This window comes from Cherax quadricarinatus, chromosome 34 (genome assembly GCF_038502225.1).
Source record: "Cherax quadricarinatus isolate ZL_2023a chromosome 34, ASM3850222v1, whole genome shotgun sequence".
Classification (NCBI taxonomy): domain Eukaryota; kingdom Metazoa; phylum Arthropoda; class Malacostraca; order Decapoda; family Parastacidae; genus Cherax; species Cherax quadricarinatus.
Window position 1 is genome coordinate 17,749,080 of NC_091325.1, and position 144,179 is coordinate 17,893,258.

Sequence of the window (144,179 nt, forward strand, 5' to 3'; positions counted from 1 at the left end):
TAATATCGGTGACCATTCTATAAATGGAAGGATTGTGTAGATCGTGAGAGCGTACATAGTAGCGAAGGCAATGGGCATCACGGTGATCAGACAAGGATGGAACATTTGCTTCTGTATAGAGGCTCTCAAAAGGGGAAGAGCGAAAAGCACAAAGGCACAAACGTAATCCTTGGTGATGGATAGAGTTAAGGCTAGAGAGAGTAGCAGGAGAGGCCGCGGAATAAATCTGGTCACCATAATCGAGTTTCAATAAAACGAGGGCTGAATGTAGGCGAAGCAGAGTTCGACGATCAGCTCCCCAGGGAAGATGAGCAAGGGTTTTAAGAAGGTTTAGCCGGCTGTGACAAGTTGCCTTCAGAGAGGTAATGTGAGGTTTCCAGGATAACCGACGGTCAAAGAGAAGTCCTAGAAACCTGACTGTATCACGTTCGGGGATACGGGAGCCATAGAGATACAAAGGATGATCGGAGATAACAGAGCGTCTAGTGAAAGTAATTTGGTGAGTTTTGGTACTTGAAAATTTAACCCATGCGTGGTGGCCCAAGTGGAAACACGGTCGATCGCATGCTGGAGAGAAACTGCAATAAGGTGACAGTCAGCGCCTGCACAAGCAATAGCAAAGTCATCAACATAGAGTGATGACCAAATACTGGGTGGAAGAACAGAGGCCAAATCATTTATAGCAAGGAGAAAAAGTGTTGTGCTTAGAACACATCCCTGAGGGACACCTTCAGCTTGGACGAAGTCCGGGGAAAGAACATTATTGACTCGAACACGGAAATGTCTGTCAGTTAAAAAGTTCTTAAGGAAGGATGGTAGATTGCCTCGGAGGCCTAAGGAATGGGCCTGGGCCAAAATATTATACCTCCAAGTTGTGTCATATGCCTTCTCAAGGTCAAAAAATATGGCAATAACTGAGTGATTATTCGCAAAGGCATTACGAACATACGTATCCAAGCGTAGTAAGGGGTCTATGGTAGAACGACCCTTACGAAAGCCATATTGACTAGCGGAGAGACTGTTGTGTGTCTCTAAATACCACATTAAACGTCGATTTACGAGACGTTCCATCACTTTGCAAACTGCACTAGTAAGAGCGATGGGGTGATAGTGGGAGGCATCATGTCCTGTAGTACCCGGTTTGCGGAAAGGGAGAACAATGGCAGATTTCCACAGCTGGGGAAGAACTCCTTGTGCCCAAATAAGATTGAAGAGGTGTAAGAGGACTACAAGGGCTGACCGATGTAAATGTTGTAACATACGAATATGAATGTCGTCAGGCCCAGCTGCCGATGATCGGCAAGCTGAGAGCGTTGCCTCCAGTTCTTGAAGTGTAAAAGGCACATTATACTGTTCTTCTCTGAGAGAAGAAAAGTCCAAGGGTACTAACTCTCTGGCAGACTTTGAGGAAAGAAACGAGGGGCATAGATGGAGCCCTCGGGAAATACGGACCAGATGTGTGCCAAGTTCAATGGCAACGTCGAGAGGGTTTGCTACATCAACACCAGCGACCCGTAGAACAGGAGCCGGGTCAGGAGAGTATTTACCACTCAATTTCCTCACTTTTTTCCAGACTGCACTCATAGAAGAAGCAGAGGTGATGGTGGAAACAGTCTCGCCAACAAGTGCGTTTAGCTTCACGGATGACACGGCGAGCGATTGCACGCTTCTGCTTAAAATCAAGAAGTCTCTCAGCGGTTCTATTGTACTGGTACCTGCCCCATGCAGCACGTTTCAAACGTACTGCACGAGCACAAGCAGGAGACCACCAAGGCACGCACTTCTGAGAATGCCTGCCTGAGGTTTGGGGTATAGAATGAGAAGCTGCGGTATAAACTGACGTCGAGAAGATGTGTAGGAGCTCATCAATGGAGGATGAAGAAGGAACCTCACTAAAAGCAGTGAGGTGTGAGTAAAGATCCCAATTTGCCCGAAAAATTGCCAGCGAGGGCTACGGAAAGGTGGTGAATAGGAAGGAGAAGTAAGAATGATCGGAAAATGATCGCTGTCATGTAAGTCTGGTAGAACAGACCAGGTGAAGTCTAGTGCAGTGGAGGAAGAGCAGACTGATAGATCGATGCAAGAGAGAGTATGAGTACGAGGATCAAAATGGGTGGGAGTACCCGTATTTAAAACATGGAGGGGGTGAGAGGCGAGAAAAGCCTCCAACTGGATGCCACGTGAGTCACAATGAGACCCCCCCCCAGAGGAAATGGTGGGCATTAAAATCACCAAGTAACAGAAGTGGTGGTGGTAAGGATGAAACAAGAAAGGCAAAGTCTGTGATAGAAAATGCTCGAGAAGGAGAGAGATATAAAGAACATATTGTAAACCACTTATTCAAGTGGATACGGGCTGCAGTGTAATGCAGCGAGGTATGGACAAATAGTTGACAGTACGGAATATCATTGCATAGAAGAAGGGCACTTTCATTAAAGGTCCCATCTGAGAAAGGATCCGAAGAATACAATAAATTATAGCCTGAGATAGGTTGGAAAACAGCCGAGTGTAATTTTGGTTCTTGTAAGCAAGCACCAACAGGGGAAAACCTGGAAAGCAACATCTGAAGCTCACCCCGATTACCCCTGAGGCCGCGGATATTCCACTGTAAATAGGCCATGATTGGCGATGAAGAAAATACCAGGAATCTGTAGGTAAAGGCACCTACGGACTAGAGGGGTTAGAAAAGTCAACGTGTGGTGGCATTGGAAGACGTTCAAGTAGCGAAGGAACGGAGCGTTGCGAAGAATGGGGTTGTGAAGATGGAGGAGAGGGAAGAGAAGGAACAGGAAGTGAATCAGTGTCCATTGAAGGTTTAGTCTCTGCAATATATTCTGAAATGGCTTCAAGTGTTTCTGAATTCAAAGATGTATGGGAGACCATATTGGAGATAGAAGGAGGAGGGTGAGTAAAGATTGGGACAGTAATGGACTGTACCAAAGTAGAGGGGGAGGGAAGAGTGTAAGGGACTGGAGATGAAGTGTGGGGGGGGACAGAAGAGGCAGAAACCTGGGAGGTGGCAGAAGAGGGAGAAACTTGGGAGGGGACGGGGGTGGAAGGCATAGTACGAGGAGGAGGGTGAATCTCCACACTTGTAATAGAGCCAGAGAGAGGGGAAGAACTAGGTACAGAGACTGGAAAGGTAAAGTGTGGAGGTGGAAGAAGGGAAGGAAGGGGCAAAGAAGATTTGAGCAATGTGGATTTTTTGGACTTCTGAGTAGAGGGGCGATTGGTATTAGGTGTCGTACGAGGTCTTGTCGATACTGGGGCTTGTGAGGAAGGACGCGAAGATGTGAGAACAGACTGAGTTGTAGTCGGGACGTCAGAGCCAAGGACAGCAAAAGGATTAGATGCCATAGTGGCTATGGGAGGGGTAACAACAGAGGAGGCTGCAGAAGATGGGACCCCAGAAGTGGGGGGATGTTTGGAAACACGAGAATAAGAAACACGGGGTAGTCTCCCTTGGAGGCAGAGATGAGTAACTGCCATAGCATAAGGGAGACCTTCTGCCTCTTTGAGGCAACGGATTTCACGTTCATTTAAGTAGACCTGGCAATGGCGGGAGTACGAAGGGTGAGCTTCATTACAATTAAGGCAAGATGGAGGTTGACTGCAAGATGTATTAGAATGGTCGTCGGCACCACAGACTGGGCATTCGGCCATAGATCTGCAATATTTCGCTGGGTGACCAAAACGCCAGCAATTTCTACATTGTTGCGGTGTAGGTATCACCTTTCGAACTTGTAACCGATGTCCCGCAACATATACAGAGGACGGGAGTTCTCGGCTGTCAAAAGTTAAACGAGCCACATTGCAAGGGTAACGTCTCCGCCCCCGGGCAGGAAGGACATAAGTGTCTACTTTGAGGATTGGGAGATCCTGGAGTTCCAGCTGTTCAAAAATGTCATTGCCACATGACTGGAAATTCTGTTGGACTATGGTATGGGACAGAATGACAGTACCACTACAAGAATTGAGAGAAAGATGTTTTTCAATAGTGATAGGAGTAGTATCGATATTCGAAAGGAGAGAAAGATCATGAGCTTGGGTAGCATTCTGGACAGTGACGATGCGCATACCGCTCTTGAGAGCATGAAATGAAATATCTCTACCAACATGATGCAGGAGCGCTTTGCCAATACTATGGTCATAAAGGTAGGCAGAAGAAGAAGTCGGTCTTAAAGTAAAGAATTTAGTCCATTGTGTGGTCCGAAACTGAGCGTGGAGAGGGAGTGCTTGACGTGTCGGTCTTTTCCGAGTAGAATGGGAAGGTAACGAAGGAGCATCATCAGGAGATTGACGTTGGCGTTTAGGAGTAGGATCGGAGTTGGTCCAGCGTGAAATGGGCGGGCAATTCGAAAATTGCCGTACCGTAGAGGGAGAAGCTGGAAGCATAGTCAAAGGAGAGCAGAGTTCAGACAAATCGAAGGAGTCAGTCGAAGCCCCAGTACCTGAAGCGGGTGAGGAAACAGCACCAGCAAGAGGTACAGGGGCATCAGGAGTGTTCGAAGAGTGGTCTAAACACAAGGCAGGGTCAGAATGGGGTGCGGTATCAAGAAGGGGCCCGGGGGTAGTGGGTTCATGGACTAGGGCTGCCATGGTTAGGTTACTCCTTTGCTTTTTGTTTTTAAGAAAAAAAAAAGAAAGAAGAAAAGAAAATAAAAATAAAAAAAAGAATAAAAAAAGGGGGAAGCGGGGAGGAATAGTTCCCAGGAGGAATGAAAGGGCCAGAAATCTCCCTCCGCGCCCAAGAGGACTTCAGCACCATTAGTAGCGCAGATGCAGCATGGAACCCGTGCCATACCCTACCCTTCATGCCAGTAAACCAGCAATCCGGGATAGCAACCTCACATCTGCCGAGCTACCTCGGTGGACAAAAGAGAGGGCGGCCGGATATCCGCCACAAAGCATACCTCCTTTGGCCACCACCCCCGGAATCCGAAAGGTGGCTTCCAGAGATACACCCGTCGCCCGAAAGACACCCAAAGCTACTCCGGGATACCGGAGAGGGATCGGGACATCCCCAGGCAATCCAGATTCCACGGCAAACTACGCCACCGCCAAGAACCTCAACGGAATGGGATGGACCCCGGTGTCCTTTCCCCTACCTAGGAACTAGCGCGCCTGTGGGAGAAATCCCAAAGGCCAAAAAGAGGAAGGGCAAAAGGGAGGGGTGAGGAGGAGGAGGAGGAATGGAAAAAGGGGAGGATGGGGAGGATGGGATAGGGGAGGGGAGAAAGGGGGGTAATTAGGTTCGGTCTGAGGAAGAAGACTGACAGGGCTAATTCTTCAGACCAAGAGCTAGGGATCATAGAGCTAGGGATCATAGAACTGTTAGCACAATTCGATCCATTCTTAGCAAATCATGTGTCACGCCTTGGGAATGCAGGAAGAGGCACTGTATCTTACATGTCATCTACTATATGCAATGAATTTATTGAACTGATGACTAAGAAGGTCCTCAATAACATCATAGCAGCTGTGAAAACTGAAAAATACTTTGCAATAAGTGTAGATTCAACACCAGATATTTCACATACAGATCAATTGACATTCATTGTTCGCTTTGTCGACTCCAGTGGTAAGCCTGTAGAGCGCTTTATAAAATTCATTCCTCTTTCAGGCCATGATGGAGAAACAATGATGAATGTAGTACTGGATACTCTGCTTGAACATGATCTCTCTATTATGGATTGCCGTGGCCAGAGCTACGACAATGCAGGTAACATGTCGGGTAAATATAATGGATTGCAAGCCCGTATCAAGCAAATCAACCCACTTGCTGAATATGTGCCCTGCTCAGCACATTCTCTTAATCTTGTTGGGTCATGTGCTGCGGAGTGTTGTGTCACTGCAGTTTCATTTTTTGGACTGCTTCAACGCATCGGTGGAGTATACTCAAGTCAACCATTCATGGAGATGTCATTAAATCATTATCAACAACAAGGTGGTCAGCGCAGCATGATGCAACACATGCTTTGAAAGACAGCTTTGCTGAAATACGTTCTGCTTTGATCCAAATAGCAGAGGATGAAGACCAGACAGCAACTACAAGAAGCGAAGCAGCCAGCTTAGCATCAAAATTGGAAGATTTTGAATTGGCCTTACTCTGTGTGCTTTGGGACTGTATACTGGAACGGTTAAATGCCACGAACAAGACACTTCAGAAAATTGAAATTGAAATGGCTACTTGTGCTAACCTCTATGCAGGCTTAGTGGAATTTGTAAGCTCACTTCGCAATGATGAATCTTTTGAAATGTTTGAAGAGAAAGCTAAACTGCTGGTGAAAGACTACAGTTACCGGGCTGATCATCAGCGGTCAAGGAAGAGGAAACGCAATTTTGAAGAGCCATACAATGAAATTATGTTGCTACCAAGGCAGAAATGTAAGACAGCTACATACTTCGTCATTCTGGATTCACTGATTACAGAATTGGTGAAAAGAAAAGAAATCTACCAGAATCTCAATGACAAGTTTGGATTTCTGTTCAAAATTACTACTATGCCAGATGCAGAATTGAGAGAAGCTGCATTAAAGTTGCAACAACACCTTTCAGCAGATGTTCAGGACACATTTGTTGAAGAAATTGTTCATTTTTCTGGGTATATGAATCAGATTAAAGCTCCACCTGAAAAATGTGCACCCTCAGCTGCTTTGAAACATTTAAGAAATGCAGGTATCTCAGAAACCTTCCCTAATGTTGACATAGTGTATCGCCTTTACCTAACACTTCCAGCTACTAACTGTGAAGGAGAACGTTCATTTTCTGTTTTGAAAAGAGTGAAAAACCAGCTCCGTTCAACAATGAGTCAAGACAAATTGTGTAACCTAGCCTTGTTGACCATTGAGTCTGATCTAACAAGAAATATTGATTTTCAGAATATAACTGATGATTTTGCCAATATGAAATCCAGAAAAAAGTTTATTTAAGAAGTGCCTGTGAATATAAACAATTCTTTACTTTCTTGAGTTTATATGATTTGATAGTCTTATGCATGATGCAATGATAACAATAATGGTCAGTGATTTATAAATGGAATAATAGTGCTGTAGTGGTTATGCTGAATATAATAGGTATATGATGTCACTACTTTAATAGCCTAATCTAGTAATACTATGCTGTCTTGAGTTTATTCTCTTTAAAATGCATGATTTAACAAGATAGTTATAATGGCTGTTGGTAAATGGTTTTGGTTGTCTTGATGTACTTTCCCTATTAAATTTAATATAAATAGCCAGAATGTATTTAATTAGACCTTAAACAGGCTCACACCGACCCCCTTGTGAACTCATTACCTTTGTACCTAGTTCAGCTATCAAAACTTTGGGGGCCCAGTCCCTGGACCCATTACGTACCTCTGTAATCTGTAAATACCTTTGTAACTTGTCATGATTGTGACCAGACTTACCTGGAGTTCATTACCTTTGTAAATTGTGAGTTCATTACCTTTGTAAATTGTGAGTTCATTACCTTTGTAAATTGTGAGTTCATTACCTTTGTAAATTGTGAGTTCATTGCCTCTGTAACTTGCTCAGCTATCAAAACTTTGGAGTCCAGTCCCTGGACCAATTATGTACCTCTGTAATCTTTTGACTACCGCCCACAGGATGGGTATGGGGTGTATAATAAACATATTAAACTAAACTAACACCGACCCCCCCCCACCCCCAAGCTGGAAGGGGTCGCTTCGCTTACCCGTAACTCAAAGGGGTCCCGCCAATCTGAATAGCCTAGGGCCCGGAGACTTCTTAATCCGGCCCTGCTAACATCCCATATCATAAAAATCTTTGAGAGGGTTCTAAGAAGCAAGATCGCCAACCACCTAGATACCCATCAATTACACAACTCAGGGCAACACGGGTTTAGAGCAGGTCGCTCCTGCCTGTCCCAGCTGCTGGACCACTATGACAATGTCCTGGATGCTGTAGAGGATAAACAAAATACAGATGTAGTATACACAGACTTTGCAAAAGCTTTCGACAAGTGTGACCATGGTGTAATAGTACATAAAATGCGTGATAAAGGAATAACGGGAAAAGTTGGCAGATGGATCTACAACTTCCTGGCAAATAGAACACAAAGAGTAATAGTAAACAGAGTAAAGTCCCTGGCAGCCACGGTAAAAAGCTGTGTTCCACAAGGCACAGTACTCGCTCCCATTCTATTCCTCATCCTCATTTCTGACATAGACAGAGATGTAAGCTATAGCTCCGTGTCTTCCTTTGCAGATGACACCCGGATTACCATGGCAGTGACCTCCATCGAAGACACCGCGAGACTCCAAGTGAACATCAACCAAATCGTCGAATGGGCCACTCAAAACAATGTGAAGTTCAACGAGGAGAAATTTCAAATACTCAGATATGGGAAACTTGAAGAAATTAAAAATGTGTCAGGGTATACAACAAATTCTAACCGTACAATAGAGCAGAAAAGTAATGTGAAGCACTTGGGAGTGATAATGTCAGAGGATCTCACCTTCAAAGACCACAACAATGTATCTACCTCATCCACTAGGAAAATTATAGGGTGGATGAGAACCTTCAAAACTAGGGACGCCAAGCCCATGATGATTCTCAAATCGCTTGTGCTGTCTAGGCTGGAATACTGCTGTGCATTAACGGCCTCCTTAAGCGGGCAAGGGCAGTCGCTCGCCGCTTCATATGCAACACTAAACACACTTGTTGGCAGGACTACGTTTCTACCCTTAACTCGATTTCCCCTATGTGTGCGGTTTGGAAGAAGGTACGGAAGTTGTATAGCAAATACACTCGGACCCACCTCCTGTTTTGCGGGTTGCTGGTGTTAGTGTTGTGGAACCTCTTGAAGTTGCCATGGAAATAGGGAACTATCTTGTCCGTGTCTCCCAAGGGCTTCACTTCTGTCCCTCATTTTTCGCGTCTAAGTCAACCAGGGAGCAATTGCCCTTGGATTTCTCTTCTAATGGAATGGAGTCATATAACGTACCTTTCACTCTCCTAGAGCTAGAGTCCATGCTTCCTGCTTGCCAGTCATCGACAGCTGGGCATGATATTCATATTCATATGCTACAGCATCTGCAGTCTATAGTCCTTGGAACGTCCTTGATCTGTATTCCCTGGAATGCAGGCAAGAGAGATGCATAATAATACACACTTGGAAGGTCCTGGAGGGATTGGTACCAAACCTGCACGTGAAAATCACTCCCTATGAAAGCAAAAGACTCGGCAGGAAATGCAACATTCCCCCGATAAAAAGCAGGGGTTCCACGAGTACATTGAGAGAAAACACAGTGTCCGGGGCCCAAGATTGTTCAACTGCCTCCCAGCAAACATAAGGGGGAATACCAATAGACCCCTGCCTGTCTTTAAGAAGGTACTGGACAGGCATCTAAAGTCAGTACCTGGCCACCCGGGCTGTGGTTCGTACGTCAGCTTGCGAGCGGCCAGCAGTAACAACTTAGTTGATCAGACCGATCCACCATGAGGCCTGGTCTCAGACCAAGCCGCGGGAGTGTTGACCCCGGAAACCCTCTCCAGGTATATATATATATATATATATATATATATATATATAGAGATATATAAACACTGATCTCTGGCTGAAGGAGACTCGAACCTACGAACCTTAGGACAAGGTACGCAGTGCTTTGCCAATCTACCCACACTGGACCAATACCTTGGCGTGTAGCATGAGCTACACGTTTGATCCAAGGCAGCCAGCTTTCAGGGAGAAGGCTTACAGCTTTTCATCTCATCCCCTGCATGCATCAGCCTTACTAGAGATTTGAACAATGCAAGGAATTCGCAAGAGCATGCGAAATATACACAAACACTGATCTCTGGCTGAAGGAGACTCGAACCTACGAACCTTAGGACAAGGTACGCAGTGCTTTACCAATCTACCCACACTGGACCAATACCTTGGCGTGTAGCATGAGCTACACGTTTGATCCAAGGCAGCCAGCTTTCAGGGAGAAGGCTTACAGCTTTTCATCTCATCCCCTGCATGCATCAGCCTTACTAGAGATTTGAACAATGCAAGGAATTCGCGAGAGCATGCGAAATATACACAAACACTGATCTGTATAATATATATATATATATATATATATATATATATATATATATATATATATATATATATATATATATATTATACAAGGTGGAGCAGAGAAAACGCATGCTTTTCAGAGCTGAACAACTTTGCGTATTTTAAAGATAAACAAATCTTAATTACATCAAATAAAAGGCATTTTAATGCAGTTTTGAGATTTACAAACATACTAAGCACATTTCCATCTGGATGGCTATGTTAAACAGAGCTGCTGGTACTGGGCTGCGGAGAACCCACGAGAGCTACACTATAGACCTCTCCACAGCTCAAAAGTGAGTGTGGTGCGGTGTCTCCACAATAGGAATCTAAAAGGACACAAGTGCAACTAATGTGACATTTATTGTGGCAACGTTTCGCTCTCCAGGAGCTTTATCAAGCCATTACAAACAATACATGGACACAGAGGGTATATAAAGGCTCAGAGTGAGGTGAATACTAGTGAGGTACCATTTCGATGTTCACTAGTGGTAGTAGTAGTAGTAGTGGTAGTGACAAAAGTAATACAATATGGTAGAGCAATTAATTCGTACATGAGTAAAAGGATATAAAAAAGCTATTACTTGGGTAACATAAAAATAGGTTGGACAAATATAAACTGGAAGCTTGTTTCAGTGTTCACTCTCTGTGCTTTGTGTAGTGTAACCGGAGAGACTATGTGATGGCAGGGTTTACTGTTTTCAGGAGGATTCTTGCTAAGACTTCGGAGATGGTGAAGCTGCCGTTGTTTTGTTTAATTGTATTCGAAACAGCGATCAGTGCTGATTCAAGGCACTTGCGTGTGCGGAAATTAGTTTCTTTTATCACTAATTGGGCGTCTCTGAATTTCATAAGATGATTGGTGGAATTTCGGTGTTGTACACAGGCGTTGTTTAAGTTGTCGTTCCTACATGCGTATATGTGTTCATTGAGGCGGGTGTCGAGGTTTCTTGCTGTTTCACCTACGTAGATCTTGTCACAGCCTCCACAGGGTATAGTGTAGACTCCTGCATTGACTGGTTCGTGGTGCTTGGGTTTTGTCCTGGTTAGATCCTTTATTGAAGTGGTAGAAGCGATGGCGACTCTGGTGTTAGCTTGTGAAAGTACTTTTGAGACGTTTAGTGCAACCTGGCTGTTGGGAAGAATTATAACTTTGTTGGGAGCGGTGTTGATGCGTGGAGAATTGATGATCTGAAGAGCTCTTTTCTTGCAGTCTTTGATGAAAAAAGGAGGAAATTGTAACTCAGTGAATGTTTGGTGAATGTAAGTACATTCCTCGTCAAGAAACTCAGGACTACAAATTCGGTATGCTCTTAGGAAAAACCCGATGATGATGCCTCTTTTGGTCTTGGTATCTTGACTGGAATAGAAGTGTGTGAGATCATTTTTATTGGTGGGTTTCCGATAAACTTGAAATCTTAGGTTGTTGTCTACTTTGTGGATGAGGACGTCGAGGAAAGGTAGCTTGTCATTGGACTCTTCTTCTAGTGTAAACTGAATCGCTGGTTCAACTGCGTTGAGCCTTGCCTGAAGATCCCGTACATCAAAACGTTTTGGAGTTATTACCCAAGACCCATAAACACAATATTCCTCTCAGACCAATCACGTCAGGAATAGGCAGTGCTCCACACAAACTAGCCGGAGTTCTTGCCAAACATCTTTCCTGCCTTCTGGGGACCATCAGCCCCGCTCATCTTAAACACTCAGGCGACCTTCTCAACCGCATCCGTAACCTCTCCATCCGTAACAAGAAACTAAGCAGTTTGGATGTGACTTCCCTCTTCACAAAAGTACCTACCAAAAAAAGCCATCGAGGTTCTACGACGTAAAGTCAACCAGGACCTTAATCTTCCTTTACCTCCCGGAGATTTTGTTGACTTGATTGAACTCTGTGTTAACTTCAACTGTTTTTCCTTCAATAACAAGCTCTACAAACAAACCTACGGCATGGGAATGGGGTCCCCAATAAGTGCCGTCCTAGCCAACTTATACATGGAACACCTAGAGTCCGAACACTTCGTCAACATCATCCCTTCAAGCGTCACTTGGTTACGTTACGTGGACGATGTCCTCGTAATAACTCCAAAACGTTTTGATGTACGGGATCTTCAGGCAAGGCTCAACGCAGTTGAACCAGCGATTCAGTTTACACTAGAAGAAGAGTCCAATGACAAGCTACCTTTCCTCGACGTCCTCATCCACAAAGTAGACAACAACCTAAGATTTCAAGTTTATCGGAAACCCACCAATAAAAATGATCTCACACACTTCTATTCCAGTCAAGATACCAAGACCAAAAGAGGCATCATCATCGGGTTTTTCCTAAGAGCATACCGAATTTGTAGTCCTGAGTTTCTTGACGAGGAATGTACTTACATTCACCAAACATTCACTGAGTTACAATTTCCTCCTTTTTTCATCAAAGACTGCAAGAAAAGAGCTCTTCAGATCATCAATTCTCCACGCATCAACACCGCTCCCAACAAAGTTATAATTCTTCCCAACAGCCAGGTTGCACTAAACGTCTCAAAAGTACTTTCACAAGCTAACACCAGAGTCGCCATCGCTTCTACCACTTCAATAAAGGATCTAACCAGGACAAAACCCAAGCACCACGAACCAGTCAATGCAGGAGTCTACACTATACCCTGTGGAGGCTGTGACAAGATCTACGTAGGTGAAACAGCAAGAAACCTCGACACCCGCCTCAATGAACACATATACGCATGTAGGAACGACAACTTAAACAACGCCTGTGTACAACACCGAAATTCCACCAATCATCTTATGAAATTCAGAGACGCCCAATTAGTGATAAAAGAAACTAATTTCCGCACACGCAAGTGCCTTGAATCAGCACTGATCGCTGTTTCGAATACAATTAAACAAAACAACGGCAGCTTCACCATCTCCGAAGTCTTAGCAAGAATCCTCCTGAAAACAGTAAACCCTGCCATCACATAGTCTCTCCGGTTACACTACACAAAGCACAGAGAGTGAACACTGAAACAAGCTTCCAGTTTATATTTGTCCAACCTATTTTTATGTTACCAAAGTAATAGCATTTTTATATCCTTTTACTCATGTACGAATTAATTGCTCTACCATATTGTATTACTTTTGTCACTACCACTACTACTACTACTACCACTAGTGAACATCGAAATGGTACCTCACTAGTATTCACCTCACTCTGAGCCTTTATATACCCTCTGTGTCCATGTATTGTTTGTAATGGCTTGATAAAGCTCCTGGAGAGCGAAACGTTGCCACAATAAATGTCACATTAGTTGCACTTGTGTCCTTTTACTTTACATATTGTCGGTAATTCTACCAACTTTATTACAATAGGAATCGTTGGTTCTTGCTTTTTTGAAGAGGAGGAAACCGCAGTTACAGTAACATCAGCGCGCTACAAGTTCCTGCATCCAGAACTTCAATGGCGTCGGGTACACGAGAGAAATGTGGTTCCAAACGAATGGTGCCTAATTAAGGTATGTAAATTTCAAAAATGTATTAAAATGTCTTTTATTTGATGTAATTACGATTTGTTTATCTTTAAAATGCGCAAAGTTATTCGGTAGTGAAAAACATGCGTTTTCTCTGCTTCCCTATAAGATAAGATTTCCTTCGGATTTTTAACCCCGGAGGATTAGCCACCCAGGATAACCCAAGAAAGTCAGTGCGTCATCGAGGACTGTCTAACTTATTTCCATTGGGGTCCTTAATCTTGTCCCCCAGGATGCGACCCACACCAGTCGACTAACACCCAGGTACCTATTTGCTGCTAGGTGAACAGGACAATAGGTGTAAGGAAACGTGTCGGAATTTCCACCCGCCGGGAATCGAACCCGGGCCCTCCGTGTGTGAAGCGGGAGCTTTAGCCACCAGACCACCGGGCCAGATACATTTATTCCCTGCTGCTGTGTCTGGTACCGTGCACCATCCTTGAGTTTAGGTTACCAGACTGGGTGGGTCATTGGGCTAATCGGGGGGGAGGGTCATTGGGCTAATCGGGGGGGAGGGTCATTGGGCTTATCCGGGGGGGTCATGGACCTGCTCCGCATGGGTCAGTAGGCCTGTTGCAGTGTTCCTTCTTTCTTATGTTCTTTATATATATATATATATATATATATATATATATATATATATATATATATATATATATATATATATATGTCGTGCCTAATAGGCAGAACTTGCGATCTTGGCTTAAACAGCAACGCTCATCTTGCCATACAGAGCAAGCTAAAATTTGTATATGCAATAATATCGCCCAAATCATTCTGAACCTAAGGAAACAAATATATTTCACTGTGTTTGTTTAGTATTAAATTACTGTAAACAAATCTAAAATATATTGAGTTGGGTTAGGCTAAAATAAATTGTTCTTGTTATAATAAGGTTAGGTAAGTTTTCTAAGATTCTTTTGGTGCAAAATTAAATTTTTTTACATTAACATTAATGAAAAAAAATATATCTTTAAACGTATAAGGGAAAATTTCGGAAAGGACTTAATTTTAAATGATTTCTTGCTAATTGACCAGTTTTACATATTCGGCACGACATATATATATATATATATATATATATATATATATATATATATATATATATATATATGGTGTTTTCCTCAGCTGATTTCTCTCACTAAATGTTGAAAAAAAAAACGTTAAAGTGATAAGATACTGGTGACTGAAGGGTTGTGGTGGGAGATTTCGTTCATAAGACACTGAGAAGTATGGCTGTGGGTTATGCTGATTGCCGTTTCAAGAAATGAGGTTATGGGTTTAAGATATGGGTTAAGACATGGGTTTCAAGACATAGGTGTGCATTTACATTATAAAATTTATATAATATAAATTTGGGAAAATTACATCAAAATATGGGTTTCAAGACATGGGTTTCAAGACATGGGCTTCAAGACATGGGTTCAAGACATGGGTTCAAGACATGGGTTCAAGACATGGGTTCAAGACATGGATTTCAAGACATGGGTTTAGGACATACGTTTCCAGACATGAATTTAAGACATGGGTTTTAAGACGGGTTTAAGACCTGGGTTTCAAATTATTTACGCTGATGGTTCTGTTCACCAATCCACTGGTGCAGCTGGTAGTGCTGCTGTTGTCGTACAGAGTGATGGCTCTCTTAAAGAAATTGGAGCACGCATCAATAATTGGGCCTCTACCCTTCAGACAGAACTGTTTGCCATACTCCTTGCACTGAAATGCATCTATGTATCAAAGATTGACAGTTTAATTGTAACTGATTCTCTGTCATCCATAAATGCTCTCAACTCATTAAGCATAAATTGTGGCATGCTTGTGTCAGCAGCCAGACACAGGTATGATAGGATTGTGGACAGTGGAGTCAGAGTGCACATGCTGTGGATTCCATCTCACATTGGTCTTCAGATGCATGATAGAACTGATAAATTGGCTAAGCTGTATGCTTTCAAAGAGGGAGTAGATTACAATCTTGGCTTGTCAGGTAGTAGTTTGAGAACAATAATACGAAAAGAACTTCAACTGAATTTTATGGACTTAAGGCTCAGGGAGATTGACACCAGTGAGTCCATCTATCATCACTCTATCATGCAGGAGGAGCCACATGTCTATGGTGCATCCAACAAAATAAGCAGACTCTTGGATGTCACTACCGCCCGGCTCCGGCTGGGTTACAAGTATCTTTGGCAGGTTAAATCACCACCACCAGATGTAGACCAAACAAAATGTAAACTTTGCCAGATGGACTATTGTCGCATCCTGCGTCATTATGTACTGGAGTGTGATAAAATTAATGAATTTAGAAACAACTCACTCAGAAATGTTCAAGAAATGGCAAAGTATTTTATCCACAGTGGTATATTGCAGACCATTCTGGAGAAATACCCTGACTTTGCTAGCTGTAAATAAAGCATTACCACATGTGTGCATGTGTGTGTGTGTTTGTGTGTGTGTGTGTGTGTGTGTGTGTGTGTGTGTGTGTGTGTGTGTGTGTGTGTGTGTGTGTGTGTGTGTGTGTGTGTGTGTGTGTGTGTGTGTGCATTCACCTAGTTGAGATTGCAGGGGTCGAGTCCAAGCTCCTGTGTGTTTACCTGGAGTTTACCTGGAGAGAGTTCCGGGGGTCAACGCTCCCGCGGCCTGGTCTGTGACCAGGCCTCCTGGTGGATCAGAGCCTGATCAACCGGGCTGTTGCTGCTGGCTGCACGCAAACCAACGTACGAGCCACAGCCCGGCTGATCAGGAACTGACTTTAGGTGCTTGTCCAGTGCTTGTGTGTGTGTGTGTGTGTGTGTGTGTGTGTGTGTGTGTGTGTGTGTGTGTGTGTGTGTGTGTGTGTGTGTGTGTGTTTGTGTGTGCGTGTGTATGTGTATGAGTGTGTGTGTGTGAGTGGGTGGGTGTGTGTACTCACCTATTTGTACTCACCTATTTGTGGTTGCAGGGGTCGAGTCTTAGCTTCTGGCCCCGCCTCTTCACCGTTTGCTCTTCACCGGTATGAGTGTGTGTGCGTGTGTGTGTATGAGTTTGTGTATGTGTGTGTGTGTGTGTGTTTATGTGTGTATGTGTGTGTGTGTGTGTGTGTGTGTGTGTGTGTGTGTGTGTGTGTGTGTGTGTGTGTGTGTGTGTGTGTGTGTGTGTGTGTGTGTGTGTGTGACTCAACAATCAATATTTGCACCAATAACTCATTACAGTTGTGACCGGGTGTGGAAGTGTGAATTGCTCATTACACTATAATTTGTTCATGATTGTAGCCATGTATAAACGTAAGTAACCATTCTTACAGTATTCATTACCTTTGTAACTTGTGAGTTCATTACCTTGTACCTAGTTCAGCCATCCAAACTTTGGGGCCCAGTCCCTGGACCCATCACGTACCTCTGTAATCTGTAAATACCTTTGTAACTTGTCATGATTGTGACTAGACCTACCCGGAGTTCATTACCTTTGTAATTTGTGAGTTCATTACCTTTGTAAATTGTGAATTCATTACCTCTGTAACTTGCTCAGCTATCAAAACTTTGGAGTCCAGTCCCTGGGCCAATTATATACCTCTGTAATCTTTTGACTACCGCCCACAGGATGGGTATGGGGTGCATAATAAACATATTAAACTAACTAGACCTGGGTTTCAAGACAAGGGTTCGTTCAAGACATGGATTTAAGACATGGGTTTCAAGACATGGATGGATGAGCGTGTGTGTGGGCATATGAGTGGCTGGGTAGGTGAGTTGAGTGGCGTGTGGGTGGGTGAGTGGATGGGTTGGTGCGTGTGTGGGTGGATGGGTGGGTGCGTGTTAGATGTATGTATACAGCGGCAGAGACCTGTTTGTTACACACTGTGAGAAGCAATAAGTACTGCTGGTGGCAGTGACGACACAATATTATAACATAACGGTATACTTAATAACAATGAAAGTGGAAAAAAGAGTCAGTACTTAACATCTCAGAACACTCACGAAATGACTACCTTATTTATATATATATATATATATATATATATATATATATATATATATATATATATATATATATATATATATATATATATATATATATATATATATATATAATCTCGAACAAATACAAGCAATAAACTGCGAGTCGTCAACTCTTATTGGACGGGTTCTGGACGTGGTAGGTTTACTGGGACGAGGCAGCCACCGACTCACTCCACCTTGGTCCTGTACCTGTCAGTATCAGTAGTTCGTTGAAGGTAAGACTCTGGCTCTATTGCAGCTGTCATTATATTGATTATCGGGTGACATTTGTAGTGCATAGATGTGTCCCAGTATTCGTCTTGAAGGTTGGGTATATATTATTTGGCCATATTTCTTATAGATACATTAACTCAAGTCCCTTCAAGTGGTAAAAGGGAGCCGAGATGTTAGGAAAGGCTTTTGATCCAAGGATATAACATTATTCATCCCTTTCCTGGATTAAGTCTAATTACAACTCGTTCGTCGGGAGCTAGTAGACATTTTTATCATTCTTACTATGAATATAATTTGTCACCTACCTGGAGAGAGTTCCGGGGTCAACGCCCCCGCGGCCCGGTCTGTGACCAGGTCTGGTGGATCAGAGCCTGATCAACCAGGCTGTTACTGCTGGCTGCACGCAATCCAACGTACGAGCCACAGCCCGGCTGGTCAGGTACCGACTTTAGGTACTTGCAATTATTTTTTTCACATTGGTATTTTGGAACTAGTAGAACATTATATTTGTGAAAACAAATATTCGCGAAAACTCATTGGAGCTTCTAAATTTAATTAATATTTACCCCTAGGTTATACTGTATAGTATAACCAAGGTTATACTGTATAATATAACCAAGGGGTAAGTATAAAGTAAATTTAGAAGTTCCAATGAGTTTTCGGAAATATTTTAAATTATATATTGGTTCATAGAGCTGTCTTCAAGAAGGCACTGGATAAGCACCTACAGGCTGTGGTTCGTACTTCAGTTTGCGTGTGGCTAACAGTAACAGCCTGTTAGATCAGACCCTGATCTACCACGAGGCCTGGTCTCAGACTGAGCCGCGGGGGCGTCGACCCCCGAAATCCTCTCCAGGTAAACACTCACAAGCGCTTTAGTAATTCCTCACATTATCAGTTCCTTGATGTGAGAAATCACTAAAGCGTTTGGAGATTCACTATTTTTCAGTTTTTTTTTTTTTTTTGTATATTGTGATGTTACCTGTTTACTGTGATCTTATTGCGTATATATATATATATATATATATATATATATATATATATATATATATATATATATATATATATATATATATATATATATATATATATATATATATATATATATATATATATATATATATGTAAAACAACCACTGTGAAAGAGGAGTGAAATTCCAAGCGCTTTCGTGACTACTCACATTGTCAAGGAACTATCATAGTCTTAGTCATTGTTCCTTGACAATGTGAGTAGTCACGAAAACGCTTGGAATTTCACTACTCTTTCACAGTGGTTGTTTCGCATATTTTAAAATCACCTATTTACTGTGATCTTATTGCATATATAAATATATATATATATATATATATATATATATATATATATATATATATATATATATATATATATATATATATATATATATATTTGTGTGTGTGTACTCACCTAATTGTGGTTGCAGGGGTCGAAACTCAGCTCCTGGCCCCGCCTCTTCACTGGATGCTAATAGGTCCTCTCTCTCCATGCTCCATGAGCTTTATCATACCTCATCTTAAAGCTATGTATGGTTCCTGCCTCCACTACCTCACTTGCTAGGCTATTCCACTTCCTGAATACTATATGACTGAAGAAACACTTCCTAACATCCCTTTCACTCATCTGGGTCTTCAACTTCCAGTTGTGACCCCTTGTTTCTGTGTCCCCTCTCTGGAGCATCCTGTCTCTGTCCACCTTGTTTATTCCACGCAGCATTTTGTATGTCGTTATCATGTCTCCCCTAACCCTCCTGTCTTCCAGTGTCGGCAGGCCGATTTCCCTTAACCTTTCCTCGTAAGTCATTCCCCTTAGCTCTGGAACTAACCCTGTTGCAAACCTTTGCACTTTCTCTAATTTCTTTTCTTGATGTGCTTGATAAGTGCGGGTTCCAAACAGGTGCTGTGTGTGTGTGTGTGTGTGTGTGTGTGTGTGTGTGTGTGTGTGTGTGTGTGTGTGTGTGTGTGTGTGCTCACCTAACTGTACTCGCCTAATTGTGGTTGCAGGGGTCGAGACTCAGCTCCTAGCAACGCCTCTTCACTGATCGCTACTAGGTCCTCTCTCTGCTTCCTGGGCTTTGTCATACCTCGTCTTAAAGCTATGTATGGTTCCTGCCTCCACTACATCACTTGCTAGGCTATTCCACTTTCTGACTACTATATGACTGAAGAAATAATTCCTAACATCCCTGTGACTCGTCTGAATCTTCAGCTTCCAGTTGTGATCCCTTGCTTCTGTGTCCCATCTCTGGAACATCCTGTCTCTGTCCACCTTATCTATTCCCCGCAGTATCTTGTATGTTGTTATCATGTCTCCCTTGACCCTTCTGTCCTCCAGTGTCGTCAGTCCGATTTCCCTCACCCTTTCATCGTAGGACATTCCCCTGAGCTCTGGAACTAGCCTTGTTGCAAACTTTGTACTTTCTCTTAAGTTCTTGACGTGCTTGACCAGGTTCCAAACTGGTGCTGCATACTCCACTATGGGCCTAACGTACACAGTGTACAGTGTCTTGAACGATTCCTTATTAAGGTATCGGAATGCTATTCTCAGGTTTGCCAGGCCCCCATATTCTGCAGCAGTTATCTGGTTGATGTGTGCCTCGGGAGACGTGCTCGGTGTTATGGTCACCCCAAGATCTTTCTCCTTGAGTGAGGTCTGTAGTATTTGTCCACCTAGCCTATACTCTGTCTGCAGTCTTCTTTGCCCTTCCCCCCTCTTCATGACTGCATTTGGCAGGGTTGAATTCGAGAAGCCAGTTTCTAGACCACATGTCCAGTCACTTGTTTGCACAGAACTGCTTAATGCCTAAAATGATGTAGTGGAAGTGTCAGCAGTAAAGGTCGAGAACCAAAACCTAGTCATTGTGGTAGTCTACAAGCCTCCGGATGCAACATCCCAGAAATTCCAGGAACAGCTGTTAAAAATTGACCACTGTCTGGAAAATCTTCCAGCTCCTGCACCCAACATCTTGCTCCTGGGGGATTTCAACTTAAGGCACCTAAAATGGAGGAATATAGCAAATAATATTGTTGCAGTAATAACACCAGGAGGCAGCTCTGATGAAAACTCACACTCACACGAGCTTTTAAATCTCTGCACAAAATTCAATTTAAACCAGCAAATAATAGAGCCTACTAGACTGGAGAATACACTAGACCTCATCTTCACTAACAATGATGATCTGATAAGAAATGTCACCATATCTAAAACAATATACTCAGATCACAACATAATTGAGGTTCAGACATGTATGTGTGGAGCCCCAGACCGACATAATGAGACTAGTCACGAGGGAGCATTCACCAAATTCAACTTCAATAACAAAAACATAAAGTGGGACCAAGTAAACCAAGTCCTAACCGATATAAGCTGGAAAGATATACTAAGCAACACAGACCCCAACTTATGCCTAGAACAGATTAACTTGGTGGCACTCGATGTATGCACAAGGCTTATTCCTCTAAGAAAAAGGAGGAGTAGATGTAAAATAGAAAGAGACAGGCGCTCCCTTTACAGGCGACGGAAAAGAATAACAGAGCGGCTAAAAGAGGTCAATATATCTGAAATGCGTAGGGAGACACTGGTCAGAGAAATAGCAAGCATCGAACTTAAGCTAAAGGAATCTTATAGGAGTCAGGAATAGCGGGAAGAACTAAAAGCCATAAATGAAATCGAAAGAAACCCAAAGTATTTCTTCTCCTATGCCAAATCAAAGTCGAGAACAACGTCCAGTATTGGGCCCCTACTTAAACAAGATGGGTCCTACACAGATGACAGCAAGGAAATGAGTGAGCTACTCAAGTTCCAGTATGACTCAGTTTTTAGCAAGCCGCTAACCAGACTGAGAGTCGAAGATCAAAATGAATTTTTTATGAGAGCCACAAAATTTGATTAACACAAGCCTATCCGATGTTATCCTGATGCCAAATGACTTTGAACAGGCGATAAATGACATGCCCATGCACTCTGCCCCAGGGCCAGACTCATGGAACTCCGTGTTCATCAAGAACTGCAAGAAACCCCTATCACAAGCCTTTTCCATCCTATGGAGAGGGAGCATGGACACGGGGGTCGTCCCACAGTTACTAAAAACAACAGACAGCCCCACTCCACAAAGGGGGCAGTAAAGCAACAGCAAAGAACTACAGACCAATAGCACTAACATCCCATATCATAAAAATCTTTGAAAGGGTCCTAAGAAGCAAGATCACCACCCATCTAGAAACCCATCAGTTACACAACCCAGGGAAACATGGGTTTAGAACAGGTTGCTCCTGTCTGTCTCAACTATTGGATCACTATGACAAGGTCCTAAATGCACTAGAAGACAAAAAGAATGCAGATGTAATATATACAGACTTTGCAAAAGCCTTCGACAAGTGTGACCATGGCGTAATAGCACACAAAATGTGTGCTAAAGGAATAACAGGAAAAGTCGGTCGATGGATCTATAATTTCCTCACTAACAGAACACAGAGAGTAGTCGTCAACAGAGTAAAATCCGAGGCAGCTACGGTGAAAAGCTCTGTTCCACAAGGCACAGTACTCGCTCCCATCTTGTTCCTCATCCTCATATCCGACATAGACAAGGATGTCAGCCACAGCACCGTGTCTTCCTTTGCAGATGACACCCGAATCTGCATGACAGTGTCTTCCATTGCAGACACTGCAAGGCTCCAGGCGGACATCAACCAAATCTTTCAGTGGGCTGCAGAAAACAATATGAAGTTCAACGATGAGAAATTTCAATTACTCAGATATGGTAAACACGAGGAAATTAAATCTTCATCAGAGTACAAAACAAATTCTGGCCACAAAATAGAGCGAAACACCAACGTCAAAGATCTGGGAGTGATCATGTCAGAGGATCTCACCTTCAAGGACCATAACATTGTATCAATCGCATCTGCTAGAAAAATGACAGGATGGATAATGAGAACCTTCAAAACTAGGGAGGCCAAGCCCATGATGACACTCTTCAGGTCACTTGTTCTATCTAGGCTGGAATATTGCTGCACACTAACAGCACCTTTCAAGGCAGGTGAAATTGCTGAATTAGAAAATGTACAGAGAACCTTCACGGCACGCATAACGGAGATAAAACACCTCAATTACTGGGAGTGCTTGAGGTTCCTAAACCTGTATTCGCTGGAACGCAGGCAAGAGAGATACATGATTATATACACCTGGAAAATCCTAGAGGGACTAGTACCGAACTTGCACACGAAAATCACTCACTACGAAAGCAAAAGACTTGGCAGACGATGCAACATCCCCCAATGAAAAGCAGGGGTGTCACTAGCACGTTAAGAGACCATACAATAAGTGTCAGGGGCCCGAGACTGTTCAACTGCCTCCCAGCATACATAAGGGGGATTACCAACAGACCCCTGGCAGTCTTCAAGCTGGCACTGGACAAGCACCTAAAGTCGGTTCCTGACCAGCCGGGCTGTGGCTCGTATGTTGGTTTGCGTGCAGCCAGCATCAACAGCCTGGTTGATCAAGCTCTGATCCACCAGGAGGCCTGGTCACAGACCGGGCCGCGGGGGCGTTGACCCCCGGAACTCTCTCCAGGTAAACTCCAGGTGCCCATGTTTCTTTTTAGTCCTGCTTGATCCTCATCTGATTTAATTCTTCTCATCAGCTTCACATCATCTGCAAATAGGGACACTTCAGAGTCTATCCCTTCCATCATGTCATTCACATATATCAAAAATAGCATTGGTCCTAGAACTGACCCCTGTGGGACCCCACTCGTCACAGGCGCACACTGTGATACCTCTTCACATACCATGACTCGTTGTTGCCTGCCTGTCAGGTAGTCTCCTTTCTTAAAAATGGAGACTACATTTGCCGTCTTCCATATCTCAGGTAGTTGCCCAGTTTCAAGGGATGTATTGAAGATTGTGGTTAGGGGCACACACAGCATCTCTGCTCCTTCTCTAAGGACCCATGGGGAGATGCCCGGTCCCATCACCTTTGAGGTATCAAGGTCACTTGGCAGCTTCTGCACCTCCTCCTCCATTGTTCGTATGTCATCCAACACTTGTTAGCATCCCTGATGTTCCCCCTCTGTGCTGTCTTCCCAGAGCCCTTCCTGTCTCTACTGTAAAAACTTCCTTAAATCTCCTGTTTAGCTCCTCACATACCTCCTGATCATTTCTTGTGAGTTCCCCACCTTCTGTCCTCAGTCTGATCACCTGGTCTTTGACTGTTGTCTTCCTCCTGATGTGGCTATACAATAGTTTCGGGTCAGTCATGGCTTTTGATGCTATGTTATGTTCATTCTGTCGCAGGGGCTCCCTCCTTACCTGTGCATACTCGTTCCTGGCTCTGCGACTGATCTCCCTATTTCCATGTGTTCTATGCCTTCTGTACTTTTTCCATTCTCTATTGCACTTAGTTTTTGCCTCCTTACACTGTCGGGTAAACCAGGGGCTCATTCTGGTCTTTCCATTGTTTCTGTTGCCCTTGGGAATAAACCTTTCCTCTGCCTCCTTGCATTTTGTTGTTACGTATTCCATCATTTCATTTACTGACTTTCTTACCAGTTCTCTGTCCCACTGAACCTCCTGCAGGAAGTTCCTCAAACCTATGTAGTCCCCTCTTTTATTGCCTGGCTTTTCCCATTCAACTCCTGTTACCCTCTCCATTTGTAACTCTACTATGTATTAAAAGCACAGAACCACGTGGTCACTAGCTCTTAGGGGAATCTCGTATGTGATGTCCTCAATGTCTGAACTGCCCAGGGTGAACACAAGGTCCAGTCTTGCTGCTTCGTCCTCTTCTCTCACTCTGGTAGTGTCCTTAAGATGTTGGTGCATGAGGTTTTCCAGTACCACATCCATCATCTTGGCTCTCCATGTTTTGGGACCCCGTGTGGCTCCAGGTTTTCTCAGTCAATCTCCCTGTGGTTGAAATTGCCCATAACCAGCAACTTTGCTCTGCTCAAGTGAGCTCTTCTTGCCACCTCAGCAAGTGTGTCTACCATTGCTCTGTTGCTCTCTTCATATTCCTCTCTTGGCCTCCTGCTGTTCTGTGGTGGATTATACATCACTCCAATGACTACCTTGTGCTCCCCAGACTGAAGTGTACCTACTATGTAGTCCCTATCTCCAATCTCGTCTATGCCTCCCATTTTCTTGAATTTCCATCAGTTTTTTTTTTACAAGCAGTGCAACCCCTCCTCCCCCTTTCCCCCTTCTATCTTTCCTCATGATCTGATATCCTAGTGGGAAGATTGCATCTGTTATTGTCTCAGTGAGTTTCGTTTCTGTAACTGCTATGTCTGGGGACTTCTCATTCTTTCTTGCTACTCCTCATATTTATTTGTTAATCCATCCGCATCTGTGTACCAAACCTTCAACTTCTGTTCTAAAACAAACTGTGGTCCTGGTAAACTCCTGGGGAAATATTGGGGTTGGGAGAGCAGGAGCCCTGGCAGGGACCTGTGGGGGGTTGCAGTAAGGGTGGGGCAGAGTTCCCATATAGGGTTGTTGTAGGGGTAGGGTTCATGGTGTGGAGGGTGGGGACAGAGGGATTAGGGTGTGATTGTTGGTTTAGATTGTTCAGTTGCCTTGGGGGTGTCGTGGTTGGGGTCCTTCTGTGGGTGTTCCTGGGGGGCGTGCTTGCCCTTCCACCTGTGCCTGGGTTATGCTTTTCTTTGTCGTTTCCTCCCGTTCCTCCTTTCATTTTTGCACTCTCTTTCAGTATCATCTTTTCCTCCTGTGTTCTGTCTCGATCAAGGTACACACCCTGGAACTCCAGTTTGTCTCTCAGATGTGCTTTCTCCTGCAGGATCATGGTTCGAGTTGATTCTGCCTTGAAAATTACTTTGAGAGGCCGTTCGCTTCTCTTTGCAAACCACCCAATTCTCCGAAAATTTGCCACCTGGGTCACATCACCCTCGCCTATCACCTTCATGATACCTTCAATCGCTTTTTTCTCCTGTTTTCTTTCATCATAGGTTTCCCCTTCGGCTTCCTGGAGCCCATAGACAAAAACTGATCTCTCCCTTTCTTCCTTCCACTGTGTCTCCCATTGCGTCCTCTGAAGTGTTGTAGTTCCTTCCCGTGAAGCATTCCTTCAATCCCTTCCTTAGCTGTGGCCCCTATGCTCATTGGTTTGTCTTTCCTGCTCACCTGTTCCTGGCCCCCACAAGTGTCTGGTAGAGTCCCTGCATATGTCCTAGTTCCTTCAATGTCTTCCGACCTCTCATTTGGTCCTAGTGTGCTCCCTGTCTTTGTCTTGCCCCGTGTGGGTCTGACAGGACCTTTGCATATGATATAGCTTCCTTGCTCCCTCCAGACCCTTTGTCTGTGTCTGATGTAGATATTCCTGATGCTACATCTGTATTTTTTACTCTAGGCTATTTCAGATTTCTCAGCTCCTCTTCTAAGCTCTGTATCTTGGCATGTTGCTCCCACATTCTGCTCTCTGCAGCTAACCTCTCCTCCATCTTCCTTGCAAGCTCGTCTAGCTTCCTTCCCCAGTCTTCCTCCCTTTTTTTTTTTTTTTTGAGCTCTGCCTCCCAATCCTCCCTTCCAGATTCGTCCATTAGACCCGTGGCTCTCATCCTTGTTCTTGGTTGCCCCATTGCACCACAGAACAATTCACCCAAATCAAACCTGTTACTCGAGGATTTAAGAGTGCTTCTAGTTTGACTCTAAATTGTTGCAAATTGTGGTAATTGTGTTCTGGCATTTTTAAATTAATCACAGTATTTACTAGGTCTAACCTGTTTTGCTCCCTATTACCATAGGTCACTAACAAATCAACTGCCTCCAGGTAACTAGTCAATATTTTGGAACCCTTGAATCAGGGCATAAGCATCACTTCTGACCTGCCCTTAGTAAGTTTATTCAGGTATACACAAATACAGTTACATAGATTATCATACATAGCAGCATATGTGTAGAGAACCTAGGATAACCCAAAAGAGTCAGAGTGACTTATATTTCCATTGGGATCCTTTGAGATAAAATAATTTTGTGACATCTGCTAGGTCATTCCTAACATGTACAGCAGCCTTAAATACTGACCAGAATTCCTCCCAGCTGTTTCCTGGATGAAATGTTGTAGACATAACTCTGGGAGTTTGGTATTTACACTACTAAACTGCTCCACTGCAGTACTTACACATTTTAATTTATTTAATACCTCACTTATACATTATAGTATTTTCTCTTCCAGTCATAATATTAATTAATTAATTCCCTTTAATTATCATCTGCACAATTCACTAGCAGATTACCTTCATACTCTGTGTAATATTATTTATATGACATACCTATTCTCAAATGATTCCAAATATAATTCTAAATTAACCTTATTCACACTTTCTTCTGCCACCAATTCCAGGCATTTATTACAATATGCACCAAATATCCTAGCCAAATATTTCCTGAGTTAGCAAATTAATTATAATTATTATTATATGAACCAAATATCCTAGCCAAATATTTCCTGGCTTAGCAAATTAATTATAATTATTTTTATTATAAGCCAAATATTTCCTGGCTTAGCAAAATTAATTGTAACTACTATTATTATAAGCCAAATATTTCCTGGCTTAGCAAAATAATTAATTATTATAATCAGAAAGAAGACAATTATCATTCCTAGCCCTAACTGGGCTTAGCAAATTAACAATTATAGCAATTACAATCCTAGCCTCATTGGGCTTAGCAATTTATATAATAATTACACAAATCCATTAATACTACAACCAGCTACTCTGGTAATTAAAGCTATGTGGACTCTATAGGATTATGCTTGCCGGGAACAACAAATATAGAGTGGACCCCTGCCTTACGATGGCATCGCGTTACATTAAATCCGCCATACGATACATTTTAACACAAAAATTTTGCCTCGCCTCGGGCTAAAAAATTTGCCTTACGTGATTCGTCAAGGATGCATCCCAGGCGTGGCCTCAGCGCCAGTGTTTACAAGCCAGCCAGTGTGGTGGCATCTACGCATACATTCGGTACATTTCACATTATCCCAGTGTTTTTAGTGCTTGTAACTGCAAAATAAGTCACCATGGACCCCAAGAAAGCTTCTAGTGCCATCCCTATGGTAAAAAGGGTGAGAATTAGTATGGAATTGAAAAAAGAGATCAAAGAAATGTGTGCAAAGTGGGTTGAACTGCAAATCTTTATGGATGAAAATCACCCTCACACAGCTATTGCAAGCCATGCTGGTGACTATTACAATGACAATGTTGTGAACCACTTTAGAGAAATCATAAAGGAACGAGAGGTACAGAGCTCTATGGACAGATATGTTGTGCGACAGAGGTCCAGTGACTCTCAAGCTGGTCCTAGTGGCATTAAAAGAAGAAGGGAAGTAACCCCAGAAAAGGACTTGATACCTCAAGTCCTAATGGAAGGGGACTTCCCTTCTAAACAATAACAACTTCCACACTCTCCCCTCCTCCCATCCCATCAATCATCACCAGATCTTCAATAAAGGGAAGTGTCATGTATTCTATTCTATTCTTAGTAGAGTATTAACTGTGCATGTCTTCTTCAGTTTGTGTGTATTAAAATTAATATTTCATGTAAAAAATTTTTTTTTTTCATATTTTGGGGTGTCAAGAATGGATTAATTTGATTTCCTTATTTCTTATGGGGAAAATTAATTCGCCTTACGATAATTTCAGTATACGATTAGCTCTCAGGAACGAATTAATATCGTAAGGCGTGGGTCCACTGTAATTGGTATTAACACTTACCATTTAGTTACTGTAGATGGCACACCAGAACACCTGCCTAACACCTAGACCCTACATTGGCCAGCTATTGATCTAAATGCAAGGACTACTGGTGTACTTCCCTGTGAGTGATGTTGCATCCCTTATTTTTCGTCATCCACATGTAATTCTTGAGATCCTGCAAATTTCCTGTCCCAATTCTTCAGTAGTGGACATTAACAAGGGTTCCTTTTACAGATCCAGGCCCAAGCACTCCATTATGGCCTCAATGACACCAGATTATTAGACAATTTTAACAACCAGTGTGCACACATTAAATTCAATATGGCATCTCCCTTCCTTGGCATCCCTACTGCCTATTCTACACCCCCCTTCCTCAAAATTTCTCGTAGGGTCCAAATACCATCACATTTTAATACACAGTTATTATATTATTCATATACATATGTTCTATATTTAGGAAATTATGTAAAAAATTTCGATAATATGCATACATATGCATGCATGCATCTACACATATGTTATGTATGATAATTTATGTAACAATTTATATGTACCTGTATCTGAATAAACTTACTTGCATATACATATATTTGCATGCATGCATACACACAAACATGCATAATCATACTACTGCACAAAATATGCATGCATGAATGCATATCCATATACGGATATGCATGCATATACATGCATACGCTAAGACTCGACCCCTGCAACCACAAATAGGTGAGTACATTCATGAGCATTGATGGATAGACATTCATGTGCATGGATGCATATACAGTGGACCCCCGCTTAAGGATCACCTCCCAATGTGACCAATTATGTAAGTGTATTTATATAAGTGCATTTGTACGTGTATGTGTGGGGGTCTGAAATGGACTAATCTACTTCACAATATTCCTTATGGGAACAAATTCGGTCAGTACTGGCACCTGAACATACTTCTGGAATGAAAAAATATCGTTAATCGGGGGTCCACTGTACAGTGGAACCTCAGTTTTTGTATGCCCTGGTTTTCATAGGATTCGGTTTTCGACGATTTTTTTTTTTGTCGCAATTTTGTCCCAGTTTTCGTACATCCGCTCGTTTTTTGTAGAGTTGACAGTGGTTTGCCGTACCAAATGCATCTGCCTCCCCGCGCCCACACGGAGCATCCCACACGTTCTGACTCAGTCTGGCTTTGTTTCTCATTGAGTGAGCATTGTGAGAATATGCCTTCTTCAGTGATTAACCCGTAAACGGTCCAAACGTATATACAGTGGACCCCCGCATAACGATTACCTCCGAATGAAACCAATTATGTAAGTGTATTTATGTAAGTGCGTTTGTACGTGTATGTTTGGGGGTCTGAAATGGACTAATCTACTTCACAATATTTCTTATGGGAACAAATTCGGTCAGTACTGGCACCTGAACATACTTCTGGAGTGAAAAAATATCGTTAACCGGGGGTCCACTGTATACATTTTTACTGCTAGTGCCCCAAACGTATATACACGTTTTATTTTTCCTGCCTTCAAATTTGGCATGACTGGTCTGAGATGCCTTGTCAGCACAGAATGGGTCCTAACACTCAATGTGCGCAGTATTAAAAAAATCTGGGACCACTTAGTACCTTGTGGGAGCACCAGTTCAAATGAGTGCCAGCTAGGGCAAACAGCGCAGCAAACACCTGGGATTCACTGATGTCATGTAGTATTAACACTTCCATTTTAAGAGGAAAGTGATTTTGACCCTGAGTTTAGTGGCTTTGAGGTGGATGTGGCCACAAGTGGTCGAGGAAATATCAAAAAACCTTGATAATAACCCATGTGCAATATTTGTGCAACACCCTTTCAGAATGTCTTATAGCCTATGCCCTAAGTAAAGAGAAACAATTTCGGCTGGCTGGCAGGCAGGCTAGCTGGCTGGCTGCTGGCGGCCTGGCTCTGTCTCCTTTTGTCTTTCTGTATCTGTGTCTATCTCTGTCTGTCTATCTTTGTCTCTGTCTATCTTTGTCTCTGTCTATCTGTCTCTGTCTATCCCTGTCTCTGTCTCTATTTATCTGTCTGTCTATCTCTGTCTCACAGGTGCACATAAATACAAGTATACATAGTGTAAATTACCTAGGATAACACAAAAAAAACCCAGACAAAGTGCTATACTCTGCTTGAAGATGTGAGTAAACGTGATGATGCAGTCTTGTGGCTCTCTCTGAGACAGAGAGCTAGACAGATAGACAGGGAGCATGACAGACAGAAATAGACAGACATGTTTGTGTACCAGCGAAAACAAACTAATCTTTTCTTATCAAGTCTTATCACTGCACCCTTGCGAATGCTCATCAAACGTCAGCTCATATCAAATGTTATCTCATCTTATCACGTCACTGTCAAGGGTGGACTTTGTTTCTCATGCTTCAAGGGAACTTATTATTTTATTATTATTACTTATACTTCTTCTCCTCCTTCTCCTTCTCCATCTCCTTCTTCTCCTTCTCCTTCTCCTTCTCCTTCTCCTTCTCCTCCTCCTCCTCCTTCTCCTTCGTCTCCTCCTTCTCCTTCTCCATCTCCTTCTTCTCCTTCTCCTTCTTCTCCTCCTTCTTCTCCTTCTTCTCCTTCTCCTTCTCCTTCTCCTTCTCCTTCTCCTTCTCCTCCTCCTCCTCCTCCTCCTCCTCCTTCTCCTTCTCCTCCTCATTATTATTATATATTATATATGTACTTCCACATATCCAAAACATTGCTGGGACCTATAAATACTTTGTATATATTCCAAAACAATAGTAAATGACCAAGGGAGGTGCAAATGTCCACCTGTCAGAGTGTTTGTGACAATTCGAGTACAATTTCAGTACCTAATATTAGTGTCAGAACAAAGATTGGTTATGAAATGAGAAGAAGTATTATAAATTGTAATTATCAGAAACATAAAAATTATATAAAATAATATGAAAAATAGAAAAAGGTATATCGGCAACACTTCTGCAGGCAGCAGGACTCGATGTTGCTGTCACGTGAGCATCCAGTGCCAACTTCTCGGCCTCATATCTCGGTAAGTACTAGCCCTAAAAATCTTTTGTTTTATCCAATAACATTTAGAAAAATGTGCTCTTTTTTCAATAAAAAAAAAAACAGATTTTTTTTATTTTTCAAAATATTCGGGGCACTGGGGTAGTGAACGTATATATACGTTTGGACTGTTTACGGGTTAAGGACTTGTGCAAAGTGGAACAACTTGCAAAGTTTTGTGAAGAAATATCACCCTAACCAAGCTGTTGCAAATCGTGTCTGCAACATGTTCAATTGCCCCATTTTAGGTAAATCTTATAGAAACACCAGAAACAAACCTCTCTGGACTGATTGTGCAACAGGGGTCCAGTGACTCTCAAGCTGGTCCTAGTGCCAGTAAAAGACAAAGAAGAGAAGTAACCCCAGATAGGGGCCTTGATACCTGAAGTCATTATGAAGGGGGATTCCCCTTCCAAACAGTAACCTCTCTTCCTCCCTCTCCCCTCCTTGCCGTCTTCCATACGCCAAGAAGAGTCTTTAATGAAGGTAAAAGTGATGTTAAATGTTCATTTATCCATTTCATTAGTCATTTATATGTATTTCTCATTGTTTTCTGTATGTAAAACTATAGTTATTCTCTATAAAGTGTATTTTTTGTTAATATTTTTGGGTGTCTGGAACGGATTAATTGGATTTACAATATTGCTTCAGTTCTTGCTCAATTTGGTTTTCATCAGACTTTCTGGAACGAATTAATCATGAAAACCAAGGTTCCACTGTACATTCATGTGCATGCATGCATACACACATGCACTGCACATATATATGACTAATATATTCATATGCACAGGTGAACATATATATATGCATACATATGTTCACACACACAAACATGCATACAGATACACACACATGCATAAGCACACACCATCGTACACACTTTCACAAGCATACATATGTATAAATGCATACATGTGTACATACATACAGTGATATATCACAAGTGTACATACATATATGCACATATGTGCATACTAACACCTGACGACGCTGGAAGACAGGAGGGGACATGATAACGACATATAAAATACTGAGAGGAATTGACTGTGTGGATAGGGAGAGGATGTTTCAGAGATGGGACACAGCAACAAGGAGTCACAACTGGAAGCTGAAAACTCAGATGAGTCACAGAAATGTTAGGAAGTATAACAATCTAGAGAGTGATGGAGGCAGGATCCATACATAGTTTTAAGAAGAGATATGATAAAGCTTTTGGAGCAGAGAGTGGACCTAGTAGCGACTAGCGAAGAGGTGGGGCCAGGAGTTGTGACTCAACCTCCATAAGTACAGATAGGTGAGTACACACATGTAAGTATGCACACACATATAAGTACATATACCCATACATACACATTAAAAAGTGTAAGCACATGCATATACACACACACACATTTGTGTACATGCACACATAAGTGTAAGCACACACACTGTACATGAACATGCATATATACGTTCATGCACATACATCTTTATAGTATGCTGCACTACTGTTTTATGATTGTCCAGAACTATTCAGTAAATCATTTGCTGAGCCAGTGCTTTTCTGTATCCTTTCTAAATCTATTTTCAATCATTAATCCAGTGTTTAGAGCTCTTTTCTAGAACTCCAAACTAATTGATAGTTGTTTGAGGCAAACATAGTATATCTATTTTTAATGTTTTATTTTTTTCATGTAAACAGATTGATCATCAAGAAGTTGTAAGATCATCATTATGGATTACAAGCAGAGTTTTGAAGAATTGGAAGAAAACTTTCTAAGAGAGTTAATGAAAAGTAATAAGCTGCTGGAAGCAATAAGTAAAATGGAAACAAAGTACACCACAGAGGAAATGTTTTATTATATTTGGAGTCTGGATGAAGCTCATAGGTTTCTGACACCAGTGTTGCTCCCTTCTAGCAAGTCAAAAGACTCTTCTCGTGTGTACTGTAGACAGGGAGACATTGCCTATAAACTTTGCAATTTAGATAAGGCATTAAAATTGTACAATTTAGCCATATTATCTGCACCACATCCAGCTATTATGACAGGAAATTCTTTTTTTGATAACAATACTAAAGACACTGTCAAACAGCTTTATAATGAAGTGTACGATGATTTGGCACAAGCCTATGAGTCTCGGTCTGTTTTGCTGTTTGACATGGAGCAATATGGTAAATGTTCTAATGACATTGATCGTGCCCTGGAACTTGAATGTCTTCAGGCATCACAAAGAAATAAGTTACTAGAAATGAAAGACAGGTGTCAGAAAATGAGCTCAAAAGGCAAAGCTAAGGCAATGAGTGTCTCAGCTATGGCTTTCAATTCTTCTCAGCGCTCATTTGCTTATGTAAATCCTAAGCCCCCCAAATTAGCAGAGTGCAACCCTGCTATACCATCCTTTAGCAGTGCTGTCAAGCTGGCCTACAGTCACTCACAAGGGCGACACATGATTGCCAACAGAGATATAATTCCAGGTAAGAAATTATATTTAGAATACAAAATTTTTATTTCTTTGTAAAGTTTGCAATGTGTGGTTTACATATTACAAAATATGAAGTACAAAGAAAGCCACTAGCTTGCCTAGACATTTCGGAAGACTAATCCTCATTATTACTGACTGCTTTATATTGACACAGGTTATGGAGTGGTGCATTCTAATGTTCATTATTTCACATTACAAAGGTTAGGTAATCAAAATTTTATAATTAATAAGATTTATAACAGTGAGGCAGCAAAAACCAAAAAAAAAAACAGTATGTATTACAAATAGTGTAATTTAGTAATGGAATTGGTTTTATCTCAGTATGCTACAATGTGTTTACAGTGTCAAAAGCCCCTATATAAGCAGAGCATTACAGGCACACTTAGGATTAACATCTTAAGAAGGCAATAACAATTTTAGGAATTTTATGTTTGCAGTTATTTGAGTAAGTGTAAGTATAAAATTAGGAGTTTACAATGTAGATTAGGAGTTCATGAGTATGAAATTAGTTTACAATGAATATAAGAGAATTGAATATCTTATTAGTTTATGCTATATGGCTTTAACATGTTTAGCTAAGAGGGATTACAGGTTTGATTAATAACATGAAGGGTATACAATCAATTATATAGTTTTTGGAAGAATTATAGATATGTAGAATAAGTCTATTTTGTTTCAGATGTGTTCCTGACACTGAAAATAAGCATGTGTAGTTTTCACATAATTAGCTGATGTTGGGATATATTAGGGAGAGGTGTTTTTTAATGATAGTTTTGAAAATGTTGACCGAAATAGTACAGTGGTACCTCGGGATACAAACAGCTCAAAACTCAAACGGTTATGTAAGTGCTCTAGTAAGGTATTTTTGGGGGTCTGAAACAGATGAATCTAATTTGCATTATTCCTTATGGGTACCTGACCAGCTGGGCTGTGGCTCGTACGTTGGAATGCGTGCAGCCAGCAGTAACAGCCTGGTTGATCAGGCTCTGATCCACCATGAGGCCTGGCCACAGACCAGGCCACGGGGGCGTTGACCCCCGGAACTCTCTCCAGGTAAACTCTCTCCAGGAACAATTTCATTCAATATCGGCACTCGAACAGCCTTCTGGAACAAATTAAGTTTGTATCCTGAGCTAACACTGTACTGCTGGAGATTTCAGGCAGAGTTCCAGATTTTTGACTCTTATGTACATTGAATTTTTGAAGAGATTTAGCCAGACACGGGGAATGTCACAGAGATTTTTGTGTGTAGTATTATGGCTATGGGTCCAGTTGCAGCTATCAATAAAGTGTTTTAGTTTGGGATTAATATTTGAATTTATTGTTCTGTAAATGTTGGCTGCACAGTAGTAGGTGTGAATATTTTATATAGTGAGTTGGTTTAGGTCTTTGAAGAGTGGGGGGGGAGGGGTTGCATCGTCTAGCACTGGATTGTGTGATAATTCATACTGCAGCTTTTTGTTGAGATATTATTGGCTTTAGGTGGGTTGCTGTTGTTGATGCCCAGGCACAAATAGCACAGGTGAGGTAGGGATAGATCAGTGAATTGTATAGTGTGAGTAGGGCTGCTTGTGGTACATCAAATCAAAATCAAATCAAATCAAAGTTTATTCTCTATAAGGATTACAATGCAGGGTTTACAGATTTTGGTTTTTGTGTGGTTTACATGTAATAAAATACTAATTACAGAGGGGGCCACTAGAACACCTAGCATGGCTAGGCATTTTGGGCAAACTTAGATTAATTCTTAACCCTAAATTATTACAAATTGTGGACTAAGTTTATTTATTTATTTATTTATTTATTTATTTATTACAATTTGTGCACACATACAGAGGTACAAAAAAAAAATACAGATAAGAGCAGCATGCCAAAGCCACTTATACTATGCATAGCATTACGGGCTGGCTTAAAATTAACTTAAGATTAACTAAGCAATGATGAAATCAGTGATAAAACATTAATGTAAACAGATTACTATAAAGTACAAGTGAGTATTACAAAGACAGGTCATATGGTTGCATGTATTATTGTACATTCAGTCGTATGGAGAATTCTGTTAGGTAGTTTATTTAAAAAAATAGTAAAGTTAGATTGGGTTTTAGGTTTAACATTTATGTGATATAATTGTGAGAAACATTTAAGATATACAATTTATAAGGTTGAGTTATTCAGTATTTATTTGGTTTTGGGTGAGTAAGTGATCTTTGAGAAGAGACTTGAATTTATAAACAGGTAGTGTTTCTTTTATATTTACAGGTAATGAATTCCAGATTTTAGGGCCTTTTATGTGCATTGAGTTTTTGCATAGTGTGAGATGGACACGAGGAACATCAAAGAGTGATCTGTGCCTTGTGTTATGGTCATGTGTTCTGTTGAGGTTGGCAAGGAGATGTTTGAGGGGAGGGTTAATATCAGAGTTAAGTGTTCTATGTATGTAATAGGTGCAGTAATAAGTATGGATGTTTTGTATGGTGAGTAGGTTTAGTGTATTGAATATTGGTGGAGTGTGCTGCCTGTAGTGAGAATTTGTTATCATTCTAACTGCAGCCTTTTGTTGGGTAATTAGTGGTCTGAGATGGTTAATTGTTGTTGAGCCCCATGCACAAATTCCATAGGTGAGATAGGGGTAAATAAGTGAGTGATATAGGGCCAGGAGGGCTGACTGTGGAGCATAGTACCGTATCTTCGATAGTATGCCTACAGTCTTGGAAATTTTTTTAGAAATTTGTTGTATATGTGTATGAAATTTGAGTCTATTATCAAGGTGGATTCCTAAGAATTTTCCCTCTGTTAGCTTTGTGATAGGTGATCCGTTTATCATTATGTTAAGAGGGACATCTGTAGCTCTGTTACCAAACTGAATGAAGTAGGTTTTGTCAATGTTTAGTGTAAGTTTGTTAGTCCTCATCCAGGTAGATATTTTCTGTAATTCGGTATTTACAGTATTGGCTAGCGTGACTGGGCTCGGGTGGGAGAAGACGTATGTAGTGTCATCTGCAAATAGTGTGGCTTTGAGTAATTGCGAAGCATTTGGTAGGTCATTTATGTATAGGAGAAAGAGAAGAGGGCCGAGGACACTTCCCTGTGGGACACCAACTGTAATTGGTTGTGCAGAAGAGTTTGCCCCATTTGCGTACACATATTGGCTTCTGTTGCTGAGGTATGACTTGAGGTAGTTGAGGGAGTGCCCTCTTATACCATAGTGTGACAATTTTACGTGGAGCAAGTCATGGTCAACTGTATCAAAAGCTTTACGTAAGTCAATGAAGATCCCCAGTGGGACTTCTTTTTTCTCTATTGCAGTGTATATATGTTCTAGCATGTGTACAATAGCATCATTAGTATTTTTATTAGGCCTGAATCCAAATTGGCAGGGGTTGAGTATGTTTTGGGAGATAAGGTAGGAGTAGATTCGTTTATGAATTAATTTTTCGAAGATTTTTGAGAGAGGGTGTAAGTTGGATATTGGCCTATAGTTATTCAACTCTGTTTGGTCTCCTCCTTTGTGGATCGGGGTGACCCTTGCTATTTTGAGTACTGTAGGGAAGGTGGAGGATTCAATGGATTTGTTAAAGAGTGTTGCAATGATTGGTGATAGCACTTGTGACATTTTTTTGTATATAAAGGGTGGTAAGGTATTTAAATCTCCTGCCTTGTTTTTTAGTGCATTGATAATAAGGGAGACTTCGTATGGGTTAGTCGGAGCTAGGAACAGTGTGTTCGGGTAGTTGCCGGTGAGGTAGTCATTTGGTGGGGTATCTGAGCTTGGGATTTTATTGGCAAGGTTTTGTCCTATAGTGGAGAAGAAATCATTGAGTCTGTTTGCTGTTTCTGTTGGTGGGAGTTGAGGTTCATCTGATTTTGCTAATTTTATTTCGCTATTTCGTGATATCTTTTTTGTTCCCAGAATTTCTGATAGGGTTTTCCAGGTCTTTTTTATATCACCTCGTAAGTTGGATAATCTGTTCTCATAATACAATTTTTTTGCCCTTCTTATCAGGCTGGTTAGGATTGACGAGTAACGTTTTGTTTGGTCTCTGGTTATGTGACCCATTCTGTACTGTTTTTCATATTGGTGTTTTTTATTTATGGATATGAGAATGCTGGGTGTTAGCCAGGGACTGTTCAGTCTCTTAGCTGTCATCTGTTTAGTTTTTTTAGGGCAGTGACTAAATACTAGTTTGTGAGTTTAGCAATGTGAATGCTTTTGTTTTGGCACAATACATAGTTTCTATATTGGAGTATCACAGGCAAACTTATGACTAGTTAGGAATCAATATTTTAAGATTATTTTAATATCATTATTTTAAGATTAAGATACATATTTTTGTGCTTATTTATTTATTTATTTAATGTCTTTGCAAACAGTACATTGAGATTGTGTATATACAATAGTGGGTTGCAATGCAAAGAGAGCCTCTATTATGCCTTGGCATTATGGGCCAACTTAACATTATTGGCTTACATTCTACTTAATACTAAGGAGTAGTATATCATAGTTGTACAGTAGGAAAGTAATTATTTCATAGTTGTACAGTACAATATTAATTATAAATGAATCAAAATTTGTATAATACAAAGATATATGTATTTATATTCTAAGTCAAATGAGTGAATGAGTGAGTGTAAGTGTGAACCACCAGGTGATTTTTATGTAGTTAGTTGACGGGGTGTATCAGGGAGATAAGATTTTTTCTAACGGTATTTTTGAAGGTGATGCATGTTTTCAGGTAGGGTGTTCCAGATTTTAGGGCCTTTGACATACATTGAATTTTTGTAAAGGTTTAGTCGGACACGGGGAATGTCATAGAGATGTTTGTGTCTGGTGTTATGCCTGTGGGTCCTGTCACGACTATCAAGAAAGCATTTTAGGTCAAGGTTAGTATTGGAATTTAAGGTCCTGTATATGTAAATTGCACAGTAGTAAGTGTGAATGTTTTGAACAGGGAGTAAGTTTAGATCTATGAAGAGTGGGGGGGGGGGGGTTGCCAGGGATGGGATTTAGTGATTATTCTTACTGAGGCTTTTTGCTGAGTTATTATTGGCTTTAGGTGTGTTGCTGCAGTTGATCCCAAAGCACAAATAGCATAGGTGAGGTATCGATAAATGAGTGAATGGTATAGTGTGAGAAGGGCATTTTGCGGCACGCAGTATCGTATCTTGGAGAGGATCCCAACTGTTTTGGATACTTTTTTGTTATGTGTTGGATATGGGTGCTGAAATTCAGGTTGTTGTCGAGGTATAGGCCTAGGAATTTGCCCTCATTACACCTGGCAATTAGCGTTGTCGATCTTAATGTTAAGTTGCGCAGCACCTGCTCTGCTACCAAACATAATATAGTAGGTTTTGTCAGTGTTAAGTGTAAGTTTATTGGCTGTCATCCAAATTGATATTTTGAGCAGCTCCTCGTTAACAATGGCATTGAGTGTGGCAAGATTAGGGTGAGAGATGACATAAGTCATGTCGTCAGCGAAGAGAATGGGTTTCAGGTGCTGGGATACGTTTGGAAGATCATTGATGTAAATGAGGAAGAGCAGGGGTCCAAGGACACATCCCTGCGGAACTCCAGTATCGAGTGGCCATGTTGATGATGCTGTGTCTTTAATGGTGACATAAGAACATAAGAAAGAAGGAACACTGCAACAGGCCTACTGACCCATGCAGAGCAGGTCCATGTCCCCCCCCTCCCCGGCCCCGGATTAGACCAATGACCCACCCCCCGGATTATTCCAATGACCCACCCAGTCTGGTCATCCCCACTCAAGGATGGAGCACTGTACCAGACCCAGCAGCACAAGCTAGTAAGGCCCAAGCGCATGGCCTCTTATGCCATAATGGTCAAGTTTGTGGCATAGGATGCCTTGGGGATTAGTGTGGACGGTTACAAAGCATGGCTTGCTTCTGCAGTGTTTTAAAAATTGAGGTTGGAGAGTTGAAGGAGGAGGTCTTGCTTCTCCAGGAGGAGATTAGGAGGCTGAAGGTCCACCTCAATGGGTCTGGGAGAGAGTGTGAGGTGGCTGGAGTTGTGGGGAATGAGGCTTCTAGCAGCGAGGTGCAGTCTGTCTCTCGCTGTGAGGAGGCTGTAGTTGGGGAGGCAGCAACGGCTACCAGCAGTGAGGTGCAGCCCAGCACCTGCTACAAGTGGCGAGTAGTTCACAGTAATGGAAGGCGCATCAGAGTAAGGAAAGTTAAGAGTGAAGATCTGAAGGTAGGAAATCGCTTCTCTGTTCTTCAGGACGAATGTACTTCAGTGGCCAGTGAAGGTAAGGGTACTACTGCCCCTGCTAATGGAGGTAAGCGCATTCTTGTGGTTGGTGACTCTCAGGTAAGATACATTGACCGTGCTTTTTGTAATAGGAATAAGAAGATGAGAGATAGAGTGTGCTTCCCTGGAGCTGGTGTTGGGGACATTGTCAACAGGCTGGATAATATCATGTCAGGTAATGGGAGCAAGCCCATTATCTGTCTGTGCTGGTGGAAATGATATTGGGAAGGGTAGGAGAGAAGAGCTGCTAGATAAGTACAGGTCAGCTATAGATTTCATTAAGTCTAAGGGAGGGATCCCAATCATATGTAGCATCTTGCCTAGAAGGGGAGTAGGAAATGAATGGTTGTCTAGGGCAATTGGTGTAAATTGCTGGCTAGTCAGATACTGCAAGGAACTTGCAATCCCATTCATTGACAACTGGAACAACTTTTATGGCAAACATGATATGTATGCAAGGGATGGGGTACATCTCTCGGGGGCAGGGGTGGTAGCACTTGCAGACTCGATTGAGAAGGCCATTGGTGAAATGCCTATGATTTTAAACTGATGGAAGATAGAGGTATGGGTGTGTGTGGGAAACAAGCAGGTTGCAACACTTGGGTTGGAAACAGTAAATGTATAAAAGGCATTCAGCATGAAGTTATAAATAAAGACAATAGATCAGGTCAGCAAACAAAGGGGGACAGCAGAGGGCAGCAAGGGACTAGCTCCCTTAAGGTTTACTATACTAATAGCAGGAGTGTAAGAAATAAGATAGATGAGCTAAGATTAATTGCAAGTGCAGGAGACATAGATATTATTGCTATAACAGAGACCTGGCTCAATCTGAAAGATAGAGAGATGCCCTCTGAATGTCACATACAAGGCTATAAATTATTCCACACTGACAGGGTCAACAGGAAAGGTGGTGGAGTAGCGATGTATGTCAGAGACAATTTAAATTGTTGTGTTAGACAAGATATTAAATTAGAAGCGTCAGCCACTGAATCTGTTTGGTTACAGCTTCTCGAGGGCCGAGAAAAACTAATTTTGGGTGTGATTTACAGGGCCCCAAATCTTGATAGGGAGTGCAGTAAACTTCTATGGGACGAAATTCGTAAGGCATCTACATACGAAAATGTTGTGCTAATGGGAGATTTCAACTATAGACAGATTGACTGGAGCAATTTGACAGGAAATTTAGAGTCAGGTGACTTTCTTGATACGATCCAGGATTGTTTTTTAAAACAGTTTGTGACAGAGCCAACTAGGGGAAATAACCTCCTTGACTTGGTTCTTGCCAGTAGGGAAACACTAATTAATAATCTTGAGGTTAATGATGAGCTTGGGGAAAGTGATCACAAATCACTCAGTTTTAATATATCATGGAATTCCCCTAATAATGGCAATCAAGTCTCCGTCCCTGACTTTCGCTTGGCTGATTTCATAGGACTGAAAAATTACTTAGGTAGGCTGAACTGGAATGACCTGACTAAGGGTCAGGTAGGTGGTGATGGTTGCCGATATGATGTTTTCCAGGGCATAGTTCTAGCTGCTCAGTCAAATTATGTTCCAAATAGGGAAATCAGATCAAACAAAAATGATCCTAAATGGATGAACAATAGATTAAAATATCTGATTGGTCAAAAGAGAGGCATATATAGGCAAATCAAAAGAGGAGAGGGGCAATTGAGAAATCGATATATTCAGTTAAAGAGAGAAATAAAAATGGGAATTAGAAAAGCAAAAAGAGATTATGAGGTTAAAGTTGCAAGAGAATCGAAGACTAACCCAAAAGGATTCTTTCAGGTATACAGAAGTAAGATCAGGGACAAGATAGGCCCACTCAAAAGTTCCTTGGGTCAGCTCACTGACAGTGATAAGGAAATGTGTAGAATTTTTAACACATACTTCCTCTCAGTTTTTACACAGGAGGATACCAGCGATATTCCAGTAATGATAAATTATGTAGAACAGGACGATAATAAACTGTGTACTATTAGGGTCACAAGTGACATGGTCCTTAGGCAAATAGATAAATTAAAACCTAACAAATCCCCAGGCCCTGATGAACTGTATGCAAGGGTTCTAAAGGAATGTAAAGAGGAGCTTAGCACACCTTTGGCTAATCTTTTCAACATATCACTACAAACTGGCATGGTGCCAGATAAGTGGAAAATGGCAAATGTGATACCTATTTTCAAAACAGGTGACAGGTCCTTAGCTTCGAACTATAGACCAATAAGCCTAACCTCCATAGTGGGAAAATTTATGGAATCAATAATTGCCGAGGCAGTTCGTAGCCACCTTGAAAAGCATAAATTAATCAACGAATCTCAGCATGGTTTTACAAAGGGGCGTTCCTGCCTTACGAATTTATTAACTTTTTTCACTAAGGTATTTGAGGAGGTAGATCATGGTAATGAATATGATATTGTGTATATGGACTTCAGTAAGGCTTTTGACAGGGTCCCACATCAGAGACTATTGAGGAAAATTAAAGCACATGGAATAGGAGGAGAAATTTTTTCCTGGATTGAGGCATGGTTGACAAATAGGCAGCAGAGAGTTTGCATAAATGGGGAGAAATCAGAGTGGGGAAGTGTCACGAGCGGTGTTCCACAGGGGTCAGTGTTGGGCCCCCTGCTGTTCACAATCTACATAAACGACATAGATGAGGGCATAAAGAGCGACATCGGCAAGTTTGCCGATGACACCAAAATAGGCCGTCGAATTCATTCTGACGAGGACATTCGAGCACTCCAGGAAGATTTGAATAGACTGATGCAGTGGTCGGAGAAGTGGCAGATGCAGTTTAATATAGACAAATGCAAAGTTCTAAATGTTGGACAGGACAATAACCATGCCACATATAAACTAAATAATGTAGATCTTAATATTACGGATTGCGAAAAAGATTTAGGAGTTCTGGTTAGCAGTAATCTGAAACCAAGACAACAGTGCATAAGTGTTCGCAATAAAGCTAATAGAATCCTTGGCTTCATATCAAGAAGCATAAATAATAGGAGTCCTCAGGTTGTTCTTCAACTCTATACATCGTTGGTTAGGCCTCATTTAGATTATGCTGCACAGTTTTGGTCACCTTATTACAGAATGGATATAAATTCTCTGGAAAATGTACAAAGGAGGATGACAAAGTTGATCCCATGTATCAGAAACCTTCCCTATGAGGATAGACTAAGGGCCCTGAATCTGCACTCTCTAGAAAGACGTAGAATTAGGGGGGATATGATTGAGGTGTATAAATGGAAGACAGGAATAAATAAAGGGGATGTAAATAGTGTGCTGAAAATATCTAGCCTAGACAGGACTCGCAGCAATGGTTTTAAGTTGGAAAAATTCAGATTCAGGAAGGATATAGGAAAGTACTGGTTTGGTAATAGAGTTGTGGATGAGTGGAACAAACTCCCAAGTACCGTTATAGAGGCCAGAACGTTGTGTAGCTTTAAAAATAGGTTGGATAAATACATGAGTGGATGTGGGTGGGTGTGAGTTAGACCTGATAGCTTGTGCTACCAGGTCGGTTGCCGTGTTCCTCCCTTAAGTCAATGTGACCTGACCTGACTAGGTTGGGCGCATTGGCTTAAGCCGGTAGGAGACTTGGACCTGCCTCGCATGGGCCAGTAGGCCTTCTGCAGTGTTCCTTCGTTCTTATGTTCTTATGTTCTTATGGTCTACTGTGTCAAAAGCTTTTCTTAGGTCAATAAAAATTCCTAGCGGATATTCCTTATTTTCCAATGCTGTGTAAAGCAGATCTAGCATTTTTGCATTTGCATCATTAGTGCTTTCATTTTTCCTGAATCCAAATTGGCAGGGGTTGAGCATGTTTTGTGCCGTTACAAATGAATACAGTCTCCTGTGCACAAGTTTCTCGAAGATTTTGGATAGCAATGGTAAGTTTGATATTAGCCTATAGTTGTTTACATCTGTAGGGTCACCACCTGTATGTATTGGTGTAACCCTTGCTGACTTGATTAGTTTCAGGAAGGTGCTAGTGTCTAGTGACTTGTTAAAAAGTAATGAAATAGCATGTGAAAGGACATGGGCTGCTCGCTTGTACAATAATGGTGGGACATGAGACAGGTTCCCTGAGTGATTTTTAAGTGACTTTATAATCTCAGTGACTTCGGTGGGCTCAGTTGGTACAAGATAGAAGGAATTTGGGAAATTCCCATCTAGATAGTCCCCGGCATGGGCGTTGGTACGTGGGATTTTACTGGCAAGATTAGATCGTATGGTTGAGAAGAAGTCGTTTATCTTGTTAGCTGTTTCAGTGGGATGCAGTGGTGTTTCATTAGGTTTAGTTAGGACAATATTCTTGTTTTTTTTTTCAGTTTGTGGGTGCCCAGAATCTGAGAGAGTGTTTTTCAGGTCTTTTTTATATCTCCTCTTGTGTCAGTGAATCTGCTGGGGTAGTACATTTGTTTGGCTTTCTTTATTACTTTGATGAGAACTGATGAATAATGTTTAAGAATATTTTTGTGTATTAAGCCCTGTCTATATTGCTTTTCATATTGGTGTTTCTTATCAATGGATTTCAGAATGCTGCTGGTTAGCCATGTGCAACCGAGCCATTTATTCGTGAGCTGTTTCTTTTTATAGGGCAATGTTTGTTGTATAGTCTAAGTAATTTGTTAAGAAAAATGTCTGTCCGATCGTCAATACCATTGGCCTTGGAGAATTCTGTAGGCCAGTCAACAGTCTCTAGGTCTGCTGTGAACTTCCTTATTGAGGCCTCGTCATGGAGTCTAAATGAAACTTTGTTGTATTCCAGTGGTGGTTTACTAATGTTTGTGAAGAGGAAGGTAGGGTAGTGGTCTGTAGTGCTGTCTGTGATTATCCTTGATTTAAGGGGGGCTGTATATTGGTCCATATGTGGTCTATTATGGTTGCACTTGTCTCTGTGAGCCTGGCTGGTTGAGTTATTGTTGGTATGAGAAGTGTGTTGTTCATATTGTTGATGAAATCAGTTACAGGCTGATCATCTAGTAGGCCAAGGTTGATATTGAAGTCTCCAGCTAAGAGAAGGTAGTGCTTGTTCATTTGTCTGTTTGTTATTAGTGCCTTTAATTTCTCACTGAAATTTGGGATTTTTGTGTGGGGTATCCGGTAAATGGCACCGATTGTTATAGGCATCTTAAGGTTTTTTACAGTAAAATTAGTAAAAATGTATTCCCCATATTCATCACTAAAGCAAGTGGTGCTAATACGTACAGGATAGTTGGTTAGAGTAATAGATTGCAATAACACCCCCAACTTGGTATGATCTGCAGTTGTGGATTGCTGTGTATCCTGGTAGAGGGTAGATATCTATTGTGTCCTGCTTAAGCCTGGTCTCAGTAAGAATAATGCAGGAGAAGGGTGTCTTTAGCGACTCAAGGAGTGCCAGGAGGTCATCATAGTGTTTGCTTAAGGACCTGATGTTGTAGTTAAGAACTGATAGACTTTTAGCACTGTTTAGGATAGTGCTGGCTTGTGAAGCTGTGTAATAAAGGCAGTTACTTTCCAGTAGGTTTTGATTGGGTGTTAGATTATGGAGGTTTATATCAGGGTCGACGTGATCATTCATCTTTTAGGTTTAAATTGTGGTTATTTATATCCTGAGTTGTGTGTTGAGTTCTAGTACTGATATTTGAAGTAGTGGGAAGTTTGGACAAGTATATAGTAACATAGTAACATATCTTTGAGAGGATGCCAACTGTTTTGGACACGTACGTGTTTTGTTATGCGTTGGATATGAGTGTTGAATTTCAGGTTGCTGTCAAGGTGCAGATACAGAAACTTTCCTTCATATGTTTAGCAATAAGTGTTGTCAATCATAATGTTCAGTTGGGCATCACCTCTTTTGCTTCCAAACAATAAAGAAGGTTTTGTCAATATTAACCCTTTGACTGTTGCAACCCCAATTCTGAAACTGTCTCCTTGTGTCACAAAATATTAAAAAAAAAAAAAAAAAAAAAATTTCTTGTGAAATGACAGAGAATCTTTTCCTGATGGTAATGCCACCAAAAGTAAGAAATCAGATGGAAAACTTACGGAATTATGCTCTCATGAAGTTAGCGATCTCAGCAATACATACGCATTGGTGACTTCGCCCACTTTGAGCTCTACTTTCAGCCAAATTGTTTCAGTTGACCAAACTCACAGCTATTTCTTTAGAACTCCATTTGTTCTATCGATTGAGTACAAGAAACCGTCCATTTACCGATTTTAACTACCCAATCAAGTGGTCAGAAATTGGCAATTTGGCCAATTTCACGCAAATTAAAAAAGTTGCCAATCTCAAAATAAGGTCCAGAATAAACAATGCAGACATTCCTGGCAATAAAATAACATTTTCTCTGTTCATTAGTCATGTCTTCAGGCCCCTCTTATATTACTTTTGCTTTCTATATTGAATTTTTATTCACACAAAAAATAGAAGATTTACTATTATGCAGACTACTGCATTATTGTAGAAATGGTATAAATAATATCAGTGCACATGTGAAAGAATAACAGACTCATCATTTGATGTGTATTGGATGCATGGTGGGATTTGTTTACTCTTGAACATTGGGAAAAATTGAGCATTTCTGCTAATTTGAGCTCAATTTCAAGGTCCTTTTCATTGTGAGACTAATCAAAAAATCTCTATTTCTATAATGTGTCTTCTATTCTTTCAAATGAGACCAAGAAAATGAATATACAACTTTAACCCTTAACCCCTTGACTGTCGCAACCCCTAATCCTGAGGTGTCTCCTGGTGTCGCAAAATTTCAAAAAGAAAAAAAAAAAATATATGAAATGACAGAGAATCTTTTCCCAATTGTAATGACACCAAAAGAAAGAAATTTGATCCAAAACTGAGGGAATTATGCTCTCGTGAAGTTAGCGACCTCGGCGATATTCACGAATCGGCTATTTCGCCCACTTTGAGCCCTATTTTCGGCAAATTCCAGTGTTCCATTCGACCAAACTCATAGCTATTTCTTTAGAACTTCATTTTTCTATCGATTGAGTACAAGAAACTGACCATTTTCCGATTTCAACTACCAAATAGTGTGGTCAGAATTTTGCAATTTGGCCAATTTCACGAAAATTAAAAAAATATGACAATTTCAAAATAGGGTCCAGAATGAACAATGCAGACATTCCTGGCTCTAAAATAACATTTTCTTTGTTCATCAGTCATGTCTCCAGGCCCCTCTTATATTACTCTTGCTTTCTATTTTGAATTTTTATTCAAACAAAAAATAAATTTACTGTTATGCAGACTACTGCAATATTGTAAGAATTGTATAAATAATGTCAACCCATTCATGACTGCATATTAGAATGGCTACTTGGGCATTTATTGGAAAATGACATCATTTGTTTACCTTTGAACATCGGCAAAAATCAAACATTTTCCCTACTTTGAGCTCCATTTCAAGGTTCTTTTCATAGCAAAGCCAATCAAAATCACCTCTATTTCTAAAATATGTTTTCCAATCTATCAAATGAGACCAAGAAAACGAGAATACAACCATAAATACTATACAAAAATAGACCACAAAGTCGGCATTTTAATTAAAAAAAAACAGTAGGAGTTTTTTTTTCTCATTATGCACTGCGTGTTGCAGGATTTTTTTATATGGTGCACAGTGACCACACAGACCCATTCTCTCACATGTGGGCCTACCAGCCTTCTCCTGCTTGATACGTCAAAAACGGTGGCTCGTAAGACGTATATATAGAACCAAAACAAAGGGTTAAACTGTCCAAACGTAGATCTATGTTTGCACGCGTAGTGCTCCGAATGTAGATCTACGTTCGATTTTGCATTGTTTCTTATGTAAAAAAAAAAAAGTAGATCTACGTTCAGAGCACTACATGTGCAAACGTAGATCTACATTTTAATCCAAAAACATGGTCAGAGTTTTTTTTTCTCATTATGCACTGCGTGCTGCAGGATTTTTTTATACTGCACACACTGACCCATTCTCTCACATGTGGGCTTATCAGCTTTCTCCCATTTGTTCTGAAAGTGCTAGAATTTAGGCATATTAATACATCAGAACACTGATTCGTTAGAAGTGTATATACGGCCGAAACAGTCAAAGTGTTAAGTGTAAGTTTATTGACGGTCATCCAATCAACTTACACTTAATAATAGTGTTGAACAAGGCAAGATTAGGGTAGAAGATGGCAAAAGTTGTATCACCAGCAAAAAGAATAGGTCTAAGTTGTTTTGATACATTTGGAAGGTTGTTGATGTATAAGAGGAAGAGTAGGAGGCCAAGAACACTTCCCTGAGGTACCCCAGTGTCCAGAGGTCTTGTTGATGAGGTTGTGTTTTGAGTAGACATATTGATATTTATTAGTAAGGTAAGACTTGACAGTGGGCCATGGCCTGGTGGCAAAAGCTCTCGCTTCACATGGTGAGGGTCCGGGTAATCATTGATTCCTGGCAAAGGTTGGAAACATTGGGTGTGTTTCCTTACACCGGTTGTTCATGTTCACCTATCAGTAATAATGGGTACCTGGGTGTTAGTCAACTGGTGTAGGTCACATCCTGGGACAAAGGTGACCTAATTTGCCCGAATTATTATTATAATCAAGGGGGAAGCACTAAACCCGGAGGATTATACAGCGCCTGGGGGGGGAGGATGTGAAAGGCATTCGGGCTTAATTCAGGGAACTGGAGCACAGATCCAATTCCCTAAAGCAAGAGCCCCTCACCAACATCAAGGAACCTTCCTTGAGGGGGGCTAATTTGCCCGAAATGCCCTACATAACAAATGGCTTTCTGTATAGCAGTATGTCATTGATGTCAGCTAGGCCTGTATACCTTGTACATGTAGAAATAAAGATATTATTATTATTATATATGTAAGTCCATGATCCTTTATACCGTAATGATCAAGTTTGCGTCCTAGTGGATATTCATTTTTTTCAAGTGCTGTGTAAAGTAGGTCTAGTAGTTTTACAATTGCATCATTTGTGCTTTTGTTTCTCCTGAAGCCACATTGACAAGGGTTGAGGATGCTTTGTGATGTTATAAAGTAGTATAATCTCTTGTGTATGAGTTTCTCAAAGATTTTGGATAGCAACAGTAAGTTTGATACTGGCTTGTAGTTTACATCTGTGTAATGGTGTAACCTCGCAAGTAATGTCGGGAAAGTGCTGCTTTCTAGTGATTAGTTAAAGAGTAATGTGATAGTGGGCGAAAGAACATGAGCCGCTGGTTTGTACAATATTATTATTATTATAATCAAAAAGAAGCGCTAAGCCACAAGGGCTATACAGCGCTGCAGGGTAGGGAAGGAAGCGAGGGTATTGGATGGCAGAAGGGAGGAGGGATGATCAGTAGGTTACAGAAAACAGCGGGGCAGGGGATAGTACGGGGGTAGAGGGTAGCAAGAGATTGAAGTAGAAAGGGCTGAAGGTATCAGAATTTGTGAAGTAAGTCAGTTGTTGTCAAAAAGTCAATGAGAGAGTCCGGATGAAAGGTGGGTCCATCAGCGAGAAGGGAAGGTAAAGAGAGAGCAGCGGAGCGAAGACAGCGATGGAGGTAAATTCTGCGTGCTCGTTGATAAAGTGGGCAGTCCAACAGAATGTGGTTGACTGATAATGGAGCTTGGCAATTCTCACAGAGAGGAGCAGGGCGCCTCTCCATGAGATATCCATGAGTAAGACGAGTATGGCCAATGCGAAGACGGGAGAGAGTAGTCTCCCAACCTCGACACTGGTGATAAGAAGACGGCCAGTAACCTATACTTGGTTTAATAGATTGAAGTTTGTTGCCGAGCATAGTAGACCAACGGTGTTGCCAACGGGTGTGAAGGTGGGAAGATATTGCAGCAAAATAGTCCATAAATGGAATACCTTTATATGAAACTGGTAGGTCATGTACTGCTGACCGCGCAGCAGTGTCTGCCTGTTCATTGCCCTGTTTACCTGGAGAGAGTTCCGGGGGTCAACGCCCCCGCGGCCCAGTCTGTGACCAGGCCTCCTGGTGGATCAGAGCCTGATCAACCAGGCTGTTGCTGCTGGCTGCACGCAAACCAACGTACGAGCCACAGCCCGGCTGATCAGGAACTGACTTTAGGTGCTTGTCTAGTGCCAGCTTGAAGACTGCCAGGGGTCTGTTGGTAATCCCCCTTATGTGTGCTGGGAGGCAGTTGAACAGTCTCGGGCAACTGACACTTATTGTATGGTCTCTTAACGTGTTAGTGACACCCCTGCTTTTCATTGGAGGGATGGTGCATTGTCTGCCAAGTCTTTTGCTTTCGTAGTGAGTGATTTTCGTGTGCAAGTTCGGTACTAGTCCCTTTAGGATTTTCCAGGTGTATATAATCATGTATCTCTCCCTCCTGCGTTCCAGGGAATACAGGTTTAGGAACCTCAAGCGCTCCCAGTAATTGAGGTGTTTTATCTCCGTTATGCGCGCCGTGAAAGTTATCTGTACATTTTCTAGGTCGGCAATTTCACCTGCCTTGAAAGGTGCTGTTAGTGTGCAGCAATATTCCAGCCTAAGAATTTACTCCCTTTCAGGGTCCGTCCCATAGATCTACGGCTGGTCGGTGAGTGTCCAAACTGTAGATCTACGCCAAAATTCTAGCGCCGTCAAATTTAGCGCGAAAGCGCTCATAGGCCTACATATGAGAGAATGGGTCTGCGCCGTGGGTGTGCGCCGTAAACAAAAAATCTAGGCGCCTGCATAGCATTGTGGGAACGCCGGCTCAGTCACCCTTGTTCACCATGCCTCGTCGCAAGTCAGCTCTCACTCCCCGGAAAATTGGGACTCTCCTCTTCCTGTCTGATAGTTCTGACACTGATGGAAGTGGAAATGAAGACGAATTCTACGGCTTTGATAAGTTAGTGACCGAAAATAATGACCAGGATATCGATAATAGTGCAGAAAACCCCGACGATCCTCGACCTTCTACCTCTGGTGTGGGCACTCGTGACTCACGGTCGGGTGTTCCTAAACGTAAGAGAAAACTAATATTTTCCCGTGGCCTGGCCTCTGACTTCAGTAATGACGATGATTCTGACGTGGATTGTGATTTTATTGCGCTCGACGATCATTCGAGTAGTGATAGTGAGGAAACATATTCACCAGTGAAGCGTCGGTATGTTCGCCGCCGCATGCGCTCGGGTAGTGTACCCTATGCTGTGCCCAGGGGACGGAGTACATCCCGGAGTACATCCCGGAGTACATCCCGTGGCCCTACACCCGTTTTAGGTAGTGATAGTGAGGATGATGTGGCTACACTTGGCATGGATGGGCCACAGACATCAGTGGATGGTGTTAGTGGGGCTGGTGGTGGTAGTGGCACCGCCATGCGTGACTCGCTGTGCCACGCGGGAACCCACGCTGCTGACTCGTCAGTTCAAGGACAAAGCGGAGCGTCACCCACCAGCCCGCCACAACCACCCGTACAACCAGCCTATGATGTCCAGTATCCACCAGCAAACCGTATCTGGGATTGGCAGCAAAATCCCAATTTTGTTCCCAGCCCTCACCACTTTGATGACTCGCAAAGTGGAATTCTACCTACCTGTCCCCTTGGAACCATGGCCAATGAACTGGAATTCTTTGAATTATTCTTTGACCAGCCATTGATGGAAATTATTGTCAGGGAAAGTAATAAGTATTTTCAGTACACCATGGCAAATACGATCTTATCACCACAGTCAAGACTACACAGGTGGAAAGAGACGACTGTTGCAGAAATGTATTTGCTTTTTGCAACAATAATGCTTATGCCTCACGTCTATAAGCATAATATAAAAGCATACTGGTCCACAGATCGGCTAATTTGTACCCCATCCTTCAGTGAAATAATACCAGTGAACAGGTTTATCTTACTGTTACGTATGTTGCACTTCTCTGACAAAACCAGGCCTGACAGAAGTGACAGGTTATACAAGATTAGAAATGTTTTCATGTATCTCAAACAAAAGTTCAGGATATACTTTTATCCATTCAAGAATCTTGTAATTGACGAGTCTTTGATTTTGTTCAAAGGTAGACTGTCATTCAAGCAGTATATACCGAGCAAGAGGAACCGCTTTGGTATAAAATTGTTTGTACTCTGTGATTGTGACAGTGGCCTGGTGTTGGATATTGTTGTATACACGGGTAGTAAAACATTGAAAGATACCAAGATGTTATTGGGTATATCAGGTGACGTAGTGAGAAACATGATGGCACCTTATCTTGGTAAGGGCCATACATTATATACCGATAACTGGTACACAAGCCCATTACTCAGTGATTTCATGCGAGTGAACAAGACAGATGTGTGTGGCACAGTGCGTTCTAATCGTAAACATATGCCCAGGCTCAACGCAGGTGTTCGTGGTGATGACGTGCAGGTGTTTACTGCCAATGACATCATGGCATTACGGTGGCATGACAAACGAGATGTCACATTGTTGACAACCATTCACCGTAATGAAATGCAAGACAGTGGCAAAGTTGATCGAGTGACTAATGAACGTATTCGAAAACCAGTGACAGTGATTGATTATACACAAAACATGCGCTTGGTTGACAAGTGTGACATGCAGATTGGTTTTGTTGACTGTGTTCGTAAGAGTTACAAGTGGTACATGAAACTTTTCTTCCATCTCATGGACATTTCAATGCTGAATGCATATAATATGTACCAAATAAAGACTGGTAACAGACCACCGTATGGTGAATTTTGTTTGTCTGTTGTCAGACAACTCATAATGAAGTACCAGGTAACAACACCTGCAATACAACATGGTCCTCGAATTCATCACAATATACCCAAGCGTTTGAGAAGAGAAGGTGATCATTTCATAATACAGCTTCCTTCAACTCAAAAGAAATTTGCTCAGAAGAGATGCATTGTCTGTGCACAAACAAAACGACGGCAACAAAGACGCAAAGACACTCGGTTTATGTGTGAGGAATGTAAGGTGCCTCTGTGCATGGTGCCTTGTTTCAAGGAGTTCCACAAGCTCCAGCAGTTCTAAAACCATGTCCAGTGATTGTAAATATGTAAATATATGATAGAACATTAGTATTATACAATATTTGTGCATGTTTATTGTAATAAACAACAGTGGTAAACAATAATATGATAATAACTTTAGTGCGGTTATTGTGTTCAATACAGTGAGTATATATATATACATTATATACAGTATTGGTCTCTCAGGCCCCAAATGTTAGTAGGAATAGAAAAAAATTGGAAAAGAAAAGAAAAAACAACTAAAACAACAAAATAATATAATACGCGTATGTGGAATTCGTCGATGTTGCCGCCACCACATCATTTTCTACAAACTTCTTGGCACTGTATCTCGGTAAGTACTGATCAGATTCTAATTTTTTTTGTTTTATTACCTTCACAAAAATATGCTCTTTAATTCTGTAAGAAAAAATAATTTTTTTTTTTTTCAAAATTTCTTGGACACTGGTGCGTGACTTCAGATTTTGGCCTTGGACCCTGAAAGGGTTAAGTTTTTAGTAACTGTGGGACGACCCCCGTGTCCATGCTCCCTCTCCATAGGATGGTAAAGGCTCGTGATAGGGGCTTCTTGCAGTTCTTGATGAACACGGAGTTCCATGAGTCTGGCCCTGGGGCAGAGTGCATGGGCATGTCATTTATCGCCTGTTCGAAGTCATTTGGCATCAGGATAGCATCAGATAGGCTTGTGTTAACCAAATTCTGTGGCTCTCTCATAAAAAATTAATTTTGATCTTCAACTCTCAGTCTGGTTAGTGGCTTGCTAAAAACTGAGTCATATTGGGACTTGAGTAGCTCACTCATTTCCTTGCTGTCATCTGTGTAGGACCCATCTTGTTTAAGTAAGGGCCCAATACTGGACGTTGTTCTCGACTTTGATTTGGCATAGGAGAAGAAATACTTTGGGTTTCTTTCGATTTCATTTATGGCTTTTAGTTCTTCCCGCGATTCCTGACTCCTTTAGCTTAAGTTCGATGTTTGCTATTTCTCTGACCAGTGTCTCCCTACGCATTTCAGATAGATTGACCTCTTTTAGCCGCTCTGTTATTCTTTTCCATTGCCTGTAAAGAGAGCGCCTGTCTCTTTCTATTTTACATCTACTCCTCCTTTTTCTTAGAGGAATAAGTCTTGTGCATACATCGAGTGCCACCAAGTTAATCTGTTCTAGGCATAAGTTGGGGTCTGTGTTGCTTAGTATATCTTCCCAGCTTATATCGGTTAGGACTTGGTTTACTTGGTCCCACTTTATGTTTTTGTTATTGAAGTTGAATTTGGTGAATGCTCCCTCGTGACTAATCTCATTTTGTCGGTCTGGGGCTCTGCGCATACATGTCTGAACCTCAATTATGTTGTGATCTGAGTATATTGTTTTTGGTATGGTGACATTTCTTATCAGATCATCATTGTTAGTGAAGATGAGGTCTAGTGTATTCTCCATTCTAGTAGGCTCTATTATTTGCTGGTTTAAATTGAATTTTGTGCAGAGATTTAAAAGCTCATGTGAGTGTGAGTTTTCATCAGAGCTGCCTCCTGGTGTTATTACTGCAGCAATATTATTTGCTATATTCCTCCATTTTAGGTGCCTTAAGTTGAAATCCCCCAGGAGCAAGATGTTGGGTGCAGGAGCTGGAAGATTTTCCAGACAGTGGTCAATTTTTAACAGCTGTTCCTGGAATTGCTGGGTTGTTGCATTCGGAGGCTTGTAGACTACCACAATAGGTTGTAACCTGGGATCCATATTTCGTTGTCTAAGTGATCCTTTATGTGGGTCTCAGTGAAAGCCGCGAACATTGCCTTTGCCTCTGCAAGCAGTCCACGGATGAAAGGTATTTTGTTGTTTGTTGCTGGCTTTAGACCCTGTATATTTGCAAAGAAGAATGTCATCGGACTGGTGGTATTGTTGGTACTGGGGGGGGATTTTTTTTCCGGCATTAGTATCTGTATCTGTTGGTTTGGAGTGGAGGCCATCGACTGTAGTTCCACTCCAGGAATGACTGGATTTGGTGTACAATTTCTGCCATTTCCTGCCAGTTTTTTTTCCTTCCTGGCACCAAAAAACCTCTCCCTCTTGAGTGGCTGTGGTTACCCAGGTTTTCCCATGGCCTGGATGTTTTGTATCTTTTTGTCCCCTTTAGATGTCATCAGGAAAAGGATCTGAAGAATGCAATAAGTTATAGCCTGAGTTGGGAGAGATAACAGCAGAGTGTAATTTTGGTTCCTGTAAGCAAACACCAACAGGTGAAAACTGGGAGAGTAACATCTGAAGCTCACCCCGATTACCCCTGAGGCCGCGTATATTCCACTGTAAATAGGCCATGATTGGCAATGATAAAGATACCTGAAATCCGCAGGTAAGGGTTCCTACGGACTAGAGGGGTTAGAAAAGTCCACATGTAGAGGCAGTGGAAAATGTTCAAGCAGTGAAGGAACGGTGCGCTGTGAAGAAAGGAGTTGTGCAGATGGAGCAGAGGAGAGAGAAGTAGCGGAGGGTGGATCAGTGTCCATTGATGGTTTGGTCTCTGCAATATATTCAGAGATTGCTTCAAGTGTTTCGGAATTCAGAGATGTCGTATGGGAGACAATATTGGAAATGGTAGGGGAAGGATGAGTAAAGATTGGAACTGTATTGGACTCTACCAAGGTAGGGGGGGGCGAAAGGGTGGAGGGAACTGGAGAAGCGTGGAAGGGGACAGAAGAGGCAGAAACCTGGGAGGTGGCAGAAGAGGAAGAAACTTGGGAGGGAACAGGGGAGGAAGGTACAGTATGAGGAGGAGGGTGAACCTCTACACTTGTAACAGAGCCAGTGAGAGGGGGAGAACTAGGTACAGAGACAGGGAAGGTAAAATGAGGAGGTGGAAGATGGGTAGGAGGTGTTAACGGACCTTTTTTTGTCTTTTGAGAAGTAGAGGGACGATTGGGAGGAGGTGTCATACGAGATCTCGTCGCTACTGAGGCTTGTGAGAGAGAACACGAAGAAGCGAGATCAGACTGAGGCGTTGAAGTAGGGACGTCTGAGCCGAGGACAGCAAAAGAATTAGATACAGGAGTGACTATGGGAGAGGTAACCACAGAGGTGGGTGCAGAAGATGGGACACCAGAAGTGGGGGGACGTTTTGAAACACAGGAATAAGAAACACGAGGTAGTCTCCCTTGAAGGCGGAGATGAGAAACTGCCATGGCATAAGGGAGACCTTCTGCCTCTTTGAGGTAACGGATTTCCCGCTCGTTTAAGTAGACTTGACAACGGCGAGAGTACAAAGGGTGAGCCTCATGACAATTAAGGCAAGAGGGAGGTCGATTGCAAGACGTATTAGAATGGTCATCGGCACCACAGACTGGGCATTCGGCGATAGATCTGCAATATTTCGCTGGATGGCCAAATCACCAGCAATTTCTACACTGTTGTGGTGTAGGGATCACTTTTCGAACTTGTAACCGATGTCCTGCTACATAAACTGAGGATGGAAGTTCACGACTGTCAAAAGTTAAACGAGCCACATTGCTAGGGTATCGTCTCCGCCCGCGGACAGGAAGAACATAAGTGTCTATCTTGAGGATTGGGAGATCTTGGAGTTCCAGCTGTTCAAGAATGTCAGTGCCACATGTCTGGAAATTTTGTTGAACTATGGTATGGGGCAGAATGATGGTACCACTACAAGAATTGAGGGAATGATGTTTTTCAATAGTGACAGGAACAGTATCGATATGGGAAAGACGAGAAAGCTCATGAGCCTGGGTAGCATTCTGTACGGTGATGATGCGCGTAGAATTTGTGTCATCAATCCTATACGATACATCCCTCTAGCGCCTGGAACCAATCTTGGGCGGAAAACATTATATACTGAGTAAAAAAAGGAGAATTAGTGTGCACTTCCTAGCAGAGTTTACTGCCAGAGGGGAATCATAGGCCTGTCCCGTGTGGAAAAATAATAATATTGAACTTTGTGTCAGAGGAAAGAAAGTCTCCCTGAAAGCATTGAGTATACATAGTGTATAGTGTATACTACAGTGGCTCCCTAGTATATTGATGATAAAGGCTAAAGTGTCATTTGAAAACAGGTGAATTTGTAAATGAAGTGATAAGCCTATAGAGGCAGGTGCCAGAAGTCGCCAGAAACTTACCACAGGTCAGCTGTTTTCAATAATCTTCCTGGCCTGCTAGTGTACTCGCATATAATCTAGTGATACCAGTGAATAGCAGAATACAGTGTTGTAGTAGCAACTAACCAGTATTATAATGGTACTTAGTGAAGTGGAGTGACTTTCATTAGTTTCTTTTTCTTGAAATACCAGACGTTACTGTGAATTTCATATAACCTGTAGTTACCAGCGGTCGCAATATACACAACGAGAACCAATTATTACTACAGAAAAAGCGCCCTTCCTCCAAAATTTGCACCAGTCAACTATAGTGATAATATAGCATTTATTGTGGTGGAGACGGAAAAAAAAAAAAATAGAGAAGCTAGATACAGCGATTGATAAACAAAGGTGGAGGCTCGACCATTCGTCATTGTAGGAGTGCCAGCAGTCACCGGCTCTTCAACACGCAAGTTATACTTTTGTATCAATCAAATCACATATTACTCGGGTAGATAATTTCCAGTAGATCCTTCATGTGTTAGCTCAAATCACCGACCAGTATGGTTTAAATAAGTGACCCACTGATCAGATCAGATAGACTGGTCCGAACCCTTGACTGGTCCGAACCCTTGACTGGTCCGAACCCTGGACTGGTTTCAAACGGTTTCGTTGTGCACCACCTAGCAGGTTATTAATAGAATATTCAAGAGGTTGCTAGTAGAATTGCAGTAAATCAACCATTCAAATCATTATGAAGCTGTGTGTAGTCTGTGGTCAGTCAAACAAACGGGCTTCCACATGCATAAATTGTCATTTCTGTGGAAATTGGTGTCACGCCCCTTGTGCAGATATCCAAGAACTAGCTACAAGCAGTATTAAAACAGGGAAGTGTTTTTGGGTATGCCCAAATGAGATAAATCTGTGGACTAAAATCACAAGGGTATTAAAAGAGGTCAACATCAAAGCTGCTTTCATAGAAAACCTGGAAGCTTTCTACAACAGATGGGAACATAAAAAGTCCGGGCTGAATGGTACTGCCCTTGATACTGGCCATGTAGTCAGAAACTGTAAGGCTGGAGATGAAGTCCTGGTAGTCAGTAAATGGGGGGCTGATAGTGCTGTCCCGGGAGACAGTAATGGGGAAGCTGGAGGTGCTGTCCTGGGAGACAGTAATGGTGAAGCTGGAGGTGCTGTCCTGGGAGACAGTAATGGTGAAGCTGGAGATGCTGTCCTGGGAGACAGTAATGGGGAAGCTGGAGATGCTGTCCTGGGAGACAGTAATGGTGAAGCTGGAGATTTTGTCCAGGTAGTCGGGAATTATACGCAGGAAGGAATACATATGAATGATGTGTACGAATGGTATAAAATACCGACAAGATGAGATCATCTTCTGTACATAGTTCTACTGTCTTCAAGTTATGTCCTGGAATTTGTATTGATAAAGCCACTGGATGGCGAAACGTCTACAATAAAGATACCCAGATGTTGCACATGTGTCTTACTCTCACATATGAATGACCTCATAGGGGACAGGAGCCATAGTAGGGAAACAAGTGTAGTCAAAGATAAGATAAAACCAATATTGCAAACTAGAAATACCGCAGGAAATAGCAAACAAGAGGACTCCACTAGCAATAGTGAGGATATATTACCAAAAACAAATGGTGGGAGCTCCATTGTTGGTGCTAGGGAGGATAGAAGTAAGACAGGGAAACATGCACCAACAGGGAATACAGTCACAGAAACCCAAGGCAAACGGAAACCAAGCCTGTGCACATACTATGCACTCGGTATCTGCTGGCATGGGAAATCTGGAAAAACAGATGGGACGTGCAACTATGACCACCCTAGGAAATGCCATGCCCATATGACAACAGGAAAATGCAAACTCCCTTCCTGTAAGCTTTTTCACCCTGAACTGTGTACCTCTTCAGTACAGGAAAGACTGTGCTATAACTTAAATTGCCAGGCATACCATCTAAAGGGGACAAAAAGATACAAAACATCCAGGCCATGGGAAAACCTGGGTAGCCACAGCCACTCAAGAGGGAGAGGTTTTTTAGTGCCAGGAAGGAAAAAAAACTGGCAGGAAATGGCAGAAATCGTACACCAAATCCAGTCATTCCTGGAGTGGAACCACAGTCGATGGCCTCCACTCCAAACCAACAGATACAGATACTAATGCCGGAAAAAAAATCCCCCCCCCAGTACCAACAATACCACCAGTTCGATAACATTCTTCTTTGCAAATATACAGGGTCTAAAGCCAGCAACAAACAACAAAATACCTTTCATCCGTGGACTGCTTGCAGAGGCAAAGGCAATGTTCGCGGCTTTCACTGAGACCCACATAAAGGATCACTTGGACAACGAAATATGGATCCCAGGTTACAACCTATACAGATGTGACAGAGTGAACAGGCAAAAGGGGGGGGGTTGGCCTGTACATTGCAGAGTCACTTGTTTGCACAGAACTGCTAAATGCCTCAAATGATGTAGTGGAAGTTTTAGCAGTAAAGGTCGAGAACCAAAACCTAGTCATTGTGATAGTCTACAAGCCTCCGGATGCAACATCCCAGCAATTCCAGGAACAGCTGTTAAAAATTGACCACTGTCTGGAAAACCTTCCAGCTCCTGCACCCAACATCTTGCTCCTGGGGGATTTCAACTTAAGGCACCTAAAATGGAGGAATATAGCAAATAATATTGTTGCAGTAATAACACCAGGAGGCAGCTCTGATGAAAACTCACACTCACGCGAGCTTTTAAATCTCTGCACAAAATTCAATTTAAACCAGCAAATAATAGAACCTACTAGACTGGAGAATACACTAGACCTCATCTTCACTAACAATGATGATCTGATAAGAAATATCACCATATCAAAAACAATATACTCAGATCACAACATAATTGAGGTTCAGTCATGTATGCGCGGAGCCCCAGACCGACATAAGGAGATTAGTCACGAGGGAGCATTCACCAAATTCAACTTCAATAACAAAAACATAAAGTGGGACCAAGTAAACCAAGTCCTAACCGATATAAGCTGGGAAGATATACTAAGCAACACAGACCCCAACTTATGCCTAGAACAGATTAACTCGGTAGCACTCGATGTATGCACAAGGCTTATTCCTCTAAGAAAAAGGAGGAGTAGACGTAAAACAGAAAGAGACAGGCGCTCCCTTTACAGGCGACGGAAAAGAATAACAGAGCGGCTAAAAGAGGTCAATATATCTGAAATGCGTAGGGAGACACTGGTCAGAGAAATAGCAAGCATCGAACTTAAGCTAAAAGAATCCTTTAGGAGTCAGGAATCGCGGGAAGAACTAAAAGCCATAAATGAAATCGAAAGAAACCCAAACTATTTCTTCTCCTATGCCAAATCAAAATCGAGAACAACGTCCAGTATTGGGCCCCTACTTAAACAAGATAGGTCCTACACAGATGACAACAAGGAAATGAGTGAGCTACTCAAGTCCCAATATGACTCAGTTTTTAGCAAGCCGCTAACCAGACTGAGAGTCGAAGATCAAAATGAATTTTTTATGAGAGAGCCACAAAATTTGATTAACACAAGCCTATCCGATGTTATCCTGACGCCAAATGACTTCGAACAGGCGATAAATGACATGCCCATGCACTCTGCCCCAGGGCCAGACTCATGGAACTCTGTGTTCATCAAGAACTGCAAGAAGCCCCTATCACGAGCCTTTTCCATCCTATGGAGAGGGAGCATGGACACGGGGGTCGTCCCACAGTTACTAAAAACAACAGACATAGCCCCACTCCACAAAGGGGGCAGTAAAGCAACAGCAAAGAACTACAGACCAATAGCACTAACATCCCATATCATAAAAATCTTTGAAAGGGTCCTAAGAAGCAAGATCACCACGCATCTAGAAACCCATCAGTTACACAACCCAGGGCAACATGGGTTTAGAACAGGTCGCTCCTGTCTGTCTCAACTATTGGACCACTACGACAAGGTCCTAAATGCACTAGAAGACAAAAAGAATGCAGATGTAATATATACAGACTTTGCAAAAGCCTTCGACAAGTGTGACCATGGCGTAATAGCGCACAAAATGCGTGCTAAAGGAATAACAGGAAAAGTCGGTCGATGGATCTATAATTTCCTCACTAACAGAACACAGAGAGTAGTCGTCAACAGAGTAAAGTGCGAGGCAGCTACGGTGAAAAGCTCTGTTCCACAAGGCACAGTACTCGCTCCCATCTTGTTCCTCATCCTTATATCCGACATAGACAAGGATGTCAGCCACAGCACCGTGTCTTCCTTTGCAGATGACACCCGAATCTGCATGACAGTGTCTTCCATTGCAGACACTGCAAAGCTCCAGGCAGACATCAACCAAATCTTTCAGTGGGCTGCAGAAAACAATATGAAGTTCAACGATGAGAAATTTCAATTACTCAGATATGGTAAACATGAGGAAATTAAATCTTCATCAGAGTACAAAACAAATTCTGGCCACAAAATAGAGCGAAACACCAACGTCAAAGACCTGGGAGTGATCATGTCGGAGGATCTCACCTTCAAGGACCATAACATTGTATCAATCGCATCTGCTAGAAAAATGACAGGATGGATAATGAGAACCTTCAAAACTAGGGAGGCCAAGCCCATGATGACACTCTTCAGGTCACTTGTTCTATCTAGGCTGGAATATTGCTGCACACTAACAGCACCTTTCAAGGCAGGTGAAATTGCTGACCTAGAAAATGTACAGAGAACTTTCACGGCGCGCATAACGGAGATAAAACACCTCAATTATTGGGAGCGCTTGAGGTTCCTAAACCTGTATTCCCTGGAACGCAGGAGGGAGAGATACATGATTATATACACCTGGAAAATCCTAGAGGGACTAGTACCGTACTTGCACACGAAAATCACCCACTACGAAAGCAAAAGACTTGGCAGACGATGCACCATCCCCCCAATGAAAAGCAGGGGTGTCACTAGCACGTTAAGAGACCATACAATAAGTGTCAGGGGCCCGAGACTGTTCAACTGCCTCCCAGCACACATAAGGGGGATTACCAACAGACCCCTGGCAGTCTTCAAGCTGGCACTGGACAAGCACCTAAAGTCAGTTCCGGATCAGCCGGGCTGTGGCTCGTATGTTGGTTTGCGTGCAGCCAGCAGCAACAGCCTGGTTGATCAGGCTCTGATCCACCAGGAGGCCTGGTCTCAGACCGGGCCGCGGGGGCGTTGACCCCCCGAAACTCTCTCCAGGTAAACTCCAGGTACCGCTCTTAAGAGCATGAAAAGAAATATCTTTACCAACATGGCGTAGGAGTGCCTTGCCAATACTGTGGTCAGAAAGATAGGCAGTAGAGGAAGTCGGTCGTAAAGTGAAGAATTTTGTCCATTGTGCAGTCTGAAACTGAGTGTCGAAAGGTAGTGAAGGACGTGTCGATCTTTTCTGAGAAGAACGAGAAGGTGGAGAAGTATCATCAGCAGGTAATTGTCGTTGGCGTTCAGGCGTGGGACCAGAGTTGGTCCGACGTGGAATGGGTCGGCGATTCGAAAATTGCCGCACCGTAGAGGGAGAGGCCGGAAAGCATAGTCAGAGGAGAGCGAAGGTCAGATAAATCGAAGGAGTCAGTCGAGGCCTCAGTACCTGAAGCGGGTGAGGAAACAGCACCGGCAAGAGGTACAGAGGCATGAGGAGTGTCCGAAGAGTGGTCCAAAGACGAGGCGGGGTCAGAACAGGGTGCGGTATCAAGAAGGGGCCCGGGGGTAGCAGGTTCATGGACTAGGGCTGCCATGGTTAGGTTACTTCTTTCTTTTTGTTTTTAAGAAAAAAAAAGAAAGAAGAAAAGAAAATAAAAATAAAAAAAAGAATAAAAAAAGGGGGGACTGGGGAGGGATAGTTCCTAGGAGGAATGAAAGGGCCAGAAATCTCCCTCTGCGCCCAAGAGGACCTCAGCACTGCAAGTAGCGCAGATGCAGCATGGAACCCATACCATACCCTACCCATCATGCCAGTAAACCGGCAATCCGGGATAGCAACCTCACATCTGCCGAGCTACCTCAGTGGACAAAAGAGAGGGCGGCCAGAAATCCGCCACAAAGCATACCTTCTTCGGCCACCACCCCCGGAATCCGAAAGGTGGCTTCCAGAGATACACCCAAAGCCACCCTCCGGGATACAGGAGAGGGATTGGGACATCCCCAGGCAATCCAGATTCCACGGCAAACTACGCCACCGCCAAGAACCTCAATGGAATGGGATGGACACCGGTACCCTTTCCCATACCTAGGAACTAGCGTGCGTGTGGGGAAAAAAAAAGAAAAAAAAACCCAAAGGCCAAAAAGGAAGGGCAAAAGGGAGGGGTGGGGAGGAGGAGGAGGAAAGGAAAAAGGGGAGGATGGGATAGGGAACGGGGGAATGGGGGGTAATTAGGTTCGGTCTGAGGAAGGAGACCGACAGGTCTAATTCCTCAGACCAAGAGCCTCATCACCACGCCAAGGAGCCCCCCTTGAAGAGGGGTTTGTACAATAATGGTAGGACTTGAGCTAGATTTCCTTATTTATTTTGAGCAACTTAATAATCGTGGTGACTTCTGTGGGCTCGGTTAGTGCAAGATAGAAGGAAGTTGGGACGTTTCCATTTAGGTAATCACTTGCTCGGGTATTGATGCCGGGAATTTCACTGGCGAGATTTGATCCTATGGTTGGGAAGAAGTTATTTATCTTGTTTAGCTGTATCAATAGGCTTGTAGTTGAGGCTTATTCAGTTTGTGGGTGCCCAGGATCTGAGTGTGTGTCTTCCAGGACTTTTTTTTATCTCTTCTTGTTTCAGTGAATCTATTAGAATAGTACAGTTGCTTAGACTTTCTTATTAGTTTCATGAGGATTGATGCATAGTGTTTAATAGTATCTTTGGTTATTAAGCCCTGTCTATATTGCTTTTCATATTGATGTTTCTTATCAATATGCTGTTAGAAAGCCATGGGCAACCTAGTCGTTTGTCTGTAATCTGTTTAGTTTTATGGGACAATGTTTGTTATACAGTCTAAGCATTTTGTTGAGAAATATGTCTATCCAGTCACTGATACCACTGGCAATGGAAAATTGCCAATGGTATCAGTTGTGAAGTTATTTATTGATGCCTCATCATGGAGTCTAAAAGAGAACTTATTATATTCCATTGGTTGCTTACAAATATTTGTTAGGAGCAAGATGGGCAGTGTTGTGTGTGATTTTCCCTGATTTAAGGGGAGCTAGTATATTTTTCCATATATGGTCAATTATGGTTGCACTTGTCTCACTTGGGCTTGTTGGTTTTGTTATAGTTGGTATGAGTACTGTAGTGTGTTGTCTATATTGTTGACGAAATCAGTTACTGGCTAGTCATCTGTTAGGCCAAGGTTAATGTTGAAGTCTCCAGCTAGGAGAAGGTGGTGCTTGTTCATTTGTTTGTTTGTTAATAGTGTTTTTATCTTATCACTAAAATTTGGGATACATATTAGTATGAGGCATCTGGTATATGGCACTGTTTATTATAGGAGTCTTAAGGTTTTTTTTATGGTAAAATTTGCAAAAAACATATTCTCCATATCCATCACTGTAACAAGCGGTGTTACACCATGATAGTTTATTAGAGTAATAGATGGCAAAACCATATGGGGGAGGGGTCCAGGGCAACCTCAAGCTTGCACTGTTGATTGCTTGTTTGTTATTGTTATATATATATATATATATATATATATATATATATATATATATATATATATATATACACACATACATATATATATATGAACGGAATAAATACACAAACACACACACGTTAACCGGTTAATATAACTGATACAGTACTGTTGTATCCAGCAATTCACACCACTAGAAATCATTTACAAATATGAAGCATATGAAGAAATTGGCGATTCAGGTTCAAGTATACTGTAGTTTTGTTTAAAATATGTAAGTCGTACACTAAAAAGATATAACAACATAGTTATCAGTTTCTTTCTTTCTTATATTTAAACATTATTCTTGATAAATATTCAGTTGTATAAATCTCTCATCTAATTTTGTTTAAGCACACTTAATTTTTTTTTTTCATTTTACAGGAGAGATTCTGAGTGTTGATGAAGCATACTGCAGTGTAATATACCATGAAAAGCTTAAAACTTATTGTGTCGAGTGTGCAGAGAGATGCCTGGTACCACTACCCTGCCCAACTTGCAGTCTAGTAAGATTATATAGGTTTTGACCTTACACTGTGTTATAGTGGTGCTTCATACTTTCAGTCTTCAATTTTATGCTGTAACAATAGCTCCAGTACCAGCAGTGACACATATAGGTAGGGTGTGATGGGGCACATGTATTATAGCTCTAGCTGCTCTCAGTGTCCTTTTTTTTTTTTAATTATTTTTTCTTAAAAGGCAGAGGATGTTTTTCTGAAGGTAATGACATCAGAAGTATGAAATTTGATGGAAATCTTACAGAACTAAAGCTGCAAAGTTAACAGCCTGGGCACAATTTATGAATTGGTGAGTGCCCAATGAGTCTTATTTTAAGTCAGTTCCATTGCTCCATTCAACCAAATTCTTAGGTATTTTGCTATTCTTTCTGTTCTATCAACTGAGCACAAAAAACTGTCCATGCATACACAATACACAAATAATCTGCACACAGGTCACCACAGGTGTCACCACAGGTGTCACCATATCAAAAACAATATACTCAGATCACAACATAATTGAGGTTCAGACATGTATGTGTGGAGCCCCAGACTGACATAATGAGACTAGTCACGAGGGAGCATTCACCAAATTCAACTTCAATAACAAAAACATAAAGTGGGACCAAGTAAACCAAGTCCTAACGATATAAGCTGGGAAGATATACTAAGCAACACAGACCCCAACTTATGCCTAGAACAGATTAACTTGGTGGCACTCGATGTATGCACAAGGCTTATTCCTCTAAGAAAAAGGAGGAGTAGATGTAAAATAGAAAGAGACAGGCGCTCCCTTTACAGGCGACGGAAAAGAATAACAGAGCGGCTAAAAGAGGTCAATATATCTGAAATGCATAGGGAGACACTGGTCAGAGAAATAGCAAGCATCGAACTTAAGCTAAAGGAATCTTATAGGAGTCAGGAATCGCGGGAAGAACTAAAAGCCATAAATGAAATCGAAAGAAACCCAAAGTATTTCTTCTCCTATGCCAAATCAAAGTCGAGAACAACGTCCAGTAGTGGGCCCCTACTTAAACAAGATGGGTCCTACACAGATGACAGCAAGGAAATGAGTGAGCTACTCAAGTCCCAATATGACTCAGTTTTTAGGAAGTCGCTAACCAGACTGAGAGACGAAGATCAAAATTAATTTTTTATGAGAGAGCCACAAAATTTATTTAACACAAGGCTATCCGATGTTATCCTGATGCCAAATGACTTCAAACAGGCGATTAATGACATGCCCATGCACTCTGCCCCAACGCCAGACTCATGGAACTCCGTGTTCATCAAGAACTGCAAGAAGCCCCTATCACGAGCCTTTTCCATCCTATGGAGAGGGAGCATGGACACGGGGGTCGTCCCACAGTTACTAAAAACAACAGACATAGCCCCACTCCACAAAGGGGGCAGTAAAGCAACAGCAAAGAACTACAGACCGATAGCACTAACATCCCATATCATAAAAATCTTTGAAAGGGTCCTAAGAAGCAAGATCACCACCCATCTAGAAACCCATCAGTTACACAACCCAGGGCAACATGGGTTTAAAACAGGTCGCTCCTGTCTGTCTCAACTATTGGATCACTACGACAAGGTCCTAAATGCACTAGAAGATAAAAAGAATGCAGATGTAATATATACAAACTTTGCAAAAGCCTTCGACAAGTGTGACCATGACGTAATAGCGCACAAAATGCGTGCTAAAGGAATAACAGGAAAAGTCGGTCGATGGATCTATAATTTCCTCACTAACAGAACACAGAGAGTAGTCGTCAACAGAGTAAAGTCCGAGGCAGCTACGGTAAAAAGCTCTGTTCCACAAGGCACAGTACTCGCTCCCATCTTGTTCCTCATCCTCATATCCGACATAGACAAGGATGTCACCCACAGCACCGTGTCTTCCTTTGCAGATGACACCCGAATCTGCATGACAGTGTCTTCCATTGCAGACACTGCAAGGCTCCAGGCGGACATCAACCGAATCTTTCAGTGGGCTGCAGAAAACAATATGAAGTTCAACGATGAGAAATTTCAATTACTCAGATATGGTAAACACGAGGAAATTAAATCTTCATCAGAGTACAAAACAAATTCTGGCCACAAAATAGAGCAAAACACCAACGTCAAAGACCTGGGAGTGATCATGTCGGAGGATCTCACCTTCAAGGACCATAACATTGTATCAATCGCATCTGCTAGAAAAATGACAGGATGGATAATGAGAACCTTCAAAACTAGGGAGGCCAAGCCCATGATGACACTCTTCAGGTCACTTGTTCTATCTAGGCTGGAATATTGCTGCACACTAACAGCATTTTTCACATCAGGTGAAATTGCTGACCTAGAAAATGTACAGAGAACCTTCACGGCGTGCATAACGGAGATAAAACACCTCAATTACTGGGAGCGCTTGAGGTTCCTGAAACTGTATTCCCTGGAACGCAGGCGGGAGAGATACATGATTATATACACCTGGAAAATCCTAGAGGGACTAGTACTGAACTTGCACACAAAAATCACTCACTACGAAAGCAAAAGACTTGGCAGACGATGCAACATCACCCCAATGAAAAGCAGGGGTGTCACTAGCACGTTAAAGAGACCATACAATAAGTGTCAGGGGCCCGAGACTGTTCAACTGCCTCCCAGCATACATATTGTTATTATTGAAAGAATTAAGAGTAAGACGGAGAATATGATAGCAGATGAACAAGGAGGCTTTAGGAAAGGTAGGGGGTGTGTGGACCAGGCATTTACAGTGAAACATATAAGTGAACAAGTATTTAGATAAAGCTAAAGAGGTTTTTGTGGCATTTATGGATTTGGAAAAGGCATATGACAGGGTGGATAGGGGGGCAATGTGGCAGATGTTGCAAGTGTATGGTGTAGGAGGTAGGTTACTGAAAGCAGTGAAGAGTTTTTACGAGGATAGTGAGGCTCAAGTTAGAGTATGTAGGAAAGAGGGAGATTATTTCCCAGTAAAAGTAGGCCTTAGACAAGGATGTGTGATGTCACCGTGGTTGTTTAATATATTTATAGATGGGGTTGTAAGAGAAGTAAATGCTAGGGTCTTGGCAAGAGGCGTGGAGTTAAAAGATAAAGAATCACACATAAAGTGTGAGTTGTCACAGTTGCTCTTTGCTGATGACATTGTGCTCTTGGTCTCAGTAGTACCAGTTACCAGTAGCCAGTTACCAGTAGATGACTCACTACCAACTGTCTGTGTAAATCACTGACTGTTATTTATGTTGCTGCTGACCATAGCATGTTTTTGAATGCCTCACCCACTAGGCACTGGTGGGTCAGTCTGAGATAGGGAGCAGAGAGAGGCAGGTCGGCTGTTGGCGCTTCCCATACTTTCTGTTATATATTATACGTACTAACCAGCCTACGTAAGTATTTTTACCCCATCCACATTATCGAACCCACATGACAAATTGGTGACAGCGGTGTGGGCATGGATTTACGGGTATTTCAGACTTTAGAAGATTGGTTGTGGGGTGCCGGCAGGTCAGAGGTGAACCGTCTGCCACCTCCAGCTAGCAGCTACCCTCACTCACCTCCACCCTGTGTACTCCAGCCTGCAAGCCTGTTGCAGCCGCTTTTCAAGCTTCCTGGCTTAGTTCGTGTGCTAATTTCTTCAATCTCCGAGGGGTTGACCCGGATTTTGCAATTAAGCCAGTCAGTAAGCCAGACTGTGGAAGTGAGCGCTAGTCAGCCTACCTCAGCCTATCATCCAGCCTGTCTCCTGTCATCCACCTGCTTCTTCATGCTGTGTGCATCGTTACACGTCTTCCAGTCAGCCATTCTCGTGGGTTAAGCCAGTCAGCCAACCCAGCTGAGAGAGAGAAGTAAGCCACGCAAGTTCTTCTGAAGTATTGTCTCCTATGTTGCTGTGCTTGGATGCTGCTAAGAGTGGTCTTCACCATCCCTGTGGCATAGAGTGGCTTAGTTTTAAGCCACCTGGGTGTTGTGAGTAGTGAGTGGCAGTGCGCGCCAGTGAGCGCCAGCGAGTGAGTCATGCTCCCTTCACCCACCCGCCACCCACTCCCCACCTCATCTACCTGTGGCTTTTTCCACCCTTGTATCGGGTCCTAGTACTGTTTTGGCTCACATAATTGGTCAAGAGATTGTAGCTGGGCGCCAACGATAAAGCCAGTTATGTGAGTTCACCTAGAAAGCGCATTTCTTCGACAACAGTGTGAGTGTAGGAGGCGTCATCACCCGCACAGGACAACCTTCCCCTCATCACTAGTCACTCCGTCTACCACTCCAGACTTCAGTGATAATTTTCTGTTTAGAGACATTTTCCTTGCATTTAAAGACATTTGCATGTGTGAGACATTTACAGTGAATTTCTTGTGTACTCTAAGCCTTGTGTTTTCAGTGTAGACTCAGTGTTTCTTTGACTCATTATTTTTGTAATATTTTTCAGTGTTATCGCTCATCTCATATTTTTTTATCTGTGTTTTTTTTATGCTATTCTCTGTCTGTAGTAAATATTATTGTGTAGTGTACCAGTCAGTTACTCCGTGTGAAGTAATTCATTCATTTTTTTTCTTGTATTCTTTCAGCATTGTATTCTCCAGTATTTGTCATTATTGTAGTTTATGCAGTGCTATTCACCCCAGTATACTAAATTATCCATTTATTACTATGTGTACCTTTTTTTTTCGTATGCCAGCAGTGTCTCATTCCTTTGATCTTTTCGCAGACTTGTGTACCATTATTTTTGCCAACAATTTTTGTCGTATCAGTCACAGCAAGATTTTCTTGTAAGAACATAATTGATAAATAAGTTTACAATCCTTGTTGTGTGTGTCCTGCCACTTGTAAGTGTTGTGTGCCCCGCCACTTGTAAGTGTTGTGTGCCCTGCCACTTGTAAGTGTTACACTTCCAGTTTTGTTTCTTGTTTTATTTTAATTCATATTTTTCATATTGCTTTGAACAAATTCACTCTTAGTGTAATTTCAATTTCTTTTTTAACGTAAAGTGCTTTCTTTACTCTGTTTGAGTAAATTGTTTTGTCTGATTTACAATTAAGAGTTATAGTGTTCAATCAGTCTTTCTCCATATTTTTATTTTTATTATTTAACCTACATTTTCCCAGTGTAACTTTATTGCTGCATTGATTATTTCTGCACCTTATTTTGTTGCACTTGTTCTGCAGTGAGTTATTTTCTTTTATTGATATTTTTATGCATTATTATTCTCAGTTCATTATTGTTTGAGTCTCCTGTTTTTCATTTTATTATTTTTCCTCATGTTTTCTTTGCACTATATTTTAATTTTGTTTATGCATTCTTAGAAAATATTTAAATTTCCCAGTTGTCTCTCTTTGCATACAATTTAGTGATTTTATTTTATACTTTTTACATTGATTTATAATTTTATTAGTTAATTTCTTTATTAGCAAGAGTACAGACAGCTCATTTTGCATTTAATTCAGCCTCCAGTAATATTTTTACTTGTAAATTTCAATGTGTTCCTTTATCTTGCCCAGTTGAATTGTCCTTCCTCTTGCAGTGTATCTTAGACATTTTTTTTATTACTTCTGCAGAATTAGTTGCATCTCTTTTATTTCAATTTTAGCAATTTGTATCATTTTTATTGTTCATTATTTTTGCCTTATTTGTTTTTGTGCAACTTCTTGCCAATATGCCTCACATACTGTCAAGTGATACTTTAGTGAATGGCGACACTCAGACCTCTCAGACTACTGCTGCTTCTGTCATCAGTCCTCATAGTTCCTTATCGACTGACAGACCAACTCAGACACTGAGACACTATAGTTTTACTCGTGATTCCCTTGATGCGTTACCCTTATTCAATGGCCATATATATAGTCTTGAAGCATGGTTTACTGCCATTCGTTCTTGTGTTAATGCTCTAGTTGACGGTCCTCCTTCAGAGGAAAGTCTTATCAGACTTGCAAAAGAAGCTCTTCATCGGTCCCCTGCTGCCGTTCACGTTGTTGATCTCCTTGAAATGCGAGACTTCAAGAATATTACTAAGTGGTCACAATATGAGGAACTGATTCATTCTTTCCTTGTACCAGTAAAAACAGCTGATCCATATGTCGTTCTTCGGGAACTCGTGAATGCTACACCCATAACTAATGAATCATTGAGTGCATTTGCTGTTAGATTAGATAAACTTTTATCACCATTTATCAATGCTGTACAGTCCTCACCTTTTGTCCCTGATGAGGATAAACCATCCACAGCATCGTTTGCTAAAATAGCAGCTTTTGGAGCAATCAAAGAACTAATGCCGCCTGCTTCCGTGTGTGCTTATGAGGCTAATCCTCCAACTGTGACGATGGAACCACTTACAGCCCTAAATCATGTACGTTCCTTGTGCCCCCAGGGTACTTTCCCATGTATCAAAAGTAATTTTATACCTATGCCTCAGTCTGCACCACCTCTTGTTTGTGCCACAACAACAAATCGTGGTCGTCAACCATCGCAGCGATCACCAAGGACCAGTGTACAGAGTCATTATAAACCTCGTAGTATTCATAGTACATTCAGTAACCATAGTCAGTGGACTTGTTACAACTGTGGTTTCCGTTGCCATATTGCAATTAATTGTCCTGATAGTCACCCTAAGAGGCGTCGTACTGATGATGAGTACCAGTCAGATCTTCCCTACTGTACTTATCATAGAATACATAGACATGATACATCTGAGTGCAATGCTCTCTACAATCTTCAGTATTCTAGATCTTTCCGTGGCCGTTCCAACCGCAGAACCCGTAGAGGAAACAAACGTCTTGGTTCCCAAACTAAACAGAACCAGGCTCATTCTTCCAATTCGGGGGAATTTGAGCGCCACAGTCAAACCGTCCCATGGTGACAGTAGGTGATAATGAGTACACCATCCCCGTTCACAATTCCTTTGAAGCCTTAAGCAGTCTCGAGAATGACAATCCTGCTGATGATGTTGCTTCACACGTCTCTGACGTAGATGATTTTGGGGATGAAGTGGAACAAATCTTTTCTGATGACAATCCACCTTTTTGTTTGCACATAACTTCCAATGCAACTATAAGCCCTATAGTGCAAGCATCTGTTCATAATGCACCCGTTCATTTGTTCATGGACTCTGGTGCGCAAGTCAATATTATCAGGTCTAGTTTGTTTAGGGATAAGCAGTTACGACATGTCCTTCTCGTAGAACCGACTCATGTGTCCTCCCTTAGTGGAGTAGCTGGTTCTCACCTGCGTGTCCAAGGTCGGACTTCCCTCACCTTTTCTATCCAAGGTAGAGACTTTACTGCTTCCTTCCTTGTTGTTGACCAGATTACTTTTCCTGGTGACCTTCTACTGGGATTTGCTTCCATGCAAGACTTGCGCATTATGCTCGACCCTTATCGATGGCATGCCCAAATTGATAACTTGATCGTACCATTTTGGGGTTACCAGCTTGGATCCGAGATCTGCCATACTGCCGCAGAGTACGACGTTCAGATTAAGTCCTTACAGGCCAGTGCATTTTCCAGTAGCGTACCCAATCAGTCAGGCACTGGTGATCCTGTCACTCCTGTCTGTGTTCCTGCAACTTCAGGCTTGCAAGATAGTGTCCAGTTACCTCAAGTGTCCGAGGATGCTCTGACTACCTTGAGTGCTGAACCTATCCCTGCAATGTCTGCTAGTTCAAGTAGTAGTTTCTCCACAGGGGACGCCTTGTCGGAAAACGATTACTTGCAACTAGTAATGCCATCTCTTGTTGATGTCGCATGCCGTCTGCAGAAAGACGTTTCTGTCGCGGCTAGTGCCCTCACTAGAGTGTCTGTTGTTGTTCCTAGTGTTCCAGATGGTGATAGCGTCCTAATTGACAGTGATTCTTGCAGAGTAAAAGGTCTATTTGTTGAACCATCCTTACATGTTGTAAGAGATAGTAAGATCCATTTCTTCCTAGCTAACACTTCTGGTCACAGTGTTCATCTCAGAGCAAATACCAATCTTGTTGACCTTGTTCACTATCCTTACCCTCTTCAGGTAGAGGATGAGTTGTCACCTGACCAGTGGGTCGGTGCTATTTCTACCGGGAAAACCTCATCCACTTCACTGGATCAATCCGTTCCACCAGTTGAGGAGAAAGATTTAGCCCCCACTGACTTCCCAGATGAAGTCAAGCGTTTGTTGACTCTGTTGAACAAACGCCGTAAAGCCATTGCCTTACCAGGTGAGAAGATGGGTATAACGAACTTATTGTCCCATCGTATTCTACTTGAACCTGGTACTAGACCTATCTATATACCTGCGTACAGAATGCCTCATTCACAAGTTGCTGTCGCAGAAGAATTGATCAATCAAATGCTTGATGATGGAGTTATTGCACCTAGCAATTCACCTTGGAATGCGCCCTTGATCCTAGTGCCTAAGAAGGATGGTACTTGGCGCCCAGTGATTGACTTTAAGAAGTTAAATGTGAAAACTATTCCAGATCGCTTCCCACTCCCTGTACTGGGTGATCTTTTACGTAACATTGGAGATAACAGTCTTTTCAACCCTGGACTTGTTACAAGGGTTTTGGCAAGTCCCTCTTCACGAGGACAGCCAAGAGCTAACTGCATTCTTCACTCCTACAGGTCATTATCACTTCCTCTGTATGGCGTTTGAATTACGATCCTCCCCTATCACATTCTCAAGGCTCATGACTAATATCTTTAGAGGTCTCATAGGTAATGCACTTATGGTGTACTTAGATGACATAATCGTCATGTCTAAAGACGTGGATACACACTTGAAAAGACTTGATGTAGTACTTGGTAAACTTGAAGAAGCCAATTTAAAGATCAAACTGTCTAAATGTCAATTTTTGAGATCAGAAATTAAGTTTCTTGGTCACGTAGTCACTCCTAGAGGGGTTACGACTGACCAAAGTAAAGTAACTGCAGTACTAAATTTTCCAACTCCCAAAACTGCTGATGCCATAAGATCCTTTATGGGCTTAGCAGGTTTTTATATTTCTTTCATTGCCAATTTTTCTTCCATAGCTGCTCCTCTAACTGAGTTGCTTAAGAAAGATGCTCCTTTTGTTTGGACCTTCCGTCAAGAAAGAGCATTCCAAACTCTAAAAGAAAAGCTAACATCTGCTCCAATTTTGAAATTTCCAGATTTTTCTAAGCCCTTCTATCTGACAACTGATGCTAGTTCTATTGGCATAGGTGCCATACTAGCTTAGAAGACTGATGGCAAGTACAACGCAGTTGCATTTGCTAGCCGAGCCCTTACGAAGGCTGAATGTAATTATACAGTAACTGAGCAAGAAGCTTTAGCAATAGTATGGTCTTTAAAGCACTTCCGAGACATTATTTATCAGTACTCTGTTCATGTCTTGACAGACCATGCTCCATTGATACCTTTATTCCAGAGCAAATAACCTACTGGAAGGTTAGCCAGATGGGCCTTGACTATCCAAGAGTTCAATCCCACCTTTGAACACTTACCTGGCAAGTCAAATGTAGTCGCAGGTGTCTTATCACAACATGTTAGTATAGTAACTGCAGACCCTCCATTTACTGCCGAAGATGTAAAGAATGCTCAACAAGCAGATCCCATGTGATCTGGTGTGATTCAATTCCTGCTCCAGGAAGATCTTATTCTGACTGTGAAGCCACCAGCACCCATCAGTGACTTTGTCATGAACCAAGAATTACTGTATCGAACAACCAAGTTGGGTACTCCTAGCAGAAGAGTATACCAGTTAGTAATTCCACAGTCACTAGTGAATGTAGCCTTGCAGCTAGTTCACAATGAACCGCACACCTGGGTATGGATCGTTCAGTAAAACAAGCCAGATTGAAATACTTTTGGCCTCGTATGGCAACTGATATTTCTGAGTATGTTAAGAAATGTAGTGTCTGCATGCAACATAAAGGTAATGCTAATGGCCCTAATCCAAACCAAGTGTATCCAACTACTAGCAAACCATGGGAAAGAGTTGCGCTAGATCTGTTAACTAATTTCCAATGTTCCCTCCAGGGCAGCAAACATCTGTGTGTTATGGTAGACCATTTCACCAGATATTGTGAGTTAGTTCCTTTTGCAGATAAGACTGCCGAGACAGTAGCTAAAGCATTTAAAGAATGCATTGTCTGCAGGCATACCACCCCTAAGTCCCTAGTAACAGATAATGGAGGTGAATTCTGTAATAAGATTCTTGAAAATTTGTGTACCTTGTACAAGATCTCTAAATCCACCCTTGTTCCTCATCATCCTGCCAGCAATGGGTTAGCGGAACGAACCAATAAGAAAGTACTTGATGTCTTGAGAGCCACTATCAATCCCAACAGTGAAACTTGGCATGAAGTTATACCTGATGTGCAGTGTGCTATAAATTCTGCTTACAATGTTTCTATAGGTGACACTCCACATTATGCATTGTACGGTGTAGATAAACGTTTGCCTTATGAGTTGCTATATTCTAATCCGAAACCAAATTACAACCCTGATGATTTCATAGCAACTCGTACCAGCTTAGCTCAAAGTGTTTTTAGAAGAATCCGTGAAACACTTCATAAATCAACGGCAGAATTTACAATTGTTGCAAACACTCGATCAAAGCCATCCAAAATCAAAGTAGGTTCGAGTGTTATGCTGACTAACTTTAACAAAACGTCTGCAATGCCAAAGCTTGATCAAAAGTTTGTTGGTCCTTACCGAGTAGTTGAACATATCACTGGCAATAAATATAAGGTTAGAGAAATTAGTACTGGTCAGTATAAAGAATCGCATTTAGATCATATGAAGTTAGTATGTGATGATAATGATGTTCCAACCCAGATTAATGTGACAGACTCTGACAATCCTCCTGATCCTGTACTCTCTACCTCTGATACTCAGTCAGACGATCAACCTGAATGTCGTTATTCCCTACGTACAAGACAGGTATTGAGAAATCCTCAAGTATCATTTGTATCTACCAATTCAGATTTGCCTCAAATACAGCATGAGTTAGCCAGTGCAACAGAGTTTGATCCTTCCAGAGATGACACCCATACCATTGTTATTTTTTTACTATTATTCTTTTGGTACTTTAATTGTGAATTTTATTTTGTCAATTTAAATCTAGTTATAATCTTGATCTTGTCAAGAACCTATACCAGACTCTAGTGCAATTGCAAGTACCATTTCAAATTGTATTTTTATATTATAAATTTATATAATAATTCCTACCATCTGTCCATTTAACTTTGTTTACCATTACTTAATTTTAGTCCCTTATATATTTTCTCCTTTATTTTAGCTTTATATAACTACCCTAGTTTATATATTCACAATTGTTAAAATCATCAAGGTGCTATTCTCAGGTGCTAAAGTAGAATAAGTTCACAATTTTGCCATTATATTCCAAAGCTCATTTATTTGATTACCACTTTATTGTTCACCACAACCTATATTAGTCCCTTTTATATTATAATTTTATACTATAATTCTAACTTTAAAAAATTACCTTTATAGTACTACCTACTATCATATTCCCAAGCTCCATTATTTGATCATCACTTTATTTGTATTAGTCCCTTTTATATTGTCTCCTTTATTTTAGCTTAAAAAAAAAAAAAAAAAAAAACTACCTTAGCTCATTATTTTACATTTGTTAAATAATACAGGTGCTATTTTTTAGCTTAAGACTATTTACTTTGTTTTATACTTAATTCTAACTATAGATTCACTACAAATCTTATGATTACAAGCATTGATCCTGATACCAACCTCTTATTTAATGACTTAAATGAATCAAACAGTTACTGTAATTACTACACTGCAGAACAATCAAAGACACTTCTCAGTGCCAACAACAACATAACTATCTTTAACTACAATATCAGATCTTTAAGCAAACATTACGATGACCTCATAGCATTACTAAATTCCTTACATGCCAATATGTCCATCATTACACTAACTGAAACCTGGCTAAAGCCTGATAGTACAGATGTCTATGCCATTCCTGGTTACACAGCCATACACAACTGTAGGCCAGACCAACAAGGGGGTGGCACAGCCATATACTACTCAGACCAACTAGAATGTATCACTAATACTTGCACAAGGGATGAACATGGGGAATATATAATAGCTAAATTCAAATCCAAATACCTACAAAAACCTCTCACATTGATAAACATCTACAGAGTTCCACAGTCAAACATTAGCCAATTTAGTCAAAACCTAGGAAGTATGATAACTGATGCACGCATGAACAAAGATCACTTACTACTCTCAGGTGACTTCAATATAAATCTCCTGCAAGACCAGGACCCACACGTTACTGAATTCACAAACACAATGAGTAACTGTATGTTACTACCAACAGTAACAAAACCTACAAGAGTTACAGAGACTAGTGTTTCCCTACTTGACCACATCTGGACCAACACCATATCCCCTTTAAAATCAGGCATAATTACAGATAATACCACAGACCACTACCCTACTTTCCTCATAACAACTCTTGGTAAACTACCCCAAGACACTACTAAAGTCACCTTCAGACTTCACAATGAGGCAGCCATTAATAACTTCACAACAGCAGTAGCAAACATTGATTGGCACACTGACCTAGAAATCTATACAGATAATGACGAATGTATTAATAATTTTCTAAAAAAGACCCAATACCTCTATAACAAGCACTGCCCTAAAAAAACTAAACAGATGACAGCTAAGAGACTGAACAGTCCCTGGCTAACACCCAGCATTCTCAAATTCATAAATACAAAACACCAATATGAAAAACAGTACAGAATGGGTCACATAACCAGAGACCAAACAAAACGTTACTCGTCAATCCTAACCAGCCTGATAAGAAGGGCAAAAAAATTGTATTATGAGAACAGATTATCCAACTTATGAGGTGATATAAAAAAGACCTGGAAAACCCTATCAGAAATTCTGGGAACAAAAAAGATATCACAAAATAGCGAAATAAAATTAGCAAAGTCAGATGAACCCCAACTCCCACCAACAGAAACAGCAAACAGACTCAATGATTTCTTCTCCACTATAGGACAAAACCTTGCCAATAAAATCCCAAGCTCAGATACCCCACCAAATGACTACTTCACCGGCAACTACCCGAACACACTGTTCCTAGCTCTGACTAACCCATACGAAGCCTCCCTTATTATCAACGCACTAAAAAACAAGGCAGGAGATTTAAATACCTTACCACCCTTTATATACAAAAAACTGTCACAAGTGCTATCACCAATCATTGCAACACTCTTTAACAAATCCATTGAATCCTCCACCTTCCCTACAGTACTCAAAATAGCAAGGGTCACCCCGATCCACAAAGGAGGAGACCAAACAGAGTTGAATAACTATAGGCCAATACCCAACTTACACCCTCTCTCAAAAATCTTCGAAAAATTAATTCATAAACGAATCTACTCCTACCTTATCTCCCAAAACATACTCAGCCCCTGCCAATTTGGATTCAGGCCTAATAAAAATACTAATGATGCTATTATACACATGCTAGAACTTATATACACTGCAATAGAGAAAAAAGAAGTCCCACTAGGGATCTTCATTGACTTACGTAAATCTTTTGATACAGTTGACCATGACTTGCTCCACGTAAAATTGTCACACTATGGTATGAGAGGGCACTCCCTCAACTACCTCAAGTCATACCTCAGCAACAGAAGCCAATATGTGTACGCAAATGGGGCAAACTCTTCTGCGCAACCAATTACAGTTGGTGTCCCACAGGGAAGTGTCCTTGGCCCTCTTCTCTTTCTCCTATACATAAATGACCTTCCAAATGCTTCGCAATTACTCAAACCCACACTATTTGCAGATGACACTACATACGTCTTCTCTCACCCGAGCCCAGTCACGCTAGCCAATACTGTAAATACCGAATTACAGAAAATATCTACCTGGATGAGGACTAACAAACTTACACTAAACATTGACAAAACCTACTTCATTCAGTTTGGTAACAGAGCTACAGATGTCCCTCTTAACATAATGATAAACGAATCACCTATCACAAAGCTAACAGAGGGAAAATTCTTAGGAATCCACCTTGATAATAGACTCAAATTTCATACACATATACAACAAATTTCTAAGAAAATTTCCAAGACTGTAGGCATACTATCGAAGATACGGTACTATGTTCCACAGTCAGCCCTCCTGGCCCTATATCACTCTCTTATTTACCCCTATCTCACCTATGGAATTTGTGCATGGGGCTCAACAACAATTAACCATCTCAGACCACTAATTACCCAACAAAAGGCTGCAGTTAGAATGATAACAAATTCTCACTACAGGCAGCACACTCCACCAATATTCAATACACTAAACCTACTCACCATACAAAACATCCATACTTATTACTGCACCTATTACATACATAGAACACTTAACTCTGATATTAACCCTCCCCTCAAACATCTCCTTGCCAACCAACAGAACACATGACCATAACACAAGGCACAGATCACTCTTTGATGTTCCTCGTGTCCATCTCACACTATGCAAAAACTCAATGCACATAAAAGGCCCTAAAATCTGGAATTCATTACCTGTAAATATAAAAGAAACACTACCTGTTTATAAATTCAAGTCTCTTCTCAAAGATCACTTACTCACCCAAAACCAAATAAATACTGAATAACTGAACCTTATAAATTGTATATCTTAAATGTTTCTCACAATTATATCACATAAATGTTAAACCTAAAACCCAATCTAACTTTATTATTTTTTAAATACACTACCTAACAGAATACGTACTCCATACGACTGAATGTACAACAATGCATGCAACCATATGACCTGTCTTTGTAATACTCATTTGTGCTTTATAGTTATCTCTTTACAATAATGTATTATCACTGATTTCATCATTGCTTAGTTAATTTTAAGCCAGCCCGTAATGCTATGCATAGTATAAGTTAGCTTTGTGATAGGTGATCTGTTTATCATTATGTTAAGAGGGACATCTGTAGCTCTGTTACCAAACTGAATGAAGTAGGTTTTGTCAATGTTTAGTGTAAGTTTGTTAGTCCTCATCCAGGTAGATATTTTCTGTAATTCGGTATTTACAGTATTGGCTAGCGTGACTGGGCTCGGGTGAGAGAAGACGTATGTAGTGTCATCTGCAAATAGTGCGGGTTTGAGTAATTGCGAAGCATTTGGAAGGTCATTTATGTATAGGAGAAAGAGAAGAGGGCCAAGGACACTTCCCTGTGGGACACCAACTGTAATTGGTTGCGCAGAAGAGTTTGCCCCATTTGCGTACACATATTGGCTTCTGTTGCTGAGGTATGACTTGAGGTAGTTGAGGGAGTGCCCTCTTATACCATAGTGTGACAATTTTACGTGGAGCAAGTCATGGTCGACTGTATCAAAAGCTTTACGTAAGTCAATGAAGATCCCCAGTGGGACTTCTTTTTTCTCTATTGCAGTGTATATATGTTCTAGCATGTGTATAATAGCATCATTAGTATTTTTATTAGGCCTGAATCCAAATTGGCAGGGGTTGAGTATGTTTTGGGAGATAAGGTAGGAGTAGATTCGTTTATGAATTAATTTTTCAAAGATTTTTGAGAGAGGGTGTAAGTTGGATATTGGAATATAGTTATTCAACTCTGTTTGGTCTCCTCCTTTGTGGATCGGGGTGACCCTTGCTATTTTGAGTACTGTTGGGAAGGTGGATGATTCTATGGATTTGTTAAAGAGTGTTGCAATGATTGGTGATAGCACTTGTGACACTTTTTTGTATATAAAGGGTGGTAAGGTATTTAAATCTCCTGCCTTGTTTTTTAGTGCGTTGATAATAAGGGAGACTTCGTAAGGGTTAGTCGGAGCTAGGAACAGTGTGTTCGGGTAGTTGCCGGTGAGGTAGTCATTTGGTGAGGTATCTGAGCTTGGGATTTTATTGGCAAGGTTTTGTCCTATAGTGGAGAAGAAATCATTGAGTCTGTTTGCTGTTTCTGTTGGTGGGAGTTGGGGTTCATCTGATTTTGCTAATTTTATTTCGCTATTTCGTGATATCTTTTTTGTTCCCAGAATTTCTGATAGGGTTTTCCAGGTCTTTTTTATATCACCTCGTATGTTGGATAATCTGTTCTCATAATACAATTTTTTTGCCCTTCTTATCAGGCTGGTTAGGATTGACGAGAAACGTTTTGTTTGGTCTCTGGTTATGTGACCCATTCTGTACTGTTTTTCATATTGGTGTTTTGTATTTATGGATTTGAGAATGCTGGGTGTTAGCCAGGGACTGTTCAGTCTCTTAGCTGTCATCTGTTTAGTTTTTTCAGGGCAGTGCTTGTTATAGAGGTATTGGGTCTTTTTTAGAAAATTATTAATACATTCGTCAATATCTGTATAGATTTCTAGCTCAGTGTGCCAATCAATGTTTGCTACTGCTGTTGTGAAGTTATTAATGGCTGCCTCATTGTGAAGTCTGAAGGTGACTTTAGTAGTGTCTTGGGGTAGTTTACCAAGAGTTGTTATGAGGAAAGTAGGGTAGTGGTCTGTGGTATTATCTGTAATTATGCCTGATTTTAAAGGGGATATGGTGTTGGTCCAGATGTGGTCAAGTAGGGAAACACTAGGCCCGGTGGCCTGGTGGCTAAAGCTCCCGCTTCACACACGGAGGGCCTGGGTTCGATTCCCGGCGGGTGGAAACATTTCGACACGTTTCCTTACACCTGTTGTCCTGTTCACCTAGCAGCAAATAGATACCTGGGTGTTAGTCGACTGGTGTGGGTCGCATCCTGGGGGACAAGATTAAGGACCCCAATGGAAATAAGTTAGACAGTCCTCGATGATTCACTGACTTTCTTGGGTTATCCTGGGTGGCTAACCCTCCGGGGTTAAAAATCCGAACGAAATCTTATCTTATCTTATCTAACTCTTGTAGGTTTTGTTACTGTTGGTAGTAACATACAGTTACTCATTGTGTTTGTGAATTCAGTAACGTGTGGGTCCTGGTCTTGCAGGAGATTTATATTGAAATCACCTGAGAGTAGTAAGTGATCTTTGTTCATGCGTGCATCAGTTATCATACTTCCTAGGTTTTGACTAAATTGGCTAATGTTTGACTGTGGAACTCTGTAGATGTTTATCAATGTGAGAGGTTTTTGTAGGTGTTTGGATTTGAATTTAGCTATTATATATTCCCCATGTTCATCCCTTGTGCAAGTATTAGTGATACATTCTAGTTGGTCTGAGTAGTATATGGCTGTGCCACCCCCTTGTTGGTCTGGCCTACAGTTGTGTATGGCTGTGTAACCAGGAATGGCATAGACATCTGTACTATCAGGCTTTAGCCAGGTTTCAGTTAGTGTAATGATGGACATATTGGCATGTAAGGAATTTAGTAATGCTATGAGGTCATCGTAATGCTTGCTTAAAGATCTGATATTGTAGTTAAAGATAGTTATGTTGTTGTTGGCACTGAGAAGTGCCTTTGATTGTTCTGCAGTGTAGTAATTACAGTTACTGTTTGATTCATTTAAGTCATTAAATAAGAGGTTGGTATCAGGATCAATGCTTGTAATCATAAGATTTGTAGTGAATCTATAGTTAGAATTAAGTATAAAACAAAGTAAATAGTCTTAAGCTAAAAAATAGCACCTGAATTATTTAACAAATGTAAAATAATGAGCTAAGGTAGTTTTTTTTTTTTTTTTTTTAAGCTAAAATAAAGGAGACAATATAAAAGGGACTAATACAAATAAAGTGATGATCAAATAATGGAGCTTGGGAATATGATAGTAGGTAGTACTATAAAGGTAATTTTTTAAAGTTAGAATTATAGTATAATATTATAATATAAAAGGGACTAATATAGGTTGTGGTGAACAATAAAGTGGTAATCAAATAAATGAGCTTTGGAATATAATGGCAAAATTGTGAACTTATTCTACTTTAGCACCTGAGAATAGCACCTTGATTATTTTAACAATTGTGAATATATAAACTAGGGTAGTTATATAAAGCTAAAATAAAGGAGAAAATATATAAGGGACTAAAATTAAGTAATGGTAAACAAAGTTAAATGGACAGATGGTAGGGATTATAATATAAACTTATAATATAAAAATACAATTTGAAATGGTACTTGCAATTGCACTAGAGTCTGGTATAGGTTGTTGACAAGATCAAGATTATAACTAGATTTAAATTGACAAAATAAAATTCACAATAAAAGTACCAAAAGAATAATAGTAAAAAAATAACAATGGTAATGTTTTGGTTATAATATGATGGTAAGATGGTAGACAGGTACCCAGGTACACAGGTACAAAGGATAATATAAAGGTTGGGGTTGAATATACAAACTTGAAAATTTGGCAACAAAATGTTATGGGAAGTATAAGATAATGTTTAATGTACAAAAGTAAAATTGACTGGTAGTAAATATGGTGTTTAATAAAATTTTAGTAAGTAATAATGATTACAAAAAAGTGAAAAAGTAATGTTTATTTCATTCAATATTGCACTGGTAGTTATACTTGGTTATATGGCAGTACAAGGTAATTAAGAGTAATCTAAGATAGTAAATGTGGTATTAAAACAGGTAAAGGTAATTAGACAAGTAATGGTTATTAAATGTCAAAAATGTTAAGAGTAAATTGAAATTTTAGTAAAAATGATAATTATTAATTTTAGTAAGTAATATCAATTGATAGTATTTAAAAAAATATGAGGTAGTAATATGGACAGAGAAAGTATCAATTCAGCTAATGTTTAAGCGAACAATAGTAAATAACAAAATCACCTAAGGTGACTTATGCTTACTAGTAAAATCACAAAATGAGGTAGTTGATTATTTAATTACTAAGAGATTGCACAATGTATCATGTGGGAGTTCGAACACGTGGATTGGGTAAAAATACTCACGTAGGCTGGAAGTACGTATATTGTAACTGAAGTATGTGGAAGGGCGCCACAGCCGATCCTGCCTCTCTCGCTCACTCTCATATAACTGACTGGCCGCCCACAGTACCCATATGTGAGGGGGTCTTTGAATACTGCTGTGGTCAGCACAATATGAATAGACAGTGACTCAGGCAGAGACGGTTGGTAGTGAGTCAACTACTGGTACACTGGTTACTGGTAACTGGTTACTACTACTGAGAGCTCGGCGACGCTAACGTATGTCGTCCCGACATACAACTAACACAAACTAGAGATGGCAGGTATACGGCTTGGGCTGATTCTATACAATGTCAAAGTACACAACAATTAAACATTATAACATACATAAGTAGAACATTGGAATGGAAGCTTACGTAACTGAAACTGTAATGCAAGACAAGGTATAATATAGCACAACTCATCGAAGAAACTCAACGGTGGGATTACACAGTGGAAGTGATAAAAAAATTTGATCGATCGATCTGTATTCATGTGATCTACGGATTCTGAGGAAGGAATATATACAAAGAAGTGTTTAACAGAAAGGCAGATTCGGTGCACTCAAATCTAGACTGTTAACTCTAAGAATGCGGAGAGAACATGAACACAAAAAAAAATTCTTGAATACTGATAAGTTGATACTGTAATTATTCATCTATACAGGTTATTTACATTTAACCCCAACTCTGCTAGGGTAAGATTGACATATGCAGAATGGGTGTCATCTCTGGGAGGATCAAACTCTGTTGCATTGGCTAACTCATGCTGTATTTGAGGCAAATCTGAATTGGATGTTACAAATGATACTTGAGGATTTCTCAATACCTGTCGTGTACGTAGGGAATAACGACATTCAGGTTGATCGTCTGACTGAGTATCAGAGGAAGAGAGTACAGGATCAGGAGGATTGTCAGAGTCTGTCACATTAGTCTGGGTTGGAACATCATTATCATCACATACTAACTTCATATGATCTAAACGCGATTCTTTATACTGACCAGTACTAATCTCTCTAACCTTATACTTATTACCAGTGATATGTTCAACTACTCGATAAGGACCAACAAACTTTTGATCAAGCTTTGGCATTGCAGACGTTTTGTTAAAGTTAATCAGCATAACTCTCGAACCTACTTTGATTTTGGATGGCTTTGCTCGAGTGTTTGCGACTCTTGTAAATTCTGCTGTTGATTTATGAAGTGTTTCACGGATTCTTCTAAAAACACTTTGAGCTAAGCTGGTACGAGTTGCTATGAAATCATCAGGGTTGTAATTTGGTTTCGGATTAGAATATAACAACTCATAAGGCAAATGTTTATCTACACCGTACAATGCATAATGTGGAGTGTCACCTATAGAAACATTGTAAGCAGAATTTATAGCACACTGCACATCAGGTATAACTTCATCCCAAGTTTCACTGTTGGGATTGATAGTGGCTCTCAAGACATCTAGTACTTTCTTATTGGTTCGTTCCGCTAACCCATTGCTGGCAGGATGATGAGGAACAATGGTGGATTTAGAGATCTTGTACAAGGTGCACAAATTTTCAAGAATCTCATTACAGAATTCACTTCCATTATCTGTTACTAGGGACTTAGGGGTGGTATGCCTGCAGATAATGCGTTCTTTAAACGCTTTAGCTACTGTCTCGGCAGTCTTATCTGCAATAGGAACTAACTCACAATATCTGGTGAAATGGTCTACCATAACACACAGATGTTTGTTGCCATGGAGGGAACATTGGAAATTAGTTAACAAATCTAGCGCAACTCTTTCCCACGGTTCGCTAGTAGTTGGATATACTTGGATCGGATTAGGGCCATTAGCATTGCCTTTATGTTGCATGCAGACACTACATTTCTTAACATACTCAGAAATATCAGTTGCCATACGAGGCCAAAAGTATTTCAATCTGGCTTGTTTTACTGAACGATCCATACCAGGGTGTGCAACACCTGGTACATTGTGAACTAGCTGTAAGGCTACATTCACTAGTGACTGTGGAATTACTAACTGGTATACTCTTCTGCTAGGAGTACCCAACTCGGCAGTTCGATACAGTAATTCTTGGTTCATGACAAAGTCACTGATGGGTGCTGGTGGCTTCACAATCAGAATAAGATCTTCCTGGAGCAGGAATCGAATCACACCAGACCACATGGGATCTGTTCGTTGAGCATTCTTTACATCTTCAGCACTAAATGGAGGGTCTGCAGTTACTATACTAACATGTCGCGATAAGGCATCTGCGACTACATTTGACTTGCCAGGTAAGTGTTCAAAGGCGGGATTGAACTCTTGGATAGTCAAGGTCCATCTGGCTAACCTTCCAGTAGGTTGTTTGTTCTGGAATAAGGGTATCAGTGGAGCATGGTCTGTCAAGACATGAACAGAGTACTGATAAATAATGTCTCGGAAGTGCTTTAAAGACCATACTATTGCTAAAGCTTCTTGCTCAGTTACTGTATAATTACGTTCAGCCCTCGTAAGGACTCGGCTAGCAAATGCAACTGCGTTGTACTTGCCATCGGTCTTCTGAGCTAGTACAGCACCTATGCCAATTGAACTAGCATCAGTTGTCAGATAGAAGGGCTTAGAAAAATCTGGAAATTTCAAAATTGGAGCAGATGTTAGCTTTTCTTTTAGAGTTTGGAATGCTCTTTCTTGACGGAAGGTCCAAACAAAAGGAGCATCTTTCTTAAGCAACTCAGTTAGAGGAGCAGCTATGGAAGAAAAATTGGCAATGAAAGATCTATAAAAACCTGCTAAGCCCACAAAGGATCTTACAGCATCAGCAGTTTTGGGTGTTGGAAAATTTAGTACTGCAGTTACTTTACTTTGGTCAGTCGTAACCCCTCTAGGAGTGACTACGTGACCAAGAAACTTAATTTCTGATCTCAAAAATTGACATTTAGACAGTTTGATCTTTAAATTGGCTTCTTCAAGCTTACCAAGTACTACATCAAGTCTTTTCAAGTGTGTATCCACGTCTTTAGACATGACAATTACGTCATCTAAGTACACCATAAGTGCATTACCTATGAGACCTCTAAAGATATTAGTCATGAGCCTTGAGAACGTGATAGGGGAAGATCGTAATCCAAACGCCATACGGAGGAAGTGATAATGACCTGTAGGAGTGGAGAATGCAGTTAGCTCTTGGCTGTCCTCGTGAAGAGGGACTTGCCAAAACCCTTGTAACAAATCCAGGGTTGAAAAGACTTTGTTATCTCCGATGTTACGTAAAAGATCACCCAGTATAGGGAGTGGAAAGCGATCTGGAATGGTTTTCGCATTTAACTTCCTAAAGTCAATCACTGGGCGCCAAGTACCATCCTTCTTAGGCACTAGTATCAAGGGTGCATTCCAAGGGGAATTGCTAGGTGCAATAACTCCATCATCAAGCATTTGATTGATCAATTCTTCTGCGACAGCAACTTGTGAATGAGGCATTCTGTACGCAGGTATGTAGATAGGTCTAGTACCAGGTTCAAGTGGAATACGATGGGACAATAAGTTCGTTATACCCATCTTCTCACCTGGTAAAGCAATGGCTTTACGACGTTTGTTCAACAGAGTCAACAAACGCTTGACTTCATCTGGGAAGTCAGTGGGAGCTAAGTCTTTCTCCTCAACTGGTGGAACAGATTGATCCAGTGAAGTGGATGAGGTCACCCCGGCAGAAATAGCACCGACCCACTGGTCAGGTGACAACTCATCCTCTACCTGAACAGGGTAAGGACAGTGAACAAGGTCAACAAGATTGGTATTTGCTCTGAGGCGAACACTGTGACCAGAAGTGTTGGCTAGGAAGAAATGGATCTTACTATCTCTTACAACATGTAAGGATGGTTCAACAAATAGGCCTTTTACTTTGCAAGAATCACTGTCAACTAGGACGTTATCACCATCTGGAACACTAGGAACAACTAGACACTCTAGTGAGGGCACTAGCTGCGACAGAAACGTCTTTCTGCAGACGGCATGTGACATCAACAAGAGATGGCATTACTAGTTGCAAGTAATTGTTTTCCGACAAGGCGTCCCCTGTGGAGAAACTACTACTTGAACTAGCAGACATTGCAGGGATAGGCTCAGCACTCAAGGTAGTCAGAGCGTCCTCGGACACTTGAGGTAACTGGACACTATCTTGCAAGTCTGAAGTTGCAGGAACACAGACAGAAGTGACAGGATCATCAGTGCCTGACCGCTTGGGTACGCTACTGGAAAATGCACTGGCCTGTAAGGACTTAATTCGAGTGTCATACTCTGCGGCAGTATGGCAGATCTCGGATCCAAGCTGGTAACCCCAGAATGGAACGATCAAATCGTCAGTTTGGGCATGCCATCGATAAGGGTCGAGCACAATGCGTAAGTCTCGCATGGAAGCAAAGCCCAGTAGAAGGTCACCAGGGAAAATAATCTGGTCCACAACAAGGAAGGAAGCAGTGAAGTCTCTACCTTGGATAGAAAAGGTTAGGGAAGTCCGACCTCGGACACGCAGGTGAGAACCAGCTACTCCACTAAGGGAGGACACATGAGTCGGTTGTACGAGAAGGACATGTCTTAACTGCTTATCCTTAAACAAACTAGACCTAATAATATTGACTTGCGCACCAGAGTCCATGAACAAATGAACGGGCGCATTATGAACAGATGCTTGCACTATAGGGCCTATGGTTGCATTGGAAGTTATGTGCAAACAAAAAGGTGGATTGTCATCAGAAAAGACTTGTTCTACTTCATCCCCAAAATCATCTATGTCAGAGACATGTGAAGCAACATCATCAGCAGGATTGTCATTCTCGAGACTGCTTAAGGCTTCAAAGGAATTGTGAACGGGGATGGTGTACTCATTATCACCTACTGTCACCATGGGACGGTTTGACTGGGGCGCTCGAATTCCCCCGAATTGGAAGAATGAGCCTGGTTCTGGTTAGTTTGGGAACCACGACGTCTGTTTCCTCTACGGGTTCTGCGGTTGGAACGGCCACGGAAAGACCTAGAGTACTGAAGGTTATAGAGAGCATTGCACTCAGATGTGTCATGTCCATATATTCTATGATAAGTACAGTACGGCAGTGACTGGTACTCATCATCAGTACGACATCTCTTAGGGTAACTATCAGGACAAATAATTGCAATATGGCCACGGAAACCACAGTTGTAACAAGTCCGCCGACTATGGTTACTGAATGTACTATGAATACTACGAGGTTTATAACGACTCTGTACATTGGTTCTTGGTGACCTCGGAGATGGTTGACGACCACGATTTGTCTCTGTGGCACAAACAAGAGGTGGTGCAGACTGAGGCATAGGTGTGAAATTACTTTTAATACATGGGAAAGTACCCTGGGGGCACAAGGAACGTACATGATTTAAGGCTGTAAGTGGTTCCATCGTCACAGTTGGGGGATGAGCCTCATAAGCACACACGGAAGCAGGCGGCATTAGTTCTTTGATTGCTCCAAAAGCTGCTATTTTAGCAAACGGTTCTGTGAATGGTTTAACCTCTTCAGGGAGAAAAGCTGATGACTGGACAGCATTGATAAATGATGATAAAAGTTTGTCTAATCTAACAGCAAATGCACTCAACGATTCATTACTCATGGGTGTAGCATTCACTAGTTCCCTAAGAACGACATATGGATCAGCTGTTTTTACTGGGACAAGGAAAGAACGAATCAGTTCCTCATATTGTGACCACTTAGTAAGATTCCTGAAGTCACGCATATCAAGGAGATCAACAACGTGAACAGCAGCAGGGGACCGATGAAGAGCTTCTTTAGCAAGTCTGATAAGACTTTCCTCTGAAGGAGGACCTTCAACTAGAGCACCAGCACGAGAACGAATGGCCGCAAACCATGCTTCAAGACTATGTACATGGCCATTGAATAAAGGTAACGCATCAAGGGAATCACGAGTATAACTATAGTATCTCGGTGTCTGGGTCGGTCTGTCAGTCGCCAAGAAACTGTGAGGACTGATGACAGGAGCAGCAGTAGCCTGAGAGGTCTGAGTGTCGACATTCACTAAAGTATCACTTGACGGTATGTGAGACATAATGGCAAAGTTGCACGAGAACAAATAAGGCAAAAATAATGAACAATAAAAATGATACAAAATGCTAAAATTGAAATAAAAGAGATGCAACTAATTCTGCAGAAGTAATAAAAAATGTCTAAGATACACTGCAAGAGGAAGGACAACTCAATGTAAAGGACTATTGGCCAAGAAAAAATTTACATTGAAATATACAAGTAAAAATATTACTGGAGACTGAATTAAATGCAAAATGAGCTGTCTTTACTCTTGCTAATAAAGAGATTAATTAATAAAATTTTAAATCAATGTAAAAAGTAGAAAATAAAATTACTAAATTGTTAACTGGGAAATTTAAGTACTTTCTAAGAATGCATAAACAAAATTAAAATATAATTCATAAAAATATCAATAAAAGAAAATAATTCACTGCAGAACAAGTGCAACAAAATAAGGTGTAGAAATAATCACTGCAGTAATAAAGTGTCACTGGGAAAACTCAGGTTAAATAATGAAATAAAAATATGAAGAAAAAACTGATTGAACACTTTAACTCTTAATTGTAAATTAGACAAAACAATTTACTCAAACAGAGTAAAGAAAACACTTTACGTTAAAAGTAATTGAAATTGCATCAAGAGTGAATTTGTTCAAAGAAATATAAAAATATGAATAAAAATAAAACAAAGGAATAAAACGGGAAGTTGAACACTTACAGTGGCAGGGCACACAACACTTAATCACATATTCATTATCTTAGTATATTCTTACAACAAAATCTTGCTGTGACTGATACGACAAAAATTTGCTGGCAAAAATAATGGTACACAGTCTGCGAAAAAATTAGAGGAATGAGACACTGCTGGCATACGAAAAAAAGACACACATAGAAATAAATGGATAATTTGGTATACTGGGGTGCATATCACTGCATGAAATACAATGACAATTACTGGAGAATACAACGCTGAAAGAATACACGATAAAAAAATGAATCACCTCACACAGAGTGACTGACTGGTACACTACACAATAATACTTACTACAGACAGAGAGTAGCATAAAAAAAAACACAGATAAAAAAAATATGAGATGAGCGATAACACTGAAAAATATTGCAAAAATAACGAGTCAAAGAAACACTGAGTCTACACTGAAAACACAAGGTTTAGAGTACACAAGAAATTTACTATAAATGTCTCACACACGCAAATGTCTTTAAATGCAAGAAAATTGTCTCTAAACAGAAAATTATCACTGAAGTCTGTAGTAGTCGACGGTGATGACTGGTGATGAGGAAGGTTGTCCTGCGCGGTGATGACGCCGACACTCACACTGTCGTCGTGAAGAAATGCGCTTTCTTGGTGAACTCGCATAATTGGCTTTATCGTTGGCGCTCAGCTACATCTCTTGACCAATTATGTGAGCCAAAACAGTATTAGGACCCGATACAAGGGTGCAAACAGCCACAGGTAGATAGGTGGGTGGCTGGTGGTGGGTGGTTAGTGGTGGGTGGGTGGAGGGAGAGTGTATAGCGGTGGGTGAGACGACTCTCGCTGGCGCTCTGGCGCTCACTCCACTCACTACCCACGAAGGTGGCTTGATAAGCCACTCTATGCCACAGGAATGGTGAAATTCACTCTTAGCATCCAAGCACAAAGCGATATAGACAATACTTCAGAGGAACTTGGCTTACTTCTTACTGCGTGGCTTACTTCTCTCTCTCAGCTGGGTTAGAAGCTGGGTTGGCTGACTGGCTTACCCCACGAGAATGGCTGACTGGAAGACGTGTAACGATGCACACAGCACGGAGGAGCAGGTGGATGACAGGAGACAGGCTGGATGATAGGCTGACTGGCGTTCACTTCCACAGTCTGGCTTACTGACTGGCTTAATTGCAAAATCCGGGTCAACCCCTCGGAGATTGAAGCAATTAGCACACGAACTAAGCCAGGAAGCTTGAAAAAACGGCTGCAACAGGCTTGCAGGCTGGAGGTGGTGAGTGAGGGTAAGCGGCTAGCTGGAGGTTCACCTTTGACCCTGCCGGCTACTCACAAACAGTCTTCTAACGTCTTGAATTACCCGTAAAACCTTAAATCCACTCCACACCGGTGCCACCATTTATCATGTGGGAGTTCGAACACGTGGATTGGGTAAAAATACTCACGTAGGCTGGAAGTACGTATATTGTAACTGAAGTATGTGGAAGGGCGCCACAGCCGATCCTGCCTCTCTCGCTCACTCTCGTATAACTGACTGGCCGCCCACAGTACCCATATGTGAGGGGGTCTTTGAATACTGCTGTGGTCAGCACAATATGAATAGACAGTGACTCAGGCAGAGACGGTTGGTAGTGAGTCAACTACTGGTACACTGGTTACTGGTAACTGGTTACTACTACTGAGAAATGAAATTTGAACAATAATGGAGCAAAACATACATTACACTACGTAGGCTTTTAAGTTGGACATTGTTTAGTTATTCTCTGTAAGATTAGTATCCCTGAGAAATCGTGATAGATCATTCTCGTTCGTGATTGTGTACAGTTGACCTACATTTGTTTTCCTAACAAGAATTTTCCCATCCCGTGTGAAGCATTGGTGTATTGTGTCGTTATTCTCCCGCTCAAGTTTTCTGACTCTATACAGGAGGTTCTGACGTTTTTTGGTAAGACACTCGTTTATGTATACCTCTTTCTTTACTTTAATAGATGCAATAATTAAGTCTTTTTTCCTGTCATGTGAGTGGAATCTAAGCATAACACTTTTTCTACCATGGGATCCTAGTAACCTGGCTTCTTTTATTTCAGACTCTGGTACAATAACATTTGTTTGGTCCTTTATGATCTGCAGAGTAATTTCTTTACTGTTTGTTTGGTTCATATCACTGGGAAAAAATAATAATAATAATAATCATTACTTACCTTAAAGTATTTGTAGACTTAATGTAGGGTCAGAGGTGAGCAAATGAGATAAAACGAATAAATGAGAGAGAAAATGAGTACATGAGAGGAAACTCGCGGAGTTATGTAAACAAGCCAGGCATATGTGAGTTTTGTAAACAAACCAAGTGAACACGTTCGGTTTGTGTACAAGTTACATTGTGTACAAGTTGTCTCTATGCTGATATGGTAGAATAAAAAAAGAGGAACACTCCCGTTCTCATGTAACACCATTTTTTAGAAGAAATGATGCTCTGAGTGAAGGCATACAAAAGGAATAATTTTCTAGTTATCCCCAGTAACTCATTTTCTCTGATGTTTGACAAGAGAAAATGTTATTCTCACCGTCACTGGTACAAGCTGTCTGGCTACCACATTTCATATTTGTTAATTTATTCTACTGTGGGGTGTATTTATCATCTTTATATGCTACATATTGTGTTTATTATATAATGTTGAAAAGATATCATAGATGGATTAATGAAAATGTGCATATTAACGTAATACTATATGACACTGAACAAGACTCAGTGATTATTATTATTATTGTTACTAATATGGCATCTTGAGACACAAGACACTCTTACTGATTTTAATGTGTACCTGCACGTCAGCACAGCATGTAAGTTTATTTTGGTACAAGTATACATAAGTATAATAATCAGAGTATATATAAAATATGAACTAACTTTTAAAAACGCTTGAAATTTTGGAGTTTCCGTACATAATGGAGAGACGTAGTGCTTATGGAGCTCACGGAGAATTTATTTATTTTATTTTATTTATTTATTTAATAATTTGAACATGATACATGGAAGTACAAAGAAATACAGTGGTTAAGTGTAACATGCCAAAGCCCCTTGTATGCAGAGCATTATGGGCAGGCTTAAAATTAACTTAAGATTAACTAAGCAATGATATACATTATTTATTATTATTATCACACTGGCCGATTCCCACCAAGGCAGGGTGGCCCGAAAAAGAAAAACTTTCACCATCATTCACTCCATCACTGTGTTGCCAGAAGGGTGCTTTACACTACAGTTTTTAAACTGCAACATTAACACCCCTCCTTCAGAGTGCAGGCACTGTACTTCCCATCTCCAGGACTCAAGTCCGGCCTGCCGGTTTCCCTGAACCCCTTCATAAATGTTACTTTGCTCACACTCCAACAGCACGTCAAGTATTAAAAACCATTTGTCTCCATTCACTCCTATCAAACACGCTCATGCATACCTGCTGGAAGTCCAAGCCCCTCGCACACAAAACCTCCTTTACCCCCTCTCTCCAACCTTTCCTAGGCCGACCCCTACCCCGCCTTCCTTCCACTACAGACTGATACACTCTTGAAGTCATTCTGTTTCGCTCCATTCTCTCTACATGTCCGAACCACCTCAACAACCCTTCCTCAGCCCTCTGGACAACAGTTTTGGTAATCCCGCACCTCCTCCTAACTTCCAAACTACGAATTCTCTGCATTATATTCACATCACACATTGCCCTCAGACATGACATCTCCACTGCCTCCAGCCTTCTCCTCGCTGCAACATTCATAACCCATGCTTCACACCCATATAAAAGCGTTGGTAAAACTATACTCTCATACATTCCCCTCTTTGCCTCCAAGGACAAAGTTCTTTGTCTCCACAGACTCCTAAGTGCACCACTCACTCTTTTTCCCTCATCAATTCTATGATTCACCTCATCTTTCATAGACCCATCCGCTGACACGTCCACTCCCAAATATCTGAATACATTCACCTCCTCCATACTCTCTCCCTCCAATCTGATATTCAATCTTTCATCACCTAAACTTTTTGTTATCCTCATAACCTTACTCTTTCCAGTATTCTTTTTGTTATCCTCATAACCTTACTCTTTCCAGTATTCACCTTTAATTTTCTTCTTTTGCACACCCTACCAAATTCATCCACCAATCTCTGCAACTTCTCTTCAGAATCTCCCAAGAGCACAGTGTCATCAGCAAAGAGCAGCTGTAACAACTCCCACTTTGTGTGTGATTCTTTATCTTTTAACTCCACGCCTCTTGTCAAGACCCTCGCATTTACTTCTCTTACAACCCCATCTATAAATATATTAAACAACCACGGTGACATCACACATCCTTGTCTAAGGCCTACTTTTACTGGGAAATAATTTCCCTCTTTCCTACATACTCTAACTTGAGCCTCACTATCCTCGTAAAAACTCTTCACTGCTTTCAGTAACCTACCTCCTACACCATATACTTGCAACATCTGCCACATTGCCCCCCTATCAACCCTGTCATACGCCTTTTCCAAATCCATAAATGCCACAAAGACCTCTTTAGCCTTATCTAAATACTGTTCACTTATATATTTCACTGTAAACACCTGGTCCACACACCCCCTACCTTTCCTAAAGCCTCCTTGTTCATCTGCTATCCTATTCTCCGTCTTACTCTTAATTCTTTCAATAATAACTCTACCATACACTTTACCAGGTATACTCAGCAGACTTATCCCCCTATAATTTTTGCACTCTCTTTTATCCCCTTTGCCTTTATACAAAGGAACTATGCATGCTCTCTGCCAATCCCTAGGTACCTTACCCTCTTCCATACATTTATTAAATAATTGCACCAACCACTCCAAAACTATATCCCCACCTGCTTTTAACATTTCTATCTTTATCCCATCAATCCCGGCTGCCTTACCCCCTTTCATTTTACCTACTGCCTCACGAACTTCCCCCACACTCACAACTGGCTCTTCCTCACTCCTACAAGATGTTATTCCTCCTTGCCCTATACACGAAATCACAGCTTCCCTATCTTCATCAACATTTAACAATTCCTCAAAATATTCCCTCCATCTTCCCAATACCTCTAACTCTCCATTTAATAACTCTCCTCTCCTATTTTTAACTGACAAATCCATTTGTTCTCTAGGCTTTCTTAACTTGTTAAACTCACTCCAAAACTTTTTCTTATTTTCAACAAAATTTGTTGATAACATCTCACCCACTCTCTCATTTGCTCTCTTTTTACATTGCTTCACCACTCTCTTAACCTCTCTCTTTTTCTCCATATACTCTTCCCTCCTTGCATCACTTCTACTTTGTAAAAACTTCTCATATGCTAACTTTTTCTCCCTTACTACTCTCTTTACATCATCATTCCACCAATCGCTCCTCTTCCCTCCCGCACCCACTTTCCTGTAACCACAAACTTCTGCTGAACACTCTAACACTACATTTTTAAACCTACCCCATACCTCTTCGACCCCATTGCCTATGCTCTCATTAGCCCATCTATCCTCCAATAGCTGTTTATATCTTACCCTAACTGCCTCCTCTTTTAGTTTATAAACCTTCACCTCTCTCTTCCCTGATGCTTCTATTCTCCTTGTATCCCATCTACCTTTTACTCTCAGTGTAGCTACAACTAGAAAGTGATCTGATATATCTGTGGCCCCTCTATAAACATGTACATCCTGAAGTCTACTCAACAGTCTTTTATCTACCAATACATAATCCAACAAACTACTGTGATTTCGCCCTACATCATATCTTGTATACTTATTTATCCTCTTTTTCTTAAAATATGTATTACCTATAACTAAACCCCTTTCTATACAAAGTTCAATCAAAGGGCTCCCATTATCATTTACACCTGGCACCCCAAACTTACCTACCACACCCTCTCTAAAAGTTTCTCCTACTTTAGCATTCAGGTCCCCTACCACAATTACTCTCTCACTTGGTTCAAAGGCTCCTATACATTCACTTAACATCTCCCAAAATCTCTCTCTCTCCTCTGCATTCCTCTCTTCTCCAGGTGCATACACGCTTATTATGACCCACTTCTCGCATCCAACCTTTACTTTAATCCACATAATTCTTGAATTTACACATTCATATTCTCTTTTCTCCTTCCATAACTGATCATTTAACATTACTGCTACCCCTTCCTTTGCTCTAACTCTCTCAGATACTCCAGATTTAATCCCATTTATTTCCCCCCACTGAAACTCTCCTACCCCCTTCAATTAAGCACAAATGAGTATTTCAAAGATAGGTCATATGGTCATTTACTATGTTGCTGTGCATTCAGTAGAATGGAGTAATCTGTTAGGTAATGTAATTAAAAATAACAAAGTTTGATTGGGTCACAGGGTAAACATTTATGAGATATACAAACCGGGTGGGGCACGGTGACCGTATTAGAAAGTCAGGTGGGGGGAGCCGTATAGCAAGTTTTCGTCATAATTTGAAATGTCCGTATTAGCGAAATGCTATAAAGTGAAATGCCATAAAGCGGGGCCCTACTGTATACACGATGTGACAGTAGTTTCTTGGACTATGTATTGGTAGATAAAAGACTGTTGGGTAGACTTCATAATATACATGTTTATAGAGGGGCCACAGATATATCAGATCACTTTTCAGTTGTAGCTGCAGTGAGAGCAAAAGGTAGATGGAATACAAGGAAAATGGAAGCAGCAAGTAAGAGAGAGGTGAAGGTTTATAAACTAAAGGAGGAGGCAGTTGGGGTAAGATATAAACAACTGTTGGAGGACAGATGGGCTTTTGTAAGTACGCATAGGCAATAGGGTAGAAGATGTATAGGGTAAGTTTAAGAATACAGTGTTAGTGTGTTCAGCAGAGGTTTATGGTTACAGGAAAGTGGGTGCAGGAGGGAAGAAGAGTGATTGGTGGAATGATGATGAGAACATGAGAGAAAAAGTTACCATACGAAAGGTTTTTGCAAAGTAGAAGTGATGCAAGGAAGGAGTATATGGAGAGGAAAAAGAGAGGTTAATGTGATCCTGACAGGAATTTATTGTGCTGAGTCTGTAAACTAGCAGACAAACACAACTGGTTATGGTTAATACAATTTCATTTACATGTCTGTGAAGCTTATACCATAATTCAAACACCTTACATTGTGTACAGGTTGTCTCCACATTGGTACAGTAGAGTAAATAAAGAGCAACACTTCCATTCTCACATACCACATCATTTTTAGAAGAAATGACGCTCTGAGTGAAGGCACACGAAAGGAATAATTTTCTACAGTTATCCCCGGTAATACTATTATGTACGCATTTTCTCTGGCGTTGAACTATAGAAAACATTATTTTTTCCGACACTCCGGCAAGACGACTGGTAAAACATCTCATGTTTATGTTAATTTATTCTACTGTGGGGCGTATTTATCATGTTTATATGTTACGAAGTGTTTTTGTTATATAATTTTGAAAAAATATCATAGATGGATTAATGAAAATGTCCAAATTAACATAATACAGTCGATCCTCAATTAACGGCGGCATTAAGTAATGGCAATTTCATCTAACGGTGCTTTTTGCCGCAAAAAAAATGCCTTAACCAACGGCAAAAAAATTTAACCAATGATGTTCATCCGGAACATGTCCCCAGCCACTCCAAGACCCAGTGTGCCATTGTTTACAATCTGTTGCGGTCGGTTTCCATGTGTGCCTCCCATACATTTTGGATTATTCCAGTTTCTAGTGCTTGTAAATGCTAAATAAGCCACCATGGGCCCCAAGAAAGCTTCTAGAGCCAGCCCTTTGGTAAAGGATGTGGGAAACACGATAGAATTCAAGAAAAATTTTATTTATTTTATTTATTTATTTATTTTATGTCTTTGCAAACAGTACATTGATACTTTGTATTTACAATAGTGGGTTGCAGTTCAAAGAGAGCCTCTATTATGCCTAGGCATTATGGGACAACTTAACACTATTGGCTTACAGTCTACTTAACACTAAGGATTATATCATAGTTGTGTAGGATAGTAACTATTTTATAGTTGTACAGTAGATTATTAATTATAAATGATCAAAATTTGTTTAAGACAAAGATACATTTATATTCGAAAATGCTTTTTGTGAAAACAATGATTCAATTATATTCCTGTCAACAATGGATAAAAGGTTCAAAGTGATTGTTGAAGTTAAGATGTGGGAGTACGTAGGTGAGTATGTGTGTACTGAGTATTTAGCGTTTAGTCTAGGCTTTTGAGAAGAGTCTTAAATTGATTTTCAGACTGGGTTACTTTAATATCATCTGGTAATAAATTCCATATTTTGGGGCCTTTTATGTGCATAAAGTTTTTACACAGTGTGATATGGACACGATGACTCCACTGATGATCCAGTACAGGCCAGGTTTTCATTGATCCCCGAGCTATAGGCCACCCACACAAGTTTCTTGCTTGCACTCAATCACGCATACACTTGTAATTCAGTCTCCAATTTTTCCCTGGATCTGGAATGTTTTGTGTGACTTTTATTAGCTTATTAAGCAAAGTGCAATTAAAAAAGGCTTGTAAAGCAAGTGGCGGTGTCAAGAGATAACATGTGGTTGTAAATGTTCAGAAGCTTGAAAATAAAAAAGAAGGTTGAGTCTGGCATCTCTGTGGCATGTCTTGTCAATCATCTACATTATTTTCGTTAGTAAAGCTTTATTTATTTATTTTTATTTATTTATTTATTTATTAATTTGAACATGATACAGGGAAGTACAAAGGAATACAGTTATTAAAGTGCAACATGCCAAAGCCCCTTGTATGCAAAGCATTATGGGCAAGCTTAAAATTAACTTAAGATTAACTAAGCAATGATATATTCAGTGGTAAAAACATTATTGTAAACAGATAACAATTTAGCACAAATGAGTATTACAAAGACAGGTCACATGGTCATTTACTGTGTTGCTGTGCATTCAATAGAATGGAGTATTCTGTTAGGTAATGTAATTGAAAAAATAACAAAGTTTGATTGGGTCACAGGTTAGACATTTATGAGATACAATAATGAGAAACATTTATGAGATACAATTTATGTGATACAATTATTTAGTATTTATTTAGTTGTGGGTGAGTAAGTGATTTTTGAAAAGAGACTTGAATTTATAAACAGTGTTTCTTTTATATTCACAGGTAGTGAATTCCAGATTTTAGGGCCTTTTATGTGCATTGAGTTTTTGCATAGCGTGAGTTGGGCACGAGGAACATCAAAGAGTGATCTGTGCCTTGTGTTATGGTCATGTGTTCTGTTGAGGTTGGTAAGGAGATGTTTGAGGGGAGGGTTTATATCAGAGTTAAGTGTTCTATGTATGTAGTAGGTGCAGTAATAAGTATGGATATTTTGTATGGTGAGTAGGTTTAGAGTTTTGAATATTGGTGAAGTGTGCTGCCTGTAGTGGGAATTTGTTATTCTGACTGCAGCCTTTTGTTGGGTAATTAATGGTCTGAGATGGTTTATTGCTGTTGAGCCCCATGCACAAATTCCATAGGTGAGATAGGGGTAAATAAGTGAGTGATATAGGGCCAGGAGGGCTGACTGTGGAACATAGTAACGTATCTTTGATAGTATGCCTACAGTCTCAGAATTTTTTTGGAAATTTGTTGTATATGTGTTTGAAATTTGAGTACAGTGGACCCCCGGTTAACGATTTTAATCCGTGCAAGAGGGCTCATCGTTATGCGAAATAATCGTTATGCGAATCAATTTTCCCCATAAGAAATAATGGAAATAAAATTAATCCGTGCAAGACGCCCAAAAGTATGAAAAAAAATTTTTTTTACCACATGAAATGTTAATTTTAATACACACAAACTGAAAAAGGCATGCACAATTAAATGACACTTACTTTTATTGAAGATCTGGTGATGATTGATGGGATGGGAGGAGGGGAGAGCAATATCTTCTTACTGTTTAGAAGGGGAATCCCCTTCCATTAGGACTTGAGGTAGTAAGTCCTTTTCTGGGGTTACTTCCCTTCTTCTTTTAATGCCACTAGGGCCAGCTTCAGAGTCACTGGACTTCTTTCGCACAAGATATCTGTCCATAGTGGCCTGTACCTCTCGTTCCTTTATGACTTGCCTAAAGTGTTTCACAACATTGTCAGTGTAATAATCACCAGCACGGCTTGCAATAGCTGTGTGAGGGTGATTTTCATCCATGAAGGTTTGCACTTCAAGCCACTTAGCACAGATTTCCTTAATCTTTGAAGTAGGCAACTTCTTCAATTTCTCTCTCCCCTCCTCCGAAGCAATTTCCTCAGGTGTGGCCTCTTGCTGTTGAAGTTGATCTAGCAGCTCATCAGTGGTTAGTTCTTCATTGTCCTCCTCCACCAACTCTTCCACATCCTCCCCACTAACCTCCAACCCCAAGGACTTTCCCAATGCCACAATGGATTCCTCAACTGGCACAGGATTCTCAGGGTTAGCCTCAAACCCTTCAAAATCCCTTTTCTCTACACATTCTGGCCACAGTTTCTTCCAAGCAGAGTTCAAGGTCCTCTTTGTCACTTCCTCCCAAGCCTTACCTATAAGGTTTACACAATTGAGGATGTTAAAGTGATCTCTCCAAAACTCTCTTAGAGTCAGTTGAGTTTCTGAGGTCATTACAAAGCACCTTTCAAACAGAGCTTTTGTGTACAGTTTCTTGAAGTTGGAAATAACCTGCTGGTCCATGGGCTGCAGGAGAGGAGTGGTATTAGGAGGCAAAAACTTCACCTTAATGAAGCTCATGTCCCCATAAAGTCGCTCTGACACGTCTGTAGGATGACCAGGGGCATTGTCTAACACCAGGAGGCACTTAAGTTCTAATTTCTTTTCAGTTAGGTAATTTTTCACATTGGGGGCAAATGCATGGTGTAACCAGTTATAGAAAAATTCCCTAGTGACCCATGCCTTACTGTTTGCCCTCCACAGCACACACAAATTATCCTTGAGGACATTCTTTTGCCTGAACGCTCTGGGAGTTTCAGAGTGATACACTAATAAAGGCTTCACTTTGCAATCACCAGTAGCATTGGCACACATCAACAAAGTAAGCCTGTCTTTCATAGGCTTATGTCCTGGGAGTGCCTTTTCCTCCTGAGTAATGTAGGTCCTGCTTGGCATTTTCTTCCAGAACAGGCCTGTTTCATCACAATTAAACACTTGTTCAGGTTTCAGTCCTTCAGTTTCTATGTACTCCTTGAATTCCTGCACATATTTTTCAGCCGCTTTGTGGTCCGAACTGGCAGCCTCACCATGCCTTATCACACTATGGATGCCACTACGCTTCTTAAATCTCTCAAACCAACCTTTGCTGGCCTTAAATTCACTCACATCATCACTAGTTGCAGGCATTTTTTTAATTAAATCGTCATGCAACTTCCTAGCCTTTTCACATATGATCGCTTGAGAGACGCTATCTCCTGCTATCTGTTTTTCATTTATCCACACCAATAAGAGTCTCTCAACATCTTCCATCAATTGCGATCTTTGTTTCGAAAACACAGTTGAACCTTTGGCAAGAACAGCTTCCTTGATTGTCTTTCTGGTGCCCACAATAGTAGCGATGGTTGATTGGGGTTTCTTGTACAGCTTGACTAGGTCGGCTATACGCACTCCACTTTCATACTTATCAATTATCTCTTTCTTCATCTCTATAGTAATTCTTACCCTTTGAGGTGTAGGGTTGGCACTAGAAGCTTTCTTGGGGCCCATGGTCACTTATTTTCCAGAAACAGCACCGAAAATACTGTAATAATACGAAATATTCCGAGTGTATGCTTGGATGTTACCGCGGAGGCTGGCTGGTAAACAATGGGACGGAGCGGCACATGTGAGGCTGGCTGAGGGCACATTGGACGCGTCTCGGACGAAAATCGGTATGCGGGTTTTTAATCGGTATGCGGGGCAAAAATTTTCCGATAAAAGTAATCGTTATGCGGAAAAATCGCTATGCGATGCCATCGTTATGCGGGGGTCCACTGTATTATTAAGGTGGATTCCCAAGAATTTTCCCTCTGTGAGTTTTGTGATAGGTGATCCGTTAATCATTATGTTAAGAGGGACGTCTGTAGCTCTGTTACCAAACTGATTGAAGTAGGTTTTGTCAATGTTTAGAGTAAGTTTGTTAGTCCTCACCCAGGTAGATATTTTCTGTAATTCGGTATTTACAGTATTGGCTAGCGTGACTGGGCTCGAGTGAGAGAAGACGTATGTAGTGTCATCTGCAAATAGGGTGGGTTTGAGTAGTTGCGATGCATTTGGTTGGTCATTTACGTATATGAGAAAGAGAAGAGGGCCTAGGACACTTCCCTGTGGGACACCAACTGTAATTGGCTGTGCGGAAGAGTTTGCCCCGTTTGTGTACACATATTGGCTTCTGTTGCTGAGGTAAGACTTTAGGCAGTTGAGGGAGTGCCCTCTTATACCATAGTGCGGCAATTTTATGTGGAGCAAGTCATGGTCAACTGTATCAAAAGTTCTACGTAAGTCAATGAAGATCCCCAGTGGGACTTCTTTTTTCTCTATTGCAGTGTATATGTGTTCTAGCATGTGTATAATAGCATTGTTAGTATTTTTATTAGACCTGAACCCAAATTGACAGGAGTTGAGTATGTTGTGGGAGATGAGGTAGGAATAGATTCGCTTATGAATTAATTTTTCGAAGATTTTAGAGAGAGGGTGTAAGTTGGATATTGGCCTATAGTTAATTCAAGTCTGTTTGGTCTCCTCCTCTATGGATCGGGGTGACGCTTGCTATTTTGAGAACTGTAAGGAAGGTAGAGGATTCTATGGATTTGTTAAAGAGTGTTGCAATGATTGGTGATAGCACTTATAACACTTTTTTGTATATAAAGGGTGGTAAGGTATTTAAATCTCCTGTCTTGTTTTTTAGCGTGTTGATAATAAGGGAGACTTCAGTAGGGTTAGTCGGAGCTAGGAACAGTGTGTTCGGGTAGTTGCCTGTGAGGTAGTCATTGGGTGGGGTATCTGAGCTTGGGATTTTATTGGCAAGGTTTTTTCCTATAGTGGAGAAGAAATTATTGAGTCTGTTCGCTGTTTCAGTTGGTGGGAGTTGGGGTTCATCTGGTTTTGTTAATTCAATTTTGCTATTTCGTGATATCTTTTTTGTTCCTAGAATTTCTGATAGGGCTTTCCAGGTCTTTTTTATGTCACCTCGTAAGTTGGATAATCTGTTCTCATAATACAATTTTTTAGCCCTTCTTATCAGGCTGGTTAGGATTGACGAGTAACGTTTTGTTTGGTCTCTGGTTATGTGACCCATTCTGTACTGTTTTTCGTATAGGTGCTTTGTATTTATGGATATGAGGATGCTGGGTGTTAGCCAGGGACTGTTCAGTCTCTTAGCTGTCATCTGTTTAGGTTTTTTGGGTCAGTGCTTGTTATAGAGGTATTGGGTCTTCTTTAGAAAATTATTAATACATTCGTCAATATCTGTATAGATTTCTAGCTCAGTGTGCCAGTCAATGTTTGTCACTGCTGCTGTGAAGTTATTAATGGCTGCCTCATTGTGAAGTCTGAAAGTGACTTTAGTAGTGTCTTGAGGTAATTTGCCAAGATTTGTTATGAGGAAGGTAGGTTAGTGATCTGTGGTATTATCTGTGATTATGCCTGATTTTAAAGGGGATATGGTGTTGGTGGAGATGTCATGTCTGAGGGCAATGTGTGGTGTGAATATAATGCAGAGAATTCGTAGTTTGGAAGTTAGGAGGAGGTGCGGGATTACCAAAACTGAGGGCTGAGGAAGGGTTGTTGAGGTGGTTCGGACATGTAGAGAGAATGGAGCGAAACAGAGTGACTTCAAGAGTGTATCAGTCTGTAGTGGAAGGAAGGCGGGGTAGGGGTCGGCCTAGGAAAGGTTGGAGGGAGGGGGTAAAGGAGGTTTTGTGTGCGAGGGGCTTGGACTTCCAGCAGGCGTGCGTGAGCGTGTTTGATAGGAGTGAATGGAGACGAATGGTTTTTAATACTTGACGTGCTGTTGGAGTGTGAGCAAAGTAACATTTATGAAGGGGTTCAGGGAAACTGGCAGGCCGGACTTGAGTCATGGAGATGGGAAGTACAGTGCCTGCACTCTGAAGGAGGGGTGTTAATGTTGCAGTTTAAAAACTGTAGTGTAAAGCACCCTTCTGGCAAGACAGTGATGGAGTGAATGATGGTGAAAGTTTTTCTTTTTCGGGCCACCCTGCCTTGGTGGGAATGGGCCAGTGTGATAATAAAAAAATTTAATAAAAATAATGGTGTTGGTCCAGATGTGGTCTAGTAGGGAAACACTAGTCTCTGTAACTCTTGTAGGTTTTGTTATTTTTGGTAGCAACATGCAATTACTCATAGTGTTTGTGAATTCAGTAATGTGTGGGTCCTGGTCTTGCAGGAGATTTATATTGAAGTCACCTGAGAGTAGTAAGTGATCTTTGTTCATGCGTGCATCAGTTATCTTTAGAGATTCTCTGACACAGTAAAAGTTAGTCTAAGTATAGTACTATAATATTGCTATACAGTATATTCTGTACTGTAGCACAATAGTGTTTGGTTGTCTTATGAATCAGTAGACCCTGTCTGCTGGCTCAGAAGGGCTCACTGTGCTAAACATAAATCACCAGGGTCAGTTGATTCTGAAATAACAAGGGACAAAGTCAGCTGGTTACAGAATTCTCTCTCATTATGGTCATGGTAAAATGTACTGATCTTGATTCACCACAATCTCCATTACTGGACACCCATTTTCCCCTATTAGTTCATATACGTATTGAGAGTTTACTGATTGAACACCACCACAAATCAGTGTTATAGTTTCAAAACACTTTCAAGCCTTTTTTTTTCTTGCAGGTGATTTTTTGTAGTGTGTCATGTCGAACCCAAGGATACCATTGGCAAGAGTGCTCAGTTTTGCCTACTCTGTATGAGCTGGGAAATAAAACAGGATTATGTTTACTATACAGATTATTGGTAAAAACTTCTTATGCCAAAATCAAAACAATGATACCGCTGCTCAAGCAAGAGGCCAAAGATCAGCCTCCTGAGACTCTCGGTTTCAACAAAGATGGAATCTATGATCCAGCAGATTACAGAACAGTGTACCACTTGGTCACAAACAAGGAGAAATGGCATAAAAATAAAATACTCGAGTTCAGCACAAAAGCTTTCATTTTAACAAAGCTTCTACTGCAAGGTCATTACTTCCTTGATGATGATGGCAATCCCTTCACTCCAAGTCATGAAGACATTATCCTAACTGGCAGCACACTCATTCATAACATTATGAGTGTAACCTGCAATGGTAGAGAAATTCATTATTGGAAGGTAATTTTAATGATTTTTGATAAATTAGACACATGTGAAACACTTAGGTATCTTTAACGATACCCAAGTGTTACACAAGTGTCTTAATTTATCAACTTGTAGGTTCACTGAACCATTTATCTACATTTAATAATTTTAGTTGATGTGCTATACACTGATAAGTAGGCTGTAAAGTATGGTTTAAATTTTGTGTTTCACATGTCAAACGAATAATGCAAATTATTTATTTTGAAAAATACTGTACATATAGTAATTATTATTTTCATAAGAAAATGCTAAATTCAGCTTGATCATGGAGCACTAAAGGTAGAGAAAAAGTGTGTGTAGAGGAAAGCATGTACCAAGGAAAAGTCAGAGTTGGTGTAATAGGCTAGTTTCTTCTAAGAAATCATAGAATCAGCACTGACGGTGGGACTGTCGGAGAGGAGTACCTCTTAGAAAAGCAAAAGAGTACAAGATATTTTCAACATTGATTTAGCAATGTATCATTATTCCTTCTTTCTTATATATAAAACAACTCATTATTAGATATTCCAAGTAAGTTTCATAATTTATACTTTTAAAATCTGCTGTATTTTTTTTCATTTTGGTCTAAAGATATCTCTAGAATGCTTCTTTTAATTTACTTTAAATATAAAAACTTATCTGCTTGGAAAATGGATGGCAATCAAGTACCTTGCTTGAAGGGCTACATTCCTGTACAAACTGTACCTGGAGTTTACCATAACTCACTCGGTTCATTTTATTATAAGCTTTCTCCAGATTCATCAACCCTGGGAAACAGTCCTGAGCACCCTTAACCCAGACCAATGCATGAAAAAGCTGAATACAAAATCAAAGGTCTGTATAAAACATGTTTGAAATGAAAGGACACAGAGCGCTACATTTAGAACATATATTACTGTGATCATTTCAGTCCTGGGCTCTTGGTCACTCCCAATAGAACAAGAAAATATGAAAAATATAAAAAAAAATACATAGCAGAGAATTCATGTCATTGGTCAAGGTCTGATTAGGGTGTCAGGTCACCTAATTGCAGTGTCATGAGGTAGCAGGCAATCAACAGGGAAGAGTATCATCTGTGCAGGAGTAATTGGGATGTACTTGTCCACCTTTTAAATATGTTCCAGTGGAAAGCCTACAAGATCAAATACAGAAAAAGAATACAGAAGTAGGTACAGGAGATAATGCATTGCTGACCTCCTTTAGGCAATCATTTGTCACAGCAATAGAAAGATAATTAACAGAGATTGCCAATATAGTGCAGAAACTAACACATTTATACCAGATGAAAAGACAGAAAAATAACAAAAATGTTATTCATTGAACTGTGGGAAAAGTTCTTGATAGTTCTTAAAAATGCAAAATCTAAAAGTAACCCACCTCTCACAAGAGGCTCATACAAAGATGATGGTAAAGAAACGAGCAACATCCTGAAAGAACATTCTTGGGGTGTTGACCCCCAGAACCCTTTCCAGACATACTCCAGGTAATAATATTGAATGATGTATTTTTCAATATAGATCAGGAAAATGAAATGGCAGAAACTGAGGATTTTCAAAATGAGAACTAATACTAATGATGGCACTGTTTAAATCACTTGAGTTCCCACATCTAGAATATTGCTCTATGACCACAGCTGTGAAGAAAATTTTCCAGTAAAGGGGGTATCTCTCAGCCCTCTCGGTCCTCCTTCAGCCCTCTAAGGGACTTAGCCCTCCCAGGAAGGGTCTAGTGAACTCTTCTTTCCTCGTAAACAGTTTTATGAGGAACATATGTATGTACCATAGCATCATGAGGCACACGTTCCTCTCCTTGCTAGAGTTCTTGATCAACTGCACAGTGAGGGTTAAATGAGAGTAATTACTACTCTTTTCTCCATAGCAGGAAAATTAAGGGAAAACCTGTGCCCCACTTTATCTGCAAGTTGGGACTATTAGGAATTCTAGTCTATAGCTAAATAACAAGAAACCTACCGTCTTGTATTAAATATTGTTGCAATGTGTAGTAAGGAAGGTATATATAGCTGAGCTCAGCAGTTCTTTTGTGCAGAGGGTGACTGGTGGGCTCTGAGCAGGGCAACAAGGTAGGTTGAATTCAGATATCAGAGCATGAACACTCGTCACAAATCTCCCACTGAGAACAAAGAAACTAAAGACTTTGTGTGGTAAACTCTGAAATACTGTCAATCTCCACTAGAAAAAGTAATGTTAAAAGACTAACAGCAGTGGGTAATCTGTGGTATAATCCCAGTAAGTGTTAAGTTTGTGTCACAGTAAGCATTAAGGTGTTATGAACAAAGGGACAAGATATCACCCTATTGCATAAAAACTGGCCAAAGTGACTCCCTATCAAAGAGTGAGGACACAACTATGCATCTGTAGCAGCCTACTCAAGACATCAGTACCAGGGTCATACTTCCCCCAACCACCTGCCCCAGGGCCAGACTCTTGGAACTCCGTGTTCATCAAGAACTGCAAGAAGCCCCTATCATGAGCTTTTACCATCCTATGGAGAGGGAGCATGGACACGGGGGTCGTCCCACCTGGAGTTTACCTGGAGAGAGTTCCGAGGGTCAACGCCCCCATGGCCCGGTCTGTGACCAGGCCTCCTGGTGGATCAGAGCCTGATCAACCAGGATGTTACTGCTGGCTGCACGCAAACCAACGTACGAGCCACAGCCCGGCTGGTCAGGAACCGACTTTAGGTGCTTGTCCAGTGCCAGCTTGAAGACTGCCAGGGGTCTGTTGGTTGTTTTTAGTAACTGTGGGACGACCCCCGTGTCCATGCTCCCTCTCCATAGGATGGTAAAAGCTCGTGATAGGGGCTTCTTGCAGTTCTTGATGAACACGGAGTTCCATGAGTCTAAAACAACAGACATAGCCCCACTCCACAAAGGGGGCAGTAAAGCAATAGCAAAGAACTACAGACCGATAGCACTAACATCCCATATCATAAAACCCTTTGAAAGGGTCCTAAGAAGCAAGATCGCCACCCATCTAGAAACCCATCAATTACACAACCCAGGGCAACATGGGTTTAGAACAGGTCGCTCCTGTCTGTCTCAACTATTGGATCACTACGACTAGGTCCTAGATGCACTAGAAGACAAAAAGAATGCAGATGTAATATATACAGACTTTGCAAAAGCCTTCGACAAGTGTGACCATGGCGTAATAGCGCATAAAATGCGTGCTAAAGGAATAACAGGAAAAGTTGGTCGATGGATCTTTAATTTCCTTACAAACAGAACACAAAGAGTGGTAGTCAACAGAGTAAAGTCCGAGGCAGCTACGGTGAAAAGCTCTGTTCCACAAGGCACAGTATTCACTCCCATCTTGTTCCTCATCCTCATATCTGACATAGACAAGGATGTCAGCCACAGCACCGTGTCTTCCTTTGCAGATAACACCCGAATCTGCATGACAGTGTCTTCCATTGCAGACACTGCAAGGCTTCAGGCGGACATCAACCAAATCTTTCAGTGGGCTGCAGAAAACAATATGAAGTTCAACGATGAGAAATTTCAATTACTCAGATATGGTAAACACGAGGAAATTAAATCTTCATCAGAGTACAAAACAAATTCTGGCCACAAAATATAGCGAAACACCAACGTCAAAGACCTGGGAGTGATCATGTCGGAGGATCTCACCTTCAAGGACCATAACATTGTATCAATCGCATCTGCTAGAAAAATGACAGGATGGATAATGAGAACCTTCAAAACTAGGGATGTCAAGCCCATGATGACACTCTTCAGGTCACTTGTTCTATCTAGGCTGGAATATTGCTGCACACTAACAGCACCTTTCAAGGCAGGTGAAATTGCTGACCTAGAAAATGTACAGAGAACCTTCACGGCGCGCATAACGGAGATAAAACACCTCAATTACTGGAAGCGCTTGAGGTTCCTGAACCTGTATTCCCTGGAACACAGTCGGGAGAGATACATGATTATATACACCTGTAAAATCCTAGAGGGACTAGTACCAAACTTGCACATGAAAATCACTCACTACGAAAGCAAAAGACTTGGCAGACGATGCAACATCCCCCCAATGAAAAGCAGGGGTGTCACTAGCACGTTAAGAGACCATACAATAAGTGTCAGGGGCCCGAGACTGTTCAACTGCCTCCCAGCATACATAAGGGGGATTACCAATAGACCCCTGGCAGTCTTCAAGCTGGCACTGGACAAGCACCTAAAGTCGGTACCTGACCAGCCAGGCTGTGGCTCGTATGTTGGTTTGCATGCAGCCAGCAGTAACAGCCTGGTTGATCAGGCTGTGATCCACCAGGAGGCCTGGTCACAGACCGGGCTGCGGGGGCGTTGACCCTCGGAACTCTCTCCAGGTAAACCACATAAAAGGGGGAAATTGGGTCAGTTACAATACCCAGGTAAGTCCAGCCATACCCATATCTAATTACGTTAGCTACAGCTAATACATAGGGGTGAGATTTGACTGGCATTACCAATAAATCTCATATGTGGGTGATTCACCCAAACCCCAGTAAGTACTACTGTGCATTTCAGATGATAGTGAAATGCTGAGATATACGCTCCTTTGGGGCAAATTGTATAATAAACTTGTTAATCCATAGCCATAACCAGTTCTCCACAACAGCTCTGTTCAAAACAGGAGAGATCAGAGCTGAAAAATGTACAAAGATGTCATTTACTGCCCACATCAAGCTAATAAGTATTTAAACAACTTGGAAATTCTTGGACTCCTTGGATTGTACTGTCTAGAGTAGAAAAAATTATACAGTATGTACCTAATAATATGGAAGATACTCAAGGGCCTGGTCCCAAATCTACACTTTACCATAATTTACTGGAATGAGATATGGGAGGAAGTGTAAATAAACTAGGTAAAATACATGGCTACCATAGGCACAGTTAGAGAACACTATCAACATCCATGGCCCCAAACTCATCAACTTGCTACCAGCACATATCATAAATATTGCCAGAACTTAGTTTTAGGCCGATATTGATACCATAAAAATTATCCTACATTTACCATTACTGCTGCCAATACTTTGGTACACCCCAAGCCACAACAAATATGCAAGTCTTTGAGAGGAAACCTGACTACTTCCTCCGCCAAGTGCCAGATCAGCCAGGTTGTACTCGCGTACATGTGGCTGCAGAGTCAAGTCTCAGCTCCTGGCCCCCTCCCCCCCTGCTGGTCAAATAGGTAGTCAACATGGAAGTCTGGTCCCAAACTGGGCTAAGATATGATGCTGCTGAAGAGCTCTTAATCCATGGCAATGAAGCTTCCTTCCCCTTCCTCAGATAAAACCTGATAACCTTCCCTTCTCAAGGTTTAGCACCCTCCCCATGAATATAATAATCCCTTCGGATCAAACCTGATTACTTCCCATTTCCCTAAAGCTGTGTAAACCCTATGGGCTTAGCACTTCCCAATTATTATTATTACATTATTATATTTATGGGGGAGACTAAATCTATTGGAGTCATACAGTGCCTGTTGGATGGAAGGCATTCATGATCAATTCGTATTATTTTATGGAGGGAAGCACTATGCCCATAGGGGTCATAAAACAACTAGGGAAAAGGGAGGCAGTTGGGTTTGATCAAGGAAAGTAAGTACAGGTTCAGTTACTTGGTTCAAGAACCCCTCACCAGTATCAAGACATCCCTCTTCAGGGGAGTATTCCCCAATTCTCATTCCCTCTGCACTGTATGACCCTTATGGGTTTATAGTTTCTCTGAATACAATGCAATGATTTGCATACTGGAATAAGTACCTACAGTACAGTATTCCACTGTTTTATATATACAACTGGATAGAATACCAGAGATACAGTATTTTTTATTGTCCAATGCATGAAATTCAGAAGTTCAAAGTAGTGCAGAATTTTTCATTGAAATCATTTCTTACAGTTCAATTTTAGTTGGTATGAAATACATAGGTTAGTTTGTAAGGCTTCTTTTATGTCACTGAACTTTTCATATATATATATATTTTTTTTTTTTTAGGAAATTGTGAATAACAACAAGATGAGTACGCTGGAAACAAGTGGATTTGCTGTTTACCCATCAGCCCTCATGAATCACTCCTGCAATCCAAACTGTAATGTATTTTTTTATGGGAAAACTGAGGTTGTGAGAGCAACTCATTTTATCCCTGCTGACAGATCACTAACAGTGTCTTATGGGAATGATTTTACTAGTGCAGACAGAGATTTCAGGAGGACAGCAATGATGCAAACATTCCATTTTATATGCACATGTGAGGCTTGTAAAAATGACTGGCAAACTACGATAAATTTGCCAAAACAACAGATAATTCTAAAATGTTGGGAATGTGATAATGCAATCATCCCCACAATAAAGCTTTGCTCAGTATGCAAATTGAATTACAATAAGCAAGGAGAAGCAGAGGCTATGGGTGGGCTTCATGCACCACCATATAACTACAGTGACATCCTCATGAAGGTAGAAAAAATTCAGAATGAATTTTTAAAGGTCAAGGAAAATATCTGTAACGACAGCAAATCAGAGCAAAATGTAAAGGTGGTGCGCACTCTCATTAAGATTTTCTGTACTTATGTACACCAGCCAAATTTCATTCTTCAAAATGCTGTACATGTATTACAAACTATTTGTACCAGGTTTGGCTCTCGAATTTATGTTAAAAATCAAAACCCAATTTCTCCAGAATGCCCTGTCTCATAAAAATTTGAAGTTTATGTTTAAGAAATATTCTTGATAGATGAATTTACTTGTTGATCATTATTTAAGAATTTAAAAAAGATTTACAGTGGGACCCCTGTATCTGCAGGTCTGATTTCTGAGGGTTCAGTTATCCACAGTTTTCCCTGGCCGGAAAATTAGAGAAGTACAGTAGTGCTTCCCATGAGTGAAAAAGGGCTAATTCTCAACTTACTGTGCATAATTTATCAATTAAAATTTATCATAAGTAGTATATAAACAAAAAATTCCTTAAATATAGGGTTCACTTACATCCGTGGTTTCGGGTATCCATGGTAGGTCTTGGAATGTATCCCCCACAGATACAGGGGTCCTACTGCATATCTATGATTGGCCATAATCAATAATTTGCTTTATATCAGGGATTCCTAAACAGGCACATGTACTTTCCAGACAAACAAACTTTATTTCTTTGCATAGGTTACAATGTGTGAAAGCGTATAAAGCGTGTTGATGGGTACAAAGAAAGTAACATGCCAGGGCATTTCAGGCAGTGGTATACAAGGTCTTTTTCAAGGGAAGGCAAGTTATTATTATATGCTGGAAGTGATTTTTTAAAATATAAAATACAAGATTTAGTAGATTTGAGGTTATTACCTGGAGAGAGTTCCGGGGGTCAATGCCCCCGTGGCCCGGTCTGTGACCAGGCCTCCTGGTGGATCAGAGCCTGATCAACCAGGCTGTTACTGTTGGCTGCACGCAATCCCAATGTACGAGCCACAGCCCGGCTGGTCAGGTACCGACTTTAGGTGCTTGTACAGTGCCAGCTTGAAGACTGCCAGGGGTCTATTGGTAATCCCCCTTATGTATGCTAGGAGGCAGTTGAACAGTCTCGGGCCCCTGACACTTATTGTATTGTCTCTTAACGTGCTAGTGACACCCCTGCTTTTCATTGGGGGGATGTTGCATCGTCTGCCAAGTCTTTTGCTTTCGTTGTGAGTGATTTTCGTGTGCAAGTTCGGTACTAGTCCCTCTAGGATTTTCCAGGTGTACATAATCATGTATCTCTCCCGCCTGCATTCCAGGGAATACAGGTTCAGGAACTTCAAGCGCTCCCAGTAATTGAGGTGTTTTATCTCCGTTATGCGCGCTGTGAAAGTTCCCTGTACATTTTCTTGGTCAGCAATTTCACCTGCCTTGAAAGGTGCTGTTAGTGTGCAGCAATATTCCAGCCTAGATAGAACAAGTGACCTGAAGAGTGTCATCATGGGAAAATAAAGCATATGTCAAAACTTATTAGCTAATGTTCAATTAAGAGCCACATGTATTTTGCTCTTATAAATGTCATTAGGCTGTCAAAACATCCAGGAAGATGGTGGCAAATGGCCAGAATTTTGCTCTTATAAATGTCATTAGACTGTCAAAACATCCAGGAAGATGGTGGCAAATGGCCAGAAAATGAATATTACCATTTTATATCTTTCACCAATATCATAGATAATATTTAGATACAATAAATGGTTTAAAACCGACAAGTTGAAGAATGAGACACTTATGCAACATCTGGGAATCTTTATTGAAGAAACGTTTTGCCAAACAGTGGCTTCATCAGTCCAATACAAATCAGAAGGGTGTAAGGAGAGGAGGAGTTTGAGGTAATCAGTCCCTCAGCCTGGAGTCGATGTGTTCAGTCAATCAGTCTTGTAGAAAGTACAGCATAGGGCCGTAGAAGTGGCTTATATACTGTAGTCAGGTGAGGCGAAGCAGGAGGAGGCGGGGTCATAGTGGTACCATCCACTAGTCGAAGTAGGTCTTCGTCCAAAGGTTGGACGAAGACCTACTTCTGATTTGTATTGGACTGATGAAGTCACTGTGTAGTGAACTATTTCTTCAATAAAGATTCCCAGATGTTGCATGAGTGTCTCATTCTTCAATATTTAGATAACTTACATTACATTGTTTTGTGATTTCATAAACTAGTACACCAATCATCTTTTTATAACTTGTCAATTACAATGTTTTTATTTTAATGAAAATTCTTAAAGCATGTACTGTGCTTAACTGTCTGTTCATACCTTGTACTAGACCCATTAAAAAAATATGTAATCACTATGTAGTCTTAATAATAGACTAGGTTTGCCGATATGATGTAACTCTTGTTGGTTTTCTCATTATTGTATACTTTGAAAAATAATTCAAAATAAAAAGCATGAGTTTGAATTTTAGCCATTATACTATGAAGTAGGGATATAGAAGTCCTCGAAAATAATAGGAACTACAGGAAAAGTTGTTGTAGATTTTTGAAGTATTGGGAGGGGTGAGCAGGTGTACACTTAATTAAGTCTGGATAATACAGGGAGGAAAATGAATGGAAGGGGAAGACTCCAAAATCAGCAAGAACAAAGATAAAACCTTAAGGGAGAAACATACCCAAAGAATGAGCAGGTGAAATGAGTTTAGTTTTATATCTATTATGTACCTCATAACTTACCTGTGGGGGGATGTCTAAGAAATAGTCAACCTAGCTGTGTTTCAGTTACTGTGTGATCTGAGAAAGATTTCCCAGAATTCCATAGCACAAGCCCATGCCTCAATACATGGAACTGGAATAGTGCAAAGTGTGGCATAAGTTGATAACGTAGTTAAATATTAGCTTTGAAGATCTGAAACTAAAGAGAAGTGGCATTCACAAGTCATCATCTGGAAACTGTAAATTTTTTCAATAAAAATGATAAAGTAGGACATATATAGCCCAAATCTAAATGAAACCTTTTAACAAGACAAGTATCATAAAATACACAAGCACATTAAGCTTGAAGCCCCTCAGAAGCTGCATTATCAAGATACAGGCATGGAAAGGTTGAAGCTAATCAGATGTGACACATGGAACTTATTGTAGAAGAAGCAATACATATTTCATTTTTTCAGTTTCTTCAAAAAATACAATTTAGAACCTGTACAGGCCAAAATTAATTCATACTTTTCTCTAGTAAGACTTACCTGCTTTTAAGAAAGTAAATACAGTAAGTTATGTAGGTTACTGTACATAAGTTTTTAGCACACCCAAGTTATAGACAATGACAAGACATTTCCCAATTATTTCACAGAAATCAATCTGACTAATTAAACTGTAACATAATAATAATAAATAGTTTATTTGGCCATGATACATAGTTATACAAGGAATTATAGTAGTTGGGTGTACATGTCATAAGCCCCTTGTATGGAGAGCATTAAGGGCAGGCTTAAAATTAGCTTAAGATAAATAACTTTCACAACTTAACATTAAGAGGTTGTTTCCTTTGAGGAAAAACACATCAACACTAGAATTATAAAAATGACCGGAAGATACATTTTCCAGTTGTTACACAGAATCCAATAAAATTCGTAACTATATGAAACTTTCCATCCATTTCATTGGTTGCATCATCCATTGGACCTAAAATCTGGAACACCCTACCTGAAAACTCTAGAACTGCAGACACACTCATCACTTTCAAAACTACAGTTAGAAAACATCTTATCTCCCTGATACACCCTGACAACTAACTACATGATAACCACCTGGTGATTCACAATTACACTCACCCACTGACTATAAACACAGAAATACTAATTTTAATCTTAAAATAATGAATCCTAACTAGTCATAAGTTTGCCTATGATGCTCCAAATACAGTATAGACACTTTGTATTGTGCTAAAATAAAAGCATTCACATTGCTAAACTCACAAATTATAATGTAGTCACCTAGCCTTAATACCATAATCTGTAAGGATTTAATGTTAAGAATTAATCTAAGTCTGCTCGAAATGCCTAGCCATGCTAGGTGTTCTAGTGGCCCCCTCTGTAATTAGTATTTTATAACATGTAAACCACACAATACCCAAAACCTGTAAACCCCACATTGTAACCCTTATAGAGAATAAACTTGATTTGATTGAAGATTGATACTGGTAACAACTTTTATATTTTAATCAGAGGAAAGTGCTAAACCCTTAGGTATCATAATGTCTGTGAAATGGGAAGCATTCAAATTTGATCCTTGAAAGGGTAAGACAAGTCCAGTTTCTCAGATCAAGAGGCCCACCAGCATCAAGGTAAGAGTTGTTTAGTTTATTATGCACCCCATACCCATCCTGTGGGCGGTAGACAAAAGATTACAGAGGTACATAATGGGTTCAGGGACTGGACGCCAAAGTTATGATAGATGAACTAGTTACAAAGGTAATGAACTCCAGGTAGATCTGGTCACAATTATGAAAAGTTACAAAGGTAATGAATCATTTACACTCCTATACATGGTTACAATCATGAACAAATTACAAAGTAATGAGCCACTGACATGTCCACACCCGGTCACAATTGTAATGAGTTATCAATACAAATAGGAGTGTGGGAACTGGTAATTACTGTTGACACAGATAACACTAAGCCTCCTTTATCTTGTTCTCACAAGTATTGATGAACTTTAGAGTTTTCAATGACTGACGGAATTCTTACCTTCAATCATTTACAAACTTTAAAAGACTTACTTGATGTGGTGTGTGTGTGTCTACCCTAGCTAGAACCCCCCTAAATCTACCAGGTTATGAACTTCATATGACCTCTCTCTCTCTCTTTTTTTTTTTTTTTTTTTTACACAGGGTTTGACAAGGTTAGGTTAAGGATCCCTAGCTTTATTGACAAGCTATTTGCAGGTTAAGGATTCTTAACTTTATTGGCAAGCTAAGAGCTGTTACCTACATCAGCTCATTTGAAAGCATTTTTATTGTTATGAGACATACAAGTAGGGAACAGGATGAAGTTGGAGCCATTTGTGGGCCAGCCTTTTCATTTGATCAACTGACTTTATCTCGTTGACTCACTCACTCACTCACTCACTCACTCACTCACTCACTCACTCACTCACTCACTCACTCACTCACTCACTCTCTCTCTCTCTCTCTCTCTCTCTCTCTCTCTCTCTCTCTCTCTCTCTCTCTCTCTCTCTCTCTCTCTCTCTCTCTCTCTCTCTCTCTCTCTCTCTCTCTCCCTCTCCCTCTCCCTCCCCCTCCCCCTCCCCCTCCCCCTCCCCTTCCTTCCTTCCCTCCCTCCCCTTCCGTCCCTCCCTCCCCGTCCGTCCCTCCCTCCCCGTCCGTCCCTCCCTCCCCTTCCGTCCCTCCCTCTCCTTCCTTCCCTCCCTCTCCTTCCTTCCCTCCCTCTCCTTCCTTCCCTCCCTCCCCTTCCTTCCCTCCCCTTCCTTCCTTCCCTCCCCTTCCTTCCTTCCCACCCCATCCTTCCTTCCCTCCCTCCCCTTCCTTCCCTCCCTCCCCTTCCTTCCTTCCTTCCTTCCCTCCTCTCTCTCTCTCTCTCTCTCTCTCTCTCTCTCTCTCTCTCTCTCTCTCTCTCAGCTGCCATGTGAACAGAAGAATGGCTCCTGTAAGCAGTTAATAAAATTTAGTAATCTTAGCATACACTTTAGGGGTCCATTTGTTCATTGGGATTTACCTAACTAATATTGATGTATATAGAAAGATTACTAGTTCTGGCTTAATATTCAAGGGACAGTTATTCAGCAATAATCCTGTTTGTATTTGGCTCATGGCCCACTCATAACCAGAAGCTAAATTACCCTGTTCCCCAAAATGTTAGCTGGCCTGTTAGTGGTGAAAACAAGAAATAATCTCACAATGGGAGCCTGGTGCAGAGAATGAATATCCACGGTACGTCGGGAAGCCTCTACTTCTTATTCTCTGGCTGCCAGAGGGAATATTTTTAAGCAGGATGGGATACTGAGTTTTGAGCTCCTAGTGAGTTGTTATCACCACAGGAGCTGATGCCAGGAGGAGGAACCTGTCTCTAATGAACCCTTCATTTTCTCCGCATGGCAAATGACAATTTTTCGAGTACCACTCACTTCTTTGTGACTGTCACCCCTCAAGGAAGGTTCCTTGATGTTGGTGAGGGGCTCTTGATTTAGGGAATTGGATCTGTGCTCCAGTTCCCCGAATTAAGCCTGAATGCCTTCCACATCCCCCCCCAGGCGCTGTATAATCCTCCGGGTTTAGCGCTTCCCCTTGATTATAATAATTTGTGACTGTCAATAAAACTTCAGAAAAGGTTATTCTGCTGCTGATCTCCATTTAAACCTCTCCATTAAGTGGAACCAGTCACTGGATGAATACGAAAACAGCTGTGTAGTAGCACTGGACATTGCTGGTGCTTTCCACTGAGTATGGCACAAGGAACTTTTGCCAAAACTCCCCTCAAGGAAGGTTCCTTGATGTTGGTGAGGGGTTCTTGATTTAGGGAATTGGCTCTGTGCTCCAGTTCCCCGAATTAAGCCTGAATGCCTTCCACATCCCCCCCCCCCTAGGCGCTGTATAATCCTCCGGGTTTAGCGCTTCCCCCTTGATTATAATAATAATAATTTTGGCAACACTGCAACCACTGAGAATTGCAGGCTCTACACTGTCGCCTCAGTGATTACCTTGAGGTAGATCTCTAAGGGTAGTCAGCAAGACATCCAATTGGGGCAAGCGTACCACAGGGAAGTGTGCTTTGTCAAGTGTTATGGAATATCTACTTCAATAACCTCCTCCATCTCATCCCTGAATCCCATGCATGTGCAGATGACTGCACGCTGACATTTACCTACCCAAGAAAGGAAATGCCAGCTTACAGCTAAACCAGCCTGGAGTAAACGATGACAGGTAACATTTACTCCTGAGAAAAGACAAATGATGATGGTCTTTAGGAACCATGATGGTAATGTTGAAGCAGTGGTATGAATGGAAGTGTGTTGGTACCTGGGGATGAAGTTGATATCCTTGGGGTGAAATTCGACTCGAAACTGACCATGAAAAACCGCGATGTAAACCTGGCAAACAAGGTGGCCAGGAAGCTTACAGCACTGCGACGTATCTCGCATCTGCTTGACAGTAGAGGTTGCAAGATTCTGTAAGAGAGACAAGTACGCTCACACCTTGAGTATGCTCCACCTTCTTGGATTGCCGCCCCCCGCCATCTCATTTGCAACTTCTTAACAAAACAGAAAACAGAGCAAGACGCCTCATCTCTCGTCTTAACCCAACCTGAATAGATCTGTCATTTCAGCAAAGCCTTCAACACAGGAGGGCTGTGGGTGGCCTTGCTGTTACGTACAAGGCCATTATTGTCAAAGTACCACACTTGGATCCACGCCGAGGACAGCGAGCAGTGAGCTTCTACACCACAAGACGGGAAGCAAGCAGCAACTTCACTCTGTACCCATCTCCAGAACATCGCTACATCTGAGAACTTCTTTTTGATTATAATAATAATAATAATAAATCTGAGAACATTTATTCTTAGGATGACTCGAGTTTGGAACATGTTCGTACAGCATAACGATATCAACGAAATAAAGTCAGTTAATAATAATAATAATGGAGGAATTTAGCAAATAACGTTGTTGCAGTGACAACACCAGGAGGCAGCTCTGACGAGAACTCACACACGCGAGCTTTTAAATCTCTGCACAAAATTCAACTTAAACCAGCAAATAATAGAGCCTACTAGACTGGAGAATACACTAGACCTCATCTTCACTAACAATGATGATCTGATACGAAATGTCACCATATCAAAAGCAATATACTCAGATCACAATATAATCGAGGTTCAGACATACATGCGCGGAGCCCCAGACCGACATAATGAGATTAGTCACGAGGGAGCCTTCACCAAATTCAACTTCAATAACAAGAACATAAAGTGGGACCAAGTAAACCAAGTCCTAACCGATATAAGCTGGGAAGATAGACTAAGCAACACAGACCCCAACTTATGCCTAGAACAGATTAACTCGATGGCACTCGATGTATGCTCAAGGCTTATTCCTTTAAGAAAAAGGAAGAGTAGATGTAAAATAGAAAGAGACAGGCACTCCCTTTACAGGCGACGGAAAAGAATAACAGAATGGCTAAAAGAGGCCAATATATCTGAAATGCGTAGGGAGACACTGGTCACAGAAATAGCAAACATCGAACTTAAGCTAAAGGAATCTTATAGGAGAAGTCAGGAATCGCGGGAAGTTCTAAAAGCCATAAATGAAATCGAAAGAAACCCAAAGCATTTATTTTCTTATGCCAAATCAAAGTCGAGAACAACATCCAGTATTGGGTCCCTACTTAAACAATATTTGTCTTACAGAGATGACAGCAAGGAAATGAGTGAGCTACTCAAGTCCCAATATGACTCAGTTTTTAGCAAGCCGCTAACCAGACTGAGAGTCGAAGATCTAAATTAATGTTTTATGAGAGAGCCACAGAATTTGGTAAAACAAGCCTATCTGATGTTATCCCGACGCCAAATGACTTCGAACAGGCGATAAATGAGATTCCCATGCACTCTGCCCCAACGCCAGACTCATGGAACTCCGTGTTCATCAAGAACTGCAAGAAGCCCCTATCACGTGCTTTTACCATCCTATGGAGAGGCAGCATGGACACGGGGGTCGTCCCACAGTTACTAAAAACAACAGACATAGCCCCAGTCCACAAAGGGGGCAGTAAAGCAATAGCAAAGAACCTCAGACCGATAGCACTAACATCCCATAACATGAAAATCTTTGAAAGGGTCCTAAGAAGCAAGATCGCCACCCTTCTAGATACCCATCAATTACACAACCCAGGGCAACATGGGTTTAGAGCAGGTCGCTCCTGTCTGTCCAAACTACTGGACCACTACAACAAGGTCCTAGATGCACTAGAAGAAAAAAAAGAATGCAGATGTAATATACACATACTTTGCAAAAGCCTTCGACAAGTGTGACCATGGCGTAATAGCGCACAAAATGCGTGCTAAAGGAATAACAGGAAAAGTTGGTAGGTGGATCTATAACTTCCTCACAAATAGAACACAAAGAGTAGTAGTAAACAGAGTCAAGTCTGAGGCGGCTACGGTGAAAAGCTCTGTTCCGCAAGGCACAGTACTCGCTCCCATCTTGTTCCTCATCCTCATATCTGACATAGACAAGGATATAAGCCACAGCACCGTGTCTTCCTTTGCAGATGACACCCAAATCTGCATGACAGTGTCTTCCATTGCAGACACTGCAAGGCTCCAGGCGGACGGGCTGCAGAAAACAATATGAAGTTCAACCATGAGAAATTTCAATTACTCCGATATGGTAAACATGAGGAAATTAAAACTTCATCAGAGTACAAAACAAATTCCAGCCACACAATAGAGCGAAAAACTAAAGCCAAAGACCTGGGAGTGATCATGTCAGAGGATCTCACCTTCAAGGACCATAACATTGTATCAATCGCATCTGCTAGAAAATTTACAGGATGGATAATGAGAACCTTCAAAACTAGGGATGCCAAGCCCATGATGACACTCTTCAGGTCGCTTGTTTCATCTAGGCTGGAATATTGCTGCACACTAACAGCACCTTTCAAGGCAGGTGAAATTGCTGACATAGAAAATATACAGAGAACCTTCACGGCACGCATAACGGAGATAAAACACCTCAATTACTGGGAGCGCTTAAAGTTCCTGAAAGGTGTACTCCCTGGAACCCAGGCGGGAAAGATACATAATTATATACACCTGGAAAATCCTAGAGAGACTAGTACCAAACTTGCACACGAAAATCACTCTCTCCGAAAGCAAAAGACTGGGCAGACGATGCAACATCCCCCCAATGAAAAGCAGGGGTGTCACTAGCACGTTAAGAGACAACACAATAAGTGTCAGGGGTTCAAGACTGTTCAACTGCCTCTCAGCATACATAAGGGGGATTACCAATAGACCGCTGGGTGTCTTCAAGCAGGCACTGGACAGGCACCTAAAGTCGGTACCTGACCAGCCGGGCTGTGGCTAGTACGTTGGATTGCGTGCAGCCAGCAGTAACAACCTGGTTGAACAGGCCCTGTTTCACCATGAGGCCTGGTCACAGACCGGGCCGCGGGGGCGTTGACCCCCGGAACTCTCTCCAGGTAAACTCCAGGTATGCGGTAGACTTCATCGGTCCCATAAAGAGGTGGCCTACCTGTCCTGTGGCCTGGTAGACAACACTTTTGCTTCACACATACAGAGTGCCCGTGGTTCGATTCCCGGCAAGGGTGGAAACATTGGGCGCGTTTCCTTAAACCCGTTGTCCCGTTCACAAGCAAGCAGATACCTGGGTGTTAGTAGATTGGTATGGGTCGCATCCTGGAGGACAAGAGAGAGTACTCCAGTGGAAATAAGTCAGTCTTATTATTTCTGCAGTAGAAGTGATCCCGGTTATTGATTAATGGTGATGCAATATCCTGCCAAGGGTGAGACAGGCTTCACCTTTGGCAATATTTGGCTACATTCAAAAACCTTAGTGATGTACCTTTTTTCCTCTGAAGCACCAAATTATTAAAAATTTGTAGACCGGTGTCTTCTAACAACTGACAGAAAAGCTCACCAGAACTAATTCTGACAACCTTGGACACTTATGATTATATGTAAAAATTGAAAAGGATTTGGCAGGGCAAATAGGGACAGACTGAATTAAGAGGACAAGGGGACACAGGTGAAAGATGAGTCACAGTGATGTTAGGAATCATTTATTTTAGTTTCCAAGTGTCTGACAAGTGGAATGAGCTTAAGCAGGAGGTGAGCGCAGACTCAAAACACAAACTTCAAGAGTAGGTATAATAAGACCGAAGATGCTAGAGATCAGTAACACCTATCATTGTAGTCTAGAAAGCACGTTGTACTCCGTGAGTACAACTGGTGGAGTACACAAAATATCTGGGATATCCATAATTCTTCCGCGTGGTAACAGCGGCTGCTGATCTCTGACAGTGTTGGCCAGCCGCTACACGCCCAGTATCAACTCCCAACAGGAAATTAAGTGGAAATTGTAGCGTCCAACTTCAAGGTTCACTTTGTTGCCATATTACCCGTGCCTCGCCCTGCTCTTGTATTATGCACTCATTCACTTACTGTATATTAAACAAAACAAAACATAAACATTAGCTTGCTTTAAAATTAAGAGTGTTTTAATTCAAATGTAGAGGCGCATTTTTTTTTTATTTCGAGAATGTGCTATTTTTTTTTTCACACACCGAAAATTCTCAGTAAATGTTGAATATTTAATGGAGGACGGTGTTCCGTGGCTCTCTCGCCTCACACCCCGGTCGGGTGGAAACAATAGGCGTGTTTCCTTACCTACTGTCCCCGTTCACCTAGCAAGTAGTAGGTATCTGGGTGTTAGTCGACTGTTGAACATAAGAACATAAGAACATAAGAAAGGAGGAACACTGCAGGAGGCCTGCTGGCCCATACTAGGCAGGTCCTTTACAATTCATCCCACTAACAAAACATTTGCCCAACCCAATTTTCAATGCCACCCAAGAAATAAGCTCTGATGTGCAAGTCCCACTCAAATCCAACCCCTCCCACTCATGTACTTATCCAACCTAGATTTGAAACTACCCAAAGTCCCAGCCTCAATAACCCAACTAGGTAGACTGTTCCACTCATCAACTACCCTATTTCCAAACCAATACTTTCCTATGTCCTTTCTAAATCTAAACTTACCTAATTTAAATCCATTACTGCGCGTTCTCTCTTGGAGAGACATCCTCAAGACCTTATTAATATCCCCTTTATTAATACCTATCTTCCACTTATACACTTCGATCAGGTCTCCCCTCATTCTTCGTCTAACAAGTGAATGTAACTTAAGAGTCTTCAATCTTTCTTCATAAGGAAGATTTCTGATGCTATGTATTAATTTAGTCATCCTACGCTGAATGTTTTCTAACGAATTTATGTCCATTTTGTAATACGGAGACCAGAACTGAGCTGCATAATCTAGGTGAGGCCTTACTAATGATGTATAAAGCTGCAGTATGACCTCTGGACTTCTGTTGCTTACACTTCTTGATATAAATCCCAGTAATCTATTTGCCTTATTACGTACGTTTAGGCATTGCTGTCTTGGTTTAAGGTTGCTGCTCACCATAACCCCCAAGTCCTTTTCGCAATCTGTATGGCTAAGTTCTACATCATTTAATTTATAAGTACTAGGGTTATGGGCACTCCCAAGCTTCAGAACCTTGCATTTATCTACATTGAACTGCATCTGCCACTTTTCTGACCAAGAATAGAGTTTGTTTAAATCCTCCTGAAGTTCCCTAACATCTACGTTTGAATCAATTATCCTACCTATCTTTGTGTCATCGGCGAATTTGCTCATATCACTAGTAATTCCCTCATCAAGATCATTGATATATATTATAAACAACAACGGGCCCAAGACTGATCCCTGTGGAACGCCACTTGTTACAGATCCCCACTCGGATTTAACCCCATTTATGGACACTCTCTGCTTCCTGTCAGTGAGCCATGACTCGATCCACGAGAGCACTTTTCCCCCAATGCCATGAGCTGCCACTTTCTTTAACAGTCTATGGTGCGGAACTCTATCAAAAGCCTTACTAAAATCTAAGTAAATAATATCAAATTCTTTATTGTGGTCAACAGCCTCAAAAGCTTTACTGAAGAAAGTTAATAAATTAGTTAGACAAGACCGGCCTCTTGTGAATCCATGCTGAGTATCATTAATCAAGCTATGCTTATCGAGATGGCTTCTTATAATCTCAGCTATAATTGACTCTAGTAATTTGCCTACAATTGAGGTCAGGCTTATTGGGCGGTAATTTGACGGTAACGACTTGTTCCCTGTTTTAAAAATAGGAGTTACATTAGCCATCTTCCACATATCAGACACTACACCTGTTTGAAGAGATAAATTAAAAATATTAGTTAATGGTTCACAGAGTTCCATTTTGCATTCCTTAAGAACCCTTGAAAAAACCTCATCAGGACCTGGCGACTTATTTTGCTTCAGTCTGTCTATCTGCCTCACAACCATCTCACTAGTGACTGTGATGTTACATAATTTATCTTCTTCTAGCCCACTGTAAAAATTAATTACTGGAATATTGTTAGTGTCTTCCTGTGTAAAAACTGAGAGAAAATAATTATTTAAAATCAAGCACATTTCATTCTCTTTGTCAGTAAGGTGCCCATAGTTATTTTTAAGGGGACCTATCTTATCTCTAACTTTTGTTCTATAGACCTGGAAAAAACTTTTTGGGTTAGTTTTAGAATCCCTAGCAACTTTAATTTCATAGTCCCTTTTAGCTTTTCTTATCCCCTTTTTAATGTCCCTCTTAATGTCAATATACTGATTCATAAGATGACCCTCACCTCTTTTGATACGCCTATAAATTCCTTTCTTATGCCCTAGTAGATATTTGAGCCTATTATTCATCCATTTTGGGTCATTTCTATTTGATCTAATTTCTTTATATGGGATAAACGCTCTTTGAGCAGCATGTATAGTGTTCAGAAAACTGTCATATTGATAGATCTCTTCGTTACCCCCCAGTCAACAGATGATAAGTGTTCTCTAAGCCCATCGTAATCTGCTAAGCGAAAATCTGGGACTGTTACTGAGTTATCGCTACTAACGTACTTCCATTCAATGCTAAATGTAATTGATTTGTGGTCGCTAGCACCCAGTTCCTCTGAAATTTCTAAATTATTAACAAGGGATTCATTGTTTGCCATAACTAAGTCAAGCAGGTTATTTCCCCTTGTAGGTTCTGTCACAAACTGCTTCAAAAAACAATCCTGAAATACTTCTAAGAAGTCGTATGATTCTAAATTCCCAGTCAAGAAATTCCAATCAACATGACTAAAGTTAAAGTCTCCTAGAATTACTACATTATCGTGCCTTGTGGCCTTAACAATTTCCTCCCATAGTAGTTTCCCTTGGTCCCTATCTAAGTTTGGGGGACGGTATATCACTCCTAAAATCAGTTTTTCATGCCCCTCTGAAAATTCTATCCAAACAGACTCTGTATGTGTTACTTCAGACTTAATACCCGTTTTTATGCAACAGTTCAAGCGATCTCGGACATACAATGCCACCCCACCCCCCCTCCCAATACTTCTATCTTCTTGGAACAATTTAAAACCCTGAATATGACATTCCGCAGGCATGTCCCGACTTTTTGAATTAAACCACGTCTCAGTTAAGGCAAATACATCAATGTTACCTACACTAGCAACTAATCTCAACTCGTCCATCTTATTCCTAGCACTACGGCAATTAGCATAATAAACATTGAAAGACTCTCCTTTCTCTTTACCCTTCCTGCTCATTTCTATTTTTCTACTAAACCTATTACTGTCCTTATCACCCAAGGTCCCTGGCTTTTCAATATCTATCTCGTTCTTATTATTACTAGTTCCCCTAGAACTCGTAATATTACTACACTTGGACTTCACTGCTTTCCTGCCAAAACCCATACCACTAACTATTCCTAGTTTAAAGTCCTAACTGCTCCCTCCACTGCAGTTGCCAGTGCTCCCACCCCACACCTAGATAAGTGAACCCCATCCCTAGCAAACATGTCATTTCTGCCATAGAAGAGGTCCCAGTTGTCAATGAATGTTACTGCATTTTCCTTACAGTATTTGTCCAGCCAGCAATTGACACCAATTGCCCTGGACAACCATTCATTTCCAACTCCCCTCCTTGGCAAAATACCACATATGAGAGGGTTCCCACCCTTACTTCTAATTATTTCTATTGCTGACCTATACCTGCTAATCAGGTCGCATGGGTCGCATCCTGGGAGACAACACTGAAGGACCCTAACTGAAATAAGATAGAGAGTCGTCGATGAAGCACTGACTTTCTTGGGTTATCCTGGATGGCTATCCCTCCTAGTTAAAAATCCGAACATAATCTTAGCTCTCTTATCTCAATACTGTAGGCCTACTGACCTTGGTAGGCAAGCCACAACAGATCACTTGCACTCATGTACCCGACTAATTCATACAAAGTGTTACCTGTTTGTCCCACTCCTTTGCAACTTAATGTAGTTATTATATACTTTTAGAGAATAACTTTACCTGTAAAAGTTGTACAATGCATAGAGGAATGGCAATAATCAATTTTGATTCAAGGAAGAAGGTAGCGCCAATTCCTTGGATCAAGATCCAGGAGACTGGCTAAGAAAAGCACGGCAGATATGATTCAAAATTAACCCAAAGACCTTCAGTACGAGGAGAAAAGAAAGTTGTGAAAAATTGTTGATTTTGAAAAGGACAGTAATGTGAAGGATTTATGAAAACAAGTGGAATGACTGCCGCTTACGTCGGAGAGAGATACATGAAGTTCATAAAGTTGCTGTAACATTAAGAAATGAAACCGAACAAACAAATAATAACCCCAATGAAGTAAACTTAATTCTTTGTACACTTGATCTATGTTTACGCTCGCGCAGCAGGTGGAAGCTGCTAAAATTATGGGACAGCAAAACAAATGCGTAGAATTCTTGCTTCAGTGTCGCTGTAGTGAGGTCGTCGACCCCGTGGAGATGACTAGGGACGTTTCTGTATGAGCCACTCAACCCAAGGTGGGTCTCTCTCCCCACCATCATTGTTATACACAATTGGACAGAGAACTGTTTGTCTTCATTGATATCGAAAATAAACATACAGACACCCATGCACGTATACACCCACAAGTACACACAGACAGACCAGTGAAGAGGTGGGGCCATGAGCTATGAGTCGACCCCTACAACCACAATTAGGTGAGTATACACACACACACACACACACACACACCGGCCAGGAGCTATGACTCGACCCCCCTGCACCCACACGATCAGGGTTTTCGCAGATAGAAATTGCGTCTTCTGTGGTATAATGTACTCACCTAATTGTGGTTGCAGGGGTCGATACTCAGCTCCTGGCCCCGCCTCTTCACTGATCTCTACTAGGTCCTCTCTCTCTGCTTCCTGAGCTTTGTCATACCTTGTCTTAAAGTTATGTATGGTTTCTGCCTCCACTACATCACTTGCTAGCCTATTCCACTTCCTGACGACTCTGTGATTGAAGTTCTTCCTAACATCCCTGCGACTCGTCTGAGTCTTCAGCTTCCAATTGTGACCCCTTGTTTCTGTGTCCCCTCTCTGGGACATCCTGTCTCTGTCCACCTTGTCTATTCCACGCATTATTTTGTATGTTGTTATCATGTCTCCCCTGACCCTCCTGTTCAGTGTCGTCAGTCCGATTTCCCTCAGCCTTTCTTCGTAGGACATTCCCCTGAGCTCCGGAACTAGCCTTGTTGCAAACCTTTGTACTTTCTCTAATTTCTTGACGTGCTTGACCAGGTGTGGGTTCCAAACTGGTGCTGCACACTCCAGTATGAACCTGACGTACACAGGTTTGCCAGGCTCCCATATGCTGCAGCAGTTATCTGGTGGATGTGTGCCTCAGGAGACATGCTCGGTGTTATGGTCACCCCAAGATATTTCTCCTTGAGTGAGGTTTGCAGCCTTTGTCCACCTAGCCTATACTCTGTCTGCGGTCTTCTTTGCCCTTCCCCAATCTTCATGACTTTGCATTTGGCAGGGTTGAAATCGAGAAGCCGGTTGCTGGATCACGTGTCCAGCTTATCCAGGTCTAATAATCTGAGTGTTAATAATCTGAGTGTTAATATATTCTTGAGCAGTGTGCTGGGTTACCAGACTCCTGAACCGGGCTAGTGTGTAAGTAAAGAGCAAAAAGGCACAATTCCGTGACTGGAACAATACACAAATAACCTGTACATAGAAGAGAGGAACTCCTCTCTCCTATGTGCGAGTTATTTGTGTATTGTGTAAGTTTACTTATGCACAGGTACACATACGTACAATTATCATACACTGCGTCAGTTACCTAGTATAACCCAAAAGAAGTCAAAGTGACTTATTTCCAATGGCATCTTTGAACATAAGAACAAAAGAAAGGAGGAACACAGGCTTACTGGCCTACACTTGGCAGGTCCTTGTCAAACCCTAAGCCACTAAAAAATATTTGCCCAGTCCATTAGGAATATCCACTAGGAATTTTTATTGACCTATGAAAAGCTTTTGACACAGTAGACCAAGGCATCCTACTCCACAAACTTGACCATTATGGTATAAGAGGCCATGCGCTTGCATATTTCAAATCTTACCTTACTAATAGGTATCAGTATGTCACCATTAAAGACACAACATCAACAACACGGCCACTTGATACTGCAGTTCCGCAGGGAAGTGTCCTTGGTCCCCTGCTCTTCCTCATTTACATCAGTGATCTTCCAAACGTATCCCAACACCTGAACCCCATTCTCTTTGCTGACGACACGACTTATGTCATCTCTCACCCTAATCTTGCCACCCTCAACACCATTGTTAACGAGGAGCTGATCAAAATATCGACTTGGATGACAGCCAATAAACTTGCGCTTAACACTGACAAAACCTACTATATTATGTTTGGTAGCAGAGCAGGAGTTGCGCAAATTAACATTAAGATCGACAACACTCTAATTGCCAGACATAATGAGGGCAAATTCCTAGGCCTATACTTCGACAACAACCTGAATTTCAGCACCCATATCCAACACATAATCAAAAATGTATCCAAAACGGTTGGGATCCTCTCCAAGATACGATACTACGTGCCGCAAAATGCCCTTCTCACACTATACCATTCACTTATATATCCATACCTCACCTATGCTATTTGTGCTTGGGGATCAACTGCAGCAACACACCTAAAGCCAATAACCCAACAAAAAGCCACAGTAAGAATAATCACTATATCCCATCCCTGGCAACCTCCCCCCCCCCACTCTTCATAGATCTAAACTTACTCCCTGTTTAGTACATCCACACTTACTACTGTGCAATCTACATTTACAGGACCTTAAATTCCAATATTAACCTTGACCTAAAACGCTTTCTTGAAAGTTGTGACAGAACCCACAGGCATAACACCAGACACAAACATCTCTATGACATTCCCCGTGTCCGACTAAACCTTTACAAAAATTCAATGTATGTCAAAGGCCCTAAAATCTGAAACACCCTACCTGAAAACTCTGGAACTGCAGACACATTCATCACCTTCAAAACTACCATTAGAAAACATCTTATCTTCCTGATGCACCCCGTCAACTAATTACACGAATACCACCTGGTGGTTCACACTTACACTTACTCACCCATTTGACCATAAACAGAAATATTAATCTCAATCTTAAAATAATGAATCCTAACTAGTCATAAGTTGGCCTGTGATACTCCAATACTGAAACTATGTATTGTGCCAAAACAAAAGCATTCACATTGCTAAACTCACAAACTAGTATTTAGTCACTTAGCCATAATACCAACTTACCTCATAATTTGTAATATTTTAAATTTAAGAATTAATCTAAGTCTGCCCGAAATGCCTAGCCATGCTAGGTGTTCTAGTGGTACACTCTGTAATTAGTATTTTACTACATGTAAACCACACAATAACCAAATTCTGTAAACTCAACATTGTAATCCTTATAGAGAATAAACTTTGAATTTGAATTTGAATTATGAATGTTACCCAAGACAGACAGACATAGGTGCCCTTAATGTTATAAAAATATTCACCTGCTAGGCATGTTGTAAGTGACTAAAATACAGAAGAGAAGTCCAGGAACAAATTAGACAGTAATTACTATTAACTCGAATAAATAACTCAGCTGCATTCCAGTGGGTGATTTAGCTAAATGTTGAACCTCGTTATTTAAATTATATGAACATTAGCAATATTGTCATTACTTGTTCCAGGGAAAGATAAATTGAGGATCTAAGCTACAGCAAATAAAAACTTTATATTATATAAAGGCGTGTTCAAATTAAAAGCGTCTTCAATGGTGATGGACTGATTACATCGTCTTCACATCTCTACTGCTTCTGCTAACTCTTCTGTACTCGGCTGAAGAAGCCTACTGTGTAGGAATGAAGATACCTAACTGTTGCACGTGTGTCTTACTTATCTAACTTCCAGGTAAACTGTACCTTACAAAGTGTAAAGAGACCCGCACACATGCCTTAGGTACCTTACAGAAGATGGAATAGGAAAAAAATAAACTAACTGCTGATTTACATGGTTTACAGACAATCCCTAGCTTGCCTGGAGGACAACTTGAAACCTGCTATTTTCTGATGCCAAACACGCCAGCTTGCCTGGAGGACGACTTGAAAGCTGCTATTTACTGATGTCAAACACGCCAGCTTGCCTGGAAGACGACTTGAAAGCTGCTATTTACTGATGCCAAACACGCCAGCTTGCCTGGAGGACAACTTGAAAGCTGCTATTTACTGATGCCAAACACACCAGCTTGCCTGGAGAAAAACTTTAAAGAAACTAGCCTCTGATTGAAAGACAATTGCAGAGGACCTGTCTAGAGCAACATCACAGAATGTCACAGTGAAAACAGTTAATAAAGCGCTTGATAAGCTATTATCCCCATAAACGTCATAATGTGGTGATCAATCAGGGGCTTGAAACGACACAAGCCTGTATGAAGGACCATAAAGAAAGTGACAGTATTTAATGCGTGTCCACAGAAGTGACAATATTTAATGCGTGTCCAGAGAAATGCCCGTATTTAATGCGTGTCCACAGAAGTGACAGTATTCAATGCGTGTCCACAGAAGTAACAGTATTTAATGCGTGTCCACAGATCCTAGATGCCTTCTTCCTGCTTTCCCTACATGTTGATATCATCATAGCAATAAATTCACATAAAAACTTAGTACAATATATCCCTAACACATTCTGTATTTATTTATTCCTCAAGCTGAAACGGGATAAACTAGATGTGTTTCGGTTGGTGTGTGATCCAAGTAAAAGGCATCCCCGTATTTCATAACCCTAGTTCCCTGTGTCTCGATGATCACGATTGGAACAGTACAGAGTTCTGTATAAGTTGAAAGTGAAGTTAAATATTAGTGTTGAAGGTTTGAAGGAATCGGAAGAGGCATTCACAAATTATATGGAACAAATATTCAAATTAATCCAATAAAAATGATAAATAAGGACCCAGACCAAGTCTAACTCAGATCTTTCAGAAGGACTAAAGAGACCAATATCCTAAAATTCACAGACATATGGGTTGAAGCTAATCAGATGCGACGCTCAGAAATTATTGCATGAAAAGCAGTATTTCATTTTTTTTTAATTTCTGCCAAAAAACTGGGATCCACTCAGACCAAAATCAGTCCAAACTTTTCTCTAAGCAAAACTGACCAACTTTTCAGAAAACACTGAGAATAAGTAATAAGTTTTATGTAAGATCGGTGTGCAAAACATGCAAATTTTTAACAATAATCTTGAGGGTACACAGGTGTTATGGACACATAAAATAACATAAACTTACTTATCCTACGATAACCAAATAAAGTCAAACACTGACTTATTTCTGATCAGAAGAAACATTCTTTAATTATTTCGCAGAAACCAGTTTGACTGGCATTAGGACATTGTTTCCCTTGAAGGAAACACATCGGTAGTAAAAATTTCAAGTTGTCCAGAAGATGCATTTTTCAGTTATTTAACAGAATCATAAAACGTTCGATATATTTCATACGATGCATCAACAATTTAAAATTGATGCCGTTCACGATTGTTATATTTGATTGAGAGCTCCTTAATATTATATATATATATATATATATATATATATATATATATATATATATATATATATATATATATATATATATATATATATATATATATATATGCGCAGACAGACAAAGTAAAACAGTATTAGCTCCTGGTAAGTTATTGCTGTGAGTACAGTCAGTATAACATTAGATGAGAGTGAGGCGGGTGTGATGGATGCATAAACAAAATATAATCCACGAGTGATAGAAGCCATTATAACAAGTGAAGCGTATAACACTGTGTTATAGAGCTATACAATGTTCGAATGAACCGGTCAGAGATAATCACTATTATGGTGAAATCTTTGACATGAGTGACACTGTGCGGAGCGAGGGATGTGATAGGCTTGTGTTGTGAACTGTGTACAAGGGATTATTACCTTGTGACGTCGACCACTGTCAGTTGAACTGTTTGATGATCATCAATGAACTGTGAACTTTGTTATTTTATCAATAAAACTGTGATTGACTTGCCAACTAACTCATATATATCATTATACTAATTTGTATTTGTTGTTAATTATATTGTTATGATCACTTTTGCCTAATTTTTCATCAAACTCGTTTGAATGTATTGGGTTGCGCGCGCGCGCGGGCGTGTGTGTGTGTGTGTGTGTGTGTGTGTGTGTGTGTGTGTGTATTCACCTAGTTGTGGCTGCGGGGCTCGATTCACAGCTCCTGGCCTCTCCTTTTCAACTGACCGCTATCCGGTCACTCTTCCCGTTGAGTGAGCTTTATCATACCTCTTCTTAAAGCTATGTATGTATCCTGCCTCCACTACATCACTACCCAGGCTATTCCACTTCCTGACAACTCTGTGACTGAAGAAATACTTCCTAACATCCCTGTAATTCATCTGAGTCTTCACCTTCTAACTGTGACCCCTTGTTGCTGTGTCCCATCTCTGGAACATCCTGTCTCTGTCCACTTGTCTATACCTCTCAGTATTTTATATGCCGTTATCATATCCCCCCTATCTCTCCTGTCTTCCAGTGTCGTCAGGTCGATTTCCCTTAACCGCTCCTCGTAGGAAATACCCCTTAGCTCCGGGACTGGTCTTGTTGCAAACCTTTGCACTTTCTCTAGTTTCCTTACATGCTTGGCTAGGTGAGGGTGCCATGTGTGTGCGTGTGTGTGTGTACTCACCTAATTGTGGTTGCTGGGGTCGAGACTCAGCTCCTGGCCCAGCCTCTTCACTGAGTGCTACTAGGTCCTCTCTCTCCCTGCTCCGTGAGCTTTATCATATCTCATCTTAAAGCTATGTATGGTTCCTACCTCCATTACATCGCTTGCCAGACTATTCGACTTCCTAACAACTCTGTGGCTGAAGAAATACTTCCTAACATCCCTATGAGTCATCTGAGTCTTCAGCTTCCAATTGTGACCCCTTGTTTCTGTGTCCCATCTCTGGAACATCCTGCCTCTGTCCACCTTGTCTATTCCACGCAGTATTTTGTATGTCGTTATCATGTCTCCCCTGATCCTCCTGTCCTCCAGTGTCGTCACCCCGATTTCCCTTAACCTCTCTTCGTAGGACATTTCCCTTAGCTCTGGAACCAACCTAGTTGCAAACCTTTGTACTTTCTCTAATTTCTTGACGTGTTTGACCAGGTGTGGGTTCCAAACTGGTGCTGCGTACTCCAGTATGGGCCTGATGTACACAGTGTATAAAGTCTTGAACGATTCCTTACTGTGTGTGTGTGTACTCACCTATTTGTTATTGAAGGAGTCAAGTGTTAGCTCCTGGGCCAGCCTCTTCGTTAATTGCTACAAGGTTCATTCTCTCTCTGTTCTAAGAAACTTTTCGCACCTGACCAGCCGGGCTGTGGATCGTACGTTGGATTGCGTGCAGCCAGCAGTAACAGCCTGGTTGATCACGCTCTGATCCACCAGGAGGCCTGGTCACAGACCGGGCCGCGGGGACGTTGACCCCCGGAGCTCTCTCCAGGTAAACTCCAGGTCTTCTTAAAGGTATGGATAGATCCTGCCTTCTCTACTTCACTCTCCAGATTGTTCCATTTCTTAACTACTCTAAGGCTGAAGAAATACTTCCTAACATCCCTATGACTTACCTGAGTTTTTAACTTCAATCTCTGAAAAATTCTGGCGTGTATGTGTGTGTGTGTGAGTGAGAAAGAGAATTTTTTTATACAACACACACACACACACACACACACACACACACACACGCACACACAGTCTGATCCAGCAACTGGCTCCTGGAATTTAACCCCACAAAATGCAAAGTCATGAAGATTGGGGAAGGGCAAAGAAGACCGCAAACAGACTACAGGCTAGGGGGTCAAAGATTCCGAACCTCACTCAAGGAACAGGATCTTGTGGCGAGTATAATACCGAGCACATCTGAGACGCACTTCACCCAAATAACTGCCGCAGCATACGGGCGCCTGGCAAACCTAAGAATAGCGTTTCGACACTTCAGTAAGGACTCGTTCAAGACTGTACACAGTGTACGTCAGGCCAATATTGGAATATGCAGTACCAGTTTGGAACCCAAAACTATTCAAGCACCTCAAGAAATTAGAGAGAGTGCAACTGTTTGCAACAAGACTAGTCCCAGAGCTAAAGGATATGTCCTACGAGAAGAGGTTAAAGGAAATCGACCTGACGAAACTGGAGGACAGGAGAGATAGGGAGAATATAACATAAAATACTGAGAGGAATTGACAAGGTGGATAAGGACAGGTTACAGAGATGGGTGACAGCAACAAGGGGTCATAGTTGGAAGTTGAAGACTCAGATGAGTCACAGGGATGTTAGGAAGTATTTCTTCAGTCACAGAGTTGTCAGGAAGTGGAATAATTTGGAGAGTGAAGTAGTAGAGACAAGTTGTTCCATACATAGCTTTAAGAAGAGGTATGATGAAGCTCATGGAGCAGGGAGAGACTGACTTAGTAACTACCAGTGAAGGGGCGGGACCAGGAGCTATGAATCGACCTCTGCAACCACCTATAGGTGAATACACACATAATATTCTCCCACATAGTCCATGTATTTCTGTTAGTGTTATCCTGTCGCTGGTGGGTACAATGTTAGTGTTCCGCTTTAGCTGCGCCTCAGTTCTCCCTTTCCATAAATCGTGCAGCAGCCTCCCTGCAACATGTACACCATCTGATACCAGTTGCCTCACACCAACTGATACCAGCCTCACACCGGCTGATACCATCCTCACACCAGCTGATACCAGAGAGCTGCCTTCACTCTCCGGCTGAGACTGCCAGGTGTAAGCTACTAGTCTGATAGAAATTTTTATCTGTACAAGTTTTATCATATACATGTAGAAGATTATTATTATTATTATTATTATTATTATTATTATTATTAAAGAACACTTTTGCCTGCTTTGATTTTGGTGGCGTTATTATATGTTACATATCTGTTAATAATACATAACAATGGTATACATAATGACGAGTAAATGAATAAAATACTATGTGTAACACTTCGCTGTCTTTATTACCCAAATTTTTCGCATGCGTAGCAGACCTTCCCGCAGTCCCGTCTTTGACTAAACCTTTTAAATTGGAAAAGAAATAAGAACTATTTTAAAGAATTATTTTCATGTTTCTCGTTCAGTGATGCAGACTGCAAAACCCAGCAATCTTACCAGTGTTATTTTTTTTAATAGGCTTCCGTTCACACTCGTCTCAAGACAATCGTAGTCCATCTTTGTTTGGTTTCTATCTGCCTATTCTTTTTTACACACAAAAAATTATCTCGAAGATGCTGTGTAAGAGAGACTACATCACATTAATGATTAAGACACATGTGCAACAGTTGGGTATCTTTATTGTTGAAACTTTTCTCCTACAGTGGGATTCTTCAGTCAAATATAGAGGCAACAGGCGCAGTAGTGAAGTAAAAATGATGTAATTAGTCCATCAATCTTTGATAAAGCTTTTGAGGTGGTCAGTCCCTCAACCTGGAGAAAAGTTCAGGTCCATCATCGGGAACGATATCGTCCCAGACCATGGAGCTGAACTCTTCTCCAGACTGAGGGACTGACCACCTCAAAAACTTTTTCGCTAAGGTTGATGGACTGATTACATCATCTTCATTTCACTACTATGCTTGTTGCCTCTGTATATGACTGAAGAAGACTACTGTGTAGGCGAAACATCTCGACAATAAAGATACTCAACTGTTGTACACGTGTCTTAATCTACATCACATTTATTCTGTTCTCGTTCTTATTTATGCTATTTTAAAACAAAATAATAAAATATTTTTTTCTTGAATGATAGCTGAACTAATAATAGTATATATATATATATATATATATATATATATATATATATATATATATATATATATATATATATATATATATATATATACAGCCTCGGTTTTGCTTAATTTATATGTCGCCTCAACATGTTACAAGCCGCTAGAGATGCACATCTGACGGTGCTCAGTTCACTCCACGTATTGGCCAGCATATCCACTGTGACTTCAGATTCCATCATTTACTCTAGCACGGAGTGTTATAAGGTCAACTACTGATATCTGGAAAACATAATCCTTCACAAACCCCCATAAGAAGTGTAAAGGCGTAATATCAGGGCAGCGCTGAGGGCCATTTGACGGGGTCATTATACCCATTACATCTGCCAGGGAACTTTATGATACGATAATTATGCTATCGCATGCAGAGAAGTGTGTTTTCAAACATTTTTACCAATTACTGAAACCGGAAAACCACTTAAATTTATACTAATTTACCTCTTTATCTAGCCATTTCATAATTCAGTATTACTTTAGCTAAGTTCATGTACCATTGCATGTAATTAAATTTCTTATTTAGAAATTATTTGTGACAATACCTACATTTTCTAAGATTGATATTTTTATTATGTTTACATTATGTAATTTATAACCCTCTCCAATACTGTTTTTTTTCTTCTAATATATACGAACAAAAGCGCCTATAGCCATTTCCCATACTTAATTCATTTTCCATAATTACGCCAATTTTCATCTTAAATTTGTGAGTTAGTTGTGAATTAGTGCATAGACGGGAGTGCGCCGTAAGCATTCCTATGCATATAGCCAGGATGAATTAGTTACAATATAGTAACAGTGTATTACTCTGAGTATGGGAATAGTACGGCTGTGTCGAAAAGAGGAGCCGTCATCAAGGCAGTGATGGAAAATGGGTAACAACATCGACCACGGAACATTGATTTCACCCTCGGTAAACTGGGCGTCGACAGGTATAAACTCTGATGGTTATGGCAGCTAATGTAGTGATACCGGTAATTCTTTTTTATGGCCTCCGCGTGAATTTCAGTAGTTAGTTGGGTGTTCAGGATTGCTTGTTGTGATTTGATATTTTATTTAAGTGTTTATAGCTGGTACAATGATATTTAAAATTTCTTCTCTTTATTTATTAAAAAGTTTTCAAAATAATTTTCTGTTAATTTGTCAGTACGTCTTTTTAATTATAAGTTGCATCTTGGATTTACTTTTTAACAATTATCGAGAATTTAATTGACCGTTGTCACGAGACTGCTACACCTCGACAAGCAAGACTGGCAGTAGAACTTGTTGCAAATCATCTTTTTCATAATTCTAGAGAACCGGGTGTAACTATGTACAGAAAGTTGATAGTGCCACGAGAAACCAGAACAGTAGTAGCTAACAGTTAGGTCAGTGCCATTTAGGTAGAGTGCCTGCCTCGCAATAGCCCACAACATAATGAATTCTCCACTTCTCCCACACGAGTTTAGCTCCTCGCAAAGATAGCCTGAAAACACAAACTCACGCAATAACATCAGAGGAGTATGAACTAAGAACAGCTTTCAGGAATATTGCCAAAGATTCCAAGACAATATGCAACTATGTAAGTAGTATGTATCATCATGGCTTTCGTACCTCCTAAAACAATCATTATATTCATTAGGAAAACCTAAATCCATAAGAATGATACATCCCCTGAGGAATAGGAGATAATCACGTTTGATCCAAAAAAGAGAGCGTTGCCTCCAATTTCTTAAATAGAACGATTCACCAGTAGCAAGGGTTTGGGAACCCTTGATACTGGTATCAAGGGATTGGGAACCTTTGATGCTGGTGATTTGCTGCCATGCTCGTCCTTGAGGCCAAGAATAAAAGTACTCTGTAAATATTTCAACTATCGTTCATTCTGTTATGAAGAAAATACTGAGAAGATGTAACTCACAATACAGGAGGCACGAAGATCCACAGTGAATCATCATCTCAGCTGAGTAATATTTGTTGTTCAAGTGGTAGCGCCTTCGTTTCAAATCTGGGTTTAATCCTTGCACAAGTGGAAACGGTAGGCATTCTTCCCTTATACCCGTTGCCCATGTTCACCTAACAGTAAGTTGATGCCTGGGTGTTAGACGACTGTTGTGGCCTCATCTTCAAGTGGTTCAAAGGGCACATATGGAAATAAGCCGGACTGAGGGGCTTTCTTGGGTTATTCTGCATTTCTAACCATCCCGATTAATAATAATCTTGTTGTACAACTCATCTCAATAACATAAATATTCTTAAGTACTATGTACTTGAAAAATCTTGGTCATTGAGCGAAATGTTGTCTTTGGTTTCAATTTTGTTGTGCATTGTTCATCAGTTCTTCAGTTTTACCTCATTCTTAGTTTGTCTGAAGCCACAGAAATAAAGACCCTTTGTGTAGAGTCCATGGATCTTCTACTGCAAGTCCATAAAATACATGATAGGCACACTTTTCTCTGCAAGTATATCCAATAAAATGTTCCCTGCTTGATTCACTTCTCATCTCTCGAACTTTGATCATCCTTTCTCCCTACGCTGTCGCCCTTATATAATGAAATGTGCTGAGAGACTTTATGATGATATCACAGATGTCACCACCACCGCTTGTGTCCTAGGACGTAGTTTTCGAAACAGCACAGATACACGGACATCCCCCTTCCCCCACACACTCTACATAGTAGAGTTACAGGCGGAGGGGGAACCAGGAAGGGCCGGACGAATGATGGCAAACTACAAGAAAGGGGATTACGCAGGCATGATGAACTTCCTGAACAGGGTTCAGTGGATCACAGAACTGGCAGGAAAATCAGTACACGAGATGATGGAATATGTGGCAACAGTATGCACGGAAGCTGAGGAGAGGTTTGTACCCAAGGTTAACAGGAATAACGAAAACGCCAGGATGAGCCCGTGGTTCACCCATAGGTGCAGGGAGGCCAAAACCAAGTGTGCTAGGAAATGGAAGAGGTATAGAAGGCAAAGAACCCAGGAGAATAAGGAGAGCGGTCACAGAGCCAGAAATAAATACGCACAGGTAAGAAGGGAGGCCTAAAGACAATACGAGAATGGCATAGCAGCGAAAGCCAAATCTGATTCAAAGCTGTTGTACAGCCACATCAGGAGGAAAACAGCAGTCAAGGACCAGGTAATCAGGCTGAGGAAGGAAAGAGGGAAGGTCACAAAAAATGACCGCGAAGTATGTGAAAAGCTCAACATGAGATTCAAAGAAGTGCTCACAGAGGAGACAGAAGGGCCTCTAGAAAGATGGAGAAGTGGGGTACACCACCAAGTGTTGGACACAACACATACAACCGAGGAAGAAGTGAAGAGGATGCTAAGCGAGCTAGATACCTCAAAGGCGAAAGGGCCAGATAACACTTCTCCATGGGTCCTGAGAGAGGGAGCAGAGGTGCTTTGTGCACCACTACCAACTATCTTCAACACATCTATCGAAACAGGGCGGCTACCGGAAGTATGGAAGACAGCAAATGTAGCCCCAATTTTTAAAAAAAGGAGACAAACACGAATCATTAAACTACAGACCAGTGTCACTTATGTGTATAATATGCATGGTCATGAGAAAATTATCAGGAAAAGAGTGGTGGAGCACCTAGATAGGAATATGCTTATCAACGACAGCCAGCACTGTTTCAGGGACGGGAAATCTTGCGTCACAAACCTACTGGAGTTCTATGACAGGGTGACGGCAGTAAGACAAGAGAGAGAGAGGGGTGGGTAGATTGCATTTTCTTGGACTGTAAGAAGGCGTTTGGCACAGTTCCACACAAGAGATTAGTGCATCATTTGGAGGACCAGGCAGGGATAACAGGATCAGGAAATACCTGTCAGGAATTCAACAGCGAGTCATGGTACGTGGCGAGGTGTCAGAGTGGGCGCCTGTAACGAGCGGGGTGTCACAGGGATCAGTCCTAGGACCGGTGCTGTTTCTGGTAATTGTGAATGACATAACGGAAGGAATAGACTCCGAAGTGTCCCTGTTTGCAGATGATGTGAAGTTGATGAGAAGAATTCAATCGGATGAGAACCAAGCAGAACTACAGAGGAGTCTAGACAGACCGCAGGTCTTTTCCAGCAACTGGCTCCTGGAGTTCAACCCCACCAAGTGCAAAGTCATGAAGATTAGGTAAAAGAAATGAAGACCTCAGACGGAGTACAATCTAAGGGGCCAGAACCTACAAACCTCACTCAAGGAAAAGGATCTTGGTGTGAGTATAACACCGGGCACATCTGAGGCGCACATCATGCAAATAACTGCTGCAGCATATGGGCGCCTGGCAAACCTAAGAACAGCATTCCGACATCTAAATAAGGAGTCATTCAGGACCTTGTACACTGTGTACGTTAGACCCATACTGGAGTACGCAGTGCCAGTTTGGAACCCTCACCTAGTCAAGCATGTGAGGAAACTAGAGAAAGTGCAAAGGTCTGTAACAAGCCTAGTCCCTGAGCTAAGGGGTATGTTCTACGAGGAGTAGTTAAGGAAAATCGACTTGACGACACTAGAAGACAGGAGAGTTAGGGGGGATAACGACATAAAAAATACTGAGAGAACTCGACAAGGTGGACAGAGACAGGATGTTCTAGAGATGGGACACAACAGCAAGAGGTTACAGTTGGAAGCTGAAGACTCAGATGAACCACAGGGATGTTATGAAGTATTTCTTCAGTCACAGAGTTGTCAGGAAGTGGAATAGTCTGGGTAGTGATGTAGTGGAGGCAGGATTCATACATAGCTTTAAGAAGAGGTATGATAAAACTCATGGAGCGGGAAGAGTGACCGAGTAGCGGCCAGTGAAGAGGCGGGGCCAGGAGCTGTGAATCGACCCCTGCAATCACAACTAGGTGAGTACAACTAGGTGAGTACACACACAGCTGAGCGCACCTTGAGTATAGTCACCGCGGCCATTGGGGAGCTGAGGATCAGACTGAGCAACAAATTAAACAGGCAATATTCCAGCAGTCGGTGTTGAGTTTGCTACGTGGATACCAAAACACTGACATCGTGAAGAACTCCCGTTTTCAGGATTAGACTCCCTCCAGAAAACGATTATTTCTATGGCCTTCTTACTTCAGCCCTGGTGGAAGCCTCCGCGCCCACCATCCCAAGACATTACGATTCATCTTTAAAACAGTAAACGGTTGATGGTAATATCATCACCAGTGTTGACGAGGGTGGGGGGTCGACACCTTAGGCTTGGACGGCTACAACATCTGACTTCACAACATCTGACTTCACCACATCCGACTTCATCACATCCGACTTCACCACATCCGACTAAATACTCTCTGATTTTATGTACTCTGTATTGGACTGAAGAAGCTCCTGGTAAGTGGGATTTCTCCATAATTAAAACTCCCCATACGCTGGGAATCTCTTATGAACTTTGCATGAATCTCCTGTAAATTTCGTTTGAATCTCATGTGAACCATGTGTGAACCTCATGCGAAGCAGGTCAGAACCGTACATATATCTTGCACTTTCCATCTCAAGTGGATTACAACTAGCTGTAATTACGTGAGCCAGATATGACGTGATGACTGCAAGATACGAATGCCACATCAATACACAAATAACCCGCACGCTTACGACGACGTTCCGTTCCGGTGCGGGTTATTTGTGTATCGTTCCAGTCACGGCATTGTGTCTTTTTTTGTTATTAATGTAACATCAAGACATACTATGGAGACATTTCGCTCGCCAGGGACTTAATCAATTTAGTGCAGCTGACTCTTGTAGGTGACCCCTTAGTTAATGTAGCTGATTCGCACCATGAATTAAGTAAATCCTGTACCTGTGTGTAAACCTTGTCTGTAGATCATGGCCTTCACCTAATCTGAGTCAGCATCATCTTAGCCTACGCGCACGGTGTGAACATTTCATGTCAGCATTATCTCGGCTTACCTGCAGCACATCATGGTGTGTGCCAGCATCTTGGCTTCGCGACTCTCGCACTATGTGACTGTGTGAACCTAGTTTGTAGGTTACACCGCCCGGGGCTCCAACTGGCAGACCTGGGAGTAATTCCAAATAT

The 144,179-nt window shown here is 41.1% G+C and overlaps 1 protein-coding gene across 1 annotated transcript; it reads left to right on the forward strand.

Moving 5' to 3' along the window:
* Nucleotides 1-17,676: 17,676 nt before the first annotated feature.
* On the forward strand, nt 17,677-115,396 carry LOC128693654 (SET and MYND domain-containing protein 4-like). Its single transcript, XM_070091203.1, has 5 exons — nt 17,677-17,793; nt 33,256-34,029; nt 65,472-65,593; nt 106,129-106,602; nt 112,613-115,396. Exons 2-5 carry the CDS (start codon nt 33,288-33,290, stop codon nt 113,309-113,311), a joined length of 2,037 nt encoding a protein of 678 aa, XP_069947304.1. The 5' UTR covers nt 17,677-17,793; nt 33,256-33,287; the 3' UTR covers nt 113,312-115,396.
* The last annotated feature ends 28,783 nt before the right edge of the window (nt 115,397-144,179 follow it).

Coding starts and splice junctions, on each gene's coding strand:
- LOC128693654 (XM_070091203.1), top strand. CDS start 33,288: ATGGATTACAAGCAGAGTTTTGAAGAATTGGAAGAAAACTTTCTAAGA. Junction 34,030..65,471: donor CAACAGAGATATAATTCCAG/GTAAGAAATTAT, acceptor TTCATTTTACAG/GAGAGATTCTGAGTGTTGAT. Junction 106,603..112,612: donor GAGAAATTCATTATTGGAAG/GTAATTTTAATG, acceptor TTTTTTTTTTAG/GAAATTGTGAATAACAACAA.